At 35.4% G+C, this 122196-nt stretch overlaps 6 protein-coding genes, 1 non-coding gene and 1 pseudogene across 9 annotated transcripts; 4 read left to right on the top strand and 4 right to left on the bottom strand.

Moving 5' to 3' along the window:
- Window positions 1-17614: 17614 nt before the first annotated feature.
- On the bottom strand, window positions 17615-19313 carry LOC117915532 (geranylgeranyl diphosphate reductase, chloroplastic-like). Its single transcript, XM_034831099.1, has one exon. It carries the CDS (start codon window positions 19224-19226, stop codon window positions 17826-17828), a length of 1401 nt encoding a protein of 466 aa, XP_034686990.1. The 5' UTR covers window positions 19227-19313; the 3' UTR covers window positions 17615-17825.
- Window positions 19314-21240: 1927 nt separating this feature from the next.
- LOC117916203 (DExH-box ATP-dependent RNA helicase DExH9) lies at window positions 21241-44078 on the bottom strand. Of its 3 annotated transcripts, none has more exons than XM_034832113.1 (14): window positions 43639-44078; window positions 40942-41142; window positions 40627-40845; window positions 37212-37550; window positions 34054-34158; window positions 33611-33721; window positions 32875-33125; window positions 31673-31796; window positions 31308-31587; window positions 31063-31217; window positions 30463-30612; window positions 30151-30383; window positions 29003-29267; window positions 21241-22161 (listed from the first exon to the last, which is right to left on the bottom strand). In XM_034832113.1, exons 1-14 carry the CDS (start codon window positions 43909-43911, stop codon window positions 21883-21885), a joined length of 2985 nt encoding a protein of 994 aa, XP_034688004.1. In that variant the 5' UTR covers window positions 43912-44078; the 3' UTR covers window positions 21241-21882. The 3 variants fall into 3 exon arrangements, with proteins under 3 accessions (XP_034688004.1, XP_034688005.1, XP_034688006.1); XM_034832114.1 differs by having other exon boundaries at window positions 31317-31587; XM_034832115.1 differs by lacking the exon at window positions 43639-44078 and having other exon boundaries at window positions 37212-37557; window positions 40942-41032.
- Window positions 42617-42690, top strand: TRNAM-CAU. The gene has a single exon. It is a non-coding gene; the product is annotated as a tRNA-Met (tRNA).
- A 9674-nt stretch (window positions 44079-53752) lies between the features above and the next one.
- LOC117916652 (F-box/WD-40 repeat-containing protein At5g21040) lies at window positions 53753-55991 on the top strand. Its single transcript, XM_034832783.1, has one exon. It carries the CDS (start codon window positions 53990-53992, stop codon window positions 55766-55768), a length of 1779 nt encoding a protein of 592 aa, XP_034688674.1. The 5' UTR covers window positions 53753-53989; the 3' UTR covers window positions 55769-55991.
- A 1395-nt stretch (window positions 55992-57386) lies between these two features.
- On the top strand, window positions 57387-59133 carry LOC117916595 (GDSL esterase/lipase At1g71250-like). Its single transcript, XM_034832710.1, has 3 exons — window positions 57387-57693; window positions 58000-58644; window positions 58746-59133. The coding sequence occupies exons 1-3, from the start codon at window positions 57483-57485 to the stop codon at window positions 58991-58993; spliced, it is 1104 nt and encodes a 367-aa protein (XP_034688601.1). The 5' UTR covers window positions 57387-57482; the 3' UTR covers window positions 58994-59133.
- A 15635-nt stretch (window positions 59134-74768) lies between these two features.
- Window positions 74769-77840, bottom strand: LOC117916953 (phenylalanine N-monooxygenase-like). Its single transcript, XM_034833195.1, has 3 exons — window positions 77705-77840; window positions 75586-76547; window positions 74769-75494 (listed from the first exon to the last, which is right to left on the bottom strand). Exons 1-3 carry the CDS (start codon window positions 77838-77840, stop codon window positions 74853-74855), a joined length of 1740 nt encoding a protein of 579 aa, XP_034689086.1. The 3' UTR covers window positions 74769-74852.
- Window positions 77841-93904: 16064 nt separating this feature from the next.
- LOC117916952 (uncharacterized mitochondrial protein AtMg00810-like) lies at window positions 93905-95107 on the top strand. Its single transcript, XM_034833194.1, has one exon. It carries the CDS (start codon window positions 93905-93907, stop codon window positions 95105-95107), a length of 1203 nt encoding a protein of 400 aa, XP_034689085.1.
- A 26093-nt stretch (window positions 95108-121200) lies between these two features.
- LOC117916653 overlaps window positions 121201-122196 on the bottom strand; it is a 7029-nt pseudogene continuing 6033 nt past the window's right edge.

The following is a 122196-nucleotide window of genomic DNA, read 5'->3' as shown; positions in this document are numbered from 1 at the left end:
ACCATCAAAGTTAACTCATTTCCATATTGATTAAGGGCTTTGATAATAGGTTCTAATTTGGAGAACACACATCATGTACACCTTAAATTAGTTCAAGACTACTACTAACCCCACAATTAGAATAGAACTTTTAAAAACATAACATGATGTAATAAATTTGGAATTTGTTATTTATTTAATGATGTTCTAGTTTCACTTTTATTTATTTTTATTTCATGTATTATACTTTATGAGCATTCTTGTCTACATCTTTTGCATTGTACATGACTTAGGTGCATTAGGAGTTGCACAGAGATCTAAATCATGAGTTCCTTGCAAATAGATGACTTGTTCACAACTAGTTCATGGGTCTAGGCAACCCATTAAATGTTATAGTGCACCACCTCCTAATTGGAGGGATAGTTGGTCTTTGACTATCGGGATGGATTTCCCATGGTGAGTGCACTAGTGTATTATAAATTGGATAGGACATACGGTGAGTCATGACTGAAGGCTATCAAGTAGTCATGACCCCACCAAGTTTTTTCATTGTGTTGTCTTCAACCTTGAGAGAATATTGAGTTTGTGCTAAAGTTAGCAGTGACTTTAACCTATGGGTGAGATCGTAAGTTGATCGTATATTCCCTATGGATTAGGTCACTATTGATGAAAGTCGGTAGCAATAGGTATTCTTAATAGAGGCACCATAATATCTCATGGGATTGAGACAATGTGTCATCTTGGGTGATCCTAAGGAGATGTGTTCATGGAAACTATGACCATAATAGTTCCTTAAGTTGAACTTGTTGACATAGGCTCTTTAAGAGTTAAGACATGTCAATTGAATACACAATAGGAGGATCTGTAACTTAAGAATAGTAAAGATAATCTTGAAAGCCCAATAGCTTTCACGTTGTTATACTATGGATACCAGTTCATGGGGAGACTGAACACAAGGGATAGCAAGTCATGAACCTGAGCACGTAGTGTCTCATTGTTATTTACATAGTATATTCGAGTTTAGTTGATTCTTTGTAGTAGGATGTTGAATCAACTTCAGAATTGGATTATAAGGGAACCAGTACTCCTATGGGTCCCAATGGTTCTCGCTCTTAGCTCATATACCTTGTTGGCATGGATTATAAGGATCAAATTAGCTTTAGGTTCACTTTTGTGCATAAAGGAGTTTTGGTAATTATGTAAGATTGCATAGAGGTAAGTGAATAAGGTCTCTAGATTGGGCTAATTGATTAATTAGAAGGCTCTATTGAATTGATTAATCAATTATGACCCATTTTAGGTTAGATTAAACCTAAGCCCATGTGGGCTTAAGTCACTTAAGTCCAATTAGGAACTCTATAAATACCCCATAGAGGTTAGGGTTTCCATAACTTTTGTCTTCCACCATCAGTAGAGAAAGGGAGTCATAGCCTTCACCCTCCTTTTTTCTCCACCGGAAGTGTTCCAAGAACAAGGTTAAGTCATCGAGTGGAAGATCGTGGGTTTACAAGACTTCCAACAACTTCAAGGTTGTCTTCAACACTTAGATTTTGAGGTTTGCGAACATTCAAACCTAAAGGTTAGTACTTTAACCCTGAAAGATCAATTTTTTTTTTTAAAAAAAATGGTATTGTTTCTGTTGCTTAGATCTAAGGTGCCAACACTATGTATTCTAGATAACAATATCAACCATTTACTAAACATTAAAATAAAACGTGAAATGGGATTTTAATGTGAATGAATTTGCAATCTAACACCATCTAAGTTAACTCATTTCCATAATGATTGAGGACTTTAATAATAGGTTCCAATTTGGAGAACACATGGCATGTACACCTTAAATTAGTTCAAGATTAATACTAACCCCACATTTATGCTAAAACCTTAGAATGAGGAAGTAGGCCATAAAAGTTAAATATAGTTAGGACTTTTAGGAGATAATTACTATTATTCAAAACTCATAAAAGATCAAAATAAAATTAATAATTTAACAATAGTAGTTATTTATCCCAACATTCGTTAATCATATCTAGGACCCAAGATTTACCCCTTAAATGATTGAGGTTCTCTTTCATCATGCAAACTAACTTGTACACAAAGGCATCATAGGAATAAATTTTGAGTCAACAACTCAAAAAAACATATATAGTGGCTTATAAATTGCCACCATGGTTGCTACTCGGTCTTAATAAGTGTTACAAACATCCTAGGTTTCACATTTTTGCCCATTCTCGTATGACTTAATTTCTTTTGTATCCATGCAACACTCATGAACAATTTCTTCATAAAAGTATCTAAGGCAATGTATTTGGTGGTAAATCTCATTTTCCTAAGCTAGACTATTCCCTTCACCAAGGCATTAACATCAAGAGTCTCTGATGGTCATAGTGAGAACATAGGTGTCAGATGTGTACCTAGTATGCTTTGGAGGCATGATGCTTTAAGGACAATCGGAGATTGTTAGGATAAAATCCTTAAAAGCGTGACATAATGTAATAAACTTTTGGATATTATTCTTATTAATAAATTTTAAATTTACTTTTATCTATTCTAATTTTATGCAATATGCCTTGTAAGCATTCTGATCTACATCTGTTGCATTGCATGTGACTTAGGTGTATTAGAAGTTCATGAAAAATCTAAGTTACAAATTCCTTGCAAGAATATGACTTATTCTCAATTGGTTTGTAAGCTTAGGCAACCCATTAAAGGCTGCAATATATTGGTCTTAACCATCAAGATGAGTTTCCCATGGTGAATACACTAGTGTGTATGATTACATATTGGATAGGATGCATAGTGAGTCATGACATAAGGCTATCAAGTAGTCATAACTTCACCAAATTGTTTCCTTGTTGTCTCTCAACCTTGAGAGAATATTGAGTTTGTGTTAAAGTTAGTAATGACTTTGACCTACAAGTGAGGTCGTAAGGTGATCGTATATTTTCTATGGATTGGATCACTATTAATGAAAACCAATAGCAATAGGTATTCTCAATAGAGACTTATGATATCTCATGGAATTGAGATAGAGTGTCCCTTTGGATGATCCTAAGAAGGCGTGTTCATATAAACTATCATCATAATAGTTCCTTAAGTGGAACTTGACATAGGCTCTTGGAAAATTGAGTTATGTCAATTGAACACATAATAAGAGAAGTTGTAACTCAAGGGTAGTAGAGGTAGTATTGAAATATTAATAGCTTTCACTTTATTAGACTACAAATACTAGTTCATGCGGAGACTTAATGCAATGTATAATAGGTCACAAACCCCAACACATAGTATCTCGTTGTTATTTATATAAGGTACTAGAGTGTAATTGATTCTTCATAGTGAGATGTTGAATCAACTTCAAAATTAGATTATGAGGGAAACATTACTATCTTATGGGTCCCAATGGTCCTCATTCAAGCTTGTATACCTTGATGACATGTTCTATAAGGGTTGGATTGACTCTATATTCACTTTTGTGCATAAGTGAATTTTGGTAATTATGCAAGATTGTATATAAGTTAGTGAATAAAGTCTCTGGATTGAGATAATTGATTAATTAGATGACCATATTAGGTTAATTAATCAATTAAGACTTATTTATGGGTTAAATTAAGTGACCCCATAGTTTTAAAAGGCTCAAGGCGCACCAAGGTGCAAAGTAGTCTTGGAGCCTGAGGCGCAAGGCGCATCTAAGGCGCGAGCTTTAGTGAAGTGAGGCGCACCCTAATTTACATATATATTTTTATATAATATAATCAAATTTAACAATCATTTATTTGTCCTAAACACATAAATCATCAAATATCATCCAAAACTTCAATTTAATAAACAAAAAACATAAAAATAAAGAACTCCAAGCATAAAAACAAATCCAAATCCATATTTCTAATTGCCTAATACATATCCAAATCCAAAGTTTCCAAACCTAAAGGTCCAAAACATGAAATTTGTCCACAATTCAAAAACATCATTAAAAAACACTTAAATCACAAATTTGTCCACAACAAGCAATCATCACTCCTCCTCTAAATCAACAAAATCATCATCATCATCATTTCCATCACCACATTTGTAGCCTTCCCCATCTTCTTCATCTGCTGAATCAACCATGTCTCCATCTTCATCTTCATCTATTAGTGAATAAGAAGGCAAAGTTCTAGAACTTGAAGCTATCCCCCTTGTTGGTGGTATTATGCTTGAGCTTGCTCTAGCTCTAGTATCAAACTTGGCATCCTCAGCTCCAGCAGCTCTAGCAACATCACCCCATGTCAAATTGTCATCATCAAATACAAAATCATCTTGTGCACCTCCATGAGAATCTTCATCTTCCATTCTCCCTATCAACCATTCATTGCTATCATCTATATCTTTCAAGGAAATTGGGTCAATGGTGTTACGTTCATTGTATCTTCTCTTCAAGGCTCGATTATACTTGATGTACACCAAATCATTCAAGCGTTGATGATCTAACCTATTTCTCCTCTTGTTATGAATCTGCAAATATTCATAAGCTCATAAATATATTTTAAAGTTTTAACTTTTAAGTTACATTTAAGACTCTATTCGACCATTACTTGTAATTATTTTGGATTTGGTCACTCACATTTTCAAAGATGCTCCAATTCCGTTCACAACCTGATGCACTGCATGTTAAGTTGAGGACTTTCATTGCAAACTTTTGCAAATTTGGAGCTGAAGCTCCATATGCAGCCCACCATTCAGCTGTAGTATAGATATTAACAATTTAGTGAAACAATTCACCTATTTTAGCAAAAATACAATCTAATCATTTAAATAAACAAAACTAAATAACTAACCTGATGCTCTAGTCTTTCTTGTCCTAACAGCTAACTCATTCCCGAATAGTCCTTGGGCATTTATGAACAAACTCACTTCGACCACAATTTTTTCTTGCTTAACAGGGTCTCTTGTTAGCCTTAAGATGCATTTATACAAATCACTCATAATCTCAGCATCATGCTCTATTTCTGGCTTATCATATAAGAATTCCGGGTTCAAAAAGTACCCTGCTGCATGCAAAGGCCGTTGAAGCTGAATCTCCCACCTCTTATCAATGATGTTGAAGATTTCTTTGTACTTCTCTTCATTTCCATTAAAACTTCTCACAATTGCATCCTTAGCTCTATTCATGGCCTCATAGATGTATCCCATAGGAGCTTTTTTTTCACCATCAACCAAACGAAGCACACAAACTAGGGGACCCGAAACCTTTAAGCAAAACACAATAGTGTTCCAAAATGAAGACATTAGAACTATGTTGGCTATAGTTTTCCCCTTCTGCTCTTTTGCCCATTTACTATCTGACCAATCTGAGCTTGTAAACATCTTCCTCAAATTGTTTTTTTGTTCATGCAATCGCGATAATGTGATGAAAGCAGTTGCAAACCGAGTCTTAGCAGGCCTAAGCAATTCCCTTTGTCTAGTAAACCGCTTCATCATGTTGAGTAGCCCTGAGCGATTATAAATATACCCATTTAGTGATATAGCCCTCTCCAATGTCCTCTTGATGTTTGGTAGCTTTCCAATATCTTCTAACATCAAGTCAAGACAATGTGCAGCACATGTTGTCCAATACAAATGTGGGCGCTTTAATTCTAACAACCTCCCTATATGAAATTGTAGATAATAAATTTACATAAGTTCTCAAGATAAATAATTCAAATTTTAAAAGTAAATAAAAATTCAAGAAATAGTATTTATTACCTGCCATCACATAACTTGAGTGATTATCTGTTATAACTTGAATAACATTCTCCTCACCAACTTGCTCTACCCATTTGTCAAGTAACTCAAACATCTTTTCTCCCGTCTTAATCATTGAAAAAGCATAAATGGATTGCATGAACATGGTTCCCTTTGAACAATTAACCAAAAAGTTCACTGAAGTTCTCTCTTTCCTATCGGTCCATCCATCCGACATAATTGAACATCCATTTTTCCCCCATTCCACCATATGATTTTTCATCAAATCTTTTGTGAGAGTCAATTCTTTCTTAAGGTTAGTAACTCTTACCTCATGAAAAGTTGGTCCCTTCATACCCACACCATATTGGCCAATAGCCTCAATCATTGGTTGGAAACTCGGATATGTGACTGCATTAAATGGAATAGCAGCCTCATACATCCATTTTGTGATAAGCATGCAACCTCTTTCTCTTGCTTCCTTTTTGTAGGCATCATTGATGGTAGTTTGATTCATCTTTCCACTCCTTCGATTTTGAACAACCATCTCTGCATTAGGAGTGAAAAAATGATCCATAGGACCTTTTTGTCTTGGTTTTTTTTGAAGAAAACGTCCCACCACCACTTTCTCCTCGGTTACTACCTCCACTAGAAATGTTGGTGACATTCGTTCTACTATTAATCTCCTCACCAATATCTTCATCTTCCAAACCAAACAAATCTTCATTAACATATTCGCTCCCCATATTCATTTGCTCTTTTTGATTTTTCTTGGAACTCATATACTCTTCCATTTCTTCTCTAACACGTTCCGGACATTTTCTACACTTTTTAGCATTTCTATATCCACCAACAAGATGTTGTTTGTGTCTATATATGCCTTCTTTGGTTACTTTATCACAAAAAATGCATATGTTGGTATTCAAATCTTTTTCATTAACCAAACGACCATATTTCCACCTCGGATCTCTTCTTCCACTTGCACTAGAGTCCACTTGAGTTTCACTCTCATTATCCATCTTGCAAACAAATTATCTATACTCCACAATAAAATAATTATAATTAAATTAAGAAAAAAAATTGAAAAAAAAAATGCATATCACATTATCAAATATCACATTAACAACAAATATGCATGAGTGCTTTTTATTTATTTATTTTTATTTTGTAAAATTTTCATGTCAAAAACTCAAAATATAATATTTATATTTTAAAAAAAAATTACCAATGAGAGTTATGAGATAAGAATGGAAAAAAATGCAGAAAAGTGAAGAAAAAAGAAAAATACCAAGGTCCGGAAGGTACGTGACTATTTCCCCTTTATTTTTCTCCTATTTTCCCCCTATTTTTTTCTTCTTTTTCTTCTTCTTCTTCACTTCTCCAGCACGGAAGAGGCTAGGGCAAAGAATGGCAGTGGTCTCGGGTTGAGAAAGACCAGAAAAGGGGGCTAGATGGAAGGAACAGGCCAAAACGGCATCGTTTTGGCCTGTTTTTTTTTTTTTTTTAAAGAACAGGGTCCAAAACAGCCTCGTTTTGGGCCCAGAAAAAAAAAAAAAAAAATTAGGGCTGGCCGCGTCTCTGCAACTCAACTGGAGGAAGAAGAAGAAGAAGAAGAAGAAGGAGAAGGAGAAGGGGGAGCGCATACCTGGTCGGGCCGTTGGAGGCGACTCGGGCGACCGCCTCGCGCCTTGCGTGCCTAAACGGCGCCTTCGTGAAGGGGCGTCGCCTCCCTTCAGGCGAGGCGCCGAAGGGTGGCGTCGCGCCGCCCCTAAGGCGCGCCTTTCAGAACTATGAGTAACCTAAACCCTTAATAGGCTTGAATCACTTAAGCCTAGTTAAGAAATCCTATAAATACGCCCTAGGGGTTAGGGTTTCCATCACTTCTTAAAAGTGAGCCATCTCCCACCATTTAGAGAGAATGAGAGAGTCATAGTCTCCACTTTTCTTTCCTCCCCACCACTTGTGTGCCAAAATTAAGGAACAGTTATTGGGCGGAAGGTCTTGGGTATTCGAGACCTTTGACGACTTCAATTTTCATTTCATCGCATGGATTAGGGCAATGTAGTGATCATATTTTTTATGCAACTCGACTTACATCCACTTTCCTCTAACTTTAATTCCAAGTTTGAGGTTCCACTATACCAAGGCTTCCAAACCAGGCCTTTAAGCTTTATACTTGTATTAACCAATTCCAATGGGTACTTTCACTCTTGAACTCCCCAAGTGATACCCCATATTTAGCAAATCCTAAGTGATACCTAACACTTAGATTTTTCCCTTAAGTGATACCTTACACTTAAGCTCACCTCACTAGCTTTACAAGAAATGATTTTTTCAATACAAATTCCTAGTTTACAAATTTTTTACTCAAGAATATAAAGAAAACTATGATTGATAGGTGCACTAAGAATGAAATGCAAGTTTAAACCTAATGCACTCAAAATATTTTCCTAAGGCTCAAAAAATGATTGAATAATAGTTTTGAACTCTTCTTTGTTTTATCAATGAAGTATATGGAGAGTCTTTTCATAGGAGTTAAAAAGTCAAACTAGCCATTAGAAACAAGTCGCCTAAAATCGGACATTCGTGTGGTAGTCTACATACTAGTTGTTGGAGTATTTAATGAGGTGCAAAAAGCCACTATAGGCTAAAAAGTATATGTCGATGTCAATACGGACGATCATATGGTTGTCTACTTGCCTTCTAGTAGTTAAAATTACCAAAACAAAGCAAATGGATGACCATCTGGATACCCACATGATAGCTAAATGACTGTCTAGTTATCCACATGACAGCTGGATGACCACCTGGTCATTTGCATAATAATTGGATGACATTCTAACCCAATATTTTTTAAAGTTCATGCTTGTTTTGAGGTTACAACTTTTTTTTTAACTAACTCATATAAATATAGACCAATATCTAGCAAAGTATTAATCAATATTTTGAAAATATTTCAAGTCTAAGGCATTTTAGTTAAGTTGATAATGTTTTAAAGAAACCTTAAAATATTTTCATGAAAATCTTAGAGATCCAAGGTAGTATCCTAGGTTGGTAGGTCTTTCCATCCTTAAAAAGATTTTTATCTAAATTATTAAAGTATAAAACCAACTAAAAACTTATGAATGAATGTTTATGTGTTTAACAAAAATATGCAAATCTAACTTAGTGGACCCATCATCTTACATAAATTGTCCTAATGATAAACTTGATAAACTTGTTTTTCATTCTTCTTGAATTCTTATTTTGCTCTATGTATTTTCTTCTTGACGGTTCTAAGGAAATCTTTTTGCCTATCATGCTTAACCATTAGATCAAAACATTGTTTTTTATCATCAAAACATGAGATTGACCAAACATTGCTCTAACCATTACAGATCTATTAAACCACAACTTGGGTGAGTCTAACCCATCCAAGATTTGCTTAACTTATCTTCAAATTGGCAAATCTATAAGGCTATAACTTGAGTGAGTCTAACCCATCCAAGATTGGCTTAACCTACGTTCAGGTTAGTGCAAGTAAAGTTTACATGGGTTAGGATCTATATTAGCATGAGTTGAAAATTCAAGCAACTCACTGAAATCCAAACCCACAAATTCTTATTTATTTATCACTTTTTAACTATATTTTTTATTATTTTATTTAAAATATGAAAAATATAAAAATATTAAGGAATAAACTCAAATATTTCTCTTTTTTAATTATCTTAAACTAAGGTTTATATATATTTTTTAATTATCATAGATTAATAGATTTATCATTTTTGTTTAACTGTTAAAAGTAGTTTAGAATTTAGAATTTTGATTTTTTAGATGAATATGTTTTAAGACTTTGAGGCATTAACTCCATAATATGATTTATATGACATAGGTTTTAAAAATATTTATTTTATTCAATAACCCCTGATAATCCATGGGAGTCGAGTTGTCTATGAGCTTGACATGAGTTAGTAATTCTCAACTTGACGTTGAGTTAGATTTGACATGAATTAGACATATTGATAGACAAATTTAGGACTTTTAGGCCAAAATGGTATTCTCTCCATATATAAAGTTAAGTTTGGGCTCCCCGTGAAACTAATGTTAAAAATGACCCTCTTCTTTCCATGTTGGCATTTAGGTTTTTTTTTTTAGTTTACTTTCCCATCACTTTCTCCATCTCGTTCTCACTCTCTCTACTTTTTTTCTTTAAACCTTAACCCCACCATTGGTCCACTAGAAGAGAGATATTGGAACTGTGGAGTATCAAGCTTTAGGTTGGTTTCAATCTTCATTTTGGCTTGCTTTATTATGTATAGTTTTCTTTGTAACCAAACAAAAACACTTAGGTTTTTCCTTAAAATGATGACCAAACACACTTTTATAAGACATTGCTTTATTTAAAGTCATTGCTTCAATGAAGTGGCCCAACAACTTCCTTACTTAGTATAGACATGTAGATAGAAAGTATTGGGTGTGAAGAAGAAAAATATGTTATAAGACTGTCTGTGTGGGTGAGTAATTAAGTCTTTAATTCTCTCTTTATTAGTATAATTTAGTAATGAAACCCTCTACCCTGGGTCAATTTGATAACAAAGCATGTCATAACTAAATTTGAGTTTGTACTAATTTTCCTTTAATTGGATTATTTTAACTATTTAATAACTTAGAAAAGGTTTCTTGTCAATTTGACGAAATTCAAATAACTAAGGTCATTTTACATGGGTATGAAATATAGTGGAAATAATAAGTTATATTCAAAATCACCAAGTGAATTTTAACAAAAATTTCATGGAGCTTTAAAAAGATTTCATTTTAATTATTAAATAGCTATTCGGTAGGTAAAATGACATTTAGGTGTAATGGTTGTTTATTTTTAATTCCTTCTCATCATATAAAATTAAGTATTTTATTACAATTAAATTAATTAAGTTTTGTTTTTTTTTTTAATTTGTTGCTTTTAATTAAAATTTTAAAATTCTTTAAACTTATTAAATTTGATGAAATTGATGGAGTTGATGCTAGTGAAATTAGTTTTCCTTAGTTGAAAGCAATGTTATTCACACTTTGATTTAGGTTCAATGTCACCATAAAAATATGCTTTGACACACAAATAATTGATAATTCTAAATGTTCACTGTTGTATGGTTATTTTGATGTATGGTTTTCCTTTTTACCAACTTTCCTAAAAGTGTGGAAGAATAAAAACTTCTTGTTATTAGTTTTTGTTGATCTTATTGTTGATTGTGTTGGTTAATGACATTAATTTCCTAGAAATTTTCTAAGAATGTACATACTTAAATTGCTTTCATTTGAGTTGAACTTGTTATTTAGACATGAAGTTTTGTTCCATTTCAATATTTATTTGGTTTATTCTTGTCGTTTATGAATCATTGACTGTAAAGTATAATTTTTTACTTGAATGAATATTATTTTTAATGTAATAGCCTTTTGTTGTTATGTATGTGAAGACAATTATGATTGATATCATAGTAGAAATGTTGTGTTATTGGAATGGAACAATTTTGAAAACATAAATAGATTTGAGATACATTGGAAATAATGTAAAGATTGAGCCTATATATGTGCCCATTCATATGACATTTGTGGAGTTGTTGAACATAATATATGATATTATTGGTGTTGATTAACATTATCAATTAGTCTTGAAATGTCGATATTCAACTAGAATGAACAAATTTCAACCATTAGTTGTTAGAAATGATCGGACAGTAACACGTATGCTAGCAGTGCCATCGAAGTATTGAATATCCTCAGTTGAATTATTCATAGAGTATTTCTCCTAATCACTATCATTTAAGTAATGAAATGGGTCACTTTACATGGTTGTTGGTAGGTGATATTAATGTTGATGAGAAAAGTGAGAGAGATGAGGAAGATGATAGAGATGATGTAATTGATACAGATGAGATTCATTTACTTAATGATGATGAAAATTGTGGTCAAAGAGAAACTATTGATTTGGTGATGGTCCAACAAGTTATGAAATGTGAAAGTATAAGATATGTGAACCTTGAAGTTGGTGATAGGTCTAATGATCCTGAGGTTGAGTTTGAGGTTGAAAGCAAATCACCAATTGCCTTCCCACATGGCACCCAAGTTAATATCTCCATGACAACCTAGAGGTAACATTTGCACTCATTTCATACCTTATGCCACCTACACCACAATTTTTAAATATGGATGGGGCAATTAATTGTGTTGTAAGTGATTAGACTCCGTGGAAAAATCCAATTTTAGAAAATGTTGATGGGAAGTTATAAATTGGCTAAATATTTCTCTCAAAAACAAATTTGCAACATGTTGTGAAGATACATTCCATAAAGTCACACAAAAAATTTAATGTTTATGGTTCAAATGCAAGTATGTTAGTTCTTAAATGTAAAAAAACATTGGAGTGCCAATGACGACTAAGGGCAATGGTAGTGAAAGACACAAGTATATTTAGAATCACAAAGTACAAAGGTCCTCATACATGTGTCAATCCATGCTTTAATTAGGATCACTCACAAATGGATTCTAGCTTTGTATCTGAGTATATTGAAACATTGGTGAAAACACAAATGATCATTACAGTTGTTGCAATTCAAGTTGTTGCAAAACAATTTGGTTACCAAATTTCTTATAAAAAAACAATGAAGGCAAAAAGGAAAACAATGACTTGATTATTTAGTGATTAGTACAAGTCTTATGTAGAGTTACCTCACTTCTTTTTTGCTTTGGTGTAGTAAAATCCTTGATGTATTGTGTATTCCAAAATGGTTCCTGGAAATAACCCGAATGAAGAATTTTTTCAACATGTTTTTTGGGCATTCTCTTCATCTATTAAAATGTTTACTCACTATCGACCGGTTCTTAGTATTGATGGAACACATTTGTATGGAAAATATAAAGGGACTTTGATGATTGCTATGGAATGTGATGGTAATAACCAATTGTTTCCTCTTGCCTTTGCCATTACAAAATGAGAGAATACGAGTAGTTGGAGTTGGTTTTTGTCATGTATCAAAGTTGGAGTGACATAAAGGAAAGACTTATATCTGATCTCTGATCATCATCCTAGCATTATAGTGTTGTAAATGAGGCTTATTCAAGATGGACTGAGCCAAATGCTTATCATAGATTTTGCATGTGTCATTTAGCAAGTAACTTCAACACAAGGTTCAAAGATAAGACTTTAAAGTATCTCATGTGTAAGACTACTATGGAGAGTTAAGTTAAAAAAATTATTACTTGGTTGGATAAATAGCAAGGCCAAAAATTGGTTGGAGCATATTCCTCTTGAAAAATTGGCACTCTCACATGATGGTAAGCAAAGATATGGGATTATGACAACTAACATGTTTGAAGTTTTTAATGGTGTCCTTAAGGATGATCGTAACTTACCAATAACAACTTTAGTCTAGTTTACTTTCCATTAGGTTAACAATTACTTCACGGTCAAACAAGAGCATGGTACAAGTTGACTCACTTCGGGTGAAGAATTCACTCCATATATTGATCTCAAGATAAAGACTAAATTCATTAAGGCAAGTTCACATGAGGTTGTTTTATATGATCATGTGGATGGATGTTTTCACGTTAAAACTAGATGCTCTGTTGGAAGTAGTAATAGGAAACATCACACAAATCATGTTAACTTTCGAACGAGGTCTTGCACATGTAGCAAAACACTTTTGTTAGGATTCCCATGTTCGTACATTCTTGTTTCTTGTCATTGTCGGTCAGTTAATTTTCCACAATTTGTATAGAATTATTATACCACACAAACTTACATGTCAACATGGACTCCCTTGTTTTATCCCATATTTGATGAGTTGGAGTGGTGTTAATATGATGGACCAATAATTGTACCTTTTGAGCCAATGAATCATGTAACTTCTGGTTGACCAAAATCAAATCGTTTGCATAATGATATGGATGCAAGGGAAGCTAAAACTCCACAAACATGTGGACTTTGCAAGCAATTGGGTCACAATTGACATTCTTATCCTAATAGAGAAACAAATGATAGGAGTTGATGTACTTCATGAATATCTTATTGCACTGTTATTTTCTTATTTACTAGTATTGACCTTAATCATTTTAAATTATATATAATTGATATCTTATTGAACATCTTATTGGTGTTTGTTTGTTAGAAATTGTCGTTTATTGTCAATTCATTCATATTTGTTTAGATCAGTTTACTTGAAAAAAATTGGAATCTCTGCTTTTTAAGAGAGATACTATTGAAATTTCTAAAATTTTAATCATAAAATCCATGTTGTTAGAAATTGTTGTTTGTTGTCAATTCATTCATATTTGCTTATATCAATTAGGTTACTTGAAAAAAAAATGGGAATCCCCACTGTTTAAGGAGTTGTTTGTTGTCAATTCATTCATATTTGCTTATATCAATCAGGTTACTTGAAAAAAAAAAAAAATTGGAATCCTCGCTGTTTAAGGGAGATGCTGCTGAAATTTTTAAAATTTTCATCAAATAATTCATGTATTGATCTACATGTAGACATGGACATCCAATCATTTCCTATTCATCCTGACCTTGAAGATACAACTATGTTTAGTCTTCAACATCGTCATCGATCATCCACCATTTGTGTTGATCCAAATGTTTTGACTTGTTGACACAGGTTCCCTCAAGAGTGGGTTTTGGATGATCATGTTCGGTCATACATTATATAGTTAGGATTTTATGTTTTTCATCAAGTGGGCAATGTTCAGATTGATTGGCCTTTGATTACTACACTAGTGCAGAGGTAGCGCTTAAAGACACATTCCACATGCTAGTTGGTGAGATGACTATCACATTACAAGATGTAGTCATCTTATTCGGATTACGTGTGCATGGTCATCATGTCACTAGTACTACAAATATTGATTGACATGCACTTTGTGAGGAGTTATTGGGTGATATAGATTGATATTCGTGGAGCATCCCTTAAAGTTCGTTTTATTACTACCCATTTATCCTACTTACCACCAAAGGTTTTAGATGGGGTCATGTTACAGCTCCATGTCAGAGCATATATTTTATTATTAATGGGTAGTTCATTATTTCCATATAAGAAGGAAACCTACCTTCAGTTAGCAATTCTACCTATGTTAAGAGATTTTGATGAGACTCCACAATATGGTTGGGGGAGTGCAACACTAGTACATCTTTATAAAGAGTTATGTCAAGCTAGCTTAGATAGTGTTGAAACTATTATAAGACCATTACAGTTGTTGTAGGTATAACTATAAGTCTTATTAATTATGTAATTTTGTCATAATTATGTGCATTTCAACATAATTTTGTTTATTTTTAGTTATGGTCATAGGAGTGATTACAAGCGGGTTGTCCTAATAGATCACTTCCCCATGTACTATTACCTATAAATGAGGGACTCCCGACAAATGCACTAGGGAGTAGGTAGAGGGTTCCTTTATCTCATACAGACACTCCTCACCGTGTGTTAGTCACATATAGAGATGAGTTTGATAGAAAACGATCTAATCAGGTTTGATCTAAATACTAATTTTGTTTAAAAAGATTATTAATATTATATACATACTAAGATTTGAATGTATCAAGTATTATGATAGCCTTACACAGACGATATACTAGCATTATTTCCAAACATTTGTTTAGTTGATCAGGATACTTGGCGAAGGATGTTGCCACTTATATTTTTTAATATTGTTAAGTGGTATCGTCCTGAGTGTGTGTTGCTACAATTTGGACTCATGCAGGGTATTCCATTGACATCATCCATAGATATTGACCTTCACTCCATAGATCAACGCGGTTGAGCCCAAAATGATTAGAGATTGCATTATGAGAGCTATGTGGAATTATGGGATGCTAAGGGGGACCACATTGTCATTGCGGAGCTTATAGAGCCTCATATGGACTACCATGTTCTATACATGACATGGTATCATCGTATTACACGTCGTTTTATTATACCCATGGATGATGTTGGACCTATGCAATACCAAGCTATTGTCTTATCTACCCACTTATTGGTTTGTATCACTTTAATATTATGTACATATTGTGTATAGTATTTATTTCAACAAATAATTACATATCATTTTATGTGACAAACTGAGAATATAATTGATATCATATCTAAAAAAAAGGTCATGCATTGGAGGACTCAGATAGTGATGTTTGTCGCTTTGGTATTGTTGATATTATTCACATGGGCAACTTATGTTATGTGCATTATTTGGGAGGATTATCTTATCCCATATGTACAACATGGAAGAGGTAGGCCACCAACTAAGTCGACAGTTGCTCGATTGCCACCTGTTTGAGGTCGATCAACATCTCGAGGGGGATGTAAATATATCAATCGTTAGCCCATCACCTTGTTAGTGTCAGCATCATTACAATCCTCTACCTCTTTATTCCCATGATCAATACAGTCACCTATTTCTTCAAACCTAACATCAGCACAACCCCCATCTCTTCAAACCAACCATTAGTACAATCTCTACATCTTCAGACCCACTTTCATTACAACCTCTTACCTCTTCAAATCCACCTTTAGTGCTTGCCACCCCATATGTCAATCCCCTTTCATTGCACCTAGATTCTTCCTTAGCTACTCAACTATGACTTAAGTTTAGGACATCGGTTGTACCCTCAACACAAATATCTACACCATCTACTGTACTACGACCAGAGTCGTCTATAATTGTCCTTATACCTATAGAGACTATCACATCTACTAAGATTTACCCCTAGCCATTCTGAGGAGTCGACGTGACTTACGTTGCCACCTCCACCACCTCTATTTCTAGCTCTATCATAGACAGATATTCTTCATGTGTCACATGCAGTACCTACTATAATTAGAGAGAGGCGACCAAAAAGGAAGAGAGTAACAATTATACATTGGTTCTCTCCTTGTGAAGGCATGTGAGATTGTATACTCTTTTTTTTCCCACTATATAAATGTTTAGTGGGTATTTTTTGTGACTTTGATGAAACTACAAAAAATTATGTTTTATAATAGACTTTTTCTAATTAATTTCATTAACTAATTTTGAAATGTATCTTAAAGGTATATATGTTGTGTGTGTACAAATAATAGCATTTTTTTTATGTAAAATTATAAATATATGCTTTAAAATAATAAAAATTCTATATATGGAAGCTTAAGAGTATACTACTATTTCGATAAAGATAAATTTGTCAAAATACAAATAAATTAATATCTTAAAAATACAACAAATAAAATATATTAAATTATATAATTTATATTTTATTTATGTCATATAACTTTATTATTTTAAAATTATTAATTTATTGATAAATAAAATATTCATTTGTTATTATATTTATCAAGTTATCTTTATTAAAGTAATATTAGAACCTTAAATTTAAATATACAAATTTTTTACTATTAAAGTATATATTTTTAATTTCTACAATAATTTTTAATTTAATACTTTTAATTAAATTTTAAAGTAAAAAAAAAAAAAAAAAAAACTGAAACCGTAATTGCCAATTCAGGCATCATTTTTTAATTAAAGCCGCAACTTCAATTGACAATTACGATTTTAGTTAAAAAATGAAATCTCAATTGACAATTGAAGTTTCAATTCAAAAATGAAGCATCAATTGTCAATTGTAGCTTCAGTTAAAAAAAAATGAAGCCTCAATTAGCAACTAAAGTTTCAATTAAAAAACGAAGTCTCAATTGTCAAATGAGGCTTCAACTTAAATTTTGAAAAAAAAAAAATTATGACATGACTCCTATGTGCCAATAAAATAGTTAGTTTGAAATATAAGTTTTTGCTAAGGTTAAACCTTATATTTTTTTTTCTATGAAAGGGCTATTTAGCCCCAAAACCCCGGTTATTTTGCAACCCTATCGGCCAACATCCAATTGAACAGGTTAAATCTAGAGATGGCAATGAAGCTTCATGATATGCTCGCTGCTTCTGAAGTTGTTCCTGCATTCATTGCATTGCATTGCAGAACTAGTGATGATAATTGATACATAAAGAAAATAATACAACTTTGGTGGCAGCCTACAGCAAATGAATCTCAAATCATTGGATTCCAAATACTGGGCTACACCTTCCAACACAAAGCTAAGTTCATATATTAGACCACATCTCCCCAATACAAGCAAAGTCCTCACAACTCACACCCTCAAAGCCTGTACGTCTCTCCCCACAATCTTACACCTAATCAAACTCCCAAATGTATTGAAAACCATCTTAGCATCCTCCCACCCATCCCCCTCAGCCAACCTCTTGTACAAATAGCTCTCAAACGTCATCCTCTGCACATACTCGTTCCCACACAGCTCCACCAGCGCCTCCCTCGCCGCATTGCTCCCGTAGAACACCCTATGCAACAAATCCAGCAGCCTGTATGTTACCAAGTACTTCCCATCCCACTCCTTCAGATACTCCCTCCTTAAATCCTCCTCGCTTATCATCCGCAACCCTCCTTCCGAGGCTTTTAATATGGCCTCTGCGCACATTTTTCCCGACTTTGCAGCAAAATATATGCCCTCGCCCGAGCACTTTGTCACGTACCCTGCCGCGTCCCCCACTAAGGCCACGCGGCCTCGGATACGGACAGGGCGCGGGTGCTCTGGTATGGGATGGGCCTCTACTTTGATCACTTTTCCTCCGCTGATCTTGGGTTCAACCCTTTCTCGGATTCCTCTTTGGTACAACTTAATATTCTGCTTTGAGCACACCGTGCCCGTGCCCACTGCCACATGGTCGCATTTCGGGAATACCCAGGCGTAGAAATCCGGCGACACGTCGTTTCCTACGTACATCTCCGCTAGGTCTTGGTAATACTCCATTTTCTCCTCCGGGAGTTTGATTCGTTCTTGGAAGGCGATAGCACAGCTGTAGTCGCCGGCCTTGATGGATTTCGCGACACGGCTGTTGGCGCCGTCGGCTCCGATCACCACGTCGACGGCCAGGGAGTGGCGGGATCCGCCGGCGTTGTAGTGGATGACGTACGGTGATGCCGGGGAGGAGGGGAGGTCGAGGGAGGTGACGAGGGCGGTGATTGCGGTGGCGCCGGCGGACTCGGCCCGGCGGCGGAGGAATGAGTCGAGGACCTCGCGGCGAAGCATGGCGATGTACTCGTTGGGCTTGAGGGTTTTGCCGAAGTCGACGGTGAGGTTGGAGGGGGAGATGATCTTCATGCGGGTGACTCTCCGGTCTACGAGCTCCGGCGGAATGGAGAACTCTTCGAGCATGCAGAGGGGGATGGCGCCGCCGCAGGGCTTGGAGGAGGCGGGGCTGCGTTCAAAGAGGAAGGTCTCGATGCCGCCGGCAGCGAGAGTCTCGGCCGCAGAGGATCCTGCAGGGCCGCCTCCGATGACGGCGGCTCGGAGCTTACGGCCAGGGAGAAGTGGATTAGATATAGAAGAAATGATGAGAGAGGAGGGTTTAGAGGTGGAGAGTGGAGTTGTTTTGATGGAGAAAGGAAGCGAAGAAGAAAAGAGAGAAGATAGATGATGATGATGGTGGTGGTGGGGTTTGTTTTGCAGGTAAAGGGGAGTAGCAGCTGCCATTGATGAATTTAGGTGAAGAAGAAGATGAGAAGGAGGCAGGTGAGACGGTGAGAGTGACTGGCTCTTGTGAACTTATTCAGTGTGCCTGCAGAATCTTGTCAGCTTGCATTGGTTGGAGCGATGCATTTATTTTATTATATTATAAAGTTAGCGACTATAGATGTTGGGTATTTAATTTAATATTCAAAAGCACTTTGGTTGTCATGAGTGCACTAGTGGACGCTTCTGTGTGAGTTTTGTGTCAAAATCGCCCATTTAAAAATAAATAAATAAAAATTGTAACATGGCCTCTTTACAGACGTCATGCCATTAAAAAATATTTTTTTTTCATCTTTTAACTGTGAATTCATATTTGAACAATTGATAACTACGTCTTCATATTTGAACTAAAACCGTAATTGACAATTGTGGCTTCATTTTTGAACTAATGTCATAGCTGACAACTATGATTTCATTTTTGAACTAAAGCCGCAATTGTCAAATGAGGTTTTAGTTATTTTTTTTTTAAAATTTTAAAATTTAATTAAAAATTATTAAATTATAATTTATAATTGAAATTTAAAAAATACACTTAAATAATAAATTATTTATATTTAAATTTAAAAATCTAATTACACATAGGTTCCATGTGAGATTATATATGTTTTTTATTTTCCACTATATTAATGTTTAGTGGATATTTTTTGTGACTTTAATTAAACTGTTAAAAATTACATTTTGTAGTAGACTTTTTGTAATTAATTTCATTAACTAATTTTGTAAAAAAATCTATATATGACAATTACGGCTTAAAAGTATACTATTATTTTGAAAAAGATAAATTTGTCATAATACAAATAAATTAATATTTTAAAAAACAACAAATTAGATATTTTAAATTAATAAATTATACAATTTTATATATTATTTATATATTATATAAGTTTATTATTTTAAGATTATTAATTTATTAATAAATAAAACATTCATTTATAATATCTTCTAATTATTAATTTATGTTTACTGAAGTAATACTAGATTCTTAAGTTTAAATATAAATAATTTATTATTTAAGTATATTTTTTAAATTTCAATCATAAATTATAATTTAATAGTTTTTAATTAAATTCGAAAGTAAAAAAAAAATTATAATTGAAATCTCAGTTGTCAACTACGGCTTCAAAGTATACTATTATTTCAATAAAGATAAATTTATCACAATACGAATAAATTAATACCTTAAAAAACAACAAATTAAATATCTTAAATTAATAAATTATACAATTTTATATAAGTTTATTATTTTAAAATTATTAATTTATTAATAAATAAAATATTCATTTATAATATCTTCTATTTATCAATTTATGTTTATTGAAGTATTACTAGATTTTTAAATTTAAATATAAATAATTTATTATTTAAATATATTTTTTAAATTTCAATCATAAATTGTAATTTAATAATTTTTAATTAAATTTTAAATTTAAAAAAAATTAACTAAAGTCTCAATTGACAATTACAGCTTTAGTTCAACCATGACTTTAGTTCAAAAATAAAGTCGTAGTTGGCAACTACGGCTTTAGTTCAAAAATGAAGCCGCAGTTACCAACTGCGGCTTTAGTTAAAAAATGAAGCCACAGTTACCAATTGTGGCTTTAACTAGAATGAAGAAAAAAAAATATTTTTTAATGACATAACGCCTACGTGGCACCAAAGAAGCCAATTTGAACATAAGTTTCAGAAGGGTGGTTAGATGTTACAATTTTTTTCAAATAATGGGCCATTTTGACCCAAAACTCCTTCTGTGTTGCCTACTTGCCTTTTCGTAGGCCTCATTTTAGAGGCATGCCCTGCATTTTGGAGGCCATAACCCATTCACAGGTTATAGTGAATGTATCTATTTATTGGCATACGATACAAACACATCCCTCTGCTGATAACTAATAAACCCTTCAATGAAGGAAGATAGCCAACAATCCAAAACGATAAGGGAAGAAAATCATGCACAACCAAGGAGGAACATGGTGAAAAATAAAAGAAAAACACCCAATACTAATGCTCCTGGGCCCATCTAAAGTAGACTCAAACAATAAATTAGTACAAAAACTCAATTTATGTGTAAATTAATTAATAATGTGACACGTCCAAGCTCAACTTCTGTTACCAATGATACAAGTAGTAAAAATTTAGAGGTTGGGAAATGAAGTGTGCTTAATTAGTGAAAATATAACATACCACACAGTACTAGCCTCTAACCGATGACTGCCAAAATAGAGGGTGTACAAGCTGATGTTGAAACATAAATTCTCAAACGCAATTCCTTTCCTAGATTATGCTGCTGTGGTCTCTTATGTGAATGTTTAAGATGATCACCTCCATCTGCCCAGCACACGTACTAATCTCAAATGAGTAACCTTTGTACCTTTTTCTTCTTCCCAACTGAGTAAATAATATAGAAGACGACACCAAGGAGCATGTGTCAACAAGAGCCAAAACTTTGTGGGTTGCCAACCCCAAACGGGTCTCTCCTCCTTGTTTCTCTCATCACAAATGCAACTTTCCCATATGCATCTGCTTGCAGATTGTTTCACCATTGCTTTAAAAAGAGAGAGATTCTCGCTTTGTTGAATCCTTCAACAAGGTAAAAAAGAGAAATTGAATCTTCTCGGCAGAACTACAAGTACAGAGATGCTGCAAAGACTATGTCCCTCTTAATCTTGGAAACAGCCTCTTCAAATTTTGCTTCAAGCTCAGTTTCTCCAATGGATTTGGCTGCTTGTATGAGTTGCTGTAGAACTTCCTCCAGTCTCCTAATAGCCCTGATCAAGCTTCCTTCAAACACTTGTGTGATTTCCATAATCTGATAGAATTTGGACCCTTTGGCCCAAGCATGCACAGCCTCCATGATATCAGGCCGGAAAGAATTCACAAAGCTCTCCACATCAATTTGGACCTGAGGTATACAAAAATAATAATAAAAAGGATGAAAAAGATAGTCAGTTGGCGAGTAAAAGATGATAAGCCTTTATTTGCAAGACCAGTCCAGACATGTAGCCAGAATCACTTAAAAAACAGGAAAAAGAAACTTTTGCCCCACATCAAAACTTTACATAGGCTTTTCACCAGATCCCTTTCAGTTTTGATTTCAAAAGGACCCCAAGGTCATCAAATCAGATGTAAACTAAGCATACAAGAAGACCCATCAGCCAGTGAGTCACGCAATCAGCAGTTCATGCTAGTAAACATCAATGCCATCTATGATAATAAAAATACTTATAATTGTATCATGGTAAATTCTCTTCAGATAAATCTTTCATTCTTAAGAATTTAAGTTGCAATGATCAACATGTAGATTTCTGTCATGCTCATTTCAGTTAAGCACCATTCCACTCTGTTTTACGATAATAAGCATTACTAACGGAGCTCTGCAGAGCCCTGCCAATGAAGAAATAGATTCAAATAGCCAACAACACCATATTGCAACAGCACCATCAGCTTCCCAGACAGAGCACAAGCAAATTGGTGAGCAATCAGAGGCTGATGCAGTGGCAGGAAGGGTAATCTTGATTGGCCATCTGATATTGAAACAGCATTTCCTTCAAACATCTTTTTTGGCTAACAGCATCCATTAAGTTTTACATGGACCCAAATCTGGAGCCTCCCCCTTTCCACCCCAACCACTTGCCACCTGAGCCCTGCAGATGTTATTTGTCATTATCTTTTAAACTTTGGCTCCTGAGGTCAATGGGCAATGCTTCGTTCAACAATTTAGTTTTTGTCCACTTTGCCACATTTCCAAAATAGTTCAAGAATTGCATAGATTTTCTTGGTCTTGCAACTCACCAGCTAGTTATTTTGCCTTCCAATGCAAAATTCTGATGTGACAGCTCATAAAGAACATAACCTAATGAAGCACTCCATCCATCCTCTCCATTTTTTAAAAACATGTAAACAGCTCCCTCTCTCATACATGCAAGTATTCCAGATCATCATCTCCCCAACAGCCCCAACCACACCTCAAAATAGGTAAAGTATTTTGTGATATTTTTATATGCGACATCTGATCGCTATGAGAATGGTGGAGATGGTCAATGGCATTTGGAGGCTGACAGCCATGGTGGTGCTGGCTAAGGTGGTTGTGGAATTTGGATTTCAATATGATTATGAAACAGCCAACTAGTGGTTAAAATACTAGGGAAGATTGAAGATGCTGATATGGAGGCACTAAAGGGGTTGCCATGTAGTGGTGATGATGATGGGGAAGTAAATTTGCTTTTCATATACAAATAAAAATAATGATTCTAAAACCAGTCATACAGTAGAATGATCACAGTGCTGATATCCAATGGCCGTCGAGAGAAAGTGATGAAATAATGGTAGTTCTGTAACACATGGTGGCAGTTGACTAGTCCAGATACTGGGCAGGGTAATTATGATAAAAGGAAATAAGAGAATGGTTTCAGGATTACAAAATGAGGATTTTTCGTCAATTGAAAAATGGGGATGTTTCTAACTATATAAGATGAAAATTAAGCACCATGTTACTAGAAATAGTTGTTAGATGGTGTATAGTTATTTCAGTTATTTACTTTTCCTTTTCTTTCCTTATTGTATTGTGGGTCCCACTAACATGTATATATATATACCCAAGTCCAATGTGTATTATTAACAGTTTTTTCAATAACAAAAATTAGGGATTCTCCCTTTTCTCTCTTCACATGGTTTCAGAGCCTAGAGAGAAAAAACAAAAAAAAAACTAAAAATATCCGGTTTATCCGTGAATCAATTTTGGGAAACCTTTCGGTGACCATGTTTCATTCCGGTCACCTTTCCCATCTCCTAAAGCTTTCCGATCAACCGTAACGCCGTCTAGCCACTCTCCATCTGTGCTTGTGCCATCCGAGCCCTACAAATGCATTTTTTGGGGTTTTTTGTCTCAGTCGGCCCTCTAAACAGCCTTTTCGACGACCTCTGGTGACTCCTCTCCACCCCAAGCCCTGCACATGTCTTAGGAAGTGTTCTTCTACCCTTCCAGTAGTGCCACATTTGTTTTTCTTTACCATTTGGTCTCTCATAGCCGCAGATCCTCGGATTTGCTTCTTTCAGCCGCGATCTGAAGTTGTATTAGGGCCCTCTTCGATCCAAACATATTTCGTTCTCCATATAAATGGATATGACTACTAAAAGTTCCATTTTTTCCTCTGTTATATCTGGATCTCCTATGATTACTTCGGAGAAATTGGTTGGCAGTGAAAATTATTTGTCCTGGTCTGCCTCTGTGAAGCTTTGGTTTATGGGTCAAGGTTATGAGGATCACCTTGTTACGCAGAAGGCGGATATCCCTGAGGTTAACAGAGTACAATGGAGGAAGATAGATGCATAGTTATATAGTGTGTTATGGCAATCAGTTGATCCTAAGATTCTGCTTCATCTTCGGGCCTACAAAACATGCTTTAAATTTTGGAATCAGGCGAAACGGCTATACACGAATGATATCCAACGTCTTTATAAGGTGGCTTCTTCTATTGTCAATGTCAGACAACAAGACATGGATTTATCTATTTATATTGGCCAGATTGTCTCTCTTAAAGAGGAATTCTTGACCGTGATGCCTTTTACTACTGATGTTGGGGATCAACGAACACAGATTGACAAGTTCTTTATGGTTCTTACGCTTATTGGCCTCCGTCCAGATCTTGAGACCGTCAGTGATCAGATTCTTGGCAGTTCCTCCGTTCCATCCTTGGATGATGTGTTTGCTCGCCTCCTCCGTATCTCCTCCACTCAGACTTTGCCATCTGATAACACTTCAGATTCTTCTATGTTAGTTTCTCAAACTAACTCTCGAGGAGGACGCAGTGGTAACCGAGGTAGAGGCCAACGTCCTCATTGCACCTATTGCAATAAGCTTGGCCACACTCGTGATCGGTGTTATCAATCACATGGGCGGCCTCCCCGCACTACCCACGTGGCCCAGTCATCTGATCCTCAGCCGCCTCAGCCTCCGAGTTCCTCCACATCTTAGGGTATTTCCCTCACTGACAGTGAGTATGATGACTATCTCCGCTATCAGGCCACCAAGTCTGCTTCTGTTGCTTCTGATGCCCAGACTGGTAATGCCTCTGCTTGTCTTACCCACACATCTTCTCTTGGACCTTGGATTTTAGATTCTGGCGCTTCTGATCACATATCTGGTAATAAGGATCTTTTCTCTTCTATTACTACTACCTCTGCCTTACCTACTATTACCTTAGCTAATGGTTCTCAAACTGTGGCTAAAGGCATTGGTTTGGCACATCCTCTCCCTTCTCTACCTCTCACTTCTATCCTTTATACTCCTGAGTGTTTCTTTAATCTTGTCTCCATCAGCAAAATCACTTGTACTCTTAACTGCTCTATTATTTTTTCTGATAAATTTGTGACCTTGCAGGACCGGAGTACGGGGAAGACGATTGGCATAGGAGGTGAGTCTCAAGGCCTCTATCACCTCACTTCGCCTTCAACTCCTACAGTTTGCATTTCCACTGATGTTCCCCTCCTCATCCACAATCGCCTGGGCCACCCTAGTCTATCCAAGTTCCAGAAAATGGTCCCTCGTTTTTCATCTTTGTCGTCACTTGCGGGTGAGTCTTGTCAGCTTGGGAAACATACTCGTGTCTCGTTCCCAAAGCGTTTGAATAATCGGGCAAAATCTCCTTTTGAACTTGTCCACACTGATGTTTGGGGTCCTTGTCGGACCGCGTCTACTTTAGGATTTTAGTATTTTGTTACTTTCATTGATGACTATTCTCGATGTACTTGGTTATTTTTAATGAAAAATCGAGCTGAGTTATTCTCTATTTTCCAGAAATTTTATGCTGAAATCCAAACCCAGTTCAGTATTTCTATTCGTGTGTTACGTAGTGACAATGCCAGGGAATATTTTTCTACACCATTTACTTCATTTATGTCCCAACATGGGATCCTTCATCAGTCTTCTTGTGCTCCTCAACAAAATGGGGTAGCTGAACGTAAAGATCAACATCTTGTTGAGACAGCTCGTGCTCTCCTTCTCCAGAGTAATGTTCCTTTTCGTTTTTAGGGGGACGCTGTTCTTACAACATGTTATTTGATTAATTGTATGCCCTCATCTGTATTACACGATCAGATTCCTCATTCTCTTTTTTTTCCCTGACCAACCACTTTATTTCCTTCCTCCTCGTGTTTTTTGTTGTACTTGCTTTGTTCATATTCTCACTCCTGGACAGGACAAACTTTTTGCCAAAGCCACAAAATGCATCTTCTTGGGATACTCCAGACTTCAAAAGGGTTATCGTTGTTATTCCTCTGAGACTCATCACTACTTTCTCTCCGCTGATGTCACCTGCTTTGAGGACTCACCATTCTTCTCCACCTCTAAGTCTCTTTCTGTTTCTGAAGTCTTACCCCTTCCCATTATCTCCCCACCTGATGCAGTGTCTTCTCGCCCACTTCAGGTTTATCATCGCTGTCATCATGTCGTTGTTCCTCCTTCTTTGGCCGAGATACCTACTGACTCACTTTTTTATCCCTTCGGCTTCTCCTGCCCTGGCTCTGCCTCCTTCTGCTGACTTACCCATTGCTATTCGGAAAGGTAATCGATCTACTCGTAATCCTCATCCCATTTACAATTTTTTGAGTTATCATCGATTATCTTCACCTTATTCTGCATTTGTCTCTACTATATCTTTTGTTTCTCTTCCCAAGAGCACCCCTGAGGCTCTTTCCCATCCAGACTGGCAACAGGCAATGGTATATGAAATAAATGGTTGCTTTACACTCCAATGACACTTGGGATCTTGTTGTTTTACCCTCTGGTAAATCTACAGTTGGTTGTCGTTGGGTCTACACAGTTAAGGTTGACCCTGATGGTCAGGTTGATCGCCTTAAGGCCCGCTTAGTTGCTAAAGGCTATACTTAGGTTTATGGTTCTAATTATGGTGACACTTTCTCTCCTGTTGCCAAGATAGCTTATGTCCGTCTATTGCTCTCCATGGCTGCTATGCGTTCTTGGCCTCTTTATCAGTTAGATATTAAAAATGTTTTCCTTCATGGGGATCTTGTTGAGGAAGTTTATATGGAGCGACCACCTGGTTTTGTTACTCAAGGGGAGTCTGGTTTAGTGTGCAGGTTATGCCGTTCTCTATATGGCTTGAAACAATCTCCTCGAGCATGGTTTAGCTGTTTTAGTTCTGTTGTTTAGGAGTTTGGCATGTTCCGCAGTACAGGAGACCATTTCGTTTTCTATCATCATAACTCTTCGGGGCAGTGTATTTATCTGGTAGTTTATGTGGACGACATCGTCATTACAGGCAGTGATCAGAATGGTATTCAGAAACTAAAGCAACACCTTTTCACCCACTTTCAGACTAAAGACTCGGGGAAACTCAAGTATTTCTTAGGGATTGAGATAGCTCAATCCAATTTCGATGTGGTTCTTTCCCAAAGGAAGTATGCTTTAGCCATCTTGGAAGAAACCGGTATGTTAAACTGTAAACCGATAGACACTCCTATGGATCCAAATGTCAAACTTATACCAGGACAGGAGGAGCCTTTAGGAGATCCTGGGAGATATCAACGACTTGTAGGTAAACTGAACTACCTCACCATTACTCATCCAGACATTTCTTTTCCTGTAAGTGTTGTTAGTCAATTCCTATAGTCACCATGTGATAGCCATTGGGATGTTGTAATCCATATTCTTCGATATATCAAAAGCACACCAAGCTAAGGTGTGTTGTACGAGAACAGAGGTCATACCCTGGTTGTTGGTTACACAGATGCAGATTGGGCTGGCTAACCCACAGATAGACGTTCCACTTCCGGGTATTGTGTTTTTATTGGAGGTAACCTAATATCCTGGAAGAGTAAGAAACAAGATATAGTGGCCAGATCTAGTGCTGAAGCCGAGTATCAAGCTATGGCTCTGGCAACATGTGAACTCATATGGCTGAAACATCTTCTTCGGGAGTTGAGATTTGGAAAGGATGAATAGATGAAGCTCATCTGTGACAACCAAGCCGCTTTGCATATTGCATCTAATCTAGTCTTCCATGAAAGGACCAAACACATTGAAGTTGACTGTCACTTCATTAGAGAGAAGATCGCCTCAGGATGTATGGCGACTAGTTTTGTCAATTCAAATGATCAACTAGCAGATATTTTTACTAAATCTCTCAAAGGTCCTAGAATTAAATACATTTGTAACAAGCTTGGTGCATATAACATATATGCTCCAACTTGAGGGAGAGTGTTAGATAGTATACAGCTATTTCAGTTATTTACTTTTCCTTTTCTTTCCTTATTGTATTGTAGGTCCCACTAACATGTATATATATATATACCCAAGTCCAATGTGTATTATTAACAGTTTTTTCAATAACAAAAATTAGGGATTCTCCCTTTTCTCTCTTCACAATAGTATTCAATCCCGATTCTAGACAAAGACCTAACAAACTTGAAACAATGTGTTAAACGTATCTTTGACATGAACTAAATAGCTCTCAACCAGCCTGGCTGAAATTAGTAATTTCCCAAACACGCACCAAAGGGAAGCTCTAACTGAACCCGGTTAAGACCACAGTTCTTAAACTCGAAAGAGAATCAGTATTGAATAACTCAAATCCAGATATTTAACTGCGTGCAGAGTTACCAACTTCCAGACATTGATTGTGATATGACTTTGTAAACCTATTCAATGTGGTGACTGCAACTTTCAGAGAAAATAAAAATAAAATAAAATAATGAATGAAGTCAACGGAAAGTTCCACTAATACCTTGCTCTCCAGCTGAACTTTGGCAACCCTCCTAGCTGTATCTTGTAACTGTGTAAATAGCAACTCAAGTTCATCCTTTGGCTTTTGAGCATCTTGAAGCTTCTCCCGCCACACAAAACAAGACAGAAGAGAAACCATATCCTCCACCTTTATGTCTTTGAAAACCCCATTGAACATAAGCTCCGTGAGAGTCAACTCATCCGCACTACTGATTTCACAAGCAACCTTCCCCTTCAACTCCACAACGTTGTCACTTGTGACATACCTGAAGTAAAATAAGATCCAGGCATGTTGACATCATGATTTCTTCTAATCATTTAACAACAAACAATTTTTCAGCTCAATTAAGAAACAAATTTATCAGCAAAAAGGAAAACAAAGGAAGAAAGAAAAGAGTGTCTCTCAATAAATTTCAGGCTCTTCCACTAAAGGCAGTGCTGTCCAATCTATATTCCTATCTTGGCAAGTTTCTAACTCAATGATAAGCACCTTGGCTCTACCACTCAGGTGTGCCAAGTTTAAATATGAACACTCTAACATCCACCCAATACATATACCCCTAGCCCACCCCCGAAACATCCCTCAAGGTCTCTGCCCTAGACTTAGATAACTTGAGGAGCAACTTTCATGGCCCCTATCTCCAGGGACTGACCAAGGTGTGATTGGCTCTAACCACATAAAAGAACCTCCTCCTCATTCTACAAGAGATGGAGTGATAAATGCCCAACCACCAACCTTTCCATTACTCTTTCTAAAGTTCCTTCTTACTCATTTTAAACTTCCCTCTTAAATGTACAATATCTCAAACCTCTTTTTGGAATACAACCTTTAGCTTCAGGCTTCAAACTCCATCTTGCATTAGTCTAACAAGGGAAGGTTTTTTGGAAAGAGGCAATTATTTTATTTTGAATGATGATAAAAAAAAACAAGGTAAGAGTAGGAGGAAATTGAGATTTGAAACAGGAAAAACTTAGGAGGCTTGCAGCTCCCAGACCTGATGTGGCTGTCAAAGCAGGGTAGCCCAGACTAATTAAGCAGCTGCCAGGAAAAGAACATCCACAACCCAAAAAAGAAAAAAAAAAAAAAAAAAAAAAAAAAACATCTTTTCCTAGTTCTAAGGTTGAAATGAAACATAGAAATTTCATTACCCTAGCTTCCGAAGAACCCGTTTCCTTGCCTTGAGTTCATCTTTGAAAGCCAATGCAGTGGAAGAGCGCATTGTTCTCTTAATTGACTTGATCTTGGCCATCAATTCTTTCTTCATATGCAAAGCTTTAAGCTTCTGCTCAATAAGTGGAGATTTTGCAACTTCATGCTTGTCAAACAAGCTCTCTAAAGCTTCTATCCTACGGACAGCCTTTCTGTACTGGCTACTTTGAACCTGAAGAATATTTCATGAAAAGTGAAAATTTCAAATATGAACAAATCAAGATGTAGATAAGTAATTTAATGTAACATACCTTCATGTCTTCCTCAGGATCTAGGAGGGGCATCCCTTCTTTAGCAAATCTAGAAAGAACTTCCGACACCTTTTTCAGGGTGTTTTCTCGAGCTTCCAATGGCAAAAGATCCTTTGATATGATCAGACGGACACTACTTAAACTATCAATCTGTTCACAAATGAAAAGAACAAATCAGTTTCATGTGTGGCATGACTAATCAATGATATAACATAAAATGGTAGGTAAAAATTTTCTAGGCAAATGTTTTTACTCCTATGTTTCAACCACTTAAATCACAAGACAACTGGAAGAAAGAAAAAATTTAAAGAGCAGATAAATCTAATTTGAGAAAAGTAATTAGATATTTAATGCAAATGTAACAATAAAATCTCTATCATATCATCGTTTACAAATCGATAGTGTTTGGGAACTCGGGATGCTTAAAACAAAATAAAACACGCAATAATGATTTGTATCCATGTTCAGTCTATAAAAATACTGAGTGCTTGATGAGATAATTTACAGAATTTAAAAAGCCCAAAACAATCATGTTGCAACTGCTGGTTAAAAGAAAAGAACAGAGATTTATGAATATTAGAATAGTATGATGGACTTTGCCTGAGAAATAGGAACAGTAACAACAACAGGTTCTCCAGGCTCCTTCAACGAAACAATCTTAATTGTCTTTTTTAAAACTCCATCCCTACTAACTGTACATCTGGTTAGAACATCCACCGTGTAGTCTGCATCCTCTGGTTTTCTACTTGCATCATCTAAATCACAGATCAAGAACAAATAGTTTTGAAAACTTAAATTAGAAAGGACAACTAGCTGTTAAATTTAAGATCAATTTAAGCTCTTACCTTCAGTACCTTTCACCCTTTCAAAATTGATAATCACTGCCCATGTGGTCTGGTCCTTGATACAGAAAGATGGGGAATTTTCCTCAGTCTTTGTGCATTGGATGCACACAAGCCTTCCAGGTTGCAAGAAGGGCAAGCAGTATCTTGGAGAAAACACAATATCACAGACATCCTTCTTCAAACTCCTATACTGCTGTATCAGGTTGTAATAATTCTCCACACTATCTTCTTCCTCAATTATAATTGAATCCCTCTCTTCTTCAAGGTTCTTTGCTTGTTTCTGTGTGTGCAATGTCAACAAATACATAATTTGGAAGGAGGGGGTCAGGGGGAACAATTTATGGACAAAGTTACTGTCAACCAACCTCAAGATCAGGAATGGCACGGTCTGCTTGAAATTGATAAAATGAATTGCGAAGCAACTTTTCAGGATCACCATCCTCAGATCGCATTTGATTCAGAAGCATGTTGTAACTTAAATGGAAGGCACTGGAACACAAGGGAAAGAGTGTCACCACAAAACACCACAGAAAGCGCAACAATAGCAATTCTTGGCTGATCAAGGGATCAAATTGTATAGTTCTTTTGTTGGTAGCTTGGAGGATTAGCCCTGGATAACAAAAAGTTCTAGACCATATTTTATAATCTAGTGCCACAAGATTCAGATTTGGATTCTTAATAAGCTTGTTCACAATGAATTTCATGATCAGGAGATTCTTAATCCAAGTCCAAAAATCTCTCCTATTGAAGGACGATGAAAACTTGATCTTCACATCTCTACAACTTTGGGTACTGTTGCGACAAGGATTAAAGGCCTTCTAAACAATATCCTATGATCATATTATGCATTAGCCATCTGAACTTCTAGATGCAACATTTTTTTTTTTGATAGGAAACAACAAAGAAATATATTGATAGAAATAAGAAGTACAAAAGAAGGATGAGGAACTTCTAGATGCAACATTCATTTAATTAAAAACTCTTAACTTATATCCTTAAATGTTTATAAGCAGCAGCATCTAATGGGGAACCAGGTGTGAGTGTTTTGGGGTAAAAGCATCTTCGGAAGCCAAGCAAGTAAGAAAACTGAGCCTATTCCCTTAGGTCTAGTACTAAACTTGATGGACCCTGTAGGAGCTGGTTCAGGCTCCTGGTTTTTCTGAAATAAGGTTTGAGTTTTAAGGGAAGATGTCCTAGTAAGAGAGTTATTTTTTCTCAACAAAGTTCCTTCCTAGGGTCTTTGATTATATTTATGGAGATCAAGAAGTTTCCTTCCACTACTTTTGGATTTTAAGATAATCTGCAGATACTACAACAAATACTTTATAATTACAAAACTAATAGTCAAAAGCCCAGGGAGACTCACTAACCAAACTAAGTATTAGGAAAGGTTCCCAAAAGAGCACTAGTAATATAAAACAAAAACAACATATTTAACCACACAAATCAGTTGAACTGATCATTATGCCCCTTAAATTCCCAGCAATAAGTATGCAAAAAAGGTGGCCCCAAATAAGAATTTATTCTGCATCAAAAGCAATACTGAAGGGGCAACTGAAACCAGTACCTGTTCAAGCAATCAGCACTTCCTTTGAGCATCATCTTAGCAGTAGAAGGTTCTAGCTTCTCATCCACCATAAGGATGCATATTCCCCGTTCATCAATGCCTCGACGACCAGCACGACCACTCATCTGTATAAACTCCCCACTGGATATCCATCTAAATTTATCCCCATCAAATTTACGAACATTTGTAAACACTACAGTCTTCGCTGGCATGTTCAAACCAATGCTGAAAGTCTCTGTGGCAAACAAACACTAAAGGAAAACATTTCAATATTTAAAGCACACCTAAAAAATTTAATTAATTAGCAAGGATTCAACATTGGACAAACAGTGACTAAAATATTCTAATTTTTTTCATTACAAAGAGAGGGAAAATGAAGGCAAGTCCCTTTTAGTAAGAGAACATAATGGGACAGGAGAGATCATTCAGAAAATTGGTATAGATGCACAGGGAATATTCAAGAAGAAAAACAAACAGAAGCAGGGTTTGGGGAAGCAAGAAGCTCTAGTTATTATACAGGATCACAAACTGAGAAACCAACATTTGGGCTTTATACAATGTAAATTTGATAAGAGTTGCGTGTTTCAGGAATATCATTACCGATTAGCACTGCCAAGTAAAATGACAAGAATGAAAAATAAAAACAAAAGTAAAAATAAAAGGCTACAATCAGTTGTTACACCAATGAAACCAAAATCCATGATAACAGATGGATTCACAAGTCTTAGCACCCAACCTTAATGAGACCTTCTTGAAATAGTATCTCAATCACTTCCTTCAGTATGGGAAGCAACCCAGAATGGTGCACGCCTATTCCACGTTTTAAGAGGGGTAGCATATTTGAAACCTGGAAAATTTCAAAGTATGGAAGCACCATAAATAATTTTTCTAATAAGCTAAAGCACCATAAATAATATGTATTTATATATATATATAAAGAAATTATTAATCTTTTACAGTAGAAATTTAAATAACAAATTATGACCAAACTATTGACAATAGTTTCTATAAAAAAATGATAGACCAAAAAAGTGAGTGCAAGATATACTAAGTTACAGGGATACATATCTTCAGGGGAAAAGATATTTACAAAATAGAATAGAAAATAAGGGAGAGAAAGAGGTATTTACAAACTAGAATAGAAAATGAGTGCAACAATAAGAAGAGAACAATTCTTGCCTGAGGTAACTTTTTATCATCATCTGAAAGCATGTCCATAGCACTCCAGAATATAGTTTCTATGTTCACTTTCTCATTGTCATCATTTAAATCCATTCTTGCCATCTATAGAAACAAAAAAAAAAAAAGACCAAGCCTCAGTCTTAACATTTTCACATAAAAAGAAGCAGAAGAAGAAGAAGAAAGGATTAGGAGTACATATAAATGCTACAGAGCACATGAGTGATTGGGCCATATTTGACATGGATTACATACATGCAGTATCTAGCAGATATGGGGTATCCAGGGTTGCAAGGCTAGCACATCTTGAATGGAAAATCAGAATTGTATGGTTTAACATTCTTCTCCCTCCCCAAACACAAACACCAACCCCAAAATAGATGAACAACTTTAACCAGGCTTTGATTAACAGTAGCCTTTAGGAACCCCATTGCAAGAAACCAAACTTAAGATTTAACCCCTAGTTTCTCCTGTGATATAAGTTTTCCAAATGGGTTGAAGCAATCTGAAACTTTGTTATGCATAAAGAGGCTTAAGACAAAATCAATTCTGAGAGCAATCAATTCCAGCCCTAAATGATTATTTAGGTTACCAGATTTGGTCGAGCTTTTTGGAAATCTAAAATAAATTTCAATAATCTGTTTCATCCATTACATAGATGACTTCTAGAGCTTGAAAATGAGCATAAATTTGACCCAATTTGGGTATATCCAACTTGCACATCACTGCCCTCTCATTGCTCTTCAAAATCGAATTTATAACTTCATTAGCAACAAGGACAGAATCCAAGATTTGTCTTCCCTCCACAAAGGCATTTTGAGCCTTAAAGACCACCTTACCCACCACCAGCTTTAGCCTATTGGCTAGCACTTTTGCCAGCCACTTATACAACCCTCCCACCAAACTAATTGGCCTGAAGTCCATTAAATCTTCTACTCCCCCTTTTTTGGGGTCAAAACCAGGAAAGTTGCATTCAAACTTTTTACAAAGCGACTATGGTCATGAAACTCCCTAAAAAATCTCATGACCTCCTCCTTCACAAAATCCCAAGAAAACTGCTAAAAGGCCATAGGAAAGCCATCAGGCCCAGGCGCTTTGTCCCCATAAAAGCCCTTAAGAGCTTCCAACACCTCCTGCGTAGCAGACAGCAAATTCTTAAACTCATTCACCACTCCAACTCTAATCTCATTCTCCTCTGTTAACCAAGAACCACTAATCTTAACCCGAGTCATCTAGTTCCTCCTCCTGTGAGCATTAGCCATCTTATGGAAGAAACCAGTGTTCCTATTCCCCTCCTCAGCCATACTTCCCTTGATTTATGTCTCCAAGAAATTTCTTCAAGAAGCACCCACTTTTTAAAATCCTCCTTTGCTCCTCTCTTAGCTTCCAACTCAAGAACAGTAAGTGGCTGAGTTAGCTCTACTGTGTCCTAAAAGTCCACTTGATTCAAAGCCAACGCCTTATTGGCTTTAACTTTGCCGAAATCATTCCTATTCTAGTCTCTCAAAAGTGGCTTCAAGGCTTTTAGCTTCGCTGCCAAGACAAAACTAGTAGACCCACTAAAACTAAGACCTTCCTACCAAGCCTGCACCTTATCCTTGAAACCCTCCTCCTTCAACCACATATTTTTTAATCTAAAAGGCGAAGGGCCTCTCCTCACGCCTCCTCCATCTAGCACGATTGGAAAATGATCTGAAACCAAGTTAGGAAGGACACACTATACAGCCCCAGTAAAGTGACCTTCCCACTCATCCGAGACCAGAAACCTATCAAGCCTAGAATGAGATTGATTATTCAGGCCACCCGACCAAGTGAAAGATCCTCCCTGCAAAGGCAAAGTCCCTTAACTCTAAATCCTCAATAATCTCCGAGAATCTCCTCATTGAGTAGGTTAGTCTGCCTCCCCTAGTGCTCTCCTTAGGGAACCTAACCACATTAAAATCGCCTACCACGCACCAAGGGTCACCCCACAACCCTCTAACAACATCAAGCTCCCCCAAGAAATCTTCCCTTTCCTTCTACTGCTTCTAATTTAGGACTGCCACCATAGTAGATTTGTTTCCATTTTACATTTTCCCATGAAAAAAATTATTTCCATTTAAGGTTTATTTTCATTTTTTAGGTTTGTCCCTAGTTGACCCTCTTTCTTTTTTTTTTTGATCAGTAAGTAATATGTGTATTGCAAAAAAGGCGCTAAAGAAGCGACTCAAATAGATACAATGTAGAACAACTCACCCCCTTACAAAAGAACCCAAGCCACTAAGAAAGCACAAAAAACCCTCTTCCTTAACGTATGCACACCCAATCAATAAAATCTATTAAGGTCAAAGGACCATCTTTTATCCACAATTTGGTTTCCGACCAAAGTAAATACACAAAAGAAATTTTCAGCTTTTGGATGGACAGCACACAGTCCTCAAAAGCAATTGAATTCCTAGCCTTCCAAATAACCCAAAACAAGCATAATGGCCCTAAAAGCCATGCCACCTTCCTCTTCTTGCCCACAAAGGAGCCTCTCCAACCTATGAGAGTTTCCTTAACCGAACGCGGAAATACCCAAGATACTCCAAAAAAAGAGGAGCAAAGTCCACATCTCCCTTGTTCTTTCACAATGAAGAAGTAGGTGGTCAATCGACTCCCAGTTGACCCTCTTTCTACTTTTACATAAATTCTACCAATATCATTTTCATTTTTCTTTTGTGACATGCCCACTTGGAGATTGCTAACAAACATACTTTCTAATTCTTGCGCTTCCCTTTTGAGTATCTAGTTTCCTCCAATGTGGTATAGCACATGCTGTCACCAACTTGGTTTATTTCCCTCTTGGGTGCAATTTTCAAATCCGCCTTTAGTCAATGAAATAGTGATATTAAGCACAGAATAGGGACCAGTTTCAACCTGGTGAGAATGGAATGCAACCACCTTCCTAATACGTAAAAAAAAATCCCCAAGCCCAGAGTTGAGCAATGTGATTAGTGGGTTGTCTATGGAGTTGATGTTGCTTTCATAGTTTTCTAGGAACAGCCTTTGTATCAACATGGTGACTGAAAAGTTTCAGAACAAAAGCATTATATTAGAGTATGTGACCAGGGCTCTGTCTCCAGGTGGTGGAAACCTAGGTAGTTAACCCAAGCCGAGAGAGAGAGAGAGAGATTTACCTGCATTGCAAGAAATTCGCAATCCCTTTTACTGAAGCTGAAAAGTATCACGGGATCATACTGACGCTGAATAATCATTTTCACCATCTTGAAAATGTCACTTTCTTCACCAGCTCTGCCCACCACCAGTCCTTTCTGCCTTTTCCCATTTTCTCTTTTCTTGTCACCTTCACCAGCAGGAACAAGTGCATTTAAAGCTTTCTGAAAGCTATCCTCACGAAATTTTCCCTTTTCATCCACCACCAAGTAGAGACCATTGCCTCCAGAAGGAAAAATATAATGCTGAAGTGGTGTTGGCCGATAATCAGTATAAACAATGTGACACGGTTGCTGATGGACCTGCATTCTGGGAAATAACATTAATGCCATTATATTAACCAGGCATGGTTCCCTACTTAACAAGACAAACTACAATATATATTATTGGAATAAAAATTCATCAATGTCATCTAGAAACACTGATGGTTGAAGTTGCACATAATGGTCCTAGTAATCAATTTTCTCAACTCTTCTGACACAGACTTCCTTGCTAAGAATGGTTCCTTGTTTTCATTAATGTCCATCCCTCCTCTATAATACAGAAAGGTTGAGTAGGAAATAAGGATGAGGAAAGCAGAGGAAATAAGAGACTATATTTGACAGGTGTTCTATAAGATTTCACATGTTTAAGCAAACATGCAAAAGAAATTATAATTAATTTATGTCTAGATTATAGGAAAATCTAGGAAACATGGGCTTTATGGTGGCCTATGTTACATAGGCTAGGGTAAAGGTGTTGGGTGTAGGTTTGTGTCTAGGTGTCTAATCCTTTGCATCTCAAATTTTAGGACATCGGAACTTGGTTGAAAAATAATTTTCATGGTACTTGGAAATGACAAGATACAGAAAAAAAAAACAATTAGAATTTAGTTAGAAGCAAAAAATTAATATATTCTTGACAAACAGAATTAAAAATAAATAAAATAACATCTCTTTTTTCCTTTATCCTTATTTTAAAAAAGAACAAGAAAATAAAAATAGTCAATATCTAAAGTAAAATAAGAGTACTCAACAGGGAGCCCACACACAAACGCCTATCATGTCATGTTGGCATGAGGGCATTAGGTAAAGTCGAAGAGTCTAGGTATCATAAATGGTGGCACCTAGAATCTTGAAACTTATAGGTGCAACCCATGCATTGAAAAGATGCTAAGCCCACTCTGGCACATGGTTTGTAAGGCTTAAAAAACCTTTTTGGCAATAAAAGTCATTTTATTTAGTGTTTGGCTGCATTTTAAGCATGTCAGATTAAAGATATTAGGAGTTAAAGCTCTTTCGATAGAAGTTACAATACTATAGCTTTTGTCCAGAAGAGTTTTAGGAAGCTGGTATCTATTAAAAGCCTTCTAAAGATGTAGTAATTAAAAACTGATAAATCTCTTTCAAATAAGCTCTACTATATACAGCTGTTTTTAGAAAGAACTTTATTAGAAATATAGCTGCACAAAAGAATGCCTAATATACCAAACTCAAGTGCATCTTTCAATCAATAGAATTTTTGGTATGGCAAACATGAGAACTAATAATCCCTCTTGTCGACGGGTGGATTTCAAAAGGAGATGAGAAAAGAGAGAAAGAAAAGGAGAAATATGGTATTGAACAAATATGTTTTTACAAAAGAAAGGACTCCCTCATTATCTACATATGCCGAGTGATTTATTTGATTCCTCACTCCTGATCTATCATTAGATCTTGTAATCAATTGCACCCTATCAGTTGTTAGATCCCTAATTTTTTCATCAATGGACATATGCACTACATCTGTAGGTGCTAAGTACAAGATTCAAACAGTGTTGAATTCAAGGGAATATTACTAGAAAATATAATGGACAGAGGTTGCCGATTGTAGCTGATCAAACCCCATCAAATCATGTCTTAAGAGGCTGCAGTCCAAAAGCTACTCATATCGGATACAATGCTGACAGATCACCAACTAATCATGATAAAATTTTCATTATCTGATCACAACAATTTTTACAAACTATAAAAACAGAGGGCTCCAATTTTGCGGAAGACATGCCTAGAAGAAGAGGAAGCAAATGTATTGCTCGACAAGCAAGAAGTATTTGAAGATTAATCCAGTGGGATGGGTACAAATGCATAGATCACCAATGAACTAGAAGAGGAGAAGCTCAGAGCCATGCCTGAGGGTTTTAAAAGGATTCAGCATAAATATGCCAGAAGAAAAAGTGGAGGAAGATAATTGTCCTATCATTCAGCACCTGAGGCCTTGCCTAAACAAGAAAGTTCTGCCATTCAATTTTGCAATCCATATTGCATTCTTGCACCTTATTTTCACTTGTGTAGGGTTTCATGCTTAGAAGAATATCTTTCAATATCAATGAAATCCTCAATAGTTAAGTTGAATTGGTTCATGAGTTTACCATCCCCTATTTTACTAACATTGCTTAAAGAAATGTTCATCCTTTATCATTTGTAATCAAGCATTTCACAACTGGGAGGAAGTGAAACAATCAATAGATTGGCCGGAACACGCCAAAATTCAGAATACCACCATTTGAATGAGGTATAAGTTTTGAATCACATTAAATCAAATTATCCTTTTGCTAAAAGAGGTGGGATCTCAAAGAAAGAAAAGGGTAAGAACAAAAGGTCAATAGATTTTTTAATATTGAATTATATCCAAGAAAGAATCACTTGCTCTTTATTTATTTATGATTTGGGGTTTATTTTGATTTATCAACCCATAGTTCTAAAAGGCACAAGGCGCACCTAAGGCGCAAAAGTCTCCTATAGCTTAGGTGCAAGGCGTAACACAAGGCGCGTGCCTGACTAAAGTGAAATGCAACTTGGGGTGCATATTAATCTTATAAAATATGATTCAAAATCTAATCCGATCAATAAAAAATTTAAGATTCCAAACATTTAAAAGAAGCATTCAATAAAAAAAATAACAAAATTATATAAGTTTAAATATACAAATAGAAATTTCAAAAATAAAAGCATTTAAAAAAGAAGAGTAAAGTCGATAAGGCACACGCTTCTTCAATAAGGTGCATGTCTTGGCAAGCGAGGTGCTATAACTAGGGAGTAGTTGCACCTTGAGCCTAGGCGCATTTAAAGTGTGCCTTTTAAAACTATGTATCAACCTTAATCAAGACACCCATCATTTACCTAAGGCAAATCCTAAGCAATATAAGTTGCTCAATCCCAAAATATTCATGCACACTACATTTACTTATTTACATTGAAAGCCTATTAAGAGATCTCGATTATCCAGGTTGGATTATAAATTATTTCTTTGCTGCTCTTCTTCAAAGTTCCTAGAAAGGATATTTCCCATCTTCATCATCTCCGAAGCTAATTTCACAATTCATAATATGTTAACAAGAAGCATTTAAAAAGCATAAATCACCTTTGCAACCCAATCAGCAAATTCCTTTGCATTAGGCACAGTTGCCGAGAGGAATACAAATCGTGAGTTCCTTGGAGCCATGACAATGCTTTCTTCCCATACCACACCTCTTTCCCTATCACGCATGTAATGTACCTCATCAAAAATTACCCAAGCCACCTCCCGTATAATTTCTGATCCCTTGTATTGCATACTTCTCCAGATTTCTGTGGTCATTACCTGAAACAGAACTATAATTTAGCAACCCAAAATACAGAAACATTTCAAAGGCTCAAATAGGAAAAAAATAAATATATAAATGATAACTGGGCCTACCAAGCAAGAAGCATTGGGCTCAATGGTGACATCCCCAGTCATCAAACCAACATCTGAGAATTCTTCTTTAAATTCTCTATACTTTTGGTTGCTGAGTGCCTTGATAGGCGAAGTGTATATTACTCGTTGATTGTTTTGCAATGACATGGCAATAGCATATAATGCCACAACAGTCTTTCCTGCTGATGTATGAGCTGATACCTATCAGAAAATGGAAATGATGAGAGATGTAGAACATGTGCAGACTGCAGAATAAGAGGCACTGATTGAGAAAACATAATAAAATAAAGTAGGTAGGTTATACATGCCCCAGGAGCAACATCAAGAAGAACCATGCAAAAACAAATAACTGAATAATAAAAAGAACGATAACCTGGGCTTGAGTATTAGTATGTGATTTACATGGTAGAAACTGACATCTCATGGTAAGTTAAACCTACAGAAAGCATACAATATAGTATCTACATGGTAGCTAAGAAGAAGGATTCTTGCTAAAAAAAAATTAATTATAATAGTTTTGATTACCAAATTCAAAAATTGCCTCTACAGCAGTTAAGCTGCCATGAAGATCTTTAAACAGTTCACCAGTTTCTTCCTTCCAATAATTACTAAGATACTTCTGATGATTTAATCTCACATATTAAGTTTCTGTACATGCCCAGTAAAGGGCAAGGTTCGGGACGTCCAAACTTCTCAGCTATGTCAGAGAGACGACCTGTTTTTTTTTTTTTTTTTTTTTTTTTTTTTTTTTGATAGGTAAAATTTTGTCCCTATTGCAACTTTGACTTGAAACCTCCCACAAACCCTCCCAAACCTTTACCACTCGAGCCAAGCCTCAAGGGTATTTCAGAAAGTTGACCTTCTTCACATGTTAATGTTTAGATTTTCAAATTTCTGTTTTTCTTTTCCCTTTTTTTTTTTTTTTTTTTAATTACAAGTTGTATAAGTTTACACACAATTTTCTTTGAATTCAAAGAACAGCACTCAACATTAAGGGATCTAAAGTTTAAGTTAGCTATGAAAAGCTTAAAAAAAAGGTAGAATGGTTAGAGAAAAACACATGCTGAATTGTACTTTCTTTTCTTTTTGCACAAATGGTAGAACCAACCAATTAGGCATTGTAAGTACAGATAGGCTTCCTCATAAATGTAACCCTTCCCCTAATAGACTAACTAAGTTCATGGTGGATGATTAGAGAGTGTGCTCATGTTTTCAAGGGTAGGGTTGCAGTGATGACTTGTGACAGGAATTCCCTCAAAATACCTATTTCTTATGTGAATCATTGGATACACATTCCATAACAAGCTCAAACAGTTTCACAATTTAACTCCAATTTTTCCTGTTCTGGCAGGAATATTAACTCCAAAGTTTCCCATAAGCACAGGCTCAGAGGTGCACCAAAACCAAGCCATTTATGCATTTATAGAACTCCAAACTAGTTTCCCTTCTCCAACACAACCCACCCAACCCCCACAAATCCATGTACTTCTGGAAGGAGGTAGGTTTTGGGATCCCCACCTTTAATTATCTAATTCAAGAGAAGCAAAATTAAAGGAAAAGACTCCACTAAACTCTTTGTCCTTTCATTGATTCCTCCTAAATTACATTGATTTATCCTAAAGATTTCATTTCAATTGGAATTTGGTTATTCACCATGTACGAGGATCCCCGCTAAGCATCCATGGCTGAATGGTTAAAGCGCCCAACTCATAATTGGCGAATTCGTAGGTTCAATTCCTACTGGATGCACGCCAATGGGACCCTCCAATAAGTCTATTGGAATTGGCTCTGTATCAATGGAATCTCATCATCCATACATAACGAATTGGTGTGGTATATTCATATCATAACATATGAACAGTAAGAACTAGCATTCTTATTGAGACTAGAACTCATAGGGAAGAAAATAGATTTATGGATGGAATCAAATATGCAGTATTTACAGACAAAAGTATTCGGTTATTGGGGAAAAATCAATATACTTCTAATGTCGAATCAGGATCAACTAGGACAGAAATAAAGCATTGAGTCGAACTCTTCTTTGGTGTCAAGGTAATAGCTATGAATAGTCATCAACTCCCGGGAAAGGTAGAAGAATGGGACCTATTATGGGAAGTAATACAACCAGAGGGTTTGGTCATTTGAGTATTTTCATTTTTTCAAAAACGACAACAACATAAAACACAAGATTCCAAACTCTACTTACCCTCAATTTTATTGGCAACCAACTAGAAATTAATTAAAAAAGAAACCAAATCACCACATCTCTTCAGCAGGCAAACACTCCACTCAACTATACCCAAACAACTATTTGACTCTTCGAGGAAATCTTTTCAGTTTTCAAACATCTAAAGAGCCCCAAAATGTAAGATTCCAACTTCTATTCACCCTCAATTTTATTAGCAACTCACCAGAAATAAAGTAAGAAACCTAAGTAGACATATACTCCACCCACCTATACCCAATACAACTATCTGCCTCTGAGGGGTCAGCAAACAACATAAAATATAAAATTCCAACTTCTATTTACCCTCAATTTTCTCAGCAATTTATGTCAAATCCAGTTAGCATCCAACAAAACATATCTTTTACAACTGAAATTTATACTAATCTCTGGAATCACTTCACTCCACATACAGATGCATCAAAAATAGCATCATAATTGTTGGAATTTATGCCCAAAATGTGAGAAGATACCATAACAGATTCCCCGGCGTCGAGGCATTTGATTGCTTCGGACTGGAAAGGGTCGAGAGTGAACGGGAACTCCTTTGCAGGTTTCGAATCTTTCCGGGGCGAAGACGAAAAGGAAGAACGTGGCTCGTAGCCCTCTGGGTACGAAACATCGTGTATGCAAGCCACGGATTCTTCTAACGTATTGAGTAAAGCACTGTCTTCTCGCTGTTGTTTCTGTGGAGAGAGGCGCTCGACGGACGGGTCTTCTGTTGATTTTCTCTTCAGCGACCCCATGGATAATGTTATTACAGAGAAAGGAAGTGGGGAAGAGAGAGTTAAAAGCAACGGTGTTGTTTGGCTTGTGAGAAAGTGAGGGAAAAAGAAGGAAATAACGTTTTCCCTGACTCGTAGAACAACGAGGAGGATGCAGCGGTCGTGGTGGCTTCCCACGTTTCACCGCAATGAAGTGATGCTCCTTCCAAAACCTAAACAACGACTATATACTTGTATTAAAAATTTCCCTACAACCTATCTCAAGAAAATGAGTCCCTATAAATAATTAATTATATTTAATTTTTGGATAAATATTTTTCCCATTTTTATATTTTTTTTCCTTTTCAGATATTTTATATTTTCTAAAAAGTTTAATATCCGTTTCCTACACTTCATCTTTTCTATTTTTAAAATAGAAAAAAAAATGTGGTAACTTTTATATGAAATAAGAATCTTTACAGATTTATATTTAAAAAATAATAATTTTAAAAATTATTTAAATATTTAAGGGTTTATTTGATAATTGTTTTTAAAAAAAAATTTTATGTTATTAAGAACAAAAAAATAAGAAAACACGTTTAACAACTAAAAATTGTTTTATATTTTTTGTTCTTAAGAACAAAAAATAAAGTGTTTTTAAATAACATCTTTTATTTATTTTCTGTTATTTTCACTTTTTTTTAAATGTGTTTTAAAAAATAATTATACAAGCATGTAGAATGGTTAAAAATAAAATATTGGATATAAAAATTATTTTTAAAACATATTTTTAAATGCTAAAACATAATAAAAATATTTTTAATTTCCCAAACAGACTTTTATTCTACAAAACATCAAACAACAATTTTCAAAAATTGTTTTCAAAAACTATTTTTTCTAAATTGTTTTGAAAACAATTACTAAATAAGTCCTAAGGTATAAAAAAAGTATTATTTCAAATTTTAAAATTTTAAAATTGAGAATATAAGTTAAATCCATATTTTTTGTTCAAAATGTTTTATTTTTATGTAAAAAATTATTTTAATAATAAAGTTACCTACAATTTAGAAATATATAAAATACCAAATAAATATAAAATATTTTGATTTTCTACCTAGATGTAAGCATAAAGGAACACAAAGTAAAGGATTTATGCAAATCTTAGGTGAGATGATGGAAATGATATCATTTGATATATTTGAATTATAATTATGCTCTTTAATGAGAAGTTAGCGTGTCATCATCATTAAATGTCCTAATAAGTTAGATTAACTAGTTTAAATTGATAATTTTGAACAATAATTGGATACGCTTAATGTATTTCATGGAATTTATCCCAACCTTCGAAACTCAATATCATCATCATATCAGAGTTAAGATCATTTAGATAAGGATGGTTAAACTTGTCTAGTGAATAATGACATTAAAAGTGTATTTTGAAGTTTATTGTATGATGAAAATCCTTTAAACAAAAATGCACATGAGCACTCTAGTGCCTTTTGTGAGCACTCAAGGTTTTTTTTTTTTCCATATTTTTGTTGAATATTTGACAAACGCCCTAGAATGATACTATCATTATTCCTTGTTCATTCCCAACACTCTCAAAATCCTCGTTTTTGTATCAAGATTTGTTCATGGTGGTTAACCCCATTCCTTCAAGACATTTATGAGTTCACTAAGGAGCATGGGGTGCTACGTTGTGAGGATGAAGACAACTATAATGTTGGTCAATCTAAAACCCTTGAGAGAATATAACATCTAGTTCAGGTAAAATCATGTGCTTATTCTTTTATAATTAGTGAATTGACTTTGCAATAAATTAAACCATAGTTTTTACACTTATAAAGTTTCTAGTAGACTACCTATTCACCTCCTTAGGTAGTTTTAAGAATCAAAATTCAAATTTCAATTAATTATCAAAGCAAATTAAATTCCAAAATTTAAAAGTTTTTTTATTCTTAATCTTAGTTCATAGAATCGTAGTAAGTGGAACTACCTACCCTACTTTGATACAAACAACCATCCTTAGTGGGAAGCAATGATGAAAATATCGGTAATCACAAATATATCGGTACTTCGATTTTACGGATATATCGGATATATCAGAGATATATCGGTGGATATTTTGGAAAAAAATACCCGTAAGCTTAAAATTGTTAAAAACTCGTAAAAATGTAAGGAAAACCTCATAATAATATAATTAGAAGTTTAATAGACATTTTAAAGTTGTTTTATTGAAAATTTTGTTATATGTATAACATGATTTATCATATTTGATAATAATATCGTATGCATCGATAAAAATATGAATTTTATAAGTATACATTTATTTATTAAATTACATATAATATTATGATATTTGATTATAATATATCTAATTTTAAAATATATATTAATATTAAAATATGATCCATTTAATTCAATTGTATTAAACAATATAAATAAATTATGATATATATATATATATATATATATATAATTTTTTAATATTTAATTAATTATTAATGATATTAAAAACATTATGAAGAAAATTATATAATTTTTATATTTTGGTAATTAATTAAAAGAAAATTTTGCATTTAATTATAAAATAATTATAATTAATTTGCTCTTTAAAATATTCTTTTAATATGTTTTTTATATAATGAGTTTAAGTATATATAAGTTTAATGCATATTATATAACAATGGCAAGTTAGCCCAGATGGCAAGTGAAGGCGCACTGTAGCGGCACTGTAGCACATTGACTTCCGTTGACCCGCGTTGACCATGCGATATATCGGGAAAAATCGCCGATATATCACGAGATATTGCCGATTTCTCGATATTTATCCCAAAATATCGTCGAACCGATATTTCTCTGTGAAATATTGCGTCGATACCCTTCAATACACGATATTTCGACGATATATCGCCGAAATATCGTGACATTTTCCTCCTTGGTGGGAAGGGCATATGATTTTTTTTGTTTTTTGAAAATGCAACCTAAATGAGTTTGGAATATTGTTAAACTTGTTTAAGGACATGCATTGAAGAACTCAAGCCCAAAAATGAATAGGATAAACTCGATAATGAAAATAGTGAGGTGAATGATAGTGTTATCCATAACATCTTTAATGGTATTAATCCTATAAAATTTTGCATTACAACAATATTTAAACATGCTTAAGAGATCAATGATATTGTGTTTTTTACTCATAAGGGTACTTTTGTTATCAAGTGGCCAAAGTTCAAATGTCAACTAACAAATTTTAAAGTATCATAATACAAGAAGAAAAATCCTTTTTTGATTTTTATGCTAAGTTGAGTGATATTCTAAATTATAGTTTAAGTTTTTATGGTGAGTTGAGTGATATTTTCAATTATAGTTTCAATCTAGAGTAGAATATTCTTGAATCTAAGGTAGGTAGGTAGCCAAAAAAATAATTCTTAGATCTCTTTCTAAGAGATTTAAACCTAAGGTAACTATAGAGGAAAGTGAGGACATTGACTTCATAAAAGTTGAGGAATTTGTAGGATCTTTTTTAAACTTATGAAATGTCCCTACCTAGATCTAAAAGGCTTAAGAATGCAACACTAAAAGCTTTTATTTGCTAAAAAGCTTAAAAAATCATACAAGTTTACAAAAAATCACTTGCAAATTTAGACATTAAAAGGGAAAAAATATATGAAACTAAGCAAAAGAGGAAAAGAAAAAAAATAGAAAAGAGTTCATTTAAAAACAAGAAAATAAAGTGCCTTAATTATAGGAGAATAAGACACATGTCTATTTATTGTTTTGATCCAGATAATTGCAAGAACACAATGCAAGTGACTTAGAGTGATACTATGTACAATGAGTATAAGTCAAAAGACTCCTATGAATGGAAATAACTTGATTGCTTTTGTTGTATCTTTAGATGATTCATATTATGATCCTCTTCTTAAATTAAATCAAATTATGGGAGTTAATTTGATCTTGATGATATATGTGTTTCCTATGATGCATTTTATAAAGAAAGTCCAAATAAAAAAGTTGAAAGTGATAAAATGAGTCAAAAGGTATTAAATTAAAAAAACTTAAAATGTCTTAAAACTTAAAAATGTCAATCTTCTTAATGAACTGATCACCTTAAAATTGGAGAAAGACTTTTTTTAAATAAGATGAAGTTTCTTTAGATCGAATACAATGCAATAACCATTAAAATTAAAGTCTTAGCACTTGAAATTGAAAATATGAGAATAGACATGATAGGTATTAGTTAAACATATTATCTAAATCCAAAATTTTGAATCAAATAATTAGCAAAGGGAAATCAACAAATGATAAGCCTAGCATTAGCTACATTAGCAAGGTAGAGACAAAAACTAGTAGTAAAATAACCTTAGTAAAGGCCAAGGAGGGTGTTCCTTCTATGGAAGAAACCATTAGAGTACCACTTTCTTTCACATTGTGTGCAATAAGTTTGGACATTACCAAAGTAGGTATCATAGCAAATTGTTTAATAAATTTCAATTTCATGTAAATAGACTAATAAATGGTTCCAATTTCTTTAAGAACCAAATGTTAAATACTAAGAAAGCTAAAAGGTCTCACATTAGATTTAGAAATGGGAAGGATCAAGTAGGCACATGACCTAAGGTTATGTAAACTTGGGTTAAGAAAGATGATCTTATTGTACTTTAATATGGTCAATTCAAGTGTCATTACTTTAAATTCTTGTAGAATTTTATCTTCTAAGAAATCTTTAAGACCTTCCACTTTTCAATAGCACATTTATTTCATAGTATGGGGTCTTATCTTAATGTTCGATCCTTATTCCTAGGATCTAAGGGCTACCTCCATATTCATTGCTTGATTATTTTTTATTAGATGTTTGGTTTATTATTGTTTTCCTAAATCTTTGAGTAATTTCAAGATTATGTTACTAATTAAAATGTTGTCTTTTGTTTATTAGTCTTATGATAGTTTTAATTATTATTCATAGTCTAGGAATGAAGTAAAAAGGGAATTAGTTATATCAAACCCATAAGATTGGATATTGTTACTAATTGTAAAAAATCTTCTTAAGTTTGATTATTAATGCAAAATTTCAACTTAGGAAAAACATAAAAATTTGGTCTATTCTATTTTTTTATTTTTATTTTTTTTTGTGATATCATGTTTGATGTAATTCATAGATTATAGTTTCCAAAGTGAAAAAGGCTATGTGGTTATATCATAATTTCATATCCTTAAACTAAAAGTAAAATTCCTCAGTTGCAAAAAAATGAAAAATATCTTTGTGTAGAAAATGTTATCTAGTCTGTAAAAGATAATTTTTAGTATTAAAGGAATCTAGATTGTGATTCATGTTGAAATAAGATACAAAATTAATTAAAATCAAGAATTTATGAGGAGTTTTATATGTTGTGCATGAATGATCAATAAATTGTCATATTAAACGGGAATCAAACCTAACTAGATTCTAATTGAATGAATAACAATTTGATTAAGAACTTGACATGATTTAATGGATGACTTAGGTTAGTAATATAGATCACATTAATTAGACATAAGTTGGTTGATTTGATATTAGTTATATTCATATGATGTTGTGGTTGTTACATCCTGTTCAATTTTGAAATGTTATGGTTTTTTACGTTTCATTAATTTGCTAGTCATTTTTTTTTTGTGAAGCTTTTACATGATGTAAATTCAATTTCTAGTTTTTTCAAAATATTTATAATTATCATAATTTATTGAATATGCATTGACAAAATTGAGCAATTTACATGTGAATATTACCAATTCTTTTCCTATATATTTTCTTAGATTTTTCCATAATTTTGGAGTGGATTTATGTCAAAAAGGAAGTTTTAGATGCTTAAAGGAATGCATGAGTGGTTCGGGAGTTGAAAGGGCACTCAAACAACTTAGGAAGTGAAATGATAAAAAGGGCGTTTGAGTACTTATAAGTCCTTTCTAGCATTAGTAGCACTTAAGCGCTCAACGTATTGCTTTAAACACTATATTTAGTGTTTGCACACCAACTCTTTAAATTTTTGTGTATTAGCTCAATTGTCACACTTTCACACTCCCTCCCAATTTTCAAATGATCTTCTTTTCATTAATACTTCACTTCTTACAGCTTTTACATAAATTATTCTTAGAATTAACTTCATATGATTGTTTTTATGGATTTCTTAGTCCTTTTTTACTATTCAATTTTTCAAGTTAGTTTTAACATTTCTTCAATTTTTTAGTTTTTCTAGTTATATAAAGATGTCTTGTCATTATGCTCATTGAAGAGTTTCTACCTCTCCACCTCCTTCCCTAAAGCACATATATGGACCTTCTACCCTAATCCATGGTCATGCGTCTCTAAATGACCTTTTTGTTCAATACTTCCTTTCTAAGGAATGTGGTTGCGTGACCTCAAATTTTAGTTGTAACTGAAATACTAAAACCTAAATACGTGATAACCTTGATCAAGAAAAACCAAAGATAGAGTTACTATGACTTTGTAGCATTTCAAGTTATCATCCTTTGGGAATATCACTAATGTACTCAATTGTTTTTAGATTAAAATGATTAATCATTTGGTAAAACTATTGAAACACCAATTTAAATAAATAATAATAAAATATGGATAAAGATTTCCCAAAATATTTAATGAAACAAATAAAACAAAGGGAAATATCTAAAAGAGTTTTAAATCTAGTGTTAAATCCTTAGAAAGAGAGAGAGCGTTGTAAAATGTAAGGTTTAGGATCAAGGTTAATCCAATAGCAAATTGAATCCTAAGACCAATATTGCATCAAAAACTTAGATTTTTATTTTTCAAACACATATTTTTAAAACCAATTAAATATGATAGTTAATTTTGATTTTTAATTCTATTCATTGAAAAAACCTTATCCATCTTATAGATTCAACCCTTAGATTCACTAATAGTAGGATTAAACTAAATTAACAAGTTAGTTCTAAGAATCACTAGTACCTTGGTAAACATCTTTTGTACCTTATTTAGGGTAAATTAACATGAAAGATTTATTTCTACCTATTCAAATGTCAAATCAATGCATTATTGTTTCTTGTTCTTCCTTTGAATTCTTCACATACATGTTAGCATCTTTGAAACTCATAAGATTAGCAAAACGTGGCGGAGAATTTCTCCTTAAAATCCATACTTGGTTTCCAAGAAGACAAAATAGAAAAGAATGGAAAAGAAAAAAAAAAACTTAAAATTTATTACAGAATTCAATAAGAAAAAAAATCAATTTATCTCCTTACATTCTTTCTTTTATAAACCCTAAAATAAAGCAAATATATATGGTCTAACCCTAAAAGAGAAATGTGATACTTGTAATTTTTAATTTTGCATGAAGATAACATATTTCACATGATCATGCGAAGAGGAAATAGGCAAGGATGAAAATATCGGTAATCACGGATATATCGGTACTTTGATTTTACGGATATATCGGAGATATATCGACGGATATTTTGGAAAAAAATATCGGTAAGCTTAAAATTGTTAAAAACTCATGAAAATGTAAGGAAAACCTCATAATAATATAATTAGAAGTATAATAGACATTTTAAAGTTATTTTATTGAAAATTTTGATATATCTATATCATGATTTATCATATTTGATAATAATATCGTATGCCTCGATAAAAATATGAATTTTATAAATGTACATTTATTATTAAATTACACCTAATATTATGATATTTGATTATAATATGTCTAATTTTAAAATATATATTAATATTAAAATATGATCCATTTAATTCAATTGTATTAAACAATATAAAATAAATTATGATATATATATATATATATATATATATATAATTTTTTTTAATATTTAATTAATTATTAATGATATTAAAAACATTATGAAGAAAATTATATAATTTTTATATTTTTGGTAATTAATTAAAAGATCTTGCATTTAATTATAAAATAATTATAATTAATTTGCTCTTTAAAATATTCTTTTAATATTTTCATACTGAGTTTAAGTATATATATACTTTTTGCACATTATGTATCAAGGGGCTAGTTAGCCCAGATGGTAAGTGGCTGAACCCAAATCCCCTCGGCAGCAAATGGGAGGCGTACTGTAGCGCGTTTGACTTCGTTGACCCGCGTTGACTATGCGATATATCGGGAAAAATCGACGATTTATCGCGATAAATCGACTATTTATCGTGATTTATTCCGAAATATCGCATGACCGATATTTCTCCATGAAATATCGCCTGACCGATATTTCTCCATGAAATATCGTGTCGATATCATTCGATACACGATATTTCGGGCGATATATCGCTAAAATATCGCGACATTTTCTTCTTGGAAATGGGTTGGCAACACTTAAACATGATTTTAGTGCTTTTGGCATGGTCATGTGAAAAATTGCATGGTCATGAGAAATTGATTCCCATAGGTTTCTCAGCTCTTCTAGAATTTAGCTCTTTGGTGCATTTCACAAGTTCATGCTAAAATTTGCATGGTCATGCTAAATTGCTACTTCTTCCTAACTCCATTTGCTTCAATTATTCATATCTTCCTCGTTTCAAGTCCAATTCACAAACCATTTAAAACATTGGATTTCTAACTTGCCAAGCTTCAAAATTATAAGTAACTTTCCCTAAAAAGATCTCGAGAAGTACTCTAGAGTTTAATTCAAATTCAAGGTATGTGTTGTTGTAAGATTTGAGTTCTAAATTCCATTTTGAGCTTAATTTCATTTACTTTAAACTTTCTTTCTCATGGTTGCTTGCCCTTTGCATCTCTATTTACCATTGATTTATCATATTTCATGCTTACATTTCCCTTATTTTTCCTTCTCTTTATGTTCCATAAGTCTCAAGTCTCTCATGTATTCATTTTTTACCCATTCCTCTACCTTGGTTGAAAATGACTTTTTCACTCAGTATTCTTTTCACCTCTTAAATACATAGAAAAAAAAAAAACACACACACACACACACACACAATAGATTATGATTAATAAATTATTTTTCCATGTTACTTTTAACTTATTTCACTTATTTTAATTTTTCAATATGAAGATGAAATAATTTGAAAATGTATAAGTTTTTAATTAAATTTTATTATATTTAACTTTTTTTTTATATCTTTCGTAGTATGAGAAAATCATTTAATGACTAAGAGGGTAAAATTTGTTTTGGTTCATAAGGTTATGTCTGGTTCTAGAAAGTTTTAAGGAAAGAAAAAAAAAATTAAGGAAAATGATTTTTTTATGTTTGGTTTTATTATGAAAAAAAAAAAGTTAAAAAATTATGTTTTTTAAAATTATTTAACTTTATTTAATCCAAGAAAATAAGTAAAATAAGTTTAAATAATCATATAAAAATAATTTATTGATTTTGATTTTTTTTTTTAATTCTTTCTTTCCTTTCACTTTTTTTCTTTATTTTCTTTATTTTATATTTTTTCTAAAATTTTTTGAGAACCAAATATAGCCTAAATTTTTAGTATTAATGAGATATTTTTATATTTAAATTATTTTTTAGCATTACTATTCCCCAATATATCAAATTTTACTTGATCTCAAATTATTTTGCTTAAAATTAAAAAATAGAGAAAATTAAAAAATATATATCTACTTGAAAGAAATGTTCGGTATGGATATTTTATATTTAAAAATTTTAGGTACACCCTTATTTTTATTTTTTTATTTTTAAAATATCTTAGCCTTTAACTTGTTGAAACCACAGGAACTAAGTTGACCTCTTCTGTTCTAACGAACGGTTGCGATTGATCAATCAAAATACTGTGGCAATGAAAGGTTGTGATTAATCCAACAAGCATCACCGTATTCTGTACCGTTCGATGATATGACCGTGGAACGGTAGATGTCTCTCCCTAAAGCGACTTCTTTCTGCTCTTCTTTAGAAATCAAAATCCCTAATCTTCTCAAAGCTCCAACCCACCGTCTCAGAGGTACCTCCGATTTCTTAGCTTTTTCATTTTCATTGATTCAATTCTTTGCTCTTTTTCTTTTGCCTTCAATTCCTCAATACGATAGTCAGATCTTCTAGGGTTTTTGACCGAAGTTGAGGTTCGCAAAATTTTTTTTAGGGTTTCATTTATTTACGTTAGGGAACAGAATTTTTTTTTATGGCATTTGAATGCCAAGAGAGTATAGAGGTTTGTTTGGTGAAAAATTCAATAGATTCTGGTGAACAACAGGCTGGATTGAGTGAGTTTAATTCCAATTTTAATCATATCACTTCAATTTTTGATGCCAAATCTCAATTGGAAACCGAAACTGCACACCGAGAAAGTGGAGTGGTTTGTTTGTTGAAGAATTCAATTGAAGAACGGGCTGGATTGAGTCAGTTTAGTCCCGATTCTGATCACAATACTTTAATACATGACTCGGGAAAATCTCAATCGGAAATTGAAATCGGAATCCAAAAGCCTTCACCTTCAAACCCCAAAGTTAACGACACTTCAGGACATTATCGTAGGTTGATAACTGATCTTCCGTCCGCGTTGATATCGGAAATTCTTAATTGCCTTGACCCGAAAGAGCTTGGTGTGGTTTCGTGTGTCTCAACTGTTCTCAATAGGCTAGCGTCCGAGCACTCCGTTTGGAAAGATTTCTATTGTGAGAGGTGGGGAGCTCCGGTTGTTTCGGGGTTTTCAGATGAGAAATCATGGAGGGAATTGTTTATGGAGAGGGAGTTTAGGAGCAAAACCTTTAGGGGACGATTTAGCATTGATGTTCTGTATGGTCACACTGAGGCGGTTCGAGCTGTTTTCCTTTTGGCCTCTGCAAAGCTCATTTTCACTTCTGGGTATGATTCCATTGTTCGAATGTGGGATATGGAAGAAGGGTTGTCAATTGCGTGTTCACGGCCTCTCGGTTGCACAATAAGAGCAGTGGCTGCGGATAAGAAACTGTTGCTTGCGGGGGGTAGTGATGGGTTTATTCATTGTTGGAGAGCTGTAGAGGGGCTCTCTTGCTTGTTTGACCTTGTGGGTTCTCAAAACCTGAGTACTGAGCTCCGAATTTGGGAACATGAAGGTCCTGTGACTTGTCTTGCTTTGGATATTAAGAGAATTTATAGTGGCTCATGGGACATGACTGTGCGCATATGGGACCGTTCTTCGTTTAAGGTTGTAAAGGTCTTGAGGCACACAGACTGGGTTTGGGGCCTTGTTCCTCGTGATACTACAGTTGCTAGCACTTCTGGCTCAGATGTGTATGTTTGGGACAGTGATAGTGGGACTCTGCTGACGATAATCTCTAATGCTCATGTGGGTAATGCTTATGCTTTGGCACGGAGCCACACAGGGGATTTCCTATTCACTGGGGGAGAAGATGGGGCAATACATATGTTTGAGGTCGTGAGTGATTGCATGGAAAGGAATGTATCGGAGGTTTCAACGTGGATTCCTCATTCTGGTCCTGTTCATTCCCTGGCATTTGAGTTTCCCTGGCTTGTTTCAGCTTCAGCTGATGGGAGGATGTCACTGATTGATGTGAGAAAGCTTTTGCAAACTTGGAAGCCTTCCTTAGGGAAGAATGTTTCCAAGGTTAGGCACAGGGACCACAAAAGTGTGGAGCCGCCTCAAAGGATGTTACATGGGTTTGGCTGCAATTTATTCTCAGTGGACATTGGTGCAGATCGTATTGTCTGTGGAGGTGAGGAAGGTGTGGTTAGAATTTGGAACTTCTCACAAGCTTTAGAAGCAGAGCAGAGGGCCCGCGCTTTAAGAGGAATACGTCTAGAAAACAGGATGAGGCGGCGTAGGCTTCAAATAGAGCTGACTAGTAAGGGTAGTCGAACTGATCAATGTTCAGTTGCAGCCAATAAGAATCCTATTAATGGTGATAGGAGTGGTGTGTGGCATAATAAGCGGGGAATGAGTGGCAGGATGAAAGCATAGGAGCTGATCACAGTCATTATTTGCTTATAGACATTATTACCCTACTAATCTTTGGGTAAACATGTAACAATAATCCACATTCTATGGCTTAAGCAGGTATGATAACATGTTGTAGCTCTTTCTTTTACAACAGTATTTGGATTTGAAAAACAATGCCCACTTGATATTACATTTTAGACTGGTGTGTTGTGCTGTGTTGGTTGCCAGTTGCTTTCATATGAAACCTCCTAAATCATAGTCTTTGTTTCTCTATACTGCAAATTTTATTTGTGAGTGCTCTTCCCCTACCCCACAACACACAGACACACCCACCCACTCACAACACAAAATATAATCTTCTTTTCCCTATAGCTACCCCACAACACACACACACACACACCCTATAGGAGAGATAGGGTTAAGCATGGTGTGCTTGTACATGTGTTATATACTGAAAGATTGGTCAACTTTTTCCAGTCAGTCAAATTTGATTTCTTTCACTTTCCCCAATTTGCTTTCCTTATAGAGAATGAAACGCTTAAAAATGTACAAGTTCTTAGAGTGTTTTCATTATATTTGTTTTCCTTCTTATTTCCATGACAAACCAAATAAGAGAATTTGAAATTCCTTTCATCCTCTCTTTTTCCTACTACCTTTTGAGATCTGAATAGAGCTTCAAGGTTTCAACTGGGTAAAATATTAGACTTGTGATGGCTGCCTTTCATTTGGGATTTGGATGGGCTTGGTTTTAGGGGTTCCCAGACATATGGCATGTGTGCAGGTGTGTGTGTTTTTTAGGGGGAAGTTCAGAAACATGGTAGTAACAAAAAGCCAGAGATATTATGTGCATGCGGATGCGTCCCCTGGCATGGGTAGTTTGGTTCTTTGATGTGTATATGTGTGATGCTGATATTGCAAATTACTATCTGAGTTGTATTCTTCTTTTTTTTCCTCCTTGATTCTTGTGGTACTCCTCGGGCTAACTGTGCAGGTTATACCAAGTTTATGATAGTCTCTGTAGCATCAATATTGTTTTGTTCAAAGCTTGTTATAACATGGAGATGTTTGTGGTAGTCGAAATGCCCAGATCCCAATATTGGATATTAATAGAAATTTGTAATGCAGGGTTTCTATCTTGATACATTCATATTCATCCCCAATTCACCAAATTATTCTTTCAGTCCCTGTTACTATTTCCCCCATTTTTTCTTTTCTTAAATTACCTGTGGTTGGGAAAATTTATGACAGTCCCAGATACACCACTATATCTTTAAAACTCTCAATCATCACTCCTGAAAATGATGATACTGTGTTATAATAAGTATTTTAAAATTAACGATTTTATTTAATAAAAAGAGAAAAAAAAATCAATTATTAATTTTTTTTGTCAATCATTATAAACATTTACCATGTTCTCCGCGCAGTAGAGGCAAGAAGAAAAGAAGTCATAATTTACAAATATGAACTGAATATCAAACATGCTTGATAATTCCAGTTTTATTTAATTTTTTTTTGTTTTTTTTAAATAAACATTTTTGGTGATTTTTCAATAATTTATGACTTTTGGCGGTTTTTAATATTTATATTTAAAAAAAGTGGTTAATTCTGAGTGTAAATTTTTATTCTAATAGTTGTTTAACGAATCTTTTGCTTTCACAAAACAAATCTCATTTTGCATTTTCAAGGGAGCCGAAAAATAAGAAACAAAGAGAGAGAGAGAGAGAGAGAGAGAGAGATGAAGGTGAAGAAGAAGGCAATAGTGGTAATTGTTTTTACGTTGAAGGTGTTGATAATGATGAGTAGTGTTTCAAGCGCTGCACTGTATCTATTGGGTGATTCCTCTGTTGATTGTGGGGACAACACTCTCTTCTACCCTATTTTCCACCACAATCTCTCTTTACATCCTTGTAATGGCTCTGATTCCTCCCTTCTTCCTCATTTTCTTGGTACTCTTCTTTCTCTTTCTTTCCCTCTCTTTCTGTTGCTTTCTTTTCTAAGATACTCAATTCTTCTATTATTGTTTTCAATTTTTCGTCTTTCCATCTGTTTCTTAATTTCTTGGTGAGATCGATTCAATCTTTGATCTGTGATAGATATTACTTGCTCATTGTTTTTCAAGAATTAAAACACTTTCATCTCTGCTTACACAATCGTTTCTTCGATCAATAATGACAACATCATATGCCCTATTAATCAATCAAGATTAATTCTTGTAATTAATTTAACCTTTACATATATGATTGATAATTCAGCTGAGAAGATGGGCTTCCCATATACTCCTCCATTCTTGACTCAGAATGGAACACTGCAAGGACTATTGAATGGCCTCAACTTTGGATCCGCACAAGCCGCTATCATGAACGTCCCCACCGGCAACCACCCTCTCCAGTCTCTAAACCAGCAGCTCCGCCAAGTCTTCGAGACCTTTCAGCTGTTGGAGCTGCAGCTTAGCCCCGAAAATGCCCACCACTTCATCAAATCCTCAGTCTTCTACCTCTCCTTTGGCAAAGATGACTACACCAATCTCTTCCTCCGCAACTCCTCAGGCATAAGGTTCAAGTATGGCGGCCACGCCTTTGCTCATGTTCTCGTGAACGAGATGGTCCGCGTTATGAGGAATCTCTACGCTGCCAACGTGAGGAAAATCGTATGTATGGGGATACTGCCTTTGGGGTGTGCCCCACGTATATTGTGGGAGCGGCATAACACTACTGATATTGGTGTTGGCGATGCAACAAGGGAATGTGTTGGGGAGGTCAATTTGCGGGTCTTGGAATACAATACAATGCTGGAGGAGCGGGTTGTTGAACTCAATTCAGAGTTGTCGGAGGCCCAGATAGTCTTCTGTGATGTGTACCAAGGAATTATGAAGATCATTGAAAACCCCACACGCTATGGTATGAACCCTGATCTTCTGAATTTGTTGCATACACGTTTGAAGATATTTCAATTTTTTTTTATATTTTTTTTATAGCCTAATCCTCTCGACAACACTCAGGGTTCGAAGAAGTGAAGATGGCATGCTGTGGACTTGGTCCATATGGAGGGATGGCGGGGTGTGCGGATCCGGGGCTAGCCTGCCACGATGCTTCAACTCATGTGTGGTGGGATTTATACAACCCCACACCAGCAGTCAACTCATTGCTGGCTGATTCTGCTTGGTTCGGCCAACCAATGCCTAACATTTGTCGTCCTGTCACAGTTCAGGAACTCGCTACGGCTCCAATACTGCCGCGTTTAGTCTGAGTCATGTTAGTCATTGTTGCCCTTGTCATGGAGCTATTCTCTGATCGCCGCTTGAATGTATGTAGTTAAATACCCCAAAATTGATAGACAAAAGAAAGATTTAGACTTTATAATAAAAATTTAGATATAATTGGTTAAAAGGGATAAAATACTTCCCATATTTGTGAATTTATCTTTTCCCATATTTTTGTTTGAAAAGTAAAGTACTTTTGACATAAATACTCTTAATTATTTCAAGTATTTACAATTTTTAAAATGAATGGTTATTTTTACAAGAAAACAATTAAAGTATTTTAGTCAAAATGAGGCCAAAAAAAAGATGAAGAATTAGATTACCAAAATTAGGTTTTTAATGACCCTTTTAACCAAATAACTCAAATTTATTACGACATTTAAAGTAATTTTTCAAAAAAAAAATGAAAATAATAATAAAAATCTCTTTAGATACTTTTCAATAATCTAAATAAATCATCGAAGTACTTAAATCAATTTCATTCTTTTATAAATTAGATGTGAACTCTTTTTAAATAAAAATCACCTTTTATTAGTATTATTCATGGTTAAAAAGGTTTTCAAAATATGAAGGAGTTTACCAAGGTGAGGATTTTGTGCTAAAGATGTAAAAATATAGATTTCATTTGTGCATTTTTATTTAATGACTTTTATAAAAAAAAAATGAAATTAATTATTCCAAAGATAAAAAAAAAAACTCATGTTTTGACATGCATTTCATTATTAAAAAGAGTTTTTTAATCTCAAGTTTTCATTTTAAAATGATTAGAGTTGTTAAAGATTACTTACACATCAATTTTTTTCTCTCCCTTTCTCTCTCTTTCATTTTCTTTTTAATAATTTTTATGTTTAACCAATGGTTGACCAACGCAGTCAATTAATTGGCCCAAGTAGTCAACCAGTTCAAAAAAATTTTCATAAAACAAATTGGTAAAAACATGTATTAAGTTGAGGTCGAAACCTTGACTAGTCGATTGATTGCTCCACCAGATGAGCTTTTAGGACTTAATAGTCACCTACCAATGTATTAGAAGCCCAACAACTAGTAGCCAGTTTGCCAATAAGTCAATAAATTGACCCTAAATTGTGCCTAACGACCAATTTGAGCTTTTAGTTCTTATTTTAAAGCTCTAAACTTCATGTATTGGCCACACCTTGATAAAACAGTGATGATGTGGAGTTCTAAATTATTTCTAAATTTTATTTGGGTTTAAAAGAATTTTTTTTTTTTGGTGTATTTTGTTTCTAACTTAACATTTCATCTTAGTGTATCTCAATCATAGTTTTATCTCATTCAATTGAGCTAATTGTTAAACTAGGAGTTTTTCATTCAATTGTAACCTTTATAAGGTATTGTCAAGCATAGGATTGATCTAATATCCATCAGGGTTTTGGGGTCCATGCAACTTAGATATTAGGGATAATGAAAATGATTAAAAATAAAAAATTTGGCCCTCATATGGTATGTTAGATGTTGGGAACCCTAGATTACTCTATTTTCTAGCCTTGGATCTCGTAGGGTGCATGCTATCTATCCCTAAGCTCTGTAAATCTAACATAGTTGAATAAAATGACCATAAAAACCATAATAGAGACTAGATCTAGAGATAGAAAATCATTTCTATGATCTAGATGTTCTTAAATTAAATCTCATTCGATGAATATGTAAAAACCGTTGTAGTTATTATAAATATAGTTTATCCAACAATCTTCCACCTGATCTCTCATTTCATAGATCTTGACACAAGAGAAGAGTGGGCTTTTCTTCTTTTCTTGAGGGTGGCTAGGGTTTCTCTTAATCACTCTTGGGAAGATGATGTGAGAATGCAAAAAGTCTAAACCTTAAACGCCCAAGGGGGTTTATATAGGGTTCCTTGTGGGCTTAAGTGATTTGAGTGCAAATTAGGCACAAGTCACTTAATTTAGTTGACTTGGGTACTAATTAATTAATTGGTCTTAATGGATTCCAATTAATTAATTAGCTTAACCCATCAATCTAGAAAGACTATTCATACGATCTAGTGCAACCTTGTGTTTTTACCTAAATGCCTTATGCACACTTATGAACTACAAACCAAATTCCTTAAATAAAACATATCGCCATGAACTAAAAGCTTGAGTGGGGACCATTAGGACCCATAAGAAAACACTAGCTCCCTTAGAATCCAATTCTGAAGTTAACTTAACACTCCACTAAAGATAATTAATTGCACTATAATATACTATGAAATTACAACGAGACAAAGCTTAGGTCCATGACCTATTATTTATTGTATGCAGACTTCCTACGAACTAGTGTCTAGAATCTAATAAGGTAATGCTATCAACCTATCAAGATTACCTCTCTAACTCTTGAGATACAAATTGCCTTATTATGTGATCAACTGACATACTTTAGTTCATAAAGAACATGTCAAATTCTACTTAAGGAATTACTACATCTACAGATTCCATGATCACATGTCATTGGATCGCCTAAAGGACACATTGTCTCGATCCCATAAGATATCATGATGTCTCTATTAAGAATACTTATTACCATCAACTTTTATCAACTGTGACCCAATTCATAGAAAATATATGACTACTTTAAGGTCTCACCTATAGGTCAAAATCTTCTGTTGATTTTAATATAAACTTAATATCTTCTCAAGATTAAGAGTTCATGCAACATAATAGCTTACTGAATCATAACAACCTAATAACCTTACATTATGTTTTACTGTGGTCCAATCTAATGTGTAACCATACACTCTAGTGCACTTATTATGGGAACCTCACCTTGATAGCTAAGACAAGTTATCCCTTTAATTAGAACGAAGTGTATTAGAGTATTTGTTGGTTTGCCTAAATCTATGAATCGACTATGAACAACTTATCATTTCATAAGGAACTCATAATTTGTATCTTCTATGTAACACCTAATGCACTTAAGTCATGTTCGATATAAGTGATATAGGTTTGAATGATTAAGTCAATATCAATACAAAAATGGATAACAAATGGAAGTTCAAGTCTACCTTTGTTACATCGTATCTTGTTTTTAAGTGTTATATCCCAACAAACTCTTATTAGCCTTAAAAATAGATTAGGCACAGTAGAAAGAATTTGCTCTATAGCCAGATCACCTCTTTAAACTATCTCATAAAATAATATACTTCCTCTCCATGTGCTTTCTCTTTTATTGGCACCTTTGTTCTTTAAATTATACCATTGCCTCACTATTATCAAATAAATCTTAGACGATATAACCAAGGGAACTACCCCTAGTCTCATCAGGAACATCCTAAGCCAAACGACTTCATGGAACATCCTAAGCCAAACGACTTTCTTTTTTTTTTTTTTTACTTTAGAAACAATAACAAATACCACTTAAAGTATACACATACCTAGAGATAAACCTCTAAAAGTCATCATCAAACTGAAAATCTAATATCTTGTATCCAAGAAGTGCCAACATATTGCAAAGACACACAAGTATATATTCCTTAGTTCTCCTAAGACACTTTAGTATATGCTTGCCATATGCTTAAAACTCTTGTCTTGGATTGGACTAATATTTGCTCACTATCCTTACAACAAAACAAATATTTGGTCTAGTACATAGCATCACATACATAAGGTTACCCATTGCAGAGGCATAGGATATAATCTTAATGTGATTTCTCTCATAAGATGTTTAAGGACATCGATATTGAGAAAGACAACTTTAAACTTATGGATAGCAAACCCTTCTTAGAGTCTTGTATTATCCACTTGACCAAATGTTTGTTAATATAGGTGATATAACATGATTGTCTTATTCTTGCAATCCTAAAGGACATTAATATTAAGAATATATTATGCCTTTTCTAGATTTTCATCTAGAACTAAGTAGACAACCATTTCTTGACTTATGACAATGACCCTATATCATTCCTAATGAGTAGATTGTCATCTACTTACAAGATCTTAGAGCATCACTGCCTCCTTGTGTCTTTTTGAACACATAAGGTCATTTGTTATGAAAATGTTTGATTACATCATACAGATGCTAACATCAAGATGATTGTTCAAGAACACTATCTTAATATCCAATTGCCATATCTCGTAGTTGAGATGCACTGCAATGGATAGAAGTACTATGATGGATCTAAGTATGACTATTGTTGAAAAAAATTTCGAGAGTTGAAACAATGTTTTGAACTATTAATGTTAAACGTATAACCATTATCCTTGAACTATTAATATCACTAAGTAAGGAACCTGACCATGGGGGGTGGTTGCTTGCATTACAGACATGTTTAGCATTTTCCATTAAGAGAGTTCATGTTTCTTGATTCATAGGGCCCAACCCACTGTAGGGGTGGTGATAAACTCAAATCAAGATGAGGAACTTTAACTCTCATATTCAAAATTCCTCATAATAATTACTTTCCTTATTCATACACTCTTCCAATTTAGTAAATATCCTTATAGAATCTAATTTTCATAATAATTTATTCTATTAAAATTGCCAAAATCGCAACCTTTAGTAATTCCTTAATGGATAAAATATTATCTATGAAAAACTTTCAAAAATGTTTATTTCCAAAACACTTTCAAAATATTTTATTCCCATTAAATTACTAAAACTTCAAAAATATTTTGGTAATAATTTTTATCATAAATTCTCTATCATGAGATTTTCCAAAACCTTTATCTATTACTTGAATTAAAACTCTTGTGTTAAATGGAAATTGCTCTTAATTTTGTTGCCTTTGAACTTTTCTTATCCGACATAGTATTTCTTCTCTCAGGAGAGGGGGAGAGTCTAAAGAACTTGATACTATCCTCTTTCTCTCAAGGGAAATAGCCTAGAGGATCAATATTTTCCTTATTACTTTAGATTTAGGTATTTTTTTTCCCTAAGGTTAAAGCTTAAGTTAGCTACATCACTTAGTTTAGAATGGAATGCAGAGAAAGTCTCATCCTATTACATCCAAATGCTCTCAAACTTGGCTGTGAGTATTTGAATTTTGGACACTTCATAATTGAAGTGTCCTCAGGAGTAATTGAGAGAATATCACAGGCTTCTATAGCATGCTTACAAGTGACTATCCCACAAAATTCATCAAGACTAATCTTAGCATTCACTTCACTGCCCTCAATTTCTAGTTTGTCTCATTCCTGTTTGGGCTTGAACATTGTAGTTAATCTTCCAATACCATTCAATTTGAATGGCAATCCCCATCCAAATTCCATTGAGTTTCAAATCAATTCTCCTTATATTTTTAAGAATAACTCCATACGAACCTTCTAGTATGGATAGTTGTTGCCATTGAAATAGGCAAGTTGTTAATAGAACTTTGTGATTTTATAACTTAAATTTAGCAGGATAAAAAAAAATTGATTTCTTTTAATTCTTTTTTTTGCTCTGACCAATTGAAAGTTGGTAGATTTAGCTTAAGGAATACCTAGAGGGGGTGTGAATAGGTGTTTTAAATCTTTTTATCTCAAAATAAATTATTTTTAACTTTCTCATTTTCTATAGGGAATTAAAAAAGTAGAATCAATACATAGGATACAAAGCTTTTTACATTGAATACCACCCACACAATCTCTTAGAGACTATGCAGATGTAATAACCACGGGGACAAAGACCTCTAATTGTAAATCCATTATTGAAAGAACAATATACAATTTTACTCTTTGATACCTATATTGAAGTCCACATTTGTGATGTAATACCATGTATACTCTTAGTGGATTCTACTTTAATGCTTGAAGGGATGCAAATGTCCTTCTCAACCTAAAGAGTGTGAAGATAGACTTCTTAAGAGTTTTAGGATGTGGGGAAGGCTAATATGGTCTTTCCACTATTTTCATAAATAAAAAAAAAAACATTTTTGGCATGATGTTTATAAGATAAAAATACCTTGTGGATTGAATCTCAAATTTCTAAACTAAAAAAAGAATAAAAGTTAGAAATAATAGAATTGTGAATATTCGAATATCTCCCACGAGCACTTGAGTACTCTAAGGACCACTTGAGTGTTGTAGACAATGCTTGAATGTTGTGGACAAAGCTTGAGCACTCAAGGAGACTTTTTAAAAAACTTTTAAGATTTTTTTTTTTTTTTTTGTGAAACCTATAATCTACTCCATGCCTTAATTTCAATTACCCTTTCTTGGATCCCTCTATGCTTATTTGTGTCTTTCTGATTGATCATGCAACCACCTTGAATTTTTAATGTAGAGTAAATGAAGAAATTTAAAAAATATAATTACAAAGTATATTAAATAGATTTAATTCTTGATTCATAATAATAATAATAAATTTTAGATAGCATTTAGTAAAACTTAATGTTTAATACTTAATAACTTACAATAATTTTATTTTAAATTATACTTAAGTTATTAAGTAATATTAAGTCATAAAATTGATTTATCGAAAATCATTTTTAATATTAAGTTGTAATACTAAGTTATTTTATTGAACATATTTCACATGTTTAATAATTTAAATTAAGTTATTAAATACATATATTAAAAACCATCTATACAATTCATAATAGCAGGATGTCTTAAAAACATCAAAATTGCATCATGTATTGATGCCTTGGAAACACTTTTTCCTCTTCAAGCACCCTACCGTGGAATGATTTTTTTGGCCCTAGATTTCCATATGTTAACTGCAGATACAGTCATTGTCGTATGTATATAATATTTTTTATTTTATAATTTTAATATATCAAATAAAAGTGGGTTTTTTTTTTTTTTTACTTTTGGGTTATTCTTTAGTTTTTCTAGATTTTTTTCTATGTTTCATCATGATTTTGTTCCAGAATTTATATGATTCCTAAAAAATATGAGGAAAACTTATGACAAGGAAATAATGAATGTTATCTTTATGGGGTTTTGATTCAAATGCAAAACTTACCCTAATTAAGCAAAATGGTTGTGCTAAGCTAAGTTGAGTAGTGCTTTGCTTTTTTGCTTAGAATCTCATCAATTTTCTTTTCTTTTCTTTTTTCCCACAATTTTCTCAATAATCAAACAATGTACCAAGCTACTTGCTTATTTGATAGTATTGTATTTTTTTTCTTTGTTGGGTTGCTGGTTATGACTCAAATTTCTAGCAAATTGTGAATGAAATAATTGAAAACTGCTTGTAATAAATGAAAATTCATATTGAAGGTCATCATGGACTTGAATATTCATTGAAATTTCCATATCTATATCTCTAAAAATCATGGATGTAGATATATATTTCCAAAAATCTTAACCAAATCTCTATGTTTTGCTATTTTTCTACCATTTTCCTAGATATCTCTATACTATTAGGAGCCTCACAAGATAGATGGATTCTTTGTAAGATATTCATTTTTTTGGTGTTTGAGGTTTGAAGAACAAACCCAAAAAGAAAATGTTGATGAGAAAGTTGTATAGTTTCACTATTTGAGATATGTTTGGATAGTATAATTACTTTTCCATTATATTTATTATATCATTGCATATGTTGATATCCCACATTACATAGGGGAGAAAGTTCATGGTGCTATATAAATATGAACTCCTCTTAACCATGTAAACGTATTTTAAAGCCGTGAAGATCACTTTGGATCTAGAATGGATAATGTCTACACAGTTGGGTGCAGGACAAGTGGTATCAAAGCTGATCCCCAACCCTCGTGTGGGGATTTGTTTGGCCTCGTGAGGTGTGTTTGTTTGTTTAGCCAGGTAATCCCGTGAGACACAATGAGAACGTTGTGTCTACCATGAGAGGGTGTTTGTAATATCCTACATCAGATAGGGTTGAAAGTTCTTAACGCTATATAAGCATGAATTCCTCTTAACTATGCAAACACTTTAAAGTTGTGAGGGTCCATTTGAACCCAAGGCGGACAACATCTACACGATTAGGTGCAGATCGTTACACATATAATTCTCACTTATGTTTTTAATTATTTAAATTTATAAAAAATAACTATCACCCAATTCATTCCATTCTCGGGTATATACTTAGATTGGATTAACACCGTCATTCAAACATAGTTGCATAAAAAAATAAAGATAAAAATGAAATCTGAAAAACTATATTAAACATATTTTATGAAAGTATTGATTTTAGGTTTTTAAAATTTTATTGAAATCATAATATATTATTAGTTGTTAAGGGTAAGTATTATTGATTTAATTAAAAGTACTTTTCAACTTTTTCAAATTCAATTTTTTAGAGGGAGTAAAGTTTCTATTTTATTTTTTAATTTTTTAAAAAATTCTTAATTAGATAATAGTTTTAATATTTAATTTTTTTTTGCCCCAATGGTGTCTATAACATGTTTAATTATATTGAAATATTTTTAAAAAGAAGATGTTTAGACCTTGAAAAATGCTTAAGTAAATGAAGAAATTATTTTTTTTTTAGATAATATTAAATAGATTTCAGTCTTGATTCATAATATTAGTTTTGAGATAGAATTTAGTATAATTTAAATTTAATACTTAATGACTAACAATAATTTTAAATTAAATTATACTTAAGTTATTAAGTTATTGAATTGATTTACCAAAAATCATTTTTAATTTTAAATTATAACGTTAAATTATTTTACTGAATATACTTAATAAACTTAATAACTTAATTTAAAATTTAAATTGATTTATTAAACACCATCTACGCAATTCGTATTACCATGACATCTTATAGCCCGTTTAACAGTGATGTTAGGAAATGCTTCCAATATTTTTAACACTTGAAAATTTTTATCATTCAATTGTTAGAAAAATTAGAAGTGCTTTGTAGAATCATTGCCAAATGCACTCTTAAAAACATCAAAATTGCATTGTGTTTTGATACCTTGGAGACACTTCTTCCTCTTCAAGCACTCTACCCTGGAATGATTTGTGTGGTCCTAGATTTCCATATGTTTACTACAAATAGGTTCATTGTTGTTTTGATTTTAGCATGATTAGGTGGGTTTTTTCTGAGTATTTATGAATATGTGATAGTAATAAGTATTCTAGGGCCTATTTGAGAGAACAAAAAACATAGAAAACACGTTTGGTGACAAAAAAAAAAAAAAAAAAAAAAAAAAAACTGTTTTATGTTTTTTATTCTTAAGAACAAAAAACATAGTGTTTTCAAATAACAATTTTTATTTTCTTTCTATTGTTTTCACTTGAAGAAATAATTAAACAAACATGCAAAATGATTAAAATAAAATACTAGATACAAAAATTATTTTTAAAACATATTTAAAAATATTAAAAATAGGTTAAAAACATTTTATGTTTCCAAACGGACTTTTATTATGCAAAAATTAGAAAATGATTTTAAAAAACTGTTCTCAAAAACTATTTTTCAAAATTGATTTCGAAAATAGTTAAGAAACATGCCTCTAATATTCTAGAATACAAGAAAAAGTTGTCCTTCATTCGTACTCCTAACACCTTAATTAACTAAAGGATGTGTGAAAATAAAATTGGAAGTTGGGCATATTCTTCTAAATAAGTTGAGGCATGCCCACCTTTACAATACTATTTTCACACTTATTTCAAGTAACCACTGATTTTGACTAGGAAAAGAAGACATGAAAAAGTGCAGAAGAAAAGAAATTGAAAAAAAAAATGTAAACATTTAATTTGTTAATGAAAATAATGTTGTGACTCATCAATTACTTAATTTTTGTTCTATTGTCACTTCTTTATATTAAACTACTTTGCTTAATTAAGAAAAAGAAGGGGAAAATGAGTAAGTTGGTATTTTTTTTTTACTTAATTCTAAATAGAATTTAAACCTAAATAGTAATTAATAGTGCCTAGTATTTAGTTGTTTGTTTTTTTTTTTTTTTTTAATATTTCATTTAAATTAAATATTAAAAAAATAAAGAAAAACCAACAACTTATATTTAATATTTGAAAAAGCAAAACATTTTTTACTTTTTCTATTCAGTTAAAAATTTATCAGTTAAAAATTTAAGAAATAAGTAATAGCTTAAAACATTTTTTTTTCTTTCCATGAATTTTCTCTGATTTTGACACTCAACTAGAGTTCCTACCTATTTTTCCTTCATTTTTTTAGTTTTCTTCTATTGCCTTGAGATTCAGATGTGAATTCAAATTCAAATTTAGTTAATACCTACAACAACAACTTTGGACTTTTAGTTTAATCATAACATCAGACTTCCTAACTCTTCTCCCAAAAGATTGCTTACATTTCTTTCATAAGATATTCTCATTATAATAGGATAAGATTTGTTGTAGCAAATAGCTTTATTTTATTTTTTTGTTTTTCCTATTGCACATGTATGCAGATACACTCCAACTGTATTTAAACTTTGTATAACATTTTATGAAAATCACATTCATTCAAAAATCCTTTTATGGTATCATAACAGTCCTTCTAACAAGTTTTTTTTTTTTTTTCTCTCTAAGTCATGGCATCCGACTTTACAAATAGTAATTCCAATTCCTCTCCATCACTGCAGCCAAATCTTGTAGTTCATCTTCTTCCAAATACTACCCAACTTGTCACCATTAATGCTAATGGGAAAATCCCAGATCTTTTCATTTCCTAAGCTCAGACTAGGTTAGAAACATGCATAACTATCCTAGGCTTTTCTAAATCCTATGCATGTGGAAAAATAATATTTTTAAACTTTAAAGGGATTCAAAAAGTGCTAATGAAAGCCATACCTCAAATTCAAATGTTGTCAAATCAAATTCACGTAGTGAAAATGAAAAATGAAATTACAGAAGTCTCATAAACCCAAAGTCTTCTGCCCGATGACTCAAACCTTAATCTTGACACACTTCTGGTAAGGATGGAAGTGAAGGTGAAGGCTATGACTCTCTTCTATCTCTAGAGATGGAAGGAGACTCTCTAGAAAAGACTAAGAAAACCTAGGATATTTATAGGATTCCTTACCAGGCTTAAGTGACTTGAGTCTACTAAGGGCTTGGGTCACTTAATCTAGCCAAAAACAGGTCTTAATTAATTAATTAACCCTATAAGGCCTGATAATTAATCAATTAGCCCAATCTAAGACCTTATTCACTTATTCCTGTGCAACCTTATGTAATTACCAAAACACCCTTATGCACAAAAGTGAACCTATAGTCAATCCATTCCTCATAACCCATGCCAACAAGGTATATGAGCTTAGAGTGGGGACCATTGGGACCCATAGGAATGTTGACTCCCTCAAAATCCAATTTTGAAGTTGATTCAACATCCCACTAAAAAAAATGAACTGAACTCCAGTATTTTATGTAAATAACAATGAGACACCAAGTGGTCGTGTCCATGACCTGCAATCCATTGTGTTCAATTTCTCTATGAGCTGATGTTCGTAGTCTAATAAGGTGAAAACTATCAACCTTTCACGACTACCTCTACTATCCTTGAGTTATAGATCCTTCTATTGTGTGTTTAACTAACATATCTAAACTCTCAAAGAACTTATGTAAAGTTCCACTTAAGGAACTACTATAACCATAGTTTCCATGGACACACCTCCTTAGGATCATCTAAGGGGACATATTGTCTCTATCCCAAGAGATATCATGGTTTCTCTATTGAGAATGCCTATTGCTACTGGTTTCTATCAGTAGTGACCCAATCTACAGGGAATATATGATCGACTTGCAATCTTACTTGTTGGTCAAAGCCACTGCTAACTTCAGTACAAGCTCAATATTTTCTGAAGGTTAAAAGACAACACAATGAAGTAGCTCGGTGAAGTTATAACTATTTGATAGCCTTAAGTCATGACTCATCCTAGGTCTTGTCTAATGTGTAACCATACACATTAGTGCACTCACCATGGGAAACTTATTCTAATAGGCAAGACCAATCATCCTTTCAATTAGAAGATGGTGCACTTCAACCTTTAAAAGGTTGCCTAAACCCATGAACCGACTGCGAATAAGTCATCTATTTATAAGGGACCCATGACTTGGATTTTCCATGCAACTCCTAATGCACCCAAGTCACGTACAATGCAAAAGATACAGATCAGAGTGTTTATAAGGTATAATGCATGGAAATAGGATAGATAAAAGTGAACTAGAACTTTATTAAATAAATAAAATTTAAGAGTTGATTGCATCATGTCATAATTTTAAGGGCTCTATCATAACAAATGTTCTTACTTAATTAACCTCTTTTAATTACTTCTCCTAGAAAGCCTAACTTCATGCACTCTTCTTTAGTCTTAATCTATTAGGTTATCTCAATAGTACTTATCCTTGTCCATCATTAACCATAGTCACAAATGGCCAAACTGTTGCTAATCTTTCTCATCTCTTTTGGCTTAAACAGAACCATCTTCTTCTTTATGCTATCTTAGCTTTAGTTTCTAAATCAATTATCTCTGTTGTGTCATCTGGTAACTGTAGTTTTGAAGCATGGAACTGTCTAGGGTGTTTTTACTCAAAATGATATCATTCCTATGTTATTCATCTAAAAGATAAATTGATTACAATTACTTTTGGTTTTGGTTCTGTTGTTGACTTTCTCTTATCAATTAAAACTATTGTAGATGAATTGACTATACTTGGAGTACTACTTTCTGATGCAGATTTACTTCTATATAGCATTAGAGGCCTTGGACTTGCTTACAAAGAAGTTATTGTTGCTTTCCACATAATAAATTCAGTTGTGCCGTTTGAAGAACTCTACGACAAGTTTGTTGATAATGAAACTTTTCTTCGCCACGTTGAAACACAAAACTATAACCAAACCTCTACAACAGTCAATCTTTCATAAACAATTTTTTTCTAATATCCTTCTCATCAACCAAAGAAAACCTACCCTTCATTTGCTTTTGGTTTCTTATCATATCTATCATCTCATTTGCAAAACTCAAAGTCATAGTCTTCATCTTCTCTTACCCTAGTTTTTTTGCCAACTTTGTGATAAACGTGGACATGAAGCCAATAAGTGCTAAAAGTTCTTATCTCATCTTAGACCTACCTGTTCTAGTGCTAATCATGTCTCTTTTTAAAATACCTCTAATAGTAATTGGATCATGGATTCCGGGGCATCACAACATGTAACCTCTCAGTTATCCAATCTCTCATTCTCTCAAAACTATGAAAGTCCAGATGATATTGTCATTGGTGATGGTTTAGATTTACAATTACTCATCATGGTTCTACTTTTCTTAATTCTCGTTTTTCTCTTACTAATGTTCTATGTGTTCAATCTATTTAGAAAAATTTGATCTATGTTTCTCACTTTTGTCATTCCAACAATACTTTTATAAATTTTTTTCCTTCTTATTTTCTTATAAAAGGCTTGTGCATGAGAGCTCCTCTTCTCCATAACCAGAGCAAACATGACCTCTATTAATGGCTGAGCATTGGGCATGGTAATAAAAGTCAAACTATGGCTCTCATTACTGGATTGATGACAAAAGCTCCTTCGGATGTATGGCATGGTCAGCTAGGTCACCTTTCTATTAAAACTACTCATTTTCTAGCAAACTCAAGATTAGTTTCTTTATTTTATGATTTTTCATCCAATTTTTTCTATCAATCCTGTCATTGTAATAAAATCCAACGACTTCTATTTAGTAAGTCAAGTTTAATAAGTCGTGGACCACTTGGTATTGTGTACATTGATGTCTGGGTTCCTTCTCCTGTTTCATCAGTTGATGATTTTTCTTTTTATGTGATTTTTCTCGATCATTTTTCTAAATATGTTTGGCTTTACCCTTGACATCTAAATCTTATGTCTTTACTATTTTTGTCAATTTAAAGTTTTAGTTGAAAATTATTTCAAAACTAAAATTGTTTCCATATACTCTGATGGTGGGGGTGAATACATCGCTCTTAAAGAATTTTTAGCTAACTTGGGAATTCAACATTTGAAAATGCCTCCTCATACACCCCAACATAATGGCACATTTGAAATTCAACACAAACATATTGTTAATATTGACTTAACTTTGATACATAAAGCAAATCTCCTACATAAATATCGGTCCCATGTTTTTTAAACAACTATGTATTTAGTTTATTGTCTTCCTAATCCCATTCTTGATTTATCTTCTCCTTATGAAAAACTATTTTCTTCTAAGCCGAACTAAAATAAACTCACGCTTTTTGGTCGTTTATGTTTTCCTTGGTTAAAACCATATGCATCTCACAAACTTGATACTAAATCTTACCCTTGTCTCTTTCTTGGATATTCCTTGAATCAAAGTGCTTACATTTGCATGGACGTCAAAACTAATAAAATTTATTTCTCATCTAATGTTAAATTCCTTGAATATGAATTTCCCCTTTCCTAATCAACACCCATCTCTTATAATTCTTCTACTTAGTTCTCATTTCCCGTAGTTGCAACACAACTACTTATCACTAACTTTCTTTTTCTTGAGAGTGTGTCGCCATGTCATCTTCAATTGCAACCAATCTTGTCGTCGCCAAATCTAACTCTACGCCATGCACTTCCTTTGCTTCTTCATCAAGTTCATCGTCAAATCTGGCCTTGGCCAAAGGTACACTCTTAGGCTCAAATTCTCCATCAAACTGACATACCTTCTATCAAGCCACATATACCATTAACTCTCATTTGTTCTTGACCTCCAGTTCAACTAATTCCATCACCAGTCACCATGTTTTCTCCTGTGTCTACTATTATATCCAAACCAACCAAATCTCTCATTCCATCTCATCCATGATCACTCGATCTAAAAATAGCATATTTAAGCCAAAACAACTTTACCACTAAGGATGAAAATATTGTTAATCATGGATATATTGGTACTTCGATTTTACGAATATATTATAAATATATTGACAGATATTTTGGAAAAAAAGTATTGATAGACCTCAAATTAATCAAAATTTACATAAATATAAGAAAAACCTCATAAAAATGTAATTAAAATTATAATAGATATTTTAAAGTTATTTTGTTAAATAATTTGATACACACACATATGATTTATCATATTTGATGTCTAATTTTAAAATATATTTAATATTAAAATTATGATTCATTTAATTTATCCTATTAAATGATATAAAATAAATAATGATATATGTACAATTTTTTAATATTTAAATTAGTCAGGATATAATTGTTGTGAGAAGTAATATAGATATTTGACATGAAAAAAAGTAAAAATAACTATTGACTTACTTTTTTACCCCTCAAACTAGTAGTTATACAATTGTTGAGAAGGGTATTTTAGACATTTGATATGTAATAAAAAAGAAAAAGAAAAAAGAAAAAAGTAAAAATGATATTTGAAAGGGCCAAGAGGGTTGGCACGATGGGTCGACTGCACAATGGGTCGACAGGATGACATGATGGACCGTCTCCTTAGGACCAGCACAGCCTGCTCCTTTAGTCTATGTCAACCCGGCCTGCTATAGTAATTGGGCGGCCTGACCCGACCTTTTGGCGAGCTGGGCCACAGGCCAAAATTGGCGGCCCATCCCATTGGACAGCTCTACCTTTATATCATCATCCCAACAAAAATAAGATCCAAAACGCATACCAAAAGCAATGGAAAAGCCGCTTCCTCCAGGCCCAGCTCCATGGCCGTTGTTGGTCCATATATAATCTACCCCAAATGCTGAAGAGCAAACCCACAATATTCCGGTGGCTACATGGCCTCATGGAAGAAATGAACATGGAAATTGCATCTACCACTTAAGTGGAAATTGAATTTAAAAAATGTGATTACAAAGAAAAAAGAAAAAATAGTGCTAATAAGATTTCTAATGTATTTGTTATTTATTTTTAACGAGGGTCACCAAGTAGAATACTTGGTGTACTTATTTAAAAAATTACGTCCAAATTATTGTTATTTATTTGCTTCAAAAGCAATTGGGAATAGTTTTCCCTGAGATTTAGCGTTTTATTTTATTGGTAAGCAGCTGAGTAGAGGGATGCATGCAAACGAGGTTTTGCAACGGCCTGCAGTGGTTTTTCCAGAGAGAGGTCATTTCTTGATTCTGAGAGGTCAATCTCCTTTTGTCCCGGTGGTGCACTCCAAGTAAATCCTTGGAGAAGCCGTGCTAGCAGCATCACAGTCATGGCAGACCCCGTTGCTTTTCCAGGGCACCCACGTCTTCCAGTGCCGAAGGAAATGAATCGAAGGTCTGGCTCCGTCAACTCCACCATTTTCCCTGTACCTTCACTCAGATGCCTCTCCGGTTTGAACCTTAGTGGTTCTTCCCAGATTCTACCGTTCCGGCCCAGGCCCAGACGGCTGAGGAGGACATGACTGCCTTTGGGAATAAAGTAGCCAGCAACAACTGCATCACTAGTGGAGACATGGGGGAGATTGAAGGGTGCAATAGGGTACAGCCGAAATGCTTCCCTTGCACAGGCCTTGACATAGTTGAGCTGCTCAAAGTCCGATTCTTGAACCAGTCTCTCTTTTCCAACCACTCTATTTATTTCTTCCACAGCCTTTCGCAAAACCTCTGGTTGATTGATCATCTCTGCCATTGCCCACTCTATTGCGTTTGATGGATTATCCACTGCAGCAAGCATCAACTCCTGCCATACGTTATATCTTATTCAATTAATTGATAGAAAATTAATGCAACATGGCCCAACATGTGAATGGAAATAAATTAAATTATCTTACTGTGCATTGGGCTTTGACCTCTGCCAGAGACAGCAGTGGTTCACCACTTGCATCCTTGATTGAAAGGAAAATGTCTAGAAGGTCCTCAGCCTCCTTCTTCCCCCCATTCCTCCATTGTTTTACTCTATTCTCCACGATGGGATCATGGTACTTGTCAATGGTATTCATAGCCTGCCTTACAGTCTTCTCATGCCCATCTAAGTCCAGCACTCTCATCCATGGGAAGTAATCAGCCAAAGAGAATGCATAGAGGTGAGCAAGTACAGTGAAGAGGGATTCAACATGTTGTTCCTCTTCGATTCCAGGTCCTCCATCTTTCTTTCCTTCTCCAAAGTATCTTGTGTTGAGGATCATCTTCCTAATGACGTTTCCACTGTATTGACGGACTGTGTTTCTTACATTTATAATTGATGGGCTAGTGAAGGTTTTACACTGGTTATAAATGAATCGAACAAGATTGTCGGCTTCTTCCACTCTCTTGTCATGCAGCCACTTAAATGTCGCTTCGTTAATGACATCAGAAGCAACAACCCTTCTCATCTTCTTCCACTGCGTTCCCTTTGGCACCACTGCTATTGTCAAGAAGCCACCGCTTGAATACTCAGACGCCATTGTAACAGGCCTGGACGCAAATATTGCGTCATGTTTCTTCAAAAATTCTCTGCTAATCTCTGGAGAAATCACCGGTATAACATGAACGTTGCCCAACTGAATACATGCAATATCGGTGTTCATTTCTTTCATGAATCCATGTATCCACCGGAAAACTGGCTTGTTCTTGAGTAAGTCAGGAAGATTTCGGAGTAGTGGCCATGGAGCTGGGCCTGGAGGAAGGTGCATTCCCTTGCTGCTGGTACTGGTCTTGGATTTGAATTTGGTGAAGATGACTAAGATGGGTACGCAGAAAAGCAGCAAGACGAAGTTGAGATGAGCCAAGACATGGTCTTTGGTAGCAGTATTAGCTAGGGAAAGAAAGAGAAATGAAGAAAGCATGGTTGAGTTGGCTTAATCTTCTCTGCAATGCTGGCTTGGTCCTTTGGATCACTACAAGAAAAATGGTCATTGTTGACATATATTAACTTAAGGTGAGATGTGTCAATATTGCCTATTTAAATGAACAACTATGACATATACAACTTGTTTAAACCAATAATGACATGAATAAAATTTGTTGAATTCTTTTATGTCTTATATAATAGAATCTTGATAGATAATTTATAAGTCAATGCATTCAAGGTACTTAAATAAAAGCAATAATGATAATAATTTGTTTGATATGTGTATATCTAATTTATTTATTAAGTATTATAAATTGAAGTGACAACAATAAATTTTGATTAAGGAAGTCAATGTTTATTTAATAAATTTTTTTAGTAATGTTAATATCAATTTTCATTTTTTTTATCAAATTGATTAAATAATTTTTTAGTCTATATCAATAGCACTGAAATAAATTTTTATAAATAATTTTTTATTCACTAATTTTAGTGAAATAAAATTTGCTACATTATGATTTTTTTTTTTTTTTTTATAACCGGATATAAATAAAATCAATACTAATAAACTATTTTTTTATTCATTGATGTTAATGATTTTTTTTAGTCTGTATTAATATAATCTTGTTTTCATAAACTATTTTTCATTATTTTTAAATTAGTAATTAACTTGTATTTGATTTAAAAATAATTATTAAAGTTGTGTAAGCTTGAAAATTAAGATATTTGAAATTTTGATTTATCAATTGTTCGGCATAATATCAAGTTTCAAAATTTTATTTTTTAAGTTAACTCATACAAATTTAGACATTAGGAAAGAAGAAAATTAATTATGGTAAATTCACATTATAAAAGTTATAAATATATTCCATATATTGATTCTCATAAAGTTGACTCATAGAAAAAGAATTTAAATTTTGGTGTGATAAGATTAATGTTGGTGAAATCTGGACCATTTATTTTCTAATCTCATATCTACCATTCATTTCAAAGAACCCTAAGAGATCATATTTTTCTCTCTCACTTCTCTGCCACAGCCACTCTCCATTTTTTTTTTTTTTTTTTTTCTTCTTTCTTCCCTCCTTTTTCTTTCCCCGTTCTCTCTCCATACCCATGCGCCTCACCCATCTCAACAATATCGCGACTATCAGTCGTCACCGGTAGTGACGCTACCGATCGACGTTGTTTCTCTCTTTCTCTCACCTTCCCATCTTCACCATGGTGTGTTTCGGTATGCCATGGTGTGTTCCGGTCTGCCATGGTGTGTTCGTCGAACCAAAACCGAAGCATGAAGGCTTACTCCCTCCTCAAGAAGTAAGGATTTGACATGTCATCCTACGGGACGGGGGCGCACGTCAAGCTTTGTGGACTTTCTTTTTCCATATTTGAGAATTATAGGTAAGGAAAGGCTCATGTTCTTGTTGTTATTTCTTTCTTTCTTTCTCTTTCTCGTCTTTTTTTTTAGGACACATGCTTCAATTTTAACCCATTTTTTTCAGGTAGATTTTCTGGGTTTTTGATGTCTGTGATCATTTGGGTGTTTGATAAGTTCAATCCCAATTGGGGTTTTGGTTTCTTGTGCTTTGACTTTGTTGCAGTGACGAATTGGGTTGGGTTTTTGGTTTAATCTCTCTATGGTGTCTCTGCGTTTTTTTTTTTCATTTTTTGGATCGGATTATCAGTTTGTGTTTTGCTTTAATCTAAATGGGTTTTAAGTTTCACGGTTTGTCTCTTCTAATCTATCTTCTTTTGCAAATATGTTGTTCATTCCTTCTGGTGTTATACTTTATCTGCTACTGAAGCTATTGGGCTTTTCGATTTTGTTTTTGTTTAACATTTTTTAATATAATCACATGAAAGTTTAGATTTTTGGGTGTTATTTCTCTGTTTTAGAATTTGTTAAAGGTATTACAACAAGGAATACAAAATTTTCTGTTGTTACTTTTTCATGGATAGTGGAGAAAACAGAGGAAAAGAAAAAAAAAAGAAAATTTTGAATCACAAGTTTTACACAGTCTCAATTTTGAAAAAAATGGAAAAAAAAAACCCACCTCAGCAGAATCAAATTGTCAATCAAGCATAGTTGAGTGGAAATAATTGCTTTCTCAAGTCCCAAATAATGAGAAATCTTGGATTCAAAACTTATTCTTATCTTTTCCCACATTTTCAAGGAACCAAACACGAGCACCAATAGTTGATCTGAATCTGCTGATATGACTATTAAAATACATCTTGGAGAGCATTGGAATCAATATTAAGAGTGTCGTAACATGAATTTTGTGGGGGCTGCATTGATGTTAGATGTAACATTTTACTACTTGATCATGCTTACGCTGACTGCTGAACTCATTCGATTTCATTTGTTGTAGGTATTGAGGCATTTGGTTCCAATTTGATGCTATAGTTTGTTGGTTTCATCTCAATTGTTGGTACATGTTCGATGATCTCTGCCGCAAAGACCCCGACCTGTATCATATTTCTTCCATTTCTAGGTTTTTCCTCTTTGTTTCCCAGGAAAAAAACATTAGCGAGGGAAAGAAAAAGAATTATTTATTTATTTAACCAAATGGGTTGTGTGGTGGTTCTTTAAAGGCGGTTGAAAGATATTTGGATCATGACTATGATATTTTTTTTTTAAAAATATTTGCTTACATTTTCTCACTATCCAAATGAGGAATTTTATAGATGTTTGATGCATTGCTCTGTTTGTATTTTTGTTTGGTTAATTTTTGCATTATTGTGAAAGACTACCTAATGTGGACCATGTTAAAGGTTGTGGACAATGTAAATTTACCTTGTCCTCTGTTTGATAGTCGAGAAGATGGGGAAAAAATTGTTTTGAATGGTTTCTTTTGGTTTTCTTTTTTGGTCTCCACCAAAGGGGGAAATTGAAAACTTGCAATGAAACTAGATAATTGTGTTAAGCTTAATTGAAAGTGATGTGAAATCTAAAACAAATCATTATGTTAGGCTATGAATCTAAAACTCAAAATTTAGCATGTTTTCTTGCTGATCGAACAAAGCATTTGAGTATTTGTTTTATATTGAAATTTGTGTAAAGTTCCTGAATAGAATCTTAAACCCCTTTGGTTGACAAAATATGGTTGTATTGGGGTTTGTTGTTAATGTTCATATTGGAGACTAGGACAAACCAAAAACTAAAGGAAGCTCTTAATTCTTGTATAGAAATCAATACTATTTTTTATTTATTATTATTATTTTTTTAAAATTCTTGCTGATGATTATTTGATTTGCTTGGAACCTTAAAGCAAAATGAAACCTTAATGACGACACATCTACAAGCATAATGGCATCCTGCCAATGCTTAAAAGGAATTCATCAATCAAAACCACACCTCAGCGCTAGCAAGATAATGTTGTTGATGGGCCATTCGATGTGGTATTCACATTTGAAGAAAAGGTTTTCGATATGATTGTTGAAGGTTAATGTTTGCATTTTTGTTTTGTTTCTAACGCAACATATATTATAGATAGGTTATTGAGCAATCTTAAAAATATTTGATTGTAGTTAGATATCTAATTTCTCAATTTGAGCTTTTCATTTTCTTAACATCGTTTATTTTTTCTATCATAGGTTTGAGATAGAGGTATTGGCAATTTTAGGGTCTTTCTAGAGGGCGGTGCTTGAAGATTAATGCTAGAGATATGGTATCTACAATTTGTATATATGTTTGATGTATTCTTGCAATTGAAAGTACCTTATAATTTGAAAATTGGTATTTTGATACTTGTTCCTTACTTTTCTATTAATGTGTGTCTATCCTACTAGGTATTCAAGAAATATAGCAAAAAAGAAGAAGATGATGAAGAATTAGTGACCACCTCTTACGAAGATAGTATTGTACTTTTCAATTTAAGTTTGTATATTATCTTAATTGAATATTTGTAATTTTTTTTTGTATATATAAAATAGAGAGTAAGTAGAAAAAGATTTATTCCATTGTGTTGTTAGTATTCAAATGTATCTATAATAATTTTTTCCCTTGAGTAATAATTTATTTACATTGTTTTAGGACTTAGTTATTATTATCATAATTAAATATGTATCAAATTTAATTTGGAAATAAGTTTCATATGGTAACAAATTTAGTTTCTATTAAAACTAAAAATTATAGTAAAATAATATTAAATTTGTCATAGGCAACCTTGACAGATGGCCAATGCCCAACATTGACATTGCAATAGCTAGAAACCTTGACATATTATCCTTGACATTTGTTGTAGCAACCTTAACAGAAGAGCAAGTTAACATTAACATAAGATCAAAAAATCTTGACATATGTTGAATCCAACCTTGACAAAAATGAAAGAAACATTGACATATGTCATACTAACAAAGATTCGATCATTGGTAGAAATAGAAACAACCTTGACATATGTAAATATCAAGATGACATATGTAAATGTCAAGATAGCTTTAAACTTTTTTTGACACTGGCATAGATGACATATATAAATAGTAACATATCTTGACATATATACCCTACCTTGATGGTGAAAAACTGTCAACGAAAGGCTTTTTTCTTGTAGTGGATAAATCCATTTACACGTCTTATATAGCCAGCTAGGCGACCTACTTGGATTTTGGGAGATTTTTGCTTATCTAAATAGGTTTTGACTAATAATTTTGGATATGTTTGGGAAGTGTTTGTATCTTAGAACAGTCCTAGAAAACAACTTTTAACAACAGTTTTTAAAAATAATTTTTAATGAACATAATATAAATCAATAATTTTTTCATAAGAATTTTAAATTTAATATAAACTTTTTATTTTATTTTATTTTAAAAAAAAGTGTATGAAAACCAATCATTAATTTATTTTTTTATTTACTCTTCACTTTTTTCATTACAAAATTGTCTTAAACTTATGAATTTCATTTTTTTTTATAACCACACTATTAATATAATTAATATTGTAAAAATTTATCTTTAAAAGTTTGAAAACTTTTCAAATTTATCATCCATTATAAATTTTATTCTCTTTAAAATTTGATTTTTTTTTTTTTTTTTTTTTTTTGTTTTTGTCATTCTCTATTCTTTTCAAAATTTTCTCTTCAACTCTTTCAATGGGTTTTGTCTGCTATCGGTCTGATTTTTTTTTTTTAATCCAAAAATTTCTTACTCAAATTAATTCATTTTTATTCTAATTTTTTTATATTAAAAACTCTTATATAAAAAGAAAAAGAATATTTAAACTATATATAAAATAATTAACACAATTTTTTTTTTTACAAATTTAGTGTAAAATAAATAAATAAAGTGTTTAAATTAAAATTGGTAAATGTTATGACCAAAGACCAATGTGGTATTTATTTATTTAATATAAAAAAATTGATTAAAAAATAATTTTTTATCATAAAATTTGGTACCGAAAAATGTAATTGTAGACCCTCTCTGTAGAGCTCTCGGTTTTTTTGGGTGATTGGAAACAAGGGGGGGTATGGCATGATCGAGGAGAGGAATTTTCCATTTTTAGTGAAGGGGAGAGGGTGGGGGGAGACACCTCCCAAGAGCCCAGCTGCCTTAAACTTGTGGTGAAGGAGAATGGCAGCACATACTTGCTGATGGGGTGAACAGGAGGGTAGGTGGTGACCTGCAGCGGGAGATTGTGGGTATCCTGAGGAGGTGAGGGAGAGGAGGAAAAAAGAGGAAGGGAAGGGAAAGAAAGAGAAAATCCAGAGAGGTGTCGGAGGGGAGCGGGTGTTGTACCTGCGAGAGAGTGGATCTTATTCAACTTAGGAGGTTAAGAAAAGGCTCTCAGGTATGACTTCATGGACTCATTTTTATTCTTCAGTTTATTTTACTTCTCCTAGTTATCGTTTCTTTGGTTTGGATGTGGATTTTCGTTGGAAGTTTTGCATTTACTAGTGTTGTTTTTGGATCTATTTTGATGCCACCACTTAGTTTTCAAGCTCAACATTGCTTTGTTTTAGATTATTTGCCCTCTTTTCATGCACATAGCCCTCCCCCCTTTTACCAATATCCACTGTTATGCTCCAATATATCCAGCACCATGCGTGGCCATGCATGGCCATGTCTTACCTACATCCACGCCCATCTTCAAGCCCACCTCTCCTTCTCTCTTTCCCTCTTGGAGCTCCCTCTCCGGCCGCCTCGTACTTGGTGAGTTTCTGCAGACGGGTGTCCTCAAAGACATGAGCTGCGAGGGTGGTCTCTCCGCCAAAGCTGGCGCCACCATTTCCGTCGCTGTTCCTGCACCGTTTCGAAAGTCGCCGACATCACCACATCCGACATCGATTGCACCGGCCAAGGCTTTAGAGTCGGCGTCTCCAGCCATGTCTCCAAAGTCGGCGTCTCCGGGCAAGTTTCCAGTGTCACCACCCGCGGCTGGTCCTGCCCAATCCCCATCAGAATCACCATCGTCACTTGCTCCGAACACGTGGGCACTCGCACCGGCCGCTATGGCGGCAACATCTTCTGAACGCCACTGGATCGCCGCCACGGCTTCTCTCTCCATCTTGCCGCCGGTGGTGGAAGCTCCCTCTGAGGATGATATGCAGGTGGGGAGGCAAACTGGAAGAAGATGAAGTCTTGGGCTTGGGCTTGAGATGGGGCACTAGGCCCAAGCTGTGATGGTGATGGAGCCTTGGGCTTGCCCATGGTGGCAGGTATGGGCTTAAGTTGGAGCCCAGGCCCATTTGCATTGATGGATGGCCTCATGCTCCCTATGCTAGCCACTCTCATGGCCTAAGTTTATGTTTGGGTTAGCCCATTTGGCTGCCTCAATTTTAAAAGAAAAAAGGAAGAAAGAAAATCTCTTAACCTCTAATCTCCATAATCTGTTAATGCATTATTTAATTTTTATTTTCCATCTTATTATATTTTTTACCTCATTTTTTTTAGTTCAACTTAAGCATAACTGGAGGATAGATTATTAGGATCGAATATCGTTTTTGAAACACAAAATAAATTATATTTCATCTTTCCTTCTTTAATTATGTTTAATCACCATATATGAAAACTTTTGTATAAATTAACTTGTGTGGGTCTCGATAAATTTACTACATTCTAAACTTTAAATCCCATTTTCAACAAAAATCACATATCTTAATTTAATTCTTCAATAATTAGTTCAAATCTCATTTTCATCCATTAGAATTATTTATCCCATATTATCTAGCTATTTAAAGTCTAAATCTTTCAAAGAAATCCCATGTCTTAATTTAATTCTTAAATAATTAGTTCAAATCTCATTTTCATCCGTTAGAATTATTTATCCCATATTATCTAGCTATTTAAAGTCTAAATCTTTCAAAGAAATCACATATCTTAATTTAATTCTTCAATAATTAGTTCAAATCTCATTTTCATTCATTAGAATTATTTATCCCATATTATCTAGCTATTTAAAGTCCAAATCTTTCAAAGAAATCACATATCTTAATTTAATTTTTCAATAATTAGTTCAAATCTCATTTTCATCCATTAGAATTGTTTATCCCGTATTTATCTAGCTATTTTAAGTCCAAATCTTTCAAGGAAATCACATATCTTAATTTAATTCTTCAATAATTAGTTCAAATCTCATTTTCATCCATTAGAATTATTTATCCCATATTATCTAGCTATTTAAAGTCTAAACCTTTCAAAGAAATCATATGTCTTAATTTAATTCTTCAATAATTAGTTCAAATCTTATTTTCATCCATTAGAATTATTTATCACATATTTATCTAGCTATTTAAAGTCTAAACCTTTCAAAGAAATCATATGTCTTAATTTAATTCTTCAATAATTAGTTCAAATCTCATTTTCATCCATTATAATTATTTATCCCATATTTATCTAGCTATCTAAAGTCTAAATCTTTCAAGGAAATCATATGTCTTAATTTAATTCTTCAATAATTAGTTCAAATCTCATTTTCATCCATTAGAATTATTTATCCCATATTTATCTAGCTATTTAAAGTCTAAATCTTTCAAGGAAATCATATGTCTTAATTTAATTCTTCAATAATTAGTTCAAATCTCATTTTCATCCATTAGAATTATTTATCCCATATTTATCTAGCTATTTAAAGTCTAAATCTTTCAAGGAAATCATATGTCTTAATTTAATTCTTCAATAATTAGTTCAAATGTTATTTTCATCCATTAGAATTATTTATCCCATATTTATCTAGCTATTTAAAGTCTAAACCTTTCAAAGAAATCATATGTCTTAATTTAATTCTTCAATAATTAGTTCAAATGTTATTTTCATCCATTAGAATTATTTATCCCATATTTATCTAGCTATCTAAAGTCTAAATCTTTCAAGGAAATCATATGTCTTAATTTAATTCTTCAATAATTAGTTCAAATCTTATTTTCATCCATTAGAATTATTATCTCATATTCATCTAGTTATTTAAAGTCTAATCCTTCAAAAATCCCATGTCTTAATTAAAAATTTCCCATCCTAAAAATTCTACAATTCGTTTAAATATTATTTTCATCAATTAGAATTATTATCATATATTTATCTAATTATTTAAAGTCTAACCCTTCAAAAATCTCATGTCTTAATTCAATTTTTCAACAGTCCGTTCAAACCTTATTCGTCTAAATGTTATCTTCCTTAAGTAGAATTATTATCATATATTTATTTATTTATTTAAAGTCCAATTCTTCAAAAATCTAACGTTCTAATCTAATTTTCGATCTCAAAAATCCCACTACTCATTTTTTATTCGTTTAAATATTATTTTCATTGAATTAGCATTATTATTCCATATTTATTTATTTATTCCAACCATTAAAGTTTAATTCATCAGAACCCGACTTCCAAATCTAATTTTCAATCTCAAAAGCTCCACTGTCCCTATATCGCCGTTTAATGATTATTCTCGTTATTAATGTTATCCCATCCACTTACTTATTCAGTTATTCATATACCAAAGATCTCGTCCCTAAATATTTTCTTAAATTTTCAATCTACGAGTTTAATCTTCAATCTCTAAAATTCCATCTTTCACAATTATTTACCTAATTTTTATTATTTCACCATCGTTATTATTCCATTCCTTTACTTATTCACTCATCCGCTTATCCCCGCATTTGAAATCCTGAACTCTCAAATCATTCTCAAGTTTCCAATCTCGTTCAAATTTAATTTCTAAAAATTCTCATTCTCACATTTAATTTCTGAAAGTCTGATCTTCAAATAAGCTCTAAAACTCCAAATTTTAAGTAACCTTCGAGACTCCAATTTCTCAAATGAATTTCGAAAATCCGATTTTCTCTCAAATGGTTTTAATTTCATTATGGTTTTCAAGCAATCTTCTGCTCCTTTTGATTTCAATAAGCACGAATGAACTTTTCATAATTCCAGAAATAATGGAATCTGAGACATTAACTCATGCAAAATAAACGGGTTGTGGTGCGGGCCTTACATGGGTGACTTTATGATTGATTGATTGATTGTTTGATTTGATTATCATACATGATTGATTTACCCTACTCTCTGACGTGCATGCGACTATTCCTAAATTGTGCACTAACCCTCTCTATTGATAGCGCATGGTGGCTCGTTGCCCAGGTATGTACCCATTTTCCCTGTAATCGTTGTCTATGCATGTCTCGATTCTTATATGTGCATGATCATTCAGGATATTCATTGATTTACTCATCAATTGCCACGTCAACTTCATTTTATTAGTAGAGACCCGACTTTAGGAACTTAGAGGGGTGCTATGGTATTTACCGTACCTTCTCGATAAGTAACCTGACCCTCAAGCCTGATCCGGTTTTTCGTAGATCACCTTTTCCAAAATAAGGAGTCGCACTTAGGGTTTTCTTTCTTATTTTGTTTACCCTTTTAAAAATAAAACAAAAATAAGTGGTGACTCCAAGTCATTTTCTTAATCAATAAAAATCATTTTTCAAATTAAAATCGAGCTCACCATCAAGTGGAAAACGCATGAACCGAAATACGGGGTCCACAGTAATCTTATTTGTATGTAATCTCAATTATTATTTTTAATTTAGTTTTATGATTAATTCAATTATTTAATTTTGAATCTTTACTTGATTTTCATATAAGTCTTGAAAGAATAAATTCACATATTAATTTTTATTTTATTTTTATTTTATTTCTTATATTTTTCCTGATCTTTCATGTGCACGTCACTTACTAGTAATATAAATAAAGGAGACTTACGCGGAGCGGCGCTCATTACAGAGGGTGAGACTCGAGGGACACACAACAACAGAGCAGCTTTTTTTGGACAGGAGACGAAAGACTTCTTTCTTTTTCATTTTTCTTCGTCTCCCACCAACGCCATGCAATGGGCTCCATGAAAAGAACACTGAACACCACCACGACCCTTTATTGGCAGTGGGCTAGCTAGCTCGCTCCATAAAAGACCACCATTACCACACATTCTTTTTCTTCACCACACACCTCCCGTGCAGTGGGCTAGCTCCATGTAAAGAACACTTGGCTTAGGGTTGAACTTTTCTATAAAACTCCAATGGGTTGAGGCATAAGACAACATATTGACCCAGTACAAGCCCATCTCAGTCCACAACATGCTTGTGATGAAATTAAGGGGATGGGGATGGGGATGTTCCTCGTCAAACCCACAATTTTTTGCTTTTAGCTTTCCGATGGCTTGAGGGATAAGGCAATATATTGACCCAGTACCAAGCCCGCCCATTATGTGCTTAAAGGAATGGGATCATCCTCATTAAATCCTTGGAAATTGGTCTTCAAGATAGCAAACTACTTTTAATGTATACATATATTTATTTTACTATCAATACGATTTCGAATTCCATATATATATATATATATATATATTATATATATATATATATATATTATAAAAACTAAATTGAATATATATATTATTTCTTATTTTATCATTTATTGAAAGTTTTCTTAATATTTCTATGAGTTATCATCGATTTTGGTCTTATTGATTTTTTGTCAAAATTTTCACCGATATAATGGTAAAATTTAACTACCGATGTATCTATAAAAGTGATATTTTCATCCTTGATCCCCAGGACCTTAAACTCACTATCTAAACTTCTTTTACACATTCATAGCTATCAGACCATCCTATCACTCTTTCATTTTTGGAAAAAGGTCAAAAAATTCTCGTACACATTACTAACCTATTTCTATACATAAGAATATGCACCAATCTCTATCACATCCCCACTATACTTCCAAGTACACCATAGTTGGTGATGTGTTGTCACCTTCTTCAGTGCATGTAATAATTTGTTTCCAATCGTATAAATATTATCCATTTTAAATTTAAAAAGTTTTCATGATTTTAAAACATATCTCCATGATTAAGATAGACTTATACATATATAATTTTAGAAACTTTTTCTCTATCCAATATCGAATATCTCAATCACTTTTCATTAAGTTGTTCTTAATTATGGAGATGTGTTTCAAAACTATGAGGACCCATTGGTCTTAAAATAGACAATATTTATATGCTATCAGAGTTGATGCTTACTTTATGTGATACTTTGTTTAACTCCATAAGGGATATCTCTTTATTTGGCCGCACAATTGTGTTTGCATTAAAGATGATTATGATATCTCACTTCGATAATTTTGTGGGACATAAGAAGGAAGTTATGTCTGTATGAAAATGATTGTGATTTAAAACGTATAAGCACGTTTTAAAATCATGAAGGTTCACTAGACTTAAAAGAACAATATTTACATGATTAGGATGGACTATTTTAAAGTGCACCTAGCATAAATGGAATGAACTAAAATACATCTAGATGGACTATCTTAAAGTGTGACTAAACTAAAGTGCAACTAAGAAATTTCCTAAAATTGAACTGAGTTAGACTAAGGGAACTAAACCAAAAATGCAACTAAATGAGTTCAACCTAAAATGCAACTAAGTGAGGTAGATTAAGTGAACTAAACTTAGAATGCAATTAAGTGAGCTAGACTAAGAATACAAATAAGTGATTTAGATTGAGAATGCAACTAAGTGAGTTAAACCTAAAATGCGACTAAGTGAGTTAAACTAAAATACAACAGAGTGAATTAAACCTAAAATGCAACTAAGTGAACCAAACTAAAATGCAACCAAGTAAGCTAAACAAAAGTGCCACTAAGGTTACATTTGGGATCCATAAAAATCCCTCAACAATGAATCTGTAAAGATGACTCAAAAATAGTAAACCAAATGAGTGGCGATGAGCCACCATGAGATGACTATAAGGTAATAAGAAGTGAAAGAAAATATATAGAATAATATGTATATTTTGTGGACTCTGCATTTAGGCTCATGCGTTTTCCACTCGATGGTGAGCTCGATATTTATTTTGAAAAATGATTTTTATTGATTAAGAAAATGACTTGGAGTCGACACTTATTTTTAAAGGGTAAACAAAATAAGAAAGAAAAACCCTAAGTGTGACTCTTTATTTTGGAAAATGTGGTATGTGAAAAACCAGATCGGGTTCGGGGGTCAGGTTACTTATCGAGAAGGTACGGAAAAGACCGTAGCACCCCTCTAAGTCCCTAAAGTTAGGTCTCTACTAATAAAATAAAGTTGACGTGACAATCAATAAGAAAATCAATGGATACTCAAAGTGATCATGCACATGTGAGAACCTAAACATGCATATAGAAAGACCATAAAGGGAGTGAATGTGTACCTGGGCGACGAGCCACAATAAGCTATCTAAAAGTGAGGTTAGTGCACAATTAAGAAATAATTTCGAGCATGTCATAGAGCAGAATAACATCAATCATGCATGACAATTAAATCAATCAATCAATCATAAAATCACTTATGTAGGACCCCCACCAATGCCCGTTTATTTTGCATGAATTAATTCAAATAAATCCATTATTCGGAATCACGGGATTAAATTCACGCTTACTTTTAAAACATTTTAAAGGACCAAGATAGATTTGAAAATTGCTTGTCGAATAAATTGGAAGCAAATTTGATTAAAAATGTGATTTTGGGGACCTAAAAACCCTAAGGATGAAAAAAAAAAATTGAAGAGTAGAATTTTCTAAAAAAAAAAAAAAATGGAGAATTATTTGCAAAATGGGGCGTGAGAAATTATTTTTTTTAAAAATTGTGAATAAGGAAATGGGAGAGTGGCACGTGGCCAAAGATGGCAATACAAATCATACACCTATGTGTGGGTTCATTCTGGAGTGACGCTATGTTTACTCCCCGAAGGGTTGTACTTCAACATTTTATTACTTAAGGAAAGTCTAAAGATGAATTCTTAAAGCTGGGATTATTCAGTTGAAAACCGGTTTAAAAATCTGATTCCAAACTGTGAGTCACCAAAATGAGCATCTAAGGGAGGAGAAAAACGTTCATGCATGCACGTGGGAAGGTTTGAAGGGGAGCCGGTAAGAAATAAGTGGAGGAGAAAGTGGCCCTACACAGCAAATGGAATTCCTCTCTCCCGCTTGCTTTGAAATGATAACTTCAGCCTCATTTAGTTTTTGACTTGAGTTGATTTAGTTTTTGACCTCATCTCCTCTGTATCTTTAACCATTTTCAGTTCTTCCCCCCCTTTTTGCTTGCTTTGATTCCAGGTCATCTATCATTTGAGACACTTAGGCTGCTGTCTTGAATTCCTCATCATCCCCCTTTTGAGCCACTGGCTTTAATTCTGTTAATGTATATTAAGGGTATATTATGTTATGGGCTTTAGGCCCAGTTAGGTTACTTGTACCGCACACATATGCCTCCTATATAAAGGCACTGATGTATATTCTTTCACTCAGGAAATACAATACAATCTTTCAGTATTTCTAACATGGTATCAGAGCCACTGCTCTGACCCTTTCTTAGCAGTCTGTCTTCATTAGTGTGACTTCCTTTCTTTTTAACGCTTCCGCCATCACAACTGCCGCCGCAGCCTTTTGCCGTTAAACCTCCGACGTCATCTAGGCGTTGTCCTTGGGTTCCGGACCTGCAGCCACCGTCCTTAAGGAGTTTCACACCGCACAAGATCACTGTTTTTCGCATCACCGCTGCGAATATTGCTCCGATTTCAATTTTGACGGTACCACTGAGATCGTCCAGCGCCGATCTACACATTCGTGGAAACCTCATCGCCATCGGAGCCCGCACGTGCCACGTCAGCCCTAGCTACGTCACCACTGCTGACGTGTCAATGCCACGCTAGCCCTAGCTGACATCATCTCCACGTCATCCGTTGACCAGCTGACCGTTGACCAATGTTGACCGTTGACTTTGACCAGTGTTGACCGTTGATCGTTGACCAACGTTGACCATTGACTTTGACCAGCGTTGACCGTTGCCTTTTCCAGGGTTGACCAGGTTCTCCTTACCCAGTTTTTCGCGTAGATTTCACTTTTGCAGTCTGTTTTTGCATATTGTGTCTTTAAATGGATAAAAAGAATATTTTTCTTTCTCGCCCCATCAATACTGTATTGGAAGGAAATAAAAATTACTTATTTTGGTCTCAAGCTATGCACAGTTTTCTTAAGGGTCGCATGCTCTGGCATTATTGTACTGGTGCAATGACTATTCCTGTCAAGGGAGCAAGTGAAGGAGACACTGTTTTTCTTAATCGCATGATTGAATGGGATAGTCATAACCACATGATCCTCACATGGTTTCGGAACACTTCCATTCCCTCTATTTCCAATCTGATGGGCAGCTTTGATGATGCAAAATCTGCATGGGATATGTTGGCCAAAAGGTACTCCACTACTCATGGATCCCTGAAATATCAGTTAGTGGTTGAATTACATCAACTCAGGCAAGAACCAGGGCAATCCATCAATGACTATTATGATCAGCTTCGCTTTATTTGGGACCAAATTGACCTTTCTGATCCAACTTGGACATGCTCAAAAGATGCTCAGCAATATGCTTCCATTAGAGATGAATTTCGCCTCTATGAATTCTTGATGTCACTTCACAAGGACTTTGAGCCCATTTGTGGTCAGCTACTCAATCGCAGTCCTGCTCCCTCTCTTGATACTGCTGTAAATGAGTTGGTTAGAGAAGAAGCTCATCTTGCAACCCTTCAAGCCCAGAATAAGCTCAATGTTTTGGCTATTACTCCATCTACTCCACTCATAGAGCAACCCCAGCAATCAGGTGATTCTTATGGCTCTAGCAATCGTCGCAAGCAGACCAACAAAAAGTTCTGCAACTATTGCAAGCGTCCTGGCCACACCATTGAGACTTGTTACCGTCGTAACAAATCTACTACTGCTGTTGCTAATATTGAGCCTACTCCGCCAATGGCTTCCACCTTAGTTGAGTCCAAGTCTTCTGGATCTACTATCAACCTCTCCTCCACTGAACTACAGGAGATCATAGCTCAGGCTGTTCGTATGGCTGGTAATGCATCTCTTTCCACTGCCTTATCTGTTCTACCTGGTAAGTCTCAAACTTGGCTTTTTGATTCTGCCTGCTGCAATCACATGACACCTCACTCATCCCTATTCTCCAAACTTGACCCTGCACCGCATCCTCTAAATATTCATATAGCTGATGGTTCCACCATGCATGGGAATAGTCTAGGTTTTGTTTCAACCTCTAATCTTTCTGTCCCTGGAGTCTTCCATGTTCCTGACCTATCCTATAATTTGTGCTATGTGGGACAATTAGCTGAACTAGGTTATCGCCTTATTTTTTACTATTCTGGGTGTATTGTGCAGGATCCGAGGACGGGGTAGGAGCTTGGGACCGGTCCTAGAGTTGGGCGTATGTTTCCCGTGAGCAATCTTCATCTTCCACCCGTTGCTTCTGTTTCTATTGCTACTGCAGCTGCTGCAGTTTCTTCCTTACCTTCTCTTGCACTTTGGCATTCTCGTCTTGGTCATGCGTCATCTTCTTGGGTACAACAGTTAGTGTCTAGGGGTCTGTTGGGTTCTGTGTCTAAAGACATTTTTTATTGTACTTCTTGTCAGTTAGGAAAACAGCCAACTTTGCCTTTTAATAACAGTGAATCCATTTCTAATAATATTTTTGAGTTAATTCATTCTGATGTTTGGGGACCTTCTCCTGTTGCTAGTATTGGTGGATCTCGATACTTTGTTGTTTTTATTGATGATTATTCTCGTTATAGTTGGATTTTCCCTATGAAATCTCGTTCCAAAATTTTATCAATATATAGCAATTTTGCAAAAATGGTTGAAACACAATTCTCCAAACGTATCAAAACCTTTCGATCTGATAATGCTCTTGAATATACTCAACATGCGTTTCAAGCTCTGTTACATTCCTATGGCACTGTACATCATCTAACTTGTCCAGGTACCTCTCAGCAAATGGTCGAGCCGAAAGAAAACTTCGTCATATTCTTGACACTGTTCGTGCTCTGCTTCTTTCTGCCAAAATTCCTGTCCCATTTTGGGGTGAAGCGGCTCTTCATGTTGTTCATGCAATTAACCGTATTCCAAGTGCTGTCATCCATAATCAGACTCCGTATGAGAGTCTCTTTGGGTCACCCCTTGTCTATCATCACCTTCGCTCATTTGGATCTACTTGTTTTGTTCTTCTTCAGTCTCATGAGCACAACAAACTTGAGCCTCGCTCTAGACTCTGTTGTTTCCTTGGTTATGGTGAAACTCAAAAAGGGTATAGGTGTTATGATCCTGTCACTCATCGTTTTCGTGTTTCTCGTAATGTTGTCTTTTGGGAACATCGATTGTTTGTTGAACTCTCTCACTTTCGTTCTTCCTTGACTAACTCCTCTATTTTAGAAATCTTTCCAACTGAGTCTCTTGTTCCTTCTACAAATAATTTTGATCCTCCTTTGGACTTCTCTCTAGATATTTTTGATGCTTCTCCTAGACAGGTTGCAGATGAACAAATTGATGACGAGCTACCCCACTTTGAGACTGGGTCCCCTGCTCCTACTCTACCTGAAGATCCTCCACAAGACATTCCACCTCGCCACTCAACCCGGGTAAGATCCATTCCTCCCCACCTACTTGACTATCATTGTTACACTGCCCTTGCTACACTTCATGAGCCTCAAACCTATCGTGAGGCCTCTACTGACCCTTTATGGCAGATTGCTATGAAAGAGGAACTTGATGCATTAACCAAAAACCATACTTGGGACCTGGTTCCTCTCCCTCCTGGACAGTCTGTGGTTGGTTGTAAGTGGATTTATAAGATCAAGACTCGCTCTGATGGATCCGTTGAGCGCTACAAGGCTCGTCTTGTTGCCAAAGGCTTTACACAGGAATATGGGATTGATTATGAAGAGACTTTTGCTCCAGTTGCTCGTATCTCATCTGTTCGTGCTCTCTTAGCTGTTGCTGATGCTCGTCATTGGGACCTTTTTTAGATGGATGTTAAAAATGCCTTCCTTAATGGGGATCCGAGTGAAGCAGTCTATATGAAACCTCCTCCTGGTCTCTCTGTTGAATCAAACAAGGTTTGTCATCTTCGACGTGCACTTTATGGTCTTAAACAAGCCCCACGAGCTTGGTTTGCCAAGTTCAGCTCCACTATTTTTCGCTTGGGTTACACTGCCAGTCCGTATGATTCTGCCTTATTTATTCGTCGTACTGATAAAGGCACTATTTTGCTTCTTCTATATGTGGATGATATGATTATAACTGGTAATGACCTTAGTGGCATTCAAGAACTCAAGGATTTTCTCAGTCAGCAGTTTGAGATGAAAGATCTTGGACATCTCAGCTATTTCCTGGGTCTTGAAATTACTCATTCCACAGATGGTCTTTATATTACTCAAGCCAAGTATGCTTCTGATCTGCTGTCTCAAGCCGGACTCATTGACAGTAAGAATGTTGACACTCCAGTCGAACTTAATGCACATCTGACACCCTCCGGGGGGAAACCATTGTCTAATCCTTCTCTTTACAGACGATTGGTTGGCAGCTTAGTTTATCTCACAGTTACTCGTCCAGACATCTCCTATGCTGTTCATCAGGTGAGCCAGTATTTGTCTGCTCCACGATCAACTCACTATGCTGCTGTTCTGCGCATTCTTCGATACCTGAAGGGTACCATTTTTCATGGCCTTTTCTACTCAGCTCAATCTCCTTTTGTACTCCGTGCATTCTCTGATGCTGATTGGGTAGGAGATCCTACTGATCGCAGGTCCACTACAGGTTACTGCTTCCTTCTTGGTTTTTCTTTGATTTCTTGGAGAAGTAAGAAACAAACTTTTGTGGCCTGCTTCAGTACTGAAGCAGAATATCGTGCCCTTGCTGATACCACATTTGAGCTCCTTTGGCTAAGATGGCTTCTTAAGGATTTGGGTGTGTCCACCTCCTCTGCTACTCCCCTTTATTATGACAACCAGAGTGCCATTCATATTGCTCACCATGATGTCTTTCATGAACGGACTAAACACATCGAGATTGATTGTCATTTTATCCGTTATCATCTTGTCCATGGTGCTCTTAAGCTTTTCTTCGTCTCCTCCAAAGATCAGCTTGCAGATATCTTCACCAAGTCACTTCCTACAAGACGCACTCGTGATTTAATTGACAACCTCAAGTTGGTCTCACATCCACCTTGAGTTTGAAGGGGGCTGTTGATGTATATTAAGGGTATATTATGTTATGGGCTTTAGGCCCAGTTAGGTTACTTGTATCGCACACATATGTCTCCTATATAAAGGCACTGATGTATATTCTTTCACTCAGGAAATACAATACAATCTTTCAGTATTTCTAACAAATTCCTTGCCATCAACTAGTTTATCAGCTGGTTTTAACTCCTCATCAACCATTTCAAACTCCTCATCCTTAGCAACCACGTGATGTGGGGTAACAATATCGACTCTATTTAGTACTTCATCCTTTGGCATTGAAGCTTCATAAACCGGGACCTACTTCAATGCTCCATTGATCAGGGAAATCATGTTTATCCCATCAAGAACAATTGTGTCTTGAACTAAGAACCTCTCTTTGCACATCATGCCGATCATGTGACCAGGTGTGCCATCAATGGCATGAACACTGCTTGGAAGAATACACCGGTCCTCACGGGCGCTGGTCCTAACAACATACGTATGTACCCTCACCCCAAGGTAGTCGCCAAGTGCTCGCATAACCTTCTCAATCCATTGTGTAAGCTCATGAGAGGGTGCCTGAACCATGACTTGGCATTCGGCCAATCCATAACTGAGCTGCTGTAGGATACCAGAACAGAGAGTTGCAATATTTCCTGTTCCTGACTGAGCTTGCCGAAATCATGAATATCCGGTTCCGTAACGTTCAGCGTCATAGCATAAAACCTTTTCCCGATCCTCCCATGGTCTGAAAGTATTCTATTTGCCTCTCCTTTACCTGATTAAATATCTCCTTGATTCTCGACTTCTCAAGCCCGAAAATTCCAGTGTAGAACTCCAAAGAGCTTCTGTTCTCATGATCATTTCCAGCCGAGCATGAGGAGCTAGGTGATCATGTTCTAGGATCGGAGTTGGAATCAATGTAGGAGGGAGCGGACCGAAGCTCCTCGAAGATTGGAGTTGCAGCCAATCTTTGGAGTGATGGTTTGAAAGACTAGAGTGCGCTCAAGCAGAGGTGTGTAGGAGTCCAACGAGGAAAGAGTTAACGGAAAGGAAGCGGGACAGTGGCTACTTGCTGTCTCTGTGACAAAATAAGCAATATGGGGAGATTCAGAGCGCACCAGTCCCAAGAAAACATGCACAATATCAAAGCTCAAACAAGGCAGGTCACACAGAAGCTTTACTCCTTCCTCTAGCTGGTCCACTCATTACTTTTCGTGAAATCACTGCTCACAATGAGGTTTGAGAACTCCAGGCCGACATAATCTCTCTCGCGGTCGTGACCCGGGATTATAAGCTTGAGGATATCACCAGGTCGCAGAACAATGGCAATATCTAAGACGCGATTGTGACTGATCTGAATGGCTCTATCATGGTTTTCCAGTTACTAAGAAACAGCCTAGACTGCTCACCATCAACCTCCACAAACTGGGAGAGCTCTCATCTCACTTAAAGAACAACTTTGGAATCTCTCATTTCTCTCCTCTCTCTCTGGTTCTCTTTGGCTATCTTCCTTCCCATATATCAAACAGACATAGTAAATCGTTTCTTTCAAATGACGATGTTGCGTTCACGGTTCTCTAACTTTATCACAAGACTTCAAGTCTATAATGTGCTAGAAATTCTCTATCTCAGGAAACCCATCGTCAAAACCATCTTCTCCTACTATACTGCTATTGCATGTAGCATCTGAACCAGCACCAGAGGCAGTAACAAGGGAAAACGGCAAAACATAGTACAAATAATTGGAGCAAAATGAATACATCTAAGCCTCATGTCATGCATCAATCAATGGGCTTAGATGGAGGTGAGTGAAATCAAGCCAATATCCCTTGGAGTTGCAAACAAAACAAAACAAAGATTTCTATATGATGCCCAGTAAAACTAAAAAAAATAGAGTTGTGCCACTCTCAAATCCTTCCAAAGAAAATGAAAGAGGTAGTAGCCAATCATGAAACATAAAACTAAACATTAAATCAAACAAAACACCGAAAATATCAAGAGAAGAGAAAATGATTATATTCTAACGAAGAAGAATCCCGTATTCATGGCAGTCGTACCTTTTCTTTCCTTCAAGCTGTCTCTCCTCTAACAGCCTCGAAATCACCTCCCAACAGTTTTTTCTCCAAGCTCACTCACATCTGTTCTTAAAAATCCCCTGTCCCTGCAGCAGCTTGCTCCCCTCCAAATATCTCTCCTACCCCTCCTCTCTCCCTGGTTCTCTCAACCAACATGTCCAAAAAGCACCACCCCCCCCCCACCTACAGCTGGCCTGCTGCAGGTAACAGAATACGCTCCTCCTACAGAATATGCTCCCCATATGTGTCTCCCCCTCATTCACTCCTCAATTCTACTACTTGATTCCTCAGCAACCAGCCAGGAAACGATATGTGGCCCTATGAGATTGTGATACTTGGCAAACATAAGCTACAAGAAAGTGAGCCCCAAATGGGGTCTACAATGTACTAATAGGACAAAATAGAAGGTCTACACATAGAAAGTTTGCATGTAGTGGATAATAGGTCATGGACTCAAGCTTTGTCTCATTGTTATTTACATGTGGTACTGGAGCATAGTTGATTTTCTTTAGTGGAATCTTGAATCAACTTCAAAATTGGATTCTAAATGAGATAGTACTTCTATAGGCCTTAATGGTCCCCACTTTGATCTCATATACCATTAGGATGCAATTTGTGAGGGTTAGATTGACTTTAGGTTCACTCTTGTGCATAAAAACATTTTGACAATTACATAAGGGATAATGAATAAAGTCTCTAGATTTGGCTAATGGGCTAAATTAACTGACCCAAGCCTTGGTGAGCTCAAGTTACTTAATCCTAGTATGGGAACCTTATAAATACCCTCTTAAGGGTTAAGGTTTCCAAGGCTTTTGATAGTCGTCTTCCACCTCTAAAGAGTATAGAGAAAGCCAAGTCATTCATCCTTCCAAACCCCACACTTTGGAGTGCCAAGATCATGGTAGGATTTATTGGGTGCAAGATCTTGGGTATGCAAATTAAAACCTTCAGGCTATTCAGGTTTCATCTTCATTGTAGGAAACCGATTTGGAAACATCCAAATCCAACTATGATCACTATATTTTCTAGTTTATTATTCTAAATGGTTTTTGTTGCCATTGTTTCCACTAGAATAGTTTCTAGAGAAGCCTAGGATAGATTTGCATGTACCTATTTGATCTAGGGTTTGGGAACGGAGAGATCTAGGATTCCCAACAATTGGTATTAGAGCCTTAAGATAGGTTTTTGCTTGTTAGATCTAATTTAAGACGTGCTAATTTTGTTTTGCAGGACTTATTTTTCATCTCAGGGCTCTAAGGATGAATGCATGGATATTTACTTTTAATATCATGGTTATAATTATTATTAGTTGATTGTTTTTTGGGATGGGCTATAAGCTCCGTGTTTAGGAGCATATGATTTTTTATTGTATTGTAAAAATCTTACTTTTATTCATTAGACTAGTTGTAAACTCCTTCAATGGAGTACATAATTTTTTTATTGTAAAAGATTTGTTTTTTTTTATCAATCTTGTAACCCATGGAAGGCAAGAAAGTAATCCAAAATTTGAGGGAAAATTGAAAAATATTGTTGACATAGTTGAAAAATATCTCTCACCCAAGATATCCATGGTGGTTATCGTGCATTAGCCACCAATATAAGATTTTGGGCTCAAGGTCCATTTCTCACATCCAACCCATTACCATTACTCTCATATCAAATTTTGAGGGAAAATTGAAAAATATTGTTAACACGACCGATAAATATCTCTCGTGTGAGATATCCATGGTGGTTATCATGTATCGACCACCAATACATCCAAAATATTGGTGTAATATAGGAATTTTGGCAATAAGGTTAATCAATACATGATTTGTCGATTGATGAATCATGACATTATTCATTCTTGCATTATATTTAATGTGTCGATGTCCCAAGTACTCTCACAAATCATTTTGGACTCAAGGTTCATTTCTCTCATCCGACCTATTACCTTATATCAAATTTTGAGAGAAAAATGAAAATTATTGCTAACATGGCCGATGAATATCTCTTACTTGTGATATCCATGGTGATTATCGTGCTTTAGCCGTCAATATATCTAAAATATCTATGCAATTTTTAGAATTTTGGTGATGAGGCTAGTTGATAAACGATTTGTCGAGGCCGACTAATACATGATTTGTCAAGGCCGACCAATACACGATTTGTTAATTGATAAATTATGCCATTTTCGCTCTTCCTTCCAACAACCCACATTATCACTTCAACCACCTTCCAATTCTTTCAAAAATTCAGCTTCACTAAGTATACAGATTCCAATAGAAATGCATTCATCAAATTTTCATTTTTCTTCCAACAAACCACGTTATCACTTCAACCCCCCTCCAACTCTTTCAGAAGTTCACCTTCATTGATATACAAATTGTAATAGATGAAATGCATTCATCAAATATGAGAGCCTATTTGGTCATGTGATTTAAAAACAATTTTCTATTTTTTAAAAATTCCGAACATTGTTTAACCGTTGTAGTTTGGAAACAATTTTTAAAAACAAAGCAAAATAGAGAATAATTTTTAGACGACAAATAAATGTTGTTTTCACCCATTTTTAAAAACAAAAGGAAAATATAGATTTTTTTAAAAAAAAAATCAGAAAAAAAGGAAATATATAATTTTTTTTTTAAAAAAAAGAAATCATAGAAAAGGAAAATAAATAAATTAAAGATGACATTATTTCCTTTCTCTTTTCACGATCTAATATCGATATAAAAAATCTTAAAATATGATATTTCTTTAAATTACACATTTTTTTTTTAAAAAAATAACTTCTCTAAATTTTTCATTAAGCAAATAAATTTCAATCAAATTGTACCTTATACATAAAATTTATTAATTTTCAAAAATAATTTAAAACTTAAAAACTATTTAATTAATATAAAAAGGCATAAAACTCAACAGATAAATCAAATTTTATTTTAAATGTTTGGGTTAGGTCAAAAGTCATATTGTAGACCCCCATGTGGGGCTTGTTTTGCTGTAGCATATTTGGCCACGTGTCACTCTCGAGTTGGCTATTAGTGGAATCAAATAGTGGATTGGGAGGACGAATAGGAGAGCGACACCTGTAAAGATGAGGAAGATTCGAGAAGAAGGAGCATGCTTTCTGTTATGGAGGGAGGGCCAGCTGCATGCACGGAGGAAAAGGGTGCCTTGGCTGCCGTTAGAAGATATTTTTGGAGGAGGGGGGTATCTTTGAAAAAAAAAAGAAAAAAAAAAAGGGATATTCTGTCACGGGGAGCAGGCCAACTGCAGGTGAGGAAGAGCAGGTGGGATTAGAGAGGGTTCTCGGGCAGCTGTAGGGAAGAGAAAACAGAGAATAACTTGAGAGAGGGAGACGAGCTTGGAGGTGGGGAAGAAAAGAAAAATCAGAGGAGATGGAAGCAGACTGGGTTTTTCTAGATGAACTGAAGAAAGCAGAAAGAGTTAGAGGAGGATATTTTGAGAGGGATATTTTGGAGAGGATTCCATTGCTGGAGAAAGCGGCAGAGGGATCTTTGGAGGAGAGGCTGTTGAGAGAGAGACATTTTCTTGAGCAAAACTAGGAGTCCTGCTGATCTTTGCTAGAGAAAGACTTCCACAGGTATGATTGTTGTATGCTTATTGATGTTTTTTTTTTTTTTTTTATAGCTATTTATCACTCTTCTATATCTCTTGTTGATGCGTGAACATTTGTTGGTTTGCTTGGGGTGGATAATGAAGGCCACTTGTTGCTTGTTGATATATGATCCTGAACTCATGTTTGATGTTGTTGATCTTAATATGCATTGCTTCTACTGTGAAATACTCCACAATCCTGCCCATAGTTATATTTGACTTATTCATTCTCACTTAATCGAAGGCTCATTTATGATCCATGAAGTGAGGCCTCATTTGAGGATATTTTCATCTGTTATCTTCCATGCTCTGTTTCTATGATCTCTTCCTTGTTGTGGCTATTCTTTGTTCCTGGATTGTGCTCTATGCATGGGCTGTGAGTGAGAGAGAGGGTTTGGGGTTCAGCTTTGAAGTTCTGCAAAGATACACGCCCTCACAGCTTTCCTCACATTCATACTAGAGACAATTGATGCATCTCCTATTTGAACTGGGATTCCGCGGCTATTTCATTCACCTTGCTTATTGAACTCATAAGCTTAAATCAACCAGAGGTCCGGAGCTATGTCCATAACGTGAGATGTGATTATCTGTAGTAGTAGCATCCTTAACTGAGAAGTTCCCATGCGCTAAGAAGATGACGGTTCTGGATGTGGTGGACTGGTGGGAAAAGAATGGAAATGCTTGGGAGCTATGGCCGGCTTGGTATTGGAATATTGATAACTGGATACTTGTCAATATGATGGCTAAATGAGCAAGTTGTTTAAGACTGGAACGAAGACCGGTATAGAAACAGTACATCAGAGGAAAGAGAAAGCCATGCTGGAATCCATTCCAAATTGCCTCTGTTCAAGGCTGTACATGCTAGATCAGTGATACAAGCACAGTCATCAGTTGATTGCATTTGACTAAATTTCCTTCCCACCTTTAACCTCACTTATACCCACTGCATCATTTCTTCCCAATCATTTTTTTAAACCCACTAAACCCATTCTCTCTCTACACTCTCCTACCCACATGCATGGAGACCATGCACGTGTATCATACACCTTCCATGCCCATTTTCCAACTCCACCAGTCAGCCTATTTCTCTCATAGTTTCACCATCTCTCCCATTTATCCTTGTCATGCATGAATTTATACCTATATATCTCCATGAACCATTCCGCTAGCTGCTCTCTATATCCATATCTCTCATGGTACCCCCTCTTCAATCTGCTGTTGATGCCTTTTGAGCCAGCACCGGATGTCTCTGTAAATGCAAATTTCAAAAGGGTGGTCTAGACCAGAATAAAAACATCTCAAGGCTTGATGGGATGAAACTTCTTCCATTCTTCATTTAGGGATTGTTCTTCTCTGGAATACAAGAGTTGCTTTGATTTCTTCTACTCCGAATATTCTTCCAACTTCACGATTCTGAGGCCTCATTTATGCGCTCCATGTCGTTTTTTTTGTGGACACTCAACACAAGGATAAAAACAAAAGAGCAACTACTTCACTTTCTGAGGTCTATGATTAACAATGAGGGCAGTGCTGATGAGAGTATTCGGGTTCGTGCCTGTCGTACCTAGTTTGACCTCGATGAGCTAGTGATGACGCTTAATGGGCACTACAAGAAGCAAGGGTAATATGAGAAACCAACCCCATCTGATGAAGAGTCCACCTTTTCCGGCGCCGGTCAGACTGGACAGCAATGTGAGTTTCAGCTGCGTTGGAGTTGGGGACGCGGCGGCGCTAATTTAGGTCACTGGATGTATAGACGACATGTGGATAACACCGCGGCGGAGCACGGGCAGCCACTACACTACCTCGTCCATCTCATGCTTTAACTATGGGATTACCTTGTGTCTACAAGCTCAAGTCAGAACTCTCATTTAGTTTCAAAGGCTACTTGCTTGTGGGAGTCGTTGCTAGCTCGTAAAAGTCAACATGAAGTTCTTGCATCAGGCCCTATTGAGGACTTGATAGCTCACATGGAGCATAGGTATCACATTTCTGGGTCATCTTTGCTTGCAGCTATGGATCAAAATTCTCAGATTCCTCATGTGGATGTATTAACCGTCCAATCGAGTGATCTAGCTTCAGGTCATTTGGATGGCAGAGAACAGACTGATGAATCTTATGTCAATGTAACTAGGGACAAACAGAAGAACAGTTTAGATTCATCTCAGTCACAAGTAAATGATGACACACTTCGTGTGGATGATAGAAGTAGAAGAGTCCACCCAACTGTTGATATAGATGAAAGTATCAGGCTCTGGACTCATGCTTTGCAACGTATTCATAAATAGTCACTTCATCCGGCAAAATCTAATGATGGAGAGGGTCCAAAGCTTCTAAGAGGCGCACGTGATGGTGGTACAAGTGATCATGCTGAGTCTTTAGCGGCAACTCTCTCTGAACGTCAGCAACACTTAGCTGGCTTTCAGGCGCTAATCAACCCACTTAAGGAAGTCGCTCCATCAATACAAAAGTTGATATCAGAATGTTCAGAAAAAGTGAACGATATTTCCTCCAATGGCCAAACATCATGGTAGATCAACATCGCCCGTCCATGCTCAAAGTAGTAGAAGGACAGTGGAGAGTAGTACTGATGAGGTTGCCGATGTGACTTCAGAATTGTCTATCATTAATCTTGAGAAGGTTTCAACTAGTCTTCATGCATTAAAACTTCCGCAGTTGTTTAGTTTGACACCAAATCCTTCTGGAAAAAAATGGAAGTTCTCTCAAGGTTAAGGAAGTGCAGTGGGAGCAGTCACCGGTGCTGCTGCAGTCAGAGCGGGCTTCCAAGAGGTGGTCTGGCTTTGAGTTTCTGGGCTTTGAAGCTGCAGTCGACCGTGATGAGAAAGAGGCATTAGAGTACGCGGCTGATGAGTGTCCTACGCTGAAAGTTTTGGAGCTGCCCTATGATCTACTTAAGAGGGAATTATCTGTTATTCCAGAATTAATAAGCAAGTGGAGAAATCTAGAATAGTTGAAACTTGAATGACCCTTTAACTTGGAAGAAATCTTACACTCAGTCAGCTGCCATTACAAGAGTTCTTTTTTTGGGCTAGGTATTATTGACTCTGAAGGTTGTTAAGATAAAGTGTTTGCCATTGTGTCAATGCCTCTCCTTCTCTTTCCGCCGAGCTCCCGTTTCTCTCATTTTGTAAATCTGTAAGGCCCTACAACACGGTCCAATAATGGCAGGCAGAAGCTCAAAGAGCCTGTTTTCTAATAGAAGAAGTTAGAGAGGAAAGGTTATGATTTCTTCAGACCCCTATCAATGATACCTACAGATGGCTATCCCACTTGTGCACTGGACCCACAAGCATGACCCGTTTTGCATAGCCACATTTAAGCCACACGTCCTCTCTTCCTCTTGGTTATTTATTTCTTTATTTACTTAGTTTTTTATTTCTTCATCTTTTATTTTAAAATAGATTCTTAAACTCTAGTTTGCAAATATTTTTTTTTCAAATTCTTTTTTTTTTCAAATAATTTCATCTCTTTAATTTTTCATCCGTAGTTTTTTTCGTTTAGGTTCCAAGAATCCGCTTTCCAATAAAATTTGGCCGTCATTTTCTTTTTGGCGAGCCACTTTCGAATTTTTCATGATTTTTTAAAATGTTTTAAAAATAAGCAAGGATTTAATTTTGTAATTCCAATTAATGGAATTTACAGAATTAATTCATGCAAAAATAAACGGGCTTTGGTGGGGGCCCCACATACATGATTTTATGATCGATAGATTGATTGATTTGATTGATTTAATTGTCATGCGTGATTAATTTTGTTCTGCTTTGTGATACGTATATATTCATCCTATATTGATTTACTAACCCCTTTCTTGATAGCGCATATTGGTTCGCCACCCAGGTACGTATCTTCTCGCATCATAGTCACTCCTTAGGCTTGTTTTAATTCTCATACGTGCGTGATCGATTTGAGTATTCATGGATTTACTCATCAATTGCCATGATTGCTTCACTTTATTAGTAGAGACCCGACTTTAGGGACTTAGAGGGGTGCTACGGTTTTTACCGTACCTTCCCGATAAGTAACCTGACCCCCGAACCCGATCCGATTTTTCACAGACCACCTTTTCCAAAATAAGGAGTCACACTTAGGGTTTTTCTTTCTTATTTTGTTTACCCTTTAAAAATAAAACAAAAATAAGTGGCGACTCTAAGTTATTTTCGTAATCAATAAAAATCAATTTTTCAAATAAAATAAAAATCGAGCTTGCCATCGAGTGGGAAACGCATGAGCCGAAATGCGGGGTCCACAAAATGGTGACTCCGCTGGGGATCATTTAGAGGGTCAAGCTTGAACTTAGGATGAAGCAAATGTGGCATTTGATGAGTCGATCAGTGGGTACCTATTTCTTGATTGCACATTGAGAGTTCCCGATATCATGGATGCATGCTTAGGTGTTTGTTTTTACTTGGGGCTTTGACATGCTGATTTTGATGATTGATTATCTTGATTGGGGCTTCCGATGCCGTGATTTTTTTTTCTGTGTTTCATCACTATATTTGTTTGAGACATTGACATGCTGGATTGTTGTTGATTGTTCATCTTACCTTGCTTAGCATAGTGACCCTGTTTTTGCCATGTTTTGTTCTGATCACTTCACATGTATAGACTCACCATTGTATATCATTTGATTCGACATGATTGATTCTCTCGGTTATATATTATCTTGTTTATCATAGAACATGCTATCATTTGTCAGATATTCTTCTTGATTAGCTTGTGTGTAGATTTGGATGATATATAACTGTTTTGCATGATTGTCCGTTGCATGACTCTTCTCATCTTGATGTGATTGCATGAGTTGCGTGTCTATGTGGGACACACACTTATCCTCTTATCTCCAAGTCCCTAGTCTCGGTCGACCTCGTTTTTTGGAGTCTCGTATTTGATACGAGACTTGTTGCCTTGTTTGCTCTTCGACCGAGCTAGTGATTAGGAATAGGGTCTAGCGACGGGCTGTATCTATGTTTGGGAGCATTTTGGAGGTGGTCGACATATTGATGCTGATTGGAGTCCGAACTTTGAAGACTTGTATAGCCCAGAGCTAGATTTCATGGATAGTTGTGCGGCCAGTGTGTTTTCTCTTTTGTTTTAGCTTCCTAAGGTTTTTGGATGCACCCACACCGCTCACTGTGCACTTTAGTTAACTATTAAGTGTTGAGAGTGTGAGAGATTTCACCATAGGAAACCCCCTGAGATGTCGAGGTAGTGCATGTGTGGATATGATGACCACCTTGCATGGAAGCGCCCCGTCTCTTAGGAGGCGTGCAGAGGGTTGCGTATCGCCGGAGGGTACGATCGTTTCTGCTAGGGATCCTTTAAAGTCCACCCATATCCATTTAGAGCCACCTTGACCTTGTAGGTTGAGCCATAGATCCTTCGATTAGGACTCCCTCCCTACACGTGGGTGCATCTGAGGGCCTTCAGAGCCTCTTTAGTTACAGTTCGGATCTGGTATTCCCTCTTTTTAGTCTCCATTTGAGAGTGCTCGGAGATTGGTTTGAGTTTGAGTATCGGTTGGATCACCCTTGTCATGTCACCTTGGTTTGTGTTTTTCACTCGATGAGTTTGTCATGCTTTCTCCCTAGAGCTTTTGTATTTCTTTCTTGGTTCGACACATCCATTCACTTTGTTGACGCTCACTCGATGCTTTGAGATATGTTCATTGATCACCTTTTTACACTGTACACCTATCATGAGCCCGATACCTCATTCTTTGTTTGATCCTTGATTCAATTTTCGACTCGATGCTCATATTTTCATTACGGAAAGGTGAAAGGCACATTTTCACATCCACACTTTTTCGAGAGATTCGCCTTGATCACCTTATCATTTTTTCTCTTACGGAGCTCGAGTTGAGGGTTGATTCAAGGATATGTGGTTATAGATGGAGTATTGATCTCGTGATAGCGTGTTTTTCACACCTCTTTTATCTCGGATTATTGATGGAAATTCTCTGGTCACATTTGTAGCCATCTCGCAGTGGACACCTTTGTGACTATAGAGTTCTCATCATACATCCAGGTTTCGGATTGCCATTTCAGGACCATGTGCTTGCATGTTGTATTGTCGTCTTTTAGAGTTTTATCTCGTGTCCTTCATCCGTTTTGTTTGCATTGTAGGGAGTCAGTTTAGGAGTTGATTGAGTCTGGAGTCACATTCTTGGAGGAGAGTAGGAAGTCGATTGATCAGAGCAGATTCATATCCGAGTTTAGACAATTCAGTAGAGATGTCAGACGAGCTAGCTTCCACACTTGCTTCCATCCAGGAGTTCATGGCCGGAGTCAATAGACGCTTGGATCAGATAGAGAGTTCTCGTCAGGATCCCCAGCCGGTTGGCATGGTCACTGATGAGACAGTTCCTTATGCACCTCAGATAGCACAGACTCGCCCACCTGGGGTTTCACTTGGTACTCCATTCCATTTGGCAGATCATTATGAGACTATTCTGCCACCTACTGTCACAGTGCCACCTCCCATGGTTCCTACTATTGAGGATACTCGATTAGCCGAGCAGGAGGCCAGGGTTGACAGCCTTGAGTCCAAGATGAGACAAATCAGATTGCAGGACGGAGGCTTGACTTGGGATGACAGAGATGGCATACCGGTGGCTAGCTTGCCCGTCAAGTTTCGCATGCTAGACATTGAGTGTTACAGTGGGATTGGTTGTCTTAAGATCCACTTGAGACTATACAGCACAATCATGAGAGCACATGGTATAGATGATGCGCAGTTGGTGGCCCTCTTCCCCATGTCACTTAGTGGAGCAGCTCAGAGGTGGTTTGCTTCAGTTGAGCCTTCGAGACTTCGCACTTGGGAGGACGTGGCTCATGAGTTCCTGACTCAGTTCGCTTTCAGTGCCGATATTGATGTATCTAGACGAGAGTTAGAGGCCACCAGGCAGAGGCCAGATGAGTCTATTTCTTCCTTTGTCACTCGTTGGAGGGAAAAGGTGGCTGGTATGATAGACCGACCTAAGGAGCAGGATCAGATTGATATGGTTCTTCGGAACCTACAGCCGAGGTTCGTGAGACGTCTTGTGGGCATCCCATTTCAGGATCTCAAGAGTCTAGTTCAGGCAGCTTTCAGTGTTGAGGAGGCCATTACTCGAGGATTATGGACAGACACTACTCCTTCCCCCTGACAGTAAGGGGAAGAAGCTGATTGGGCCGTTTAGTAGATCTGGAGAGGTTGGCGCTATTAGTTATCAGCATCGGAGGCCTGCGCATCACTCGCTTTATAGGCCTCCTACAGTCATAGCTCATTTTCCTCATCCGCTGTATCAATATCAGCCGGATTATGTTCAGGAGCCTTACATTGCTTAGACTAGCATGCAGCCACGACATTCGCATCCGAGAGCCGCTACTCACCCGCCACCTAAACCATATGCACAGAGGCCCGCGAGACAGTTCACTCCGTTGGGCATGACTTTGACTAGAGTTTTTGAGAAGCTCAGAGATGCTGGAGTGATTGTTCCTTTGGCGCCGAGGCCTTTGCCTCATCCTATTCCTCCTCATTTCCGTTCACATGAGCACTACTTGTATCATCAGATTCCGGGGCACGATACTGAGCGTTGTTCAGCACTCCATCATGCGATACAGGACTTGATCGATTCGGGGTTGGTCGACTTGGCTGGGCCAAATGTGACCACCAATCCTCTACCTGCGCATTCCACACATGCAGTTCATCATCCTCCTAGTCTTCAGTAGATTGTTTTGGATGTTGATGGTACTGTTGGCATATGGTATTTCGGGATCTTCCAGGTTGAGGACTTGGTTCAGTCGACATGGATACATCACTTTGCAGCAGTTCACTTCAGAGCACCTTTTCATCCTGATTATGGTTATCATCAGAGTCACTCTCATTTTGTTGAGTCCAGTTTTCAGTTCGTCAGAGTTGTTTTTGTTTTGTCGAGTCCTGTTTTCGGTTTAGGATCATTTGTTTTTAGTTTCATGTTGAGAGTCTGGTCATTTGTAGTCCTTTATTGTTTCACACATGATGTACTCGTTGGTTCATTTAGTGATATGATATTTTATCTGAGTATTGTGGCATTTTTTCTCGTGAGTGTGTTTTACGTATCTTGTGTTGATGTGTGTTATGCTTTCAATATGATACATCTTTCACTTACATCACGATCACTTTGGCTTGACCTATCATGGAGGATATTGAGTCTATTGACCTAGGATCAGGAGATCGACCTAGGGAGTTTGAGACTGTGACCCATTTCACCTTTTGATTAGAGCAGTACCATATCCATATCCACACCCTGACTCTGTGGACTTGATGACTTACCCATTTCGAGCCTGACATGACACCACCCTTTGGTACTACTGTACGACTTTACCATCCATTGTTCACCTTAGCATATTACATTACCATTGCCTATCCTTTCCATCATTTCATTGATCTGACCAGGTAGTGTCCGAGATGATTAGACCCGAGATGAGATCTATACGATGATAGACGGATCACGATGAGAGAGTGGTTTGGCTGCTTGATGATATTGCTGAGGTAGAGGGATCGCCATGGGGCATTCAGATTTGAGTTGTTGCATATGACTTCATGTGTTTTGATATGATCAGAGGGACTGATTTTATGACCGATGACGAGTTGGATTATGATGATAGAGTGAGTTGATTTTCAGAGGACATTGAGGATTGTCACAGAGCATCAGTGAGAGCTTTCACACGATTTCAGAGGAGTCGCCATGACTTTGTTGGATGGTAGCCAATCTTCAGTATTGACCATGTGAGATCTTGAAAGCACAATGTTTGAGGTTTTGGTCAAATGATGGGTGGCCATCATTTCATGAGCCTATTTACTTTATCACCCTCACATATAAAGTTACTCGTTGCTAGCCCTTTGAGCCTCACACGAGCACATAACCTTTTCATCACTTCATTTACCTATTACACCGGGTTGGGGACCCTATAGTCCTTGCATGCTATGTTTGGATACGTCATGAGTTCCAGACCTGACATACATAATTGAGCCTCATTCTTCACTCTTCACTGTGATATTTTCCACTTGGACATCATTTCATCACTATTTTTCTTATATCACATATCACCACTTGTGATATTCGTTCTCTGCCTTTTCTTTCATTATCGCTTACTCAACATTATCCGTGTTTCACCTTGAGTGGTGGTTCTTCACATGTCACTCCATGGAGGATTGTCACGTTCCTCCCCCGTTCACCTTATGGGCAGTGGTTCAGAGATGTTATTTTGAGAGGTTGTCTTGTTAGTGAGGATTTATGTTACATTCGTATGTGGAGAGGGTTTGATCATTTGGGTATGTATTTTCATGGGAGTTCATTCATTATTGATCAGAGTATGCGCAAAAAAAAAAAAAAAAAAACAAAACAAAAAACAAAAACAAAAAAAAAAAGCGCATTCTTCATTGTATCATTCTCCATTGGGCATGTGTATGGACGTGCCGGGTTGCTTCATTCAGTTTATGTGTCAGAGAGAGTTCGTATGAGGACTTATTTATGAGATTCTATCTTGGTGTATATTTTGGGTGAGAGTATGAGCCATCCATTCGATTTTTGTGAGAAGGGCGAGTGACCTTTTCTTTAGTATCCCTGGATCCTTGCTCTATCCATCATTCCATCTATTTCAGATGTGACTATTTTCCATGCTTTGATGCGAGTTGACCATCACTCACTTTTCTATCTCTTCGTCTTCGTCTATCTTTATTTTATTCCTCCATTCCACTCTACCTCATCTGATTTCTTTCTTTTCTCATCCTGTTTGATGTTTGACTTGGGTTCAGCATCCACACATCATACTTGTTCATTCGATGTGACCATTCATTTATCATCACTTTTCGTGTGGGGACCCCTAGGTCCGGGGCTCATGACGTTTTCTACGCATTGCATCTCATGCATGAGGGGTATGGGGATTATATCATTGGGATCTTTGAGCCTAGTTTCCTTTCATTTCTTTCACCCTATTACCTTGGCCTATGTTACGTCCCGTGTCTAAAGACCACCCTGAGGCCATTACTTCACATTGTGTTTGATGGCTCACACATGGGCAATACTCAAGCTTGGTTGGTGATTATTTCTCGGAGCGTGGTGGATGAGGAGTCGAGGTGATAGATTACATTGGGGCATACCCCTCGTATCAGTGATGGATCTTCAGAGGCGATGTTATCTACACTGGGGCATACCCCGCTCATCGATGACGTTTTCTTTCGGTATGAAGCCTTGCACTGAGGCATAGTCAGTTCGCTTCTTCACTTGGATTATGATGGATTAGCTATTGTGGGATGACCTTACACTAGGACGTAGCCATTCCAGAGAGAGTTTTTATTGGAGATATAGTCACTCTACTCGATACTCTACATTGTGACACACTTTACTCATTGATGGAGGATTTTTGAGATGACGATTTATTTTGAGGCATAGTCTTCTCATTAGTGATGGACTTTGATTTACCTTGGAGCATAGTCACTTCAGATGGTATATACTAGGGCATAGCCAGTTCATTCGTACTCATAGAGCTCGGGGATTTTTTATTCATATGGATTATGTTGAGATGTTTCCGTTTTGACACTAGGAATAGGGATTGATCGATTTGTTGACCCTTACTAGTCATGGTCTTCCTCAGCAGTTCTTGACTCGGATACACTACTTTACACCGGGGCATAGCCAGGATGGAGAGCATTTTTCATCGGAGCATAGCCACCCTATTAGATCTTATACACTGGGGCATGTCCATCTTTTGGAGAGAGATCAGATTGGTTCTGGACAGTGGAGCATCTGACGAGTGATATGGAGATCATTGGATTATTTCATGTTGTCCTCATTACATACTGGGGCATGACCGCCTTGTTGGAGGTTTTGACATTGAGGCTTGACTTCCTGTTTGTGATTGCTGCTTACGATGGGTTATGGAGTTATCGACACCTCGGGTTTAGTCTTCTCGGCATACTTGGATGATCTCAGATATCTCCCTACCTTTCATTTCATACTCAGACATTTCACCCTTGATATTTTCACGTCCTCCATCATACCAGAGCCTGATCATCACCTTCTTTTACACATCCCACCGTGACACATGACCTCACCCCTTTTTCGATTAGGAGGAGATGTAGATCAGTCCTCGATCACCTTGGTTGTGCTTTCATACATTTTTTGGACTTTAGGTTCAACATCTTCCATGATAGCAGAGCCTGAAAGATTGTTGACTTATTAGTGACGATTCTTTCATTTTGATAGTTGGCATGTTGAGTGTTGATTTGCTTGCTCTTTTCATTTTGAGCACTGGTCATCATTATTGTTGTTATTCATTAGTTAGTTTTGTTTTGTCAGCATGGTGTCATGACACATGGTCCTGTTTGGTATTACCCATCTGAGGTTGGACATTTTCATTACATGATGGATGGGCATATTTCAGAGTACAGTGGTTTGGAGGCATTTTGCATCTTTGCTTGTTCGTCATTGCATACTGGGGCATACCCCCTCTCCGAGATCATCAGACTTTCCACAGTCTTCATTCGCCTTTCGATCTAGTTGTTCACCCATGTGAGTTACATACTGGGGCATACCCTCCTTCCTTAGGATCATCGGACCTTTCATAGGCTTCATTATTTTTCGACCTAGTCGTCAATCCTCATGAGTTGTCATACTGGGGGCATATCCCCTCCGACCGAATCTGCTGGTGTCTTCATCTTAGTATCCTTTGGATTTGGGCCACTTGATCAGATCATTGTTCTTTTCAGTTTGAGTCGGGGTCGCACCTATATCGATCGGTCATCTTCCTATCAGTTTGAGTTTTCAAGTCGGGGCCGCACCTATATCGATGGCCATCTTCCTATCAGTTCAGTTCGAGTCGGGACCACACCTATATCGATCGGTCATTATCGTGTCAGTTCGAGTCGGGATCGCACCTATATCGATCGGCCATCTCCTTGTCATGACAGTTCAGTTTTTGGGACCGCACCTATATCGATCGGTCATTATCGTGTCAGTTCGAGTCGGGGTCGCACCTATATCGATCGACCATCTCCTTGTCATGACAGTTCAATTTCTAGGATCGCACCTATATTGATCGGTCATTATCGTGTCAGTTCGAGTCGGGGCCGCACCTATATTGATCGGTCATCATCGTGTCAGTTTGAGTCAGGGCCGCACCTATATCGATCGGCCATCTCCTTGTCATGACAGTTCAGTTTCTGGGACCGCACCTATATCGATCGGTCATTATCATGTCAGTTTGTGTTTCTGGGACCGCACCTATATCGATCGGTCATCATCGTGTCAGTTTGAGTCGGGGCCGTACCTATATCGATCGGTCATCTCATTGTCATGTCAGTTCAGTTCCTGGGACCGCACCTATATCGATCGGTCATCATCATGTCAGTTTGAGTCGGGGCCGTACCTATATCGATCGACCATCTCCTTGTCATGTCAATTCCATTTCTGGGACCGCACCTATATCAATCGATCATTATCGTGTCAGTTTGAGTCGGGGTCGCACCTATATTGATCGGTCATCTCCTTGTCATGACAGTTCAGTTTCTGGGACCGCACCTATATCGATCGGTCATTATTATGTCAGTTTGAGTCGGGGCCGCACCTATATCGATCGGCCATCTCATTGTCATGTCAGTTCAGTTCCTGGGACCGCACCTATATCGATCGGTCATCATCTTATCAGTTTGAGTCTGATTCGGGGCCGCACTTATATCGATCAATCATCATCTTATCAGTTTGAGTTTGAGTCGGGGTCGCACCTATATCGATCGGTCATCTCCTTGTCATGTCAATTTTGAGTGAGGACTGCACCTATATCAATCAGTCATCATCTTATTAGTTTGAGTTTGAGTCGGGGCCGTACCTATATCGATCGGTCATTTTCTATGTTAGTTTGAGTTTTTTCGGGACCGCACCTATATCGATCGGTCATTGTTTTATCAGTTTGTGTTGAGTCTTGTTCGCCTCCGAGTCGCGCCTACATAGTTGAGTCTTGTTCGATTTTGAGTCACCATCTTTCCGAGTTTTTTACGTTCAGAATCATTTCTCCTCAGTTGTATCACTCAAGGTCGCAGTTCTTGGTATTGCATATCCACTGGCATTGTACATCTTACCTTCATGGTTTTGCATTCTTCCTCGGTTTTCCTCACTTCGTTACCCTGTGCTTACCACATATTCACCATGTAGTCCACATAGGGCAGTCTCTTTTAGACGCGTTTTGTCCGTACTCTAGGGTGGTTCGACCGTTACTCATCTTTGACATCGATCTTTGAGTCACTTTTGGAGACGTCTTAGAGGGAGCTTGGATCCTTAGTGTGGCTGCAGAGGCATTTTGAGACATCATTTCCTTTTAGGATTAGAGCCTCGTTGTTCATCTGTTAGTCTGAGTGAGTTTATATCTCACTAGCATCCTTTTGGGGGTCTCCTTTGTTCTTCGGTAGAGTTCAGTTCATTCCACTCACTATTCACACTTTCCTTTCACTTCAGTGTTCATATTCCTTACACTCGTGAACTCTACCGAAGAGGGGCTTATTTGTAGACCCCCATGTGGGGCTTGTTTTGCTGCAGCATATTTGGCCACGTGTCACTCTCGGGTTGGCTATTAGTGGAATCAAACAGTGGATTGGGAGGACGAATAGGAGAGCGACACCTGTAAAGATGAGGAAGATTCTAGCAGAAGGAGCATGCTTTCTGTTATGGAGGGAGGGCCAGCTGCATGCACAGAGGAAAATGGTGTCTTGGCTGCCGTTAGAAGATATTTTTGGAGGAGGGGGGTATCTTTGAAAAAAAAAAAAATGGATATTCTGTCACGAGGAGCAGGCCAGCTGCAGGTGAGGAGGAGCAAGTGGGATTAGAGAGGGTTCTCGGGCAGCTGCAGGGAAGAGAAAACAGAGAATAACTTGAGAGAGAGAGACGAGCTTGGAGGTGGGGAAGAAAAGAAAAATCAGAGGAGAGAGAAGCAGACTGGGTTTTTCTGGGTGAACTGAAGAGAGCAGAAAGAGTTAGAGGAGGATATTTTGAGATGGATATTTTGGAGAGGATTCCTTTGCTAGAGAAAGCGACAGAGGGATCTTTGGAGGAGAGGCTGTTGAGAGAGAGACATTTTCTTGAGCAAAACTGGGAGTCCTGCTGATCTTTGCTAGAGAAAGACTTCCACAGGTATGATTGTTGTATGCTTATTGATGTTTTTTTTTAGCTATTTATCACTCTTCTATATCTTTTGTTGATGCGTGAACATTTGTTGGTTTGCTTGGGGTGGATAATGAAGGCCACTTGTTGCTTGTTGATATATGATCCTGAACTCATGTTTGATGTTGTTGATCTTAATATGCATTGTTTCTACTGTGAAATACTCCACAATCCTGCCCATAGTTATATTTGACGTATTTATTCTCACCTAATCGAAGGCTCACTTATGATCCATGAAGTGAGGCCTCATTTGTGGATATTTTCATCTGTTATCTTCCATTCTCTGTTTCTATGATCTCTTCCTTGTTGTGGCTATTCTTTGTTCCTGGATTGTGCTCTATGCATGGGCTGTGAGAGAGAGAGAGGGGTTGGGGTTCAGCTTTGAAGTTCTGCAAAGATATACGCCCTCATAGCTTTCCTCACCTTCATACTAGAGACAGTTGATGCGTCTCCTATTTGAACTGGGATTCCGCGGCTATTTCATTCACTTTGCTTATTGAACTCATAAGCTTAAATCAACCAGAGGTCCGGAGCTATGTCCATAACGTGAGATGTGATTATCTGTAGCAGTGGCATCCTTAACTGAGAAGTTCCCATGCGCTAAGAAGATGACGGCTCTGGATGTGGTGGACTGGTGGGAAAAGAATGGAAATGCTTGGGAGCTATGGCCGGCTTGGTATAGGAAGATTGATAACTGGATACTTGTCAATATGATGGCCAAATAAGCAAGTTGTTTAAGACTGGAATGAAGACCGGTATAGAAACAGTACATCAGAGGAAAGAGTGAGCCATGCTGGAGTCCATTCCAAATTGCTTCTGTTCAAGGCTGTACATGCTAGATCAGTGATACGAGCACAGTCATCAGTTGATTACATTTGACTAAATTTCCTTCCCACCTTTAACCTCACTTATTCTCACTGCATCATTTCTTCCCAATCATTTTTTTAAACCCACTAAACCCATTCTCTCTCTACACTCTCCTACCCACATGCATGGAGACCATGCACGTGTATCATACACCTTCCATGCCCATTTTCCAACTCCACCAGTCAGCCTATTTCTCTCATAGTTTCACCATCTCTCCCATTTGTCCTTGTCATGCATGAATTTATACCTATATATCTCCATGAACCATTCCGCTAGCTGCTCTCTATATCCATATCTCTCATGGTACCCCATCTTCAAACTGTTGTTGATGCCTTTTGAGCCAGCACCGGATGTCTCTGTAAATGCAAATTTCAAAAGGGTGGTCTAGACCAGAATAAAAACATCTCAAGGCTTGATGGGATGAAACTTCTTCCATTCTTCATATAGGGATTGTTCTTCTCTGGAATACAAGAGTTGCTTTGATTTCTTCTACTCCGAATCTTCTTCCAACTTCACGATTCTGAGGCCTCATTTATGCGTTCCATGTCATTTTTTTTGTGGACACTCAACACAAGGATAAAAACAAAAGAGCAGCTGCTTCACTTTCTGAGGTCTATGATTAACAATGAGGGCAGTGCTGATGAGAGTATTCGGGTTCGTGCCTGTCGTACCTAGTTTGACCTCGATGAGCTAGTGATGACGCTTAATGGGCATTACAAGAAGCAAGGGTTATATGAGAAACCAACCCCATCTGATGAAGAGTCCACCTTTTCCGGCGCCGGTCAGACTGGACAACAGCGTGAGTTTTAGCTGCGTTGGAGTTGGGGACACGGCAGCACTGATTTAGGTCACTGGATGTATAGACGACATGTGGATAACACCGCGGCGGAGCACGGGCAGCCACTACACTGCCTCGTCCATCTCATGCTTTAACTATGGGATTACCTTGTGTCTACAAGCTCAAGTCAGAACTCTCATTTAGTTTCAAAGGCTACTTGCTTATGGGAGTCGTTGTTAGCTCGTAAAAGTCAACATGAAGTTCTTGCATCAGGCCCTATTAAGGACTTGATAGCTCACATGGAGCATAGGTATCTCATTTCTGGGTCATCTTTGCTTGCAGCTATGGATCAAAATTCTCAGATTCCTCATGTGGATGCATTAACCGTCCAATCGAGTGATCTAGCTTCAGGTCATTTGGATGGCAGAGAACAGACTGATGAATCTTATGTCAATGTAACTAGGGACAAACAGAAGAACAGTTTAGATTCATCTCAGTCACAAGTAAATGATGACACACTTCGTGTGGATGATAGAAGTAGAAGAGTCCACCCAACTGTTGATATAGATGAAAGTATCAGGCTCTGGACTCATGCTTTGCAACGTATTCATAAACAGTCACTTCATCCTGCAAAATCTAATGATGGAGAGGGTCCAGAGCTTCTAAGAGGCGCACGTGATGGTGGTATAAGTGATCATGCTGAGTCTTTAGCGGCAACTCTCTCTGAACGTCAACAACACTTAGCTGGCTTTTAGGCGCTAATCAACCCACTTAAGGAAGTCGCTCCATCAATACAAAAGTTGATATCAGAATGTTCAGAAAAAGTGAACGATATTTCCTCCAATGGCCAAACATCATGGTAGATCAACATCGCCCGTCCATGCTCAGATTAGTAGAAGGACAGTGGAGAGTAGTACTGATGAGGTTGCCGATGTGACTTCAGAATCGTCTATCATTCATCTTGAGAAGGTTTCAACTAGTCTTCATGCATTAAAACTTCCGCAGTTGTTTAGTTTGACACCAAATCCTTCTGGAAAAAAATGGAAGTTCTCTCAAGGTTAAGGAAGTGCAGTGGGAGCAGTCACCGGTGCTGCTGCAGTCAGAGCGGGCTTCCAAGAGGCGGTCTGGCTCTGAGTTTCTGGGCTTTGAAGCTGCAGTCGACCGTGATGAGAAAGAGGCATTAGAGTACGCAGCTGATGAGTGTCCTACGCTGAAAGTTTTGGAGCTGCCCTATGATCTACTTAAGAGGGAATTATCTGTTATTCCAGAATTAATAAGCAAGTGGAGAAATCTAGAATAGTTGAGACTTGAATGACCCTTTAACTTGGAAGAAATCCTACACTCAGTCAACTGCCATTACAAGAGTTTTTTTTTGGGCTAGGTATTATTGACTCTGAAGGTTGTTAAGATAAAGTGTTTGCCATTGTGTCACTGCCTCTCCTTCTCTTTCCGCCGAGCTCCGGTTTCTCTCATTTTGTAAATCTGTAAGGCCCTACAACACGGTCCAATAATGGCAGGCAGAAGCTTAAAGAGCATGTTTTCTAATAGAAGAAGTTAGAGAGAAAAGGTTATGATTTCTTCAGACCGCTATCAATGATACCTACAGATGGCTATCCCACTTGTGCACTAGACCCACAAGCATGACTCGTTTTGCATGGCCACATTTAAGCCACAAGTCCTCTCTTCCTCTTGGTTATTTATTTCTTTATTTACTTAGTTTTTTATTTCTTCATCTTTTATTTTAAAATAGATTCTTAAACTCTAGTTTGCAAATATTTTTTTTCAAATTCTTTTTTTTTTCAAATAATTTCATCTCTTTAATTTTTCATCCTTAGTTTTTTTCGTTTAGGTTCCAAGAATCCGTTTTCCAATAAAATTTGGCCGTCATTTTCTTTTTGGCGAGCCACTTTCGAATTTTTCATGATTTTTTAAAATGTTTTAAAAATAAGCAAGGATTTAATTTTGTAATTCTAATTAATGGAATTTACAGAATTAATTCATGCAAAAATAAACGGGCTTTGGTGGGGGCCCACATACATGATTTTATGATCGATAGATTGATTGATTTGATTGATTTAATTGTCATGCGTGATTAATTTTGTTCTGCTCTGTGATACATATATATTCATCCTATATTGATTTACTAACCCCTTTCTTGATAGCGCATATTGGTTCGCCACCCAGGTACGTATCTTCTCGCATCATGGTCACTCCTTAGGCTTGTTTTAATTCTCATACGTGCGTGATCGATTTGAGTATTCATTGATTTACTCATCAATTGCCATGATTGCTTCACTTTATTAGTAGAGACCCGACTTTAGGGACTTAGAGGGGTGCTACGGTTTTTACCGTACCTTCCCGATAAGTAACCTGACCCCCGAACCCGATCCAGTTTTTCACAGACCACCTTTTCCAAAATAAAGAGTCACACTTAGGGTTTTTCTTTCTTATTTTGTTTACCCTTTAAAAATAAAACAAAAATAAGTGGCGACTCTAAGTCATTTTCTTAATCAATAAAAATCAATTTTTCAAATAAAATAAAAATCGAGCTCGCCATCGAGTGGGAAACGCATGAGCCGAAATGCGGGGTCCACAGACACACACACACACACACACACACACACACACACACACACATATATATATATATATATATATATGAGATTTAATGTTTTTAATTCATTAACAAGTCTAATAATTTTTAAAAATAACTAAAATCAAATGGTGAATCAATTGATACAAAAAAACTATGAACAAAAATTGGTCTAAAATGACCTTATTGTTTTTATTTTACATAGGATACTTGTTTTCCAATTTTTTCATTTAGCAAATGAGCTCTAAATTTAAAAAGACTTGATGCTTTGGATTCATTAATGGGTTTAATAATTTTTAAATGTAATTTAAAAAAATAAATAAATAGTGAACTAATTAATATCATAAATTTGTGGATAAAAATTGGTCTAAAACAATTTTGTTATTTCTCTTCTACATAGAATCTTTGTTTTCTAATTTTATTTTATTTTATTTTTTATTAGGCAAATGAGTTTCAAATTAAACAAGACTTAATGCATTGGATTCATTAACAAATTTAGTTAAAAATAATTTAAAACTCAAATATTGAACCAGTTAATATCATAAATTTATGAACAAAAAATGGTTTAGAACGACTTTATTATTTCTCTTTTACATAAAATCTTGTCTTCCGATTTTTTTCATTAGGAAAATGAACTCCAAATTAAAAAAGAATTAATGTGTTGGATTCATTGAGTTAATAACTTAAAACTCAAATAATGATCTAATTAATACTAGAAATCTATAAAAATAAGAAAAAAAAAATGTTTAAAATGACTATTATTTCTCTTCTACATGGAATCATTGTTTTCTAATTCTTTTAACCATACAAATAAACTCTAAATTAAATAAGACTTAATGTGTCGAATTCATTACTAAATTTAGTAATTTTTAAAAATAATTTGAAATTCAAATAATAAACTTATTAAAACTAGAAATTTATATATAAAAATTGGTTCACAATTATTATTATTATTATTTGCACATATATATATATATATATATATATATATATTTAAAATAAGTGTATTTTAAAAAAATGAAAAACAAAAAACTTATTTGAATAAATTGTTTTTAAAAAAAATTTTGTATTATAAAAATCCATCTAATTAATTACAAATTAAATCAAAATATTATAAAATGTGTACATGAAATGAAATTTTTGACTCATTTACATGTTTAAAAAGTTAAACTTTATTCATTATTTATTTTAAGCTAAAAATTATTATTATTCATTTTTAACCAAAAATATTTATGAATATATTATTATCTTTATGTTTCTAACATATGTTAAAACAATATATAATATATATATATATATATATATATATATATATATATATATATATATATATATATATATTTATAAAAGATATAATCTATGATTTTATTATAATGTTATTATTCTTGTTTTATTAAAAACTATTTATCTTTTAATTTATTTATAATTAAAAAAACTATTTTCATTTTTAATAAGACTTGAATTGAAATTAATTTATATTATATAAAGTGAATTTACAAAATTCATCCATGATGGTTTTTTACAAAAAAAAAAAAAAAATCTATATTTTTATACCAAATTTTAAATAATAAATAACACAAAAATTCAAGATAATTATTAAAAAAAAAAAACTTATATATCTTATAAAAAAAATAAAAAGTATATGATATAATTATGCTTGGATACTTTTTACTTAAAATTTAAAAAGAAAATGCATATTATAATATAAGATAATAAATATTATAAAAACATTAAATCAAGTTCGGTTAACATTGGCCCAAGCCCAACCCAAATTGAGCTCAGGTGAAGAAAACGTAACCCAAGCTTAACCCAAGTAATGAAAATGTTTGCCTAATTTCAACCAAACATCAAGTTGGGGTTCGAGTTGAGTCAAGCCAACCCATCCAAGTTGCATCCTAGGTATAATAAATAGTAAAATAGAGAAAAATAGTTAGAAACAACCACAAAAAAAAGGAGAAAAATAGAAGAAGCAAGCAGCTCGTATAAACAAAGACAAAAACCCAAAAAGAATTTTCAAAAGAATAGAGGGAAGATGGCGCAAGCAATGCACATTCATGAGTTGCCTTCAGTACACAACTTTTGCTTCACTTGTCCAAAATTTCAGGGAGTAACTAGAAATATTGCATTTCCATTCCTACACAGGTTTTACTATCACTCACCAATGTACATAACGCCCTAACTACTTGCCCCCCCACCCCCAATTTTGGTGGTGGGGTTTTGCAGTTTGGGACCATAATAGCAGCAGCAGCAGCAATAATCAGTTACTGCAAGAAAAATGTCGAAAGCAGCAGCCCCATGAACCCCCCCGTGAGGATAGCCTGAACAGTTGGGGAAGCTACCAAAACTTTGGTCTGAGGAGATACATATTTTAGAAAGTAACTGAACTTGTTCTCCGAAGCTGGTACTTTGGTTCTGTCGATGATTCACATGGAAACATTTTCTCCACTTCCTATACAACAGAATTGTAGAGAAACCAAAACTCAGTCTCTACAAGAAATTATTAAAAAAGGAAAAAGAATGTAGAAGATCGGTGGCGGTGACAGAAATCTTGAAGAATAAGAGTAAAAAGCAATTTCTAAAAAATGAAATAAATAAAGACAAACAGATAACATAACATTACGGGAGAGGTCTTCCATTTCTCTGTCTAATACACAATGTATCCACTGTAGCTAGTAATTCTATAGCAGGAAAAAGTCTTGCACCAGATGATAAATTCTATGCAATCTCAACAACAATAGTACAAGTAAACCCATTAAACTTACTCGATGCTTGTGATGCCCTGATCCTTCAATTTTACCCAATGTACTCATGCCAGCATGACATGACATGGGTGTATGGGATCTTTGTCAAGCACTCTTATTTTACTTTGGTTGTGGCTGTTTATTTTCATTAATATCTTTTTATTCTTTCAGCTTTCTTAGTAATAATTATATTAGAAAAGAAGAACTAACTAAAAAGTGAATTTTTTGCTAGAATATTTAGGGATATTAG

Source organism: Vitis riparia, chromosome 6, assembly GCF_004353265.1.
Source record: "Vitis riparia cultivar Riparia Gloire de Montpellier isolate 1030 chromosome 6, EGFV_Vit.rip_1.0, whole genome shotgun sequence".
In the NCBI taxonomy this organism is placed as follows: domain Eukaryota; kingdom Viridiplantae; phylum Streptophyta; class Magnoliopsida; order Vitales; family Vitaceae; genus Vitis; species Vitis riparia.
The sequence above is the reverse complement of the archived record's forward strand: the minus strand, read 5'-3'. Positions and strand labels throughout refer to the sequence as shown.

Coding starts and splice junctions, on each gene's coding strand:
- LOC117915532 (XM_034831099.1), bottom strand. CDS start 19,226: ATGGCAGCTGCTACTCCCCTTTACCTGCAAAACAAACCCCACCACCAC.
- LOC117916203 (XM_034832113.1), bottom strand. CDS start 43,911: ATGGGGTCGCTGAAGAGAAAATCAACAGAAGACCCGTCCGTCGAGCGC. Junction 40,846..40,941: donor AGCCCAATGCTTCTTGCTTG/GTAGGCCCAGTT, acceptor GTTCTGTTTCAG/GTAATGACCACAGAAATCTG. Junction 30,384..30,462: donor ATCCTGAGGAAGACATGAAG/GTATGTTACATT, acceptor AATATTCTTCAG/GTTCAAAGTAGCCAGTACAG.
- LOC117916652 (XM_034832783.1), top strand. CDS start 53,990: ATGGCATTTGAATGCCAAGAGAGTATAGAGGTTTGTTTGGTGAAAAAT.
- LOC117916595 (XM_034832710.1), top strand. CDS start 57,483: ATGAAGGTGAAGAAGAAGGCAATAGTGGTAATTGTTTTTACGTTGAAG. Junction 57,694..57,999: donor CCTTCTTCCTCATTTTCTTG/GTACTCTTCTTT, acceptor TTGATAATTCAG/CTGAGAAGATGGGCTTCCCA. Junction 58,645..58,745: donor TGAAAACCCCACACGCTATG/GTATGAACCCTG, acceptor GACAACACTCAG/GGTTCGAAGAAGTGAAGATG.
- LOC117916953 (XM_034833195.1), bottom strand. CDS start 77,840: ATGGCAGACCGGAACACACCATGGCATACCGAAACACACCATGGTGAA. Junction 76,548..77,704: donor TCGCGATATTGTTGAGATGG/GTGAGGCGCATG, acceptor TTCTTTCCCTAG/CTAATACTGCTACCAAAGAC. Junction 75,495..75,585: donor AGGTCAAAGCCCAATGCACA/GTAAGATAATTT, acceptor AACGTATGGCAG/GAGTTGATGCTTGCTGCAGT.
- LOC117916952 (XM_034833194.1), top strand. CDS start 93,905: ATGGATGTTAAAAATGCCTTCCTTAATGGGGATCCGAGTGAAGCAGTC.